At 40.6% G+C, this 144,179-nt stretch overlaps 3 protein-coding genes across 3 annotated transcripts in view; all 3 read left to right on the plus strand.

Moving 5' to 3' along the window:
• LOC149288169 (angiomotin-like protein 2) overlaps positions 1-5,399 on the plus strand; it is a 13,526-nt gene extending 8,127 nt beyond the window's left edge. The window contains exons 9-10 of the mRNA XM_089491952.1: positions 299-333; positions 5,211-5,399. Coding sequence (XP_089348078.1) covers positions 299-333; positions 5,211-5,399 — 224 coding nt within the window. The remainder of the gene's footprint in view (positions 1-298; positions 334-5,210) is intronic.
• Positions 5,400-46,552: 41,153 nt separating this feature from the next.
• Positions 46,553-104,159, plus strand: LOC149288170 (inactive tyrosine-protein kinase RYK-like). The gene is made up of 15 exons (XM_089491953.1): positions 46,553-46,748; positions 70,017-70,138; positions 70,777-70,876; positions 71,849-71,983; positions 73,502-73,561; positions 74,378-74,522; positions 74,864-74,964; positions 77,253-77,378; positions 80,236-80,322; positions 86,950-87,019; positions 91,897-92,029; positions 100,172-100,281; positions 100,692-100,851; positions 103,627-103,763; positions 104,048-104,159. Exons 1-15 carry the CDS (start codon positions 46,553-46,555, stop codon positions 104,157-104,159), a joined length of 1,794 nt encoding a protein of 597 aa, XP_089348079.1.
• A 35,866-nt stretch (positions 104,160-140,025) lies between these two features.
• LOC149288171 (solute carrier organic anion transporter family member 2A1-like) overlaps positions 140,026-144,179 on the plus strand; it is a 10,246-nt gene continuing 6,092 nt past the window's right edge. Inside the window, exons 1-6 of the mRNA XM_089492063.1 lie at positions 140,026-140,041; positions 141,141-141,280; positions 141,891-142,053; positions 142,787-143,014; positions 143,105-143,203; positions 143,372-143,505. Coding sequence (XP_089348189.1) covers positions 140,026-140,041; positions 141,141-141,280; positions 141,891-142,053; positions 142,787-143,014; positions 143,105-143,203; positions 143,372-143,505 — 780 coding nt within the window. The remainder of the gene's footprint in view (positions 140,042-141,140; positions 141,281-141,890; positions 142,054-142,786; positions 143,015-143,104; positions 143,204-143,371; positions 143,506-144,179) is intronic.

The following is a 144,179-nucleotide window of genomic DNA, read 5'->3' on the forward strand; positions in this document are numbered from 1 at the left end:
TGAATGGGAATGAATATTACTTTTTTCTATGTTGGCATCTCAGATATTAAAGAATGTATCGCTTACATGAGAAACGGGAATGTGGTGGATTTTATACCTACCCTGTCATGTAAAGTTCATACAAATGGTATGTCTGATATTAACTTCAGGTTTTAAGGAATAAAATTACTAAATATATTTAAATTTGTATTAACTTTAAGAAAAAACACAACTGGCTTACACCATAGGCATTTTCTTTTGTATATGTCCTGCTTTCGTGATAACTTTTCTAATAATCTCAATTTATTTTATCTTACAGAAACATCAAGCATAAATTCCAACATTTCGGAAATGGTAGAGATTCTTATCTAAGTTTCCACTCACTGGATTATTGTCCAAAGCAGAAGGTGTTTTTTTTTTGGTGAATTTGACATAGCTGTGGTTGAAATAATGGCTACAAGCAAAGAATCCAGTCCTTATGCAGCAATGTGTTTTTGAGCTGGAGATAGACATTCGGAGCTACGATTTGCGACATCGAGGGGCTGAAATAGTATTGTCCACTGGCGTGGACTTTGACTGAGAAGCTCTTGTTTAAGACCATCAAGCACATGGGACAGCTGATACTCAAATTCAGCTCGCCTTTTATTCAGGTCTACCCATAACAGATATGGAAGCAGGAAGTACTTCAATATTTGATTTGGAACGTCGGACGCCCCTTCCTTTTGCTGCTAAATAAAAACTGCAAAAACAAATGCGTGGAAGAGGTTAAAAGTTACCAGATGCATGGCCCAAGTATTTTTCTTGTAAATATTTCTGTGTTCATTTTTATAATTCTGTGTCTCCGTATTTATGTAGCTGAGATATATCCAGACTTTCGTGTCGATAATGGTTAAATCTCACAAGGGCATTTGTACATTACAGGCCCTTTGGCTGCCTCGTGTATTAAGCTCTTAGAGTTTTTCATGTCTTAGTGAAAGTTCGGTATTTCCTGAGAGCCATATCAGTAGTAAAAGAAAAAAAGAAGAAAATGAAAAAAAAAAAGAACCGAATATTCGATTGCAACTCCCACCCAAACATGTATTTTGTATTTATTTTATATTCTCTCCTTTTGCTCTTCACGCTCTTATTTAGCTGCTGTTGCAGGTCAACGGCGGTTACATCTTCAAATGGATACTTGTACGTTGTTTACAAAATTTAAATCAACTAAATATTGCATTACGTTAATACAAAAACTTTTTTTTTTTTTTTAAACCAACAAAAAACGTTCCTCGTTTCCCTAATCCTAATCATGACAGAGGGGTTTGTGGTGTCTTCCCTCTGACAAATGAAAGGGTTACAAATATAATATATATTTTTGGTATTTTTATTTCTACATCTCTGCGCTGTGAAAGTCTGAGTAGTATTCCAAAGATGTATGAATCTGATTTTTATTTTTTTTTTTGTGAGTGAATTTAAGTTATCGAAAGTATTTAAAAAATGTAAGCGTGGCTGTTTTTATTAATATTATTCTGCTATATTATATGCTGCCTTGATGCCACCTGGTCCTGCTGTTGCAGTCCAGACTGTTGTTATTTTAAATACAAAAATAAATTTGAGATAAAAATATATTTGAGTGATGATCGTCTTTACTACATTTATGGGTTGGATTGTGATGTTTAATACCATATGACCTCCTTGTAGGGTTTCACATGAATAAACGCTACACATTCAACCAGATAGTCCATTACATTCTCCCACTATCCTTTTTTACATTTTTGTTCAGGCTTCATCAGTAACCATCCAAACTATTATATAGTTGCTTAAACAAAGTTGGCTGGATCCGCTGTGATGTCAAATAGCAACTCCTGAAGATTCAAGAAGCCTTGAAAACCTGCACTTTAATGCATTTCAGTTAGCAAATATATATATATATAGGTATAATCTTCATCAAACACTAAATATGACCCTTTGTATTCCCATTTGTATTAAACAATGTTACTTGCGGGCATACATACAAGACTTGCATTATTTCGGGGGCAATAAAAATTTGGGGGATATTTCATCAGTCAAATGACAGAAAAAGAAAATTTTCTTATCGATGGTATCAAGACATGTTACGTTGGACCCGGAGTCTATGAAATAATGGCGGAGAAGCGGGGTTAATAGAGAAGAATTGCACATACAATACAAGGATTAAAAGCTTAGGTGGATGTTATATTTGATTATCAAAAATTCTAAGTATTTTCACATAAGATAGCTGTCCTAAATAGTAGAAACAATACATTACATATATACAATACATGCACATTTAATATAAATGTAACATTTCCCCACTCTATATGTTCTCTATGTGTTCCCTAATACGCTGATATCCACAATCTATTGTTGCAAGGAAGATGTGCAATCAAAATACCTGAATGTAAATCTCACTATTTTATGATTAAAAAAAACTAATTTCAAGTCCTACAAATACATATTTTTACTATTTGTCTTATAAATCCACCAAGACAGGGCTGGCCCAAGACATAATGCCGCCTGGGAGGAAGTTTAAAAACGGGGTCATTATCTACCCCCCCCCGACGCCGGGGGTCATTATCTACCCCCCCCCCGTTGTACTTCACTTACCTTTCAGCAGTCCTGCGGCGAGTCTCCCTGCTCTGCCACGGCGCGCTGCTTTACTGCTGAGCGCGGAAATTACGTCATATTCCGGCGCTCAGCATTACAAGCCGGCACCGAGACCGAGCTAGAGGGGAGGGCTCGCAGAGGAGAGAGAGGGGCGCCGAGCGGGTGCCCCTCTCTCTCCTCCGCTTAAAAAAAAAAAAAGGCGCTTGGGACGGCAAAGTGCCCCACTCTGCTCCATGGTAGGGCCGGCCCTGCGCCAAGATGTCCTCTGTTGTCAAGTACAGAGCATTTACAAAATTATTTTATAGTATATACAAATGGAATATCCAAATTAATGATCATGTCTAAGTATACCGCATTTGTTCTAATTTACAGAAATGGTTTTATACATTTGCTTTTAGCTTGCACTGTGGTTACGGACTGCTTAGGATCCAAGCATAATCTTTATTGTTAATGTAATACATTATTAATTTTATTTGGCTCAAAGGATTTATTGTAGATAAAAAAAGTAAAGATATGTGGATATAGAGACGCTCTTAACTCACAAACCCCCTCCTCTGTATGAGCAGCTGAAAAATAGATGAAAAACAAAAAAAAATTCCAGCCTTTCATAATCAAAAGAGCTATTAGTGAACAAATATGCAGAGATGTGTTTACTCATTCCACTGAGTGCCCTTCCCTGTCTGCCAAATCTTTATTTCACTTGTCTGTCTCTCTTCCTTTTTATTCTCGTTCTTGCTCTATTTCTGGCCTAATTCTTCAGTGGTAGGCGTTTGCTTTTACAGCTATCTCTGTGTATCCATTCTCAAATTAATTTAACATTCATCAAGGGAATCCTCACCACCCTCCAAACCCTAGAAAACGCTCGCTTTAATTAGACCAAACGTGATGTTCGTGTATTATAACCACACACAGAGCAGGGATTAGTTATTAATAGACTTTACTGTTAATATGTTATTAGAACAGCAGCTCACTGGGATAAGCGCCTGTTATGTTATATAAAAAGTGAGGGACACGGCCAAAGGAATAACCATGAAAAAAAGGGGATTGCGTTATACCATAACGCACTCATAGGTTATAGGGCAAGTGATTGTAAGAAAACCGGTGTTATGTTGTCAGGAACATGGCTAAAAGTTTGTGACAGGAGTCAACCAACTTCATCTTGTTGAGCCACGTGGGTGCGGGCAATGGTTGCACTCTCCATGTTTATGTCTGAATTCAGAGAACATGTTTGGCTATGTGACAATCATACAGTGGTAGTCCATTATATGATCTCCTTTTCTTGATCAAGACTGGATCAAGAGTTCTGCTATTTCCACCATTGCTACAAGCCTGCTAGAGCATTTCTTCTGTCACATGTGGGCATGGAAGCCCATGACCAGTCCTGAATTGTCCTACTCTTTGCTAGGCCACATCCTTCTGGTGCATTGTTCATTAGCCGTATACTATATACCACAGTCCTGGGAAAAGTCTTATTAGTGACCTTAATATTCACCAGCCGAACAATCAGGGAAGGACCATCAGAATTCAGTCAAGTCTAGCCAATGGCCTGGGAATGTAATGGCAGTATCTGCCTTTGTCCATTAACTTTGGTGGGTTTGTATTGGAAGATAGTTTCCCCGAAAGTTTCTAGCAGGGATCTTATATCTTATGCCAAGGTCGGTGTTTCCATCCAAGGATACATGTAAAATTGGCAAAGTAAGTCAACTGTTCCTAAATATTTGTGATAAATAATAATAAATTCTTGAAGACCTATACATACTTCATGCAAATAAAAAGCCAGCTGGGGATTATAGTCTATAAAAGCCTGAGAGTTATTCCAGTTTGGAGAATGCATTTGTGCAATTTAAGCAAAAGTTACCCAGTCCACATCAGATATTGGGCCACCTGGTCCTCAATTTTAGTGTTTGTGGCCTATTTAGGGGGAATACCTAGCTTCTTAGATGGTAGAGAAATTAGCTCAGGGGTTTTTTTTAAAGGCAATGGGCCGATCTGACAGTAGCAGCTGTCACCAAAGATTAATTTAAGGAGGAATTATCTGTATGTGCTGCATGAATGACTTCACGTTCCAAGGCCCTCTTCATACTGAAGTAGTGCGTTACCCTAGGAATGCGCACCATAAATAGCCTTTGAAGCACGCAAGAAGCGCATTCTGTTTGTGAAACTACAGCTGGATGCTTCTGTCTGGTTCTATTTTTAATAACACCTACTGAACTTACCTAGGACATCCATCTGTCCTTCGATTTTATAAAAATGCAGATGAATCACTGTGAAAGGAACGAGATTTTGTGACGCAGGACAGAATGTAAACAGAGCTAACTGTAGTTACCTGTGGCAACCGTGGTTACCTGGAGTTACTTCCCATAAATCACACATAACCTTATCATTCTTTTAGTGTTGGATAAATTAAAACACTGACTGGATAGTTGTGTACCTCCAATTTTTCCTTTAGCTCACATGGGAGAAGAATAACTTGGCTATGGTTGGTATGGGCATCCCCGCAATATTTTCTCAAGGACATCACATTTTTAATTATAAACCTATTACATGTTGTGTCTACAGGACAGAAATGAGGTGACCCACCGGTGGGCTCTGAAATGATTAGAGGATCTCCTTTAACCTACACAAAGTATATCCGTCAGCATGCTTGTGATTTATCGGGCTACTGGCCTTTAAGTGCCAAGAAAGATTATCTGCCGATCCTGATCCAGATTATGTTCTATACACGGAGGGTGGATTCCCGACCTACTCTAGCCAAGGTTTATGATGAAGTTATTCTACATCACTCTGTAGATGACGATGGAGATATTTCGGTGTAATGTAAAGGAAAAGGGGGAACTAGGCACAACATAGCTTTTGCGTGCTCTAAACATTGTGTAGCACCCCATAGAAATACATCAGAAATACATACATTTCCTATAGAACATTAGGCTTATTGCACTGTATAATTTAAGGCAATAATTTGAATATAAAAAATAATCATTTTTTTAAAAAAAAACATATCTAGCCAGTTACCCCATGATAATGATGATGACTGATATATCGCGCTAATAAAGAAATTACCCTCTTGTCAGAACAAGTGCTAGACTTAAAGAATTTCACGTATCTAGACAAGACATGATGTAACTTCTGCTCAGGACTTTCTCTGTAGATCGCATAACATCAGCCTCTTCTAATGTTCGGTGTCATACTTCTGTGAAATCCTGTCTTTCTCTGGCAGGGCTGGCCATAGGCCTACTAGGGAATAACAGGAAAAGTGAAAAAAAATAGGTCCAAAATATGAATTGCTGTCAGTCGCAAAGAAATCTAGGTTGTTTAATAATCAGGATTGGTTGATTGGTATTTCATTATGGTTATGGCATGTATAACTGGGAAGGATCCAGGTTTGACAATGCCCACTCCCTGTTCACTTACCCTCCTACTTGCCACCTACTTCATAGCTCCACCCCTATACACTGCTAGCCTTGCCCCATGCATGACTAGCCCCACCTCTGCACTTTGTTAGTCCCACCCCCTTACAAAGCTCCTCCCTCAGATGAGGAAGAGCTCCAGTTAGCCTACCCTGGGAGATTCCCAGGTATGATATGTTGGCTCATTTTTATGATAGGTAGGCTCTTTGCGCACACATAGGTCATCAGTAGAATAATCCGCTCATTATAATCATGATTTACTGTATACTCGTTAATAATTCAAGTAATGACAGAGGTTACAATGTCGGCTGGAGCTGTTCTGTCCCCCAGTATACAGGAATCATAGCCTTTGAGTGTAAGCTGCAGGTGTTTAGAGAAGGAAGGCTTTATCTGTATAACCCGCCAGGTATTTATTCACCTTGTTTGTCTGCATTCCACAGCTAACGTAATTAAAATACCAAGCCCAGAACTGACTAAACATTCCAGGGATCTTATCCTCCTTCACACTGATCAGGCAGCAGCATAAGTAAAGACACACACATAAAAGTTTTACTGCAGCACTTGAAGGCGGCAATCTATGTTACAAATGTACAAGTTTGTTAATGACATGAAAGAGAGTAATCACATATGTATTAAATGTATAACGGCTTATTAAAATCATACTGACTGCCAGCTTGTGATCAAAGCTGACAAAATACTTGGGAGTACTTAACATTATTAGTACATCAATATATATATATATATATATATATATATATATATATATAATGGTATCAGGTATTAACATTGAAGCTCTGGGTTTTTCTACCAGCCTCTGGTCTCACGGTAAGTGTCTTCAGACACAATCATTAATTCAAGATCTGTATGAAACGTATTATTTGGTTAATATGGGTGGTTCATTCAATGAGATTATCAACCTAGTCACAAAAGCTTGCAATCTATTATACTTCATCTTTTCCATATTTGCACTATACAGCTCACTACGCATTTCTTGTCCTGAAATGACCCCCCTTCTCCTCACTCATCCTTATAAAGGCAGTCTGAACCAATAAAAAAGAGTCAGGAGTTTTTAATGCTTAATCCCTTAACACCCCTCCAATTAAAAAATGCTGAATGCACCAGAGCTGGTACTATTTGAATTGAACAATTACATCATGGCACATCCAGTGCAATAAATAATTTATTAAATAAAAAATAATAATAATAAAAAAATAATTATATATATATATATATTGATTTTTTTATATAAAAAGTGCCCCGATACCCTTCAGCCCAACCATTACTAGTAAAAAAAAAATATAATTTTTTTATATACCCTGTAACACTGTAAGAAAGTAGTAAAATAAATGCAGTATAGGGTAGTATACAAAGTATGGATATGGGCCTCTAGGACATAAAATTCTGCATTTGTGGTAGTGCTGTAATCAGGGAATTTTGCTGAATCTAAATTGGGTCATTGGTCTGCAATTACACCTACTGTGTAAGAGAATTGTTGAGCGAAATTACAAAAAAATAGTTTCTTTTATATTTAACTATTATTATTATTATATATTGTTTTATATATCTCTAGCATATTCTGTAGTTCCTTAGACAGGACAGAATATAACATAATAACATAATAACTTGACTTACAGAAACAACAGGTGAGGAGGGCCAAGCCCAAACGAGTTTACAATCTACTATAGCTTTTTTTTCCATATTAGCACTAATACTTATTATGTTTTATGTATTTTATATGCTTTTTAAAGAAGGCCCTACCTGAACAAAACACTGTCTAATTTGTCTGGGTATATCAAATACAAAAAAGGGCAAAACAATGACAAAAAACCCCACCGGTCTTTAGGTAGGGAAAAAAAGGTCCGTCCTGAAAGGTTTAAGTTAAAAACACTGATTTACACACAACAATTACATTCTATGGTTAGTTTCAATAAACAATTTTAGTTGCTAAAATCTGGGGCAGTTTCCCCTTTAATCATGAATGCGGCAGGCATAAGGCTATCTGGAATATAAAAAGAATACCAAGAATTTTAAAAGGAATCTGACAAGAAAAGAGGTTACATTGTATTTAAAGACATTATAGACATTATCCATACAAATATGCACAGAATGCATATTTTGTTAAATATATACAGACTGCATACTTTACAGGGAACGCTGGACATTTCTGTCTTGAATGTTTTTTGTTTTTTTACACTTTAACTCTTCATAGGCTGGAGGGCACATTGGCTACAGCCCTTTTGTTAACATATTAAAAATAATACTAATATTTATTTAATTCTCTCCTCTGTCCATTGCTGAACTTATCGCTCAACACATCTTCTATCCAAACAGGTCTGGTTACCTTAATTGGGGCTTAAAGGTTTATCGACTCTCTAGGGGCCACGGTGTAGTAATTGGAATTACACAGTGAAGGAGTCACATCTGGCTCACTGCTGAATTCCAAAATTTTACACCTAGAAATATTTTATTTTTTAGGTAAACACAGGAAGAATTTTTGGAACATTTTGGAAGAATTTGCTTTTTTTCCCCTTGTCCTGCCACCAGTGAGCATTGGGTAGAAAGCAAATTTCTGGTGGGCGGCAATCATAAAAACGTAGCGAGCGGCTGCTCATTTCAAGCCGTCGGTCACACCTACATCATCAGGCAGACTCTGGCCTTAAAGTCCCGGGCCTGCCTCATCATCACCACCTGCCCCTCTGTTATGGCAATGAAACTCTCTCTCTCTGTCATATATATATACCTTTTTACACATTTTATTTGTTCTAAAGAATACACATATTTTTACTCTTATCTGTGCAAAACCTGCATAGGATATTACACACAGGGTTTGCCACAGAACGAAGGTAAGTCTAATATAATTTGCAATCTGATCCCTTTGCGAAACGAAAAATTAAATATTCTGCGTTAAAATAAGCGTGAGTATAGCTCATTTTGATGACTGGTTCCCTTTAACAACCACCAATGAGAAGCTGATAAGATACGGAATTTGTCATGTGGGCCAGCCACATTTTTGGTTAATGCTAGAGTTACATTTTTCCACTCTTACCTTCAGGGTAATTCTCTTTCATTACAGTCTTATCAGTGCAATAGTTAGGAACAAGCAGTTTTTTATGGTCTTAATCAGAAAGCAAACTCTGCCTGTTGTTCATGCGAATTCCACCAGAAGGTAATGATTAAAGTGGAAGGTCACAAGATAGGAAGAAGGAGCTAGCAGAAGCTGATATTAGTATTTATAATGACAAACAAGTTGACATTATTGCATAATATAAAAGGTTAGGATGTGTAAGACAGTATATACGTAAAACTGATATTGCCAAATTAGCCCATGGGCAAATTGAGTCTTTAGTCACGCTTGATACCTTTTATTTGACCTACATAGAAAAATAATAAAAGTTCTCTGGACCTCAGCAGTATCATTTCATCATCAAAGTGGGAAAATATAGCAAAGAACATCACAACTTTGCATCTGGTTTTGTCTGATTAATGGTTTTATAAAGGAGAGCACTGTAGACAACCTAGCTACTCTGGACCATAGTCTCACCGATGCTCACGGAGGACACGGTTTCCGCAGGGTCACTCTGACTTGGAAATCCTCTACCTTTAAAGGACAACTTGGCATGGGTTGCAAATGAAGGACATCACTGTTTCTTTCTGTAAAATAGATGTTCTTATGAGTGCTGATCAGACTGTTTCCAACTTCAATGTGAATAGGACATCATTGAGCATCCCGGAAGCTAAGCCAACCTACTGAAGAACGGCCAAGCAACATGGCGGTCATAATATAGCCTGAACGTGGCTACTGTTATCTTCACAAACTCAATGCTGCTAGAGATTCATTTTATTATTGGTTTGGAGGAGCATTTAAAGCTCCTGATAGGATCTAGGATCTAATAGGGGCAACTAGTATCACTCTTAGGGAGCATTGCTTTAGTTAACGTTCAGCTCCGCGTTACACTACAGGAAAGAATTTGTTAGTAATAGATTGTGAAGCCACAGGATTTTGGAAGTTTGGCAGTGTTTAACTCAGATTTTATTTACTCATAATAAAAGTTAGGTTTTAGCCACATTCTTCCTGTTTTTGGTATAATTTAGCCAACTGACTCTAAATTGAGTGAACATGTATATATTGTTGTACTCATTATTGTGCATGTATAGCTTGTATAGCACTACAGCTGAGATAAATACATCCTTACATATACAATGAGCAGGTAAAGGTAAAGAATAGTGAGGGATTGATTGAGCGAAAGGAAATATCGAAAAGGGGAAAAAAGCAGAAATTCTAAGAATTCTAAGAAAAGGAGAGTAAATGGAGGGAGGTGTGAGAAAGGAAGAGGAGAGAAACCATCTCACATTGAGTTATTGTGGGCCATGTGATTCCCAACAAAGTGATTCATTAAGCACTGAATTCCATGAATAATTCTTCTCCTCCCCCATTTGCTTCTTCACATTGTCTAGAGACACTGAACGTCCCTCTTTAAATACTTCTCAGCTTTGATAAGCATCTTCAGAACTGGGCTTGCTTTTGGCATGGCTGGCATTTCTAACTGACCATGCATTGTAATCTGTGATACACTTAATAGTTTTTGCCACTTTAATAACTATGAACGGCACATGTGATGCGTTTAACTGAAATGGTTTTTTTGTAGGAAGGCGTTAACCCTTCTATTGGGTGTAGTAGAGGGCAGTTTAACTCCTTGGATACCAGGAGTGCTTACGTGTTTAATTTATAAAAAATAATAATAATGCATCCATGGTTGGTCTGGCAAAGAAGGGGTTAATCTATGTTCCTCCTGCCCAGACTAGTAGTCTGGCTCCAGCATTCTCTGGAGTTCTGTCTATCAGCCTGAAATTCCTCCTGAATCCTCATGTCTCAAACAGATATGGTGCTAGATTTATTTGCCTCTGTGTCCTTATCCTAAAGATATCCCCAGACCCATATATCAGGGTAGGCTCAGGGGAGGATGAATGCAAGTCCAAGTGTAAATTCCGTGTTGGTAAAAGCTATTCAGCTATAATAGTACAGGGAGGCGATACAGGGAGTGCAGAACTCTTGCAGATAAATGAAATATTTATCAGAGGTAATATACTCACAGTTGTCTGACAGTTTGGGTATCTCTTAGCCGAACCCTGTCAATTTTATTAAGTCCTATTGGAAAGATTAGAGAGAATCTATCCAGTTAACAATTAAAAGGTACCACGACTGGAGAATAAATGGCCCCTAGTTTGCAATTCATTAAAATTATTAATTCCCTGAGTAGCGGAAATTTTAACTTGCAATTCCACATCGTGCCACAAGGGGGGAAGGAACATGAAGCATGCTTTAGACACCACTACCTCCATGACTGGACCCTTGCTTACATTGCAGTAAAGGTTTGATACGCAGTCTGTTCTGGTGGGCTACAATGTACGCAGCTGGGGAAATGGCTTGTGTTTACTGGGCTTGTGGTACATTCTTGGATTTTACATTCTGCTGGGCTTCACTTATCAGAGACTAAGCATCTATAAAATATATATTTTTTCAGCTTTTAAATGACCGACCTGTGGTAACCCTGAGCTGGGAGTAGCAATCCTGTCCTCTCTCTCTGTACCTGCTCCTTACTCACCAGTTACAAGACCTTCTGAGCAGTAGTGTTTAGAATTAGTAGTTACTGTTTATTACTCGTCTGCATTTTAAGTAACCTCTCTAAATATAGATTCTTATTACTGATATAGTATTTATTTATTATTATGAATAATCACAGTACCCATGTTTAGCCTTGTCTATTTTTTCTCCAGTGAAGAAGTTAAGATAGCAATCTGTACTCCACTCATGTATGACTGTATGTAATACACTGTGCCATTAAGTGTTTACTTCATGCATTTCCATTGAAAACAATATACCCCCTTATATTTGCTATTTTTAACGAAATGAAAAAGAATTGAAACTCTGTCCTCAGTGGTGCTGCTAACAAGCATCTGACTCTTCTCTCTTTGCATCTCTTCCCCATGGGGGTTAAACTGCTGTAATCAGGACCAGCCCAAGGCAAAATGCCGCCTGGGGCGAATTTTAAAATGCCGCCCCCCCTTATCTACCCTTCCTCTCCCTCCGTCCCTGCCGCCCCCCCCCCATTATCTACCCTTCCTCTCCCCCCCCCCCCTGTACTTACCTTTCAGCAGAAATCTTCCGGCACTTAGCATTACAAGCCGGCACCGAGACCGAACAGGGAGACTCGCCGCAGAGGAGAGAGAGAGGGGCGCCGAGCGGGTACTGACAGCTTGGTAAGCGAAAACCACTCGGCGCCCCTTTCTCTCTTTCGCTTTTTTTAAAAAAAAAAAAAAGGGCTTGCCTGGAGCGGTTGCCCCACTTGGCTCCATTGTCGGGCCGGCCCTGGCTGTAATCAGTCTCAACAAACACTATCGCTCTATGGTGGGAGCACCATTATTTTTTGGGTAACTAAAAGTTTGCGGTGAAGCTGCATGGGTCCATATTAACTTAGGCAGGAACTGCGCAATGCAGTGCTAAGCAGAGTAGCGCAGGGAAGCAGCACACATCCAACGATGCAATACTGAAGCTGTGATGTCATCCCTAAAATGACATTATCCCTAAAATGACATTATCTATGGACTGATTATCTATGGTGCTGTATATGTCCTTCAAAATGAGACCAACTGGTGAAACATTGTATGTTAAATACAAATCTATATGACCTTCAGGATAAGACCCCTAGGTACACATTTCATGTTACTCATTGACCTTTGTGTGTGTGTGTGTGTGGAGGGGGGGTGAGATTATACACCATACGGTTTATGGGTAATAGTGTCTGTTCATGAGTATATATACAGTTTATACTGTATGCTCTGAGAATGTTCCTCTCTGGTGTCACAATCAGATCATTCCTTCTTCCTCTTCTCTTGCCAGCTCAGGATTCTTTGCATATAAACAGTAAACAGTTCCCTCTTCCCCTGACATACTTCAAATAGTTGTGGCTCTTTTTTTTCTCCCTTCTTCCTAGAATTCAAGAAAGGCCAAATATTTCCTGTAGTTTCTCTGGTTGAATCTTCTCTGTTCTTTCCCATAACCTCTCTGACCTTGAAATTTACTGACCAGGAGAAGCAATAGCAAGTAACCTTACTCTTATCTGTTATTCTACCGCTATGATAATTAGTGTTAATGCTCCTACACACATTCTGTGATTCTGGATTCTCATGCACTAAGGGGAGAATGGTTCTGCTTGCATTCGAGAGCTAAATGTTTCCAGTATTGGTGATTGCAACCTTGGTGATGGTGATCGCACTGAGTGCAAATGGGAAGCCTATTGGTACTCAGTGTGACGCTGTCTTCATACTTCTGTCACTCCGTGTCCCTCTTCTCTAATCTTTCTCTCTTTCCTCCTCTTTTGTAGGAGCTCAGGACATTTGGCAGGTATGAGTATCACCGTATTTTACAACATTAAACGTTATGATATTGTGTACACAAACAACAGAGCATGTTTATACATTATATTGAATAAAATATGCTATACACCTTTTACATACCTTATTATTAAGTCTTAGCAATGTCATGCCCTCTTGCAATGCCTTTAACCACTTCTCGTAAAACAAAAATGTCCCTTTGTGGCCATGTGAAATATCATAATGTGTGCTGAGCTGCAATTAGACTGTGATTTAAGCATGCGTTATCATTAATTCTGACATATTTTCCAATTCAATCCATTATATGGAGGTGTGATTGTACAAGACATATCAAGGTAGGTTCAGGCCTTGGGTGAAAAACCTACCTTTTTGGCAGGGGAGATGGTGCTGCTCTTGCCTTTGGTACCTTCTCTCCTAGGATGAATACTCGAAGTTCCAACATTCTCTGCTGAGCTTACAGGTGCCTGGGAATAGGGTTTGTCTCGTGAACCTTCAATGTGGTGGGTACCCAACAGATCAAAATATTACTCATCCTGCTGCAGAGATAAAAAAAGACAGGGAACTGGTTGTCATCCATGCTTAGTCTTTTTTTATCATATTTACAGCATGGTAGGACTGGTGGCCTAGCTTGACTGCCTACGCTCAGTGGTTGCACCTACAACATTAGTCCAATACAGCAACGCTAACATGGTTGATGACCCTAATCAATGATAACATGGTGCAAGTCCCTTTAATATAAGAAAACCCCTACATTTATTAAGTTTAAATAATTATATAGTCTGTTTGTTAAGTTATTGTGAAGCAGAAGACTTAACTGCGTGTCCAGAGTCCGCTTAAACTGTTTGTCAGTAATATCATTATTAATTTAATTCTATATCACTATTATATTCTGCAGTTCTATATAATAGGCAAATAGGACAAAAAAAGCAGTGTGGCGGGCCCTGTTCAGATGAGCTTACAATCTAAAAGGAGATAAGGGTAACAAAAGAAAATGCAAATGTTTGAAATGGACCCGTCACACAACTGCATCCCAGTGTATATAACATTTAAATAAATTATATGAATAGTAAGTAAGGTGAGAGTCTTCAATGAAACTAAGAAAGGTGAGGCAGTAGCAGGTGAGAAAAGACGAATCTATAGTTTCATTGATAGGCTTTCCTGAAGAAATGAGTCTTAAGAATTTTTTGGAAGGACTGGAGTCTAGTGGAGAGTATGTTAACAAGGCTAATGTATTCCAAAGGATAGGGGCAGCCCTTGAAAAGTCCTGTGTTTGTGCATGGAAGGTATAGCTTATAGCATATGCTAGTCAAAGATCATCATATGAGCACATGAACTGAACAGATGTGGACTTGGAGATAGGTGTAGTTCGGAGCTTTGATATGGAGAACTTTGTAGGTAAGAGTCAGTTTCAAATGAACCCTGAAGCACACAAGCAGCCAGTGAAGCGATTGACATATGGGAGAGGTTTAGTAGAGCCATAAGTAAATTAGATAAATCTGGCAGCGGCATGTTGTACTGTAATGGAACCCATAAGGGTGCCAGGTAGGTATGAGGGAGAACAACTAAGACTGTGTTGCAGTAGTCAATAGAGGAGCTGGTGAGTTGCATTTACTGTTAGGAAGGAGTGGTTGTGAGTAATGTTTTGAAGATAAAGGAGGCTGTGTTTGGAGATAGACCAAATGTGAGGGGTTATTATGAGTTGGAAGCCAATAGTACATAATAGTAAATGTCACGGCAGCGCACTTCTGATGCTTACACTCTTAACATAAAGGCAGATTGTTAATGGAATGTTGGAGTTGGAGGGTGTGAAGCTTAGAAGTTTAGTATTAGGAATCGGGAAATCATCCTTTTAGAAATAGAGTCAAGACAATAACTGATATTACTAAAAGAAAGTTATATGTTGCCAAAAAGTAAGCACATATTATCAAAGCTAATGCGATAAAAGCCCAGTAATAATTACAATAGGCAGAGGACCTATACATTGCTGCTCCTGTGGTTCAGAAAGCTGATGAAGTTTTGGTTTTTAATGCTGGAGTTGAAACATTTTTTACATTTTTTTGTGGACAGAATGTGGTAACTGGTTTAGAAAGTGCTGTGTTTTCTTGGCTTAACCTTACATTTTATTCTTTTCATTTTGGCTATATTTGGAAGCCTTTCTCTTTTTTTTAGTAGGATACTTACAGGCGTTCTGCATTTCTGCAAGCACATCTGTATCAATTTATAATACTCACATGAATGCATAAATGCCAGTATGTAACTGAGCACAAGAATTGTAAGTTTCTTCAGTTTTATAATTAATCATGCTATAGTTATACACAGATAATGGTAGCCTCAGCTACCAGGTATGCAGACCACTTCTAGGTCCAATCGTATATATTTATAATCAGTCCATTGCTCTGATTTTAGGACTGGCTTAGCCACCTGCTATGTAGACGCTGGATATTCTAAAAGCAAGCTGTTTTAATGAGGTCAAAAGAAATGAGTACAAAAAAGTTAAGATTCAGCAGTAGAATGTTGAGATACATGGGCACTTGGCTCATTGGATTACGCAGCCCTGTCCTTGGGTATGCGAAGTGAATACCTGCACCCTGCTGGCATGTTACATTACACCTTTAAACCAAGAAATCCCGTTCCCGGGATCAAAAATACCCTTATTACTACCCCACCCTAAAACATCACTTTTATTAACTTTTTTATTAAAAGGAATAACCAAAAAAGATGTTTAAAAACACCAGTGTCACCATTCCTACCGTAAAAGCTATACGTCACTGTGACATGAGGGCATATGCCCACAGTCGTATAACACTAATAGTATCTCATCCTATATACTGTTGATGGCTGCAGTCCTAACAACAAGAATAATAGAATTATGACCAGTGACACGGGCTTATTAAAAGCTCAAACAAATAGCCCCCCTGAAATGTTTCGCTCCTCAGAGCTTCATCAGAGGTCTGGGCTAACGGCCATTGGTTGGTTTTTAGTTGTAACTTACCCTTGTCCCCGCTGGGGCATTATTTTCGAGTTACATTACACCTTTAAATCGATCACACAATCATTTCATTGTAAACTCTCGATTACATATGCATTCATTCTATATACTTCCTGGTTCACTGAAAACATTAAAAGTATTTCATTTAATATTTTTAGATTTACTCCAACCAGATTGCCGAGAGATCAGCAGACATTGGTGACGTGACTCATTATTTCATGGGATGTTCCTGCTCTGCATTTTCTAACCCCAGCAACATTCTAGATAAGTGAGTTCACCGTGACTAGTATTGTACGCCGAGACTGCCCTACATTCTCAGGGAAAATTTGACTCACCTGGTTATGTAATATGTTAAAATGCAGAATAACGGTATTGTCTGAAGATTAACATTTACCCAAGAGTGCCACCATAGTTTCAACTTCAAATTATACAGAAATGTAAGTCTCAAGTCCATAAAGATGCGCTCATAGCTGGTAATAAAACTTACGATATTGATGTTTTTATCGGTCACCTGATTGGGGTTATCAAAGTGTGAACTCTAATTAGAGGTACACTATCTAGAATAGTATAAAATAGTATACTTAATAGAGTAGATTAAGTTATTATTAAACAAAATAATTTATCAATGAGAAAATGATATCTTCTTATTTTATTGCATATACATATACTGCTCTAAGAATTATTTTGTGAGAATTTAGATTTTAGGTTGTAATGATTGTTTGAATATTCTTGAAAATAACATACTGGGAAGGGGCTTTTTTGTAAAACATTATTTTAGCACGTTTCGTAGCAATACCTAGTATTGACTGAATCCCATTTGTTTCCTATTGTAAAGAACTATTCAATAAAAAAACAAACATATTTTTTGTTGCTGCCATAGATACTAGATGTACCTTCTATTGGTGTATGGTGAGATCGACAAACTCAAGGCAGAGTAACTGCTGGCTACACCATGGTGTGTGAATGGTCTCTGTCACCCAGAAAGCACTTTTCTCAAAATTTCAGTTGCAGCTGAAAAAATACATACGGCTTCTTGAAGCTTTCATGAATCTATTATTTTTCATTTAGTCTGTTATGATACTAAAGGGGGCATTAAACAGATTACAATCAGTGCCACAATCATCTGTGCATTTCTAGAAGCAGCTCCATCATCCGCCCTACACACTGCCATCTTTCCTATAATAAGTCATATGCCAAGCTCTGCCAACCTGGCACTGTCTTCCATAGTGGTAAGGAGCCAGTTGGGTGACTTCCCATTTAACCAGCCGATTGAGCAGTGGTGCCCAAGGGAGCCTGATCGCCTAATTGGGACAGAATATGCCACTAATTCCCATAGGACAAGATAGACTTTTCTGAGAGTTATGTTTTTTGTGTCTACCAGTTATTTTTATGGAGGTTATATGTTTCATTTCTACTAATATAGGCTGACTGCCCTCTAGATTGTAAGCTCATTTGAGCAGGGTCCTCCTCAGCTGTTGTTTATGTAACTCAAATTGTTATGTTATGTACTACTTGTTAATAATTCCTGTTCTTGTATTTTTTTTGCAATAAGTGCCTTAAAAGATATTTCGCTTAGTCAATAGAATTATTGATCCAGCATAGTTCACTTCTGCCGGGCGATGCACGTCCTTAAAAGGTGGAGAACCAAGATATGATGTCATATGCTGGTGCTCAGTAGTAGGAAAGCGCAGAGGGGCAGCTGGTGGTGCTGCCCTGGATATGGGATACTTTTGGAAACTATGCTTTTGTTTCTTCACCAAAAAAAAAAAATTTATTTGAGAAATCTAATCACAATATGCTGCCGGCACTCCAAAGAGATTTACATGACAGATATTTTTAATTTTGCGTATAAAAATTGCATTACCTACTACTACTGAGCACCAGCATATGACATCATATCTTGGTGCTCCACCTTATGCTGCAAATAAAATCAGCCAGAAAAAAAACTCTCACAAAAAATGGCATTTATTGGTGATTTACTAACCAAATGTTAAACGATGATTATATTCTTGTGGTAGAGATCCAAGTAAATGTCATAATATTTTCATGCCTGGAGGTTTTCGGGGTTTTTTTTTTATCCCCCCCCCCTTTGTTCTGCTAAACAAATGGTAACCATAAAGCTGGCTACTTAGCGCCTGTAAGAGTATAGGGGTAGCGCTATATTTGTGGTCTCCCTAATCGTGCACAGAGAAGGGTATCAAATCTGATCCATTAAACACCAGAAACATCTTTGAGGTCCTGATCAACATTCTTGACTGGGCCCCCAGAATGATTAACAGGCTTCCATTAATATGCACAACCTGAAATACCAGGTAATGTCACAGTAAAGCCAAACATCCATATAGAAGTGTGCAGTGTTCCAGCATGTTGAACATGTCCTCTGTGCGTGTTGTACTCACTAGAACATTGCTAACCCAATGGTATGATTGCTGCACAATCTCTTCAAGTAAATAATAATCCCAAATCACATGGTAACTAAAGCAGAAGTTTTTCCAGATGCCTAAAAATAAATAGGCTGAATGCCAGGAATTCATCTTCTGAGCATCTCAACCATGTCTTAACTGGCAGTTGACCTAATTCCGGCTCTGTGCGGTATACGGAGCGCACACTTAGTCACAAGCACAGTCAACTTAATTTTGCAACAAAAGATTAAAAAGCACCTTATGTTTAATGGTGCAGATATTTTTTGGGTAAGACCTCAATACTTATCAATAATATCATACTTCCCAAGGTAAGCAGTTCCCAGTCAGTAGGCAATATTGTAACTTACTTATCTTATTGAGAATGAATTAAAAGAACTTTCAAGCTATGTTACTTTTAAAAACACAATTTCACTAGTGTCTGTGTTCCTTGCAGACCGTCTGTGTGAGAAACACTCTGTGTGGCTACTAAGCCTCTGCTCCTTTCTGACATTTATAACTCAGCCTGTCTAGGAGAGTACATTGTTATGGCGATGAATGCACGCTGCTAGCTACAGACGTAATGGTTTAGGCCACAAAACTAGGAAGGAATTGCCTTCTTTGGTGATCACCAGGCCTAGACTGGCCAATTGGCACACCGGCAAATGCCAACAGTTCTACACGCCCCACACAAAGGGAAATTGGTGTTCCCAGATATGCTGCGCTCCAGCATAAACACTGCATTAGAGATATGGTAGGTAAGCTATCCACTTTGTTAGCAGTGAGGATGAGACCCCCATTTATACAAACGTATTGCCTGCATGTAGTATGTGTCTACTGGGACCGGGAACGTAATTTATCAATGCACCCATCACTTCCTGTTGTGTAACGCTCTAAAGCTGCTCAGAAAGTAAATAATGTTAAGGAAAATTGCTTCCCTCTGCCATGATAAATAAACAGCACATGCATTTTCCATTAATTTCCTGTTATCTTACCTTTCACCAAACCATAAAAACCATCTTGACAATAAGCATCACTCTCTCTTCTCTGGCGGGGGCATAACACAAATGTTGCCTCCAACTTCCACCTACCAAATTAAGTTGATGGAAATATGAGGTCTGCCATGTTTATATGTTGAAGGCTTCCCTGGGCTTCTCTAAGGCAGGTTTTCAGCACTCGTATGTGGTTTCTCTGCACTGTCCATTACTGTATCTTCTTTTGAAATGAAACATCTGTGTTTCAGAACATCGGCCCACAAGCTTAGCTCCCAACTTCTTCCCCCGGCAAATCGGCTGAGTGCCAGTTAATGCTGTATACATTCGCATGGTGTATACATTCTCCAGTGTCTGGGATGAAATTGCAACCATTTGATTGTGGGACAGAGGTAGAGCTTGGGGGGACAGCGGGATAGAGAAGCAACATCTGGACTGTGGGAAGCATGCACAAAAGAGAATTCAGTGCTCACTTGTGGATTACGCAGAGCAATATTATGGAACCAATAAACACATGGTGCCAGTTTTACAGAAAAAGTTAAATAACAACCTGTTGTCATTACATAAACTAAGAGGTGCTGGACCAGGAGCTGTCGCTTGCAGTTACTGGTGGTATGTTTCATGCACTCCCTTTCTGAAATAACTCACATTACAATAATGTTTTCACCCCTAGCCCAATGAAACCTAGTTAGTCAGACTGGCATGGCATAGGCCAGCACTAATGTACAAGTTCCTGATGTGTTCAAGGGGTCTTTCTTTAAGCTAAGCTGGTTTCAACTCCTCAATTGACAAGCTGGACTATCACGGGAATGACCCATACTTCGATTAGGTACACCCGCCAGACCTTGCTTCCTTCTGCCCTTAGGCACCAGGAATACAGAACATCAATCTTCAGGTGGAGCAAGTGTCGGAAACCTCGGTGGCACTGTAACATAGCAATACAGTGCTTTGCTGTCCTAACCAGGACAGCACAGAGACTTACCCCAACAAGAAGACAGAACTTGTATTGAGGAAAAACAGAAACTGACTCTATTGGGAACAGCACAGATATTTATTCAGACAACATAACAGAATTGCGAGTATAATCCCATCAACTGCCAGACAGCCTTGCACAGTTCTATGGCCAGCAATGCCCACCCAACTAAAAAATGCATACCAATGGAGAGCCCCGGAAAAGTCTCCGGGAATAGTCCGCACGGTAGCTAGGCCAGAGCTCCATAGCCGCAGCTGGGTAAACCCCAGTCCTAAAGATGGGTTCCCAAATGAACTCCCTCAACGTAACCACCTCCAAGCGTTGCCCACCACGAGCATAGTGTAACCCCAAAAGAGATCTGTGGTGGGATAACAGGTGTCCATAGCAACGCAGATCCAATAGCCGGCTAGTTCATGGTAGTCTGGTTAGGGCAGACCAGACAGGGTTTTGCAGTCACCCATTGAGCACAGGGTGACTTAGACATAAGAGAGGGCTGGGCAGACAGGCAAGGAGTCTCCCTAGGAATCCATCAGTGCCCCCTCCCAAACCTACCCCATGTGTCTTCAGCCTCTGGGGTTACCGTGACATGGACAAAGCTGGATTTACTCTGGCTTGTCCATACCTGCATATGCTATATTGGTGCCCAATGACTGCAGTTTTGCAGTCTTAGATATAGGAGATATTTAGATGCAGAGGAGGTGTTCTATTCCTCCTGTGCAGACTTCAGCCTCTTTAGCATTACATAATAAATTATAAACTGTGCTTTTTATAAATATCTCCATGGAAACGCCTCTATTTTCCACCTGTAGCAAATGTCTTAACCTAACGTGCTTTTAATTCTAAGTTGCTATTAAACTATTACAGCTATTACTGAGTTCTAGTTGTGATTAATAATAGCAAACATTCTTGAGATTTTTGTTCTGCACGTCTCATTACCATTAATAATAAAATAATCACTCATCTTGCCATGTAATTCCCCAACTGTACACAGCGACCTGGTTTTCTGTATTATTCAGCCACCAAGTATGGATCTCAGCTGGCCAGCTCTGGAGGTAAAAGGTGCTGATTTGAGGTCCAGGCATTTCTCCTTAGGGCAAGGCTCTCTTTATTATCCTGTCCAGGTACATTATTAAAATTCATGGTTCTCCAAATCATCAATATCAAAGCAGCAATATTAACCCATCTATAAATATTGGATTAGCATAATTAGCTATTAAACTTTGCTAGACAAGCACAGGGAAATACAAATAATACCTCAGCTCAGTCATCATGCATACAAAAATATGCTCATCCCTCAAAGTTGTCCCTTGATCAAGAATAGTTCTGATTTTGGTCTAATTCTAATGTCTTGGTGATATATCTGCCACCCTGAACGCCACACATTGTGGATACTTGACAGCATGGCATTTTGAGGGGCAAGTGCCCTTCATAGTGTTTGCACATTTGCCACACAACAGAGCAACACTATTCTGTCAGATGGGTATTCCTAATTGGAATCGTCCCTTCTGATTCAATATAATTGATGGCTATGTGTTCAGATTGCCAGATCAACTTTTTACAATATGACATCCATGAATTCTGGAAGCCCCAGGCCAGTTTTGGCAAGTGCAGCCAGTACAGTTTAATTAAAGTAATTTTAGTATCAACTTGTATCAACTTTAAATGGCAAGCCAAGGATTTTCACAGCAGCCTAAGTGCTGAGAGATACAAAGTGCTTTACCTCAAGATAACCAGAGGTACCTTTCACAAACTGACATTTCATGATCATAACAATGGACCACCCAACAAGATACGGATAGTTTTAACAAATCAATTTACTTGTGCTAAAAGCTGTTATAGGGACAGTTCCCCATTAACTTGCATAGAACCTTTATGGCCTTTGCTATAAGAAGGAAAATCATGTATAGGAAGACAGGTACGGAGATCTTGCAGTGGCCTTTATTGCCCCATTTTTGTAGATGGTTGCTCATTGTATCTGCATTCCGAAGGTGTGAGAAGACTGCATGCAATGAACTTTTAACAGGCTTGGGCGTATATTCCAGAGAGTAACCTGGAATCTAAGCAGTTATGAAGATTGGGAGGAGGCTTCACCTGTACACCTTATGTAATAAGAGATCTCTTGGAGTATGACTTATTATGTCACTTGATATATATGTCTGACTTCATCGTGAACTTTTAACATGCTTGAGAATCCAACCTCTCCCTAGTATCCTAATTACAATCTATAAATTGCAGGTTTGAAAACATATTAATCCTTTTGTAGTAAAAGGTGTTCTAGTGAAGTTGCAGCATCAACGCACATTTGCATATGACTTGGGTGTTGGTAATTACTGTGGAATTTACAGTAAAATTCTATTTTTTTTAATACTATTTTCAAGAGCTGTACAACAAATCACCATGCCCTATTTGAATGTGGTTTTAGTAAAAGTGCGCAGAAAAACATACACTTTCCCCTTTATGTGCATTAACTTTGAAGTAGGATCATCAGGTATCGATAAGAGCTTTTTAAGCAGGTATGCATCAAACATGTTGTTGTCTTGCAAAATGTAATGCTATGTCGCCCCTTGTTAAAATTGCCATAGTGTTACTTAAGAGTTATGATGAATTAGTATAATGAGTAGAGAGATGCTAACATACCTGGCTTAGGACCTAAATATAAGTGCCAGGGCTACAAGCTTGAGCACCTGTTCTGTTTTCTCACGTGCCCAGACAGCCTACTGGCTCAGCTTGGCTCGCTGAACAATGAACATCCTTGTTGCAAAAGAATTCACACTAGCGTGCATGGGTTCCATCATTGTCAGAGGCCATTTTTTGTGATGCAACCGAATGGATCTGAAGGTGAAATAGATACATAAATAGGTGTATTATCAACAACTAGCCCAATACAAAAAAATCCTGATGCAATTCTCTGTACCCACTCAATGTGGTACCTCCCTGGTAGGAGTAAAGAATTAACTTGATTCTGGTTTTCTGACTTCTATCTCATCATTCCTAGGAAACAGTTTCCGGATATTAAGCTTTTCTTCCCTATTGTAAACCTTCTCAGTCTTCCCTGGACTGTTTTTGACATTGCTTTTGGTTCTCCCTTCATGCCCCCTGTATAGTCCCAGTGCAACTCCTAGTCCCGAAGAGTCTCTTACTGTCTTGCTTCAGCCAGTCTGTGATGTACCTGGAAGGATGCGAACCTTAGTGCATAACGAGCTGCAGACCAACACAGCCAGAGTGTTCCTCACAACAAGGAGGTTTAAAATAAGGCTCAAAAGATGTGGAGATGTGGTGCAAAAATAACTCATGTCCCACCTGTCTTATCTCCAATAATATTATTTGTTTCATTATTGTTTATTCTGAGATACACTTGGACAGTAGGTCCACCTCATTTGCACTTCTTGTATATACCCCTGTCTCCTTCTAGTACACAGGGCCCTCGACATGTTTTTTTCTGTAACTCCAAATTAAGTAATGCACTTATTGTACATTGCAGTGGAATAGGAGGGCTCTATATAAATGAAGCAATAAAAATAATTTATTGGGCTTCATATCATAAATTACGTTTTGCCAAAACCGCAGCGATCCGATATTGACTGATCACACACCCTCACTCAAACTGTATTCTAGATCTTTTTTGCCTTGGTGGTAGAATCACAAAAATGTTTGAGATGCCTTGTAAATCTAATTCTGTTTCTATTTGGAATACTGTTAAGATGGAGTTGAATTCCTTTCATAGCCTTGATGTTTCATGGGTGGGATATATTACAAAATTATCTGTTTACTGGATTTACATTTTTTTTTTACTTTTAATTCAATGAGATGGAAATGTGGTAAATACGCAATAACTTAAAAATAAAAGGATCCAGCAGTGATCCAAATCCCTTTTGACATTTATTTGTGGAAGTGCTGCCCTGGGACCAGTGTCACTGGTGGTCTAGTGGTGGACCATGAAGGGCGAATTGTTAACCTCATAGGAGTCTCTGGGATGCACATGTGACAACAGGGATCATTGGAGACTTAAGTGGGTCCCCTCTTCGGAAGGAGCCCTAGAAGACCCGACCCTACCTTGGTTTTAGCCAGGGTGGAAAGAAAGGGGCTGCATATGCCCCCGTGGGGAGTGCAGCCCCAGAAGATGTTTGGGGATCTGGTAGCCACTGTGGCTTTACTACTAGGAAAAAAAAAGGAAAACTCCTTGTTCCACCGCTGGACACCATGTACAGAAGGGGCTGCACAGGCTGGGCATCCAGGTACCCAGAACTTAGAACAAAACCTTTGCTCATTCAATAGATGAAGTGAGGCCTGTAGATCCAGAATATTAAATTATTAAATTATTTTAAAAAGCAGAAGAAATGTACCAGGTCTTTATCCTGCATTATTGTTTAAGGCCCACAAACCTGTGGTTCCTAAATCGTAAGGACAAGGTATCCTGCTCTACAAAACATCTTAATGAATATAAATGGTTCATTTTACAGCAGGATAGGGGAAAAAAGATTTCCACTGTTTATTTCTACCTGTCTGAGCAATGGAGGACTATTAGTGTCCTTCTTTTGAAGAATTAACAAAATATTTAAGCTGCCACAAGAATATTTTTAAAGGGGAAGCCCCATGAAACAAATATATTTTCCTTATAATTCATTTATGTAGTTCTACATTGACCAACACATTGTTTATCTCATTTTGTCCCAATAAATTGCCCGGAGGCTGCCAATGTCAGCCGTGGTATTTTGGGTGACGTTCTCTGAAACACAACGCTGAGCTGATTCTTTGTGGCAATGCTATTGGAGTCAGTTCCTTCGCAGACTTAGTCAGTGTCCAGCTTGGTGAACCTTTCTGTTGTTTACCAAACTAGTGTCATAAGGAGTAAAGTGAAGTAACATAAGAAAATTATTTGACAAATGAAAGGATTATTAGAATTAAATTATTGGAATTAAAGGATAATGTGAGAGATGAACCCAGGAAAGACCAAAATGTTAATAGTGGCTTGATCAAAATGTGAATCTCCATGGCTTCCTGAATGTGGGTAGGCCAGAGTTTACATCGGTTACCTAGGCCACCAGCTTATCAGGCATGAGATCAAGTTAAGTTTTGTTAAGTTGTTGGACTAATGTAGACCCAGAAAGACTAAATTGTATAGTGTGGCATTGACATTGCCACCATAGGAGCCGAGAAGAGGATGAAATCTTCACCTATGCTCCTTCATAGTGCTTTAACAAGGTTTTCTGCGAGTCCTGGAGATAGAGAGAGATCCTCAAACTACTTTTATGCTTAAGATGTTTCATATACTTTCACATTGAGAACAATCAGTAACTTGGTCACTATGAACACTAAAGTGTTCTGGGGTTCCCTTAATAGGATGTAGGCTCATAATTGTAGGGCGATCTTCTTCTTCAGGACCACTACATCTAAAGATGGTAATGTTTATTATCATTTTTATATATTGTCAGTCTTAATGTTATTGTTAATATTCACTCTCCTCTATTGTAATAGCACTGCAGAATCTGCTGCTTCTCTTTAAAATACGGAATATGTAATATAATTAACTTTAAATATAACTGTTTTTTATTAGCCCCTTTTACTCCCTCTTAGCACCACAAACAGCTAAAATATTTTTTAACAGCAGTGAAGTGAAATCACTGGGTAATGCATACCGAAACAAAGCTGGAACTGATTTTCTAGTCATCTGGCTCTTGAATGCCTTCTTTTCCTGCCTTATTTCATTTTCTTAGAATTTCCTCTCTCCCATTACAGCCTCCTTCCCCCCCCCACCCTCACTGCTCATATTTGGGATTACAGAGAAAAAATATTTCAGGGTTTCCACGGCAATGATTTAAAAACTTTGAAAGCTTATATAACGAAATGACATTTGGAGAGGCGTTTGGCAAATTTAATGGAAGAATTGGAACGAGCGAGATGTAAAAAAGGGAAATAGTTTGTTGTCTGTAGTAAGGGGGGACGATTTGGGCAACTGGTGACCACGGATAGGCAACTCCTTGCACATGGTTCTTTCTATTCTGAAACAAGATGGAAATGGTAGTCTACAGTTGGCTTTCCAGAGCAGACTCATTCTCGGTATAGAGTGGCAGCATCAGGGGTAATAATGAGTGTTGTGTTACAAAGTGATCCTACTGCCAAAATACCACAGAATAGAAGCAAGAAGGAACTGATCTTCTAAAGGATGGGAGACAGCTGGAGGCAAATAATGTAGGAATGCATTAATGGGAAATCATTGCTAAAGCATTACGTAACTTTCAAAGTTTATATGTATACAGTTCCATACTTTGACAGAACATAGCATACTTTGGGTTGTGCAATTATTTTTTTAACGTTGATTGGGCAGCCGTTGTCCTTTGCATTCCTCACCTAATGTTGTTTGTTACAGCAGATTCCTGTGTAGATGTAATAAAGAAAATCAGAATAGTCTCACCCAGTCTGGTGAAATAGCAGCATAGTTTCAAGCTGCTGCAATTCTGTTGCAATATGGCAATATTTATATATAAATATATATGCATATGCAAAAGTTACAAAATATAAGAAAACAGGTATTTTTTGGTTGGACTGTATGGATTAGACTTGAGTCTAAAAATAAAATATACAGTGTATAGCCACATTTGGATTTATATAGCAAAAGCAGCTGTACATAGCTTTGTCTATTTGGTGCGTTATAGACAGTGTGACCTCACACCTTACTTGGTTCTTGGCCTTGTGCACACACTTTCCCATGTACTCTCTCTCGATAAAGGCAGGTTTTTTTTCGTAGGGGAGGGGGTACCACTTGGTTATTTTTTCCCTTGTGGTAGTATGGAGAATTTTATTTTTAAGTGTGTAATTTGTGGTATATTTATTATGCAGGTACCCAAAGGAATGCTATGAAAACAGGCTTCAGGCAAGTGTGTGATACAGTGAGTGTGTGAGTGTGTGTTAGAATGAGTGTGTGTAAGTGTGTGTGGTAGGTAAGGGGTGGGGCAGTGGCTGGGAGGGCCTCTTCGCTTTACTCGCCTCCCGGGTTAGGAGGCACAAGCCTTCCACTTTTACACACCTTTGCACTGTGACTATTACTATTTATTTATGCTATGCAGTTCACTTTTACCACTTTTTGATGATTAAATATATTGGACTGCAAGGCTGTTTGTGTGCGTCAGGCTGAGTACCCAAATGAACAGGAGCACACAACAGGAGTCAGGAGTGAATAGAAAGATAGTGGTACAAAGTAGATGAGGAAGGTGATAGTGTGTGTATGTTGGGATCAAACAAATACTGCACCATGGAGCCACTAACCCTAAACCCTAGACTGCACATGAATAAGGGATGGATAAGCAGATGGATGGTACAATTTCCTTAATTTCATACACAGCTATAGGTAAATATAGCTAAACTCTGCAGACTACTAGCAGCATATGTTTCATATAGTTCATACTGATAACATAAAATGCTTTCAATTTATAAAAAAAATTTAATAATTAACATTCTTGTTCAAAGCTATATTATAGTTTACCATGTGATCATGTGACCAGGATGTTTTTATAATTTAAGCACAATATCATCAAATTCGTGGTGGGCTAGTGAGAGTGAGCAGGAGATCTATACCTCTGATGGTACACATCTCTCTTTCCAGCCTTTTCTTATTATTACTTATTCTTTTACATAGGGGTAGTTTTGTGTTATGGACGGCAATATTTTTCCAGCTAAGTTGACATGGTTTGATATAAACACTGTGCTGCTGGTGCTAAGATGTCATAAATTTTCTTTTTACTTTGTGTATGTATGACTTGCAGTGGTATGAACCATCTCCATAGCTAGGACATTAAGGTAAGTTTAGTTTCACGAAGTTGCACAGGAGATGGCGCACTTCTTAAGTAATCTAATGCAAGCTAATTGCTTTGTATTATTAAGCCCTTGTACAACACTGCCCTCTTGTGTATAATATAGGCTGTAAGCATAGATTGCACAAATGTTGTCTCAACAGTCAGGGTTCTGTATGCTGTTTCAGGTATCTTCTTAGTACCAGGTGGCCCAGGCAGCTGCTGAATCAAGGGAGTGCTGCAGCACCCAGGTGTGTACCGAGTATGATATACTACAGGACCCTTTTCTGTATCTAGGCACCCATTTGAATTGCTCAGTGGCGGGGGTAGAAGCACAGGACGTGGTTAGATTGTGTGTTGGGGGACAGTACACATACATGCTCACACATACACACACAAGTACACATCCATGCTCACACACACAAGTACACATCCATGCTCACACACACAAGTACACATCCATGCTCACACACAAGTACACATTCATGTTCACACACACAAGTACACATCCATGCTCACACACACAAGTAAACATCAATGCTCACATCCATACACCATACTATTATTATTATCCTTTATTTATATAGCGCCAACAGTTTACGCAGCGCTTAATACAATACATAAATTCAAGGGATATGACAAGACAAGAATTGACAGACTAAGACAAAGCGATACATTTGGTGGAGAGAGCCCTGCTCGCAAGCTTACAATCTAGAGGGAAATGGGGTGACAAATGGGGTGACAAACATAAGGCATCGATGACAAGGAAGTTCTAGCAGCTAAGATGGTATGCTTCTCTGAAGAAGTGGGTTTTTAGATGTTTCTTGAATGTCGGGAGGGAGGGTGAATGCTGAAGGTTCCTTGGGAGTCGATTCCAGAGATATGGGGCAGCTTGAGTGAAATCTTGTAGACGGGAAAAGGAAGAGGTGATGAGTGAGGAGGAGAGCCTTAGCCCATGGGAGGAACGTAGGGATCGAGTAGGAGAGTATTTGCTAATGAGGTCAGAAATGTACGGAGGAGCAGTATTATGGATGGCCTTATAGGTCAGTACCAGGATCTTAAATTTAATTCTAAAGGTAATTGGGAGCCAGTGGAGGGTTTCACAGAGGGGGGAAGCAGAAGAGGAGCGACGTGCAAGGAAGATGAGCCTAGCAGCGGCATTTAGGATAGACTGTAGAGGAGAGAGTCGAGACTGTGGAGTGCCAACCAGAAGAGTGTTGCAGTAGTCAAGACAGGAAATGATAAGTGAATGAACCAGAGTTTTTGTGGATTCTTGGGTGAGGAATGGGCGGATACGAGAGATGTTTTTTAGGTGCAAGCGGCAGGATCTGGCGAGGGACTGAATGTGAGGGATGAAGAAGAGGTTTGAGTCAAGGATGACCCCAAGGCATCGGGCCTGGTTAGTAGGAGAGATAGTCGTGTTGTTAATGGTGATTGAGAATTCAGGTAGTGGAGTGGAGATGGAGGGAGGGAAGATAATGAGTTCAGTTTTAGAAAGATTAAGTTTCAGGTAGTGTTGTGACATCCATGAAGAAATAGCAGACAAGCAATTGGTAATACGGGACATGAGAGATGGAGAGAGATCAGGAGAAGATATAGGTGATACTGGAGGCCAAATGAGTTGATTAGTTTGCCAAGAGAGGAAATATAAAGAGAGAACAGCAGAGGGCCAAGGACTGAACCTTGGGGGACACCAACCAAAAGTGGAAGGGGCGATGATGTCTTGCCAGAGAAGTTGACAGAGAAGGACCGGTTAGACAGATATGAGGAGATCCAGGAGAGAGTTGTATCTCGAATGCCTATAGAAGCAAGTGAGTCTAGAAGAAGGTGGTGATCAACAGTATCGAAAGCAGCAGAGAGATCCAGTAGTATTAGAATAGAGTAGTGACCTTTTGCTTTGGCAGAGAGCAAGTCATTGGAGACTTTTGTTAGAGCTGTTTCAGTAGAGTGAAGGGGTTTGAAACCAGACTGTAGAGGGTCAAGGAGGGAATTAGAGGAGAGAAAGTTAGTGAGGCGATTGTACACAATCCGTTCAAGCAGCTTAGAGGTAAAAGGAAGCAGAGAGATAGGGCGGTAGTTAGTCAAACAGACGGGATCTGAGGTAGGATTCTTTAGAATTGGTGTGATTAGCGCATGCTTGAAGGGAGATGGTACAGTTCCAGATGATAGAGAAAGATTAAATAGGTGGGTAAGTGATGGACCAAGGGATGGACATAGAGACTTTGTGAGGTGTGAAGGGATGGGGTCGAGGGAACAGGTTGTTGGGTGAGAGGAAGAAAGAAGAGTGGCTATCTCTTCTTCGGTTGTAGGGGAAAAGGCAGTTAGTATAGTAGGAGTGGAGAGAGTGGTGGTGAGTGGTGTAGGAGGGAGTTGTAAGGAAGAGAGGTCTTTTCTAATAGTCTTGATCTTCTCTTTGAAGTGGGTTGCAAGATCTTGGGCAGTGAGAGAGGTTTGTGGTGTGGGTGTGGAGGGACAGAGAAGGGAGTTGAAAGTAGAAAAAAGGCGTCGTGGGTTGGAAGAAAGAGAGGATATGAAAGTGGAGAAGTAGAGCTGTTTGGCGAGAGAGAGGGCAGAGTTGTAGGTGTGAAGCATGAATTTATAGTGAGTAAAGTCTTCGCTGGATTTGGATTTTCTGAAGAAATGCTCAGCCGTGCGGCAGCACTTCTGAAGAAACCGTGTGGTTTTGGTATGCCATGGTTGGCGTCTAAATTATACCTCCCAACATTTCAAAATGTGAAAGAGGGACACTTTTTTTTTAATCTCGCGGAACTCAACAATACAAGCAATTGCACTTCAAAATGTTGCGCTTGCATCACCACTTAAAACACGCTTCATTTTTGTCAGCACAGTCATGCATATTAAAAATAACCAACACATTGAATTGAATTCCCATAAGGCTCAGCCAGACATACTACTTCCATGATGCTGGCTGAGCGTCATGGGAATTGCAGCAACAGTAAAGCTGCAGATGCTAGCTGTGAACTAAAATTCTTATGATTCTCAGCCATGTGTCCACCATTATGCTGGCTGAGCGTCTTTGGAAGAGTAGTCCACAGCAGCAGAGATTTTTTTCATTAAAAAAGGCTAATGTTAGCCTCCCTCCCAGGACCCCTACACACTGCCTTTACACACACCTACCCATAAACACACATATACACATACACTGCCTTTACACACACATATACACATATGCTGCCCTTACACACACCTGCCCATAAAAACACATATACACATACACTGCCCTTACACACACACATATACACGTACACTGCCCTTACACACATATACACGTACACTGCCCTTACACACATATATACACGTACACTGCCCTTAATGAAAAATATAGACACGTACACTGCCCTTACACACACATATACATGTACACTGCTCTTACACACACACATATACACGTACACTGCCTTTACACACACATATACACGTACACTGCCCTTACACACACATATATATGTACACTGCCCTTACACACACATATACACTGCCCTTACACACATATATATATACACGTACACTGCCCTTAATGAAAAATATAGACACGTACACTGCCCTTACACACACATATACACGGACACTGCCCTTACACACACACATATACTTGTACACTGCCCTTACACACACACATATACACTGCCCTTACACACACACACACACATATACGTGTACACTGCCCTTTGATTTTGGAATCAAAACATTTGCTACTGCAAACATTTTTAGATGAAAAAGTTCCATTTTATTCAGTGGAACAAAACAGTCTTCACGATATTCTTGTAAGAAACTTACTTATTTCTTTATTAATGTTCTTTTATTTGACAACCTGCCCCCCCCACATCTGCCCCCAGAAATGCCTTATATCCCCTATATGCCACTCTGCCCCAAGATATGCCTTTTAACCCCCTATATGCCACTCTGCCTCCAGAAATGCCTTATACCCACTATATGCCACTCTGCCTTCAGAAATGCCTTATACCCCCTATATGCCACTGTGCCTCCAGAAATGCCTTATACCCTATATGCCAGAGTGGTTAAAAGGCATATCATGGAACAGAGTGGCATATAGGGGGGTATAAGGCATTTCTGGAGGCACAGTTGCATATAGGGTGTTAAAAGGCATTTCTAGAGGCAGAGTGGCATATAGGGGTTAAAGGGCATTTCTGGAGGCAGTGTGGGATAAAGGGGGTTGAAAGGCATATCATGGGGCACTCTGCCTCCAGAAAAGCCTTATGCCCCCGATATAATACACCCCCGACTTACCACTGCTTCTGACTCCCTGGTGTCTGGTGGGGGCAGCGGGTGGAGGCTGGCGTTCATTAAATTAAAGGGGCGCACCACGCCGCACAATGACTGTGCTTCAGCTCTTCGTCCCATGTCTTAAAAGGGGTGGGATGAAGAGCTGAGGCACAGTCATTGGGCATGCACGCCGGCGCCTAATGAAATTAAAGGGGCCGGAAGAGGCTCGCAGACACTCAGCGGTTGTCTTGAATGTTGATCTGCCGGACGGCCCACAGACCAGCCAGCCGGCCCACCAGGAAATGTTCAGGTATCCTGGTGGGCCTTTCTAAACAATTTTGAACTGGTGCGAGGAACAAGAAAGAGGGGGTTGCACCGCCCCCCCTAGAACCACGGGCCCCTGTAGTTACGCCAGTGCTAACACACACTCACTTTAGTACTGTACACGTACACTTTCATACACACACTCTTTCTCTCCCCTTCACTCATAGGCCACTAACTCTAGACTCACCCCTGACACTGTACATTGAAACACACGCTCATGCTTAATGCCATCTACTAACACACATATACCAGCAACATACACTTATGTGACCCTGCTGGGTTGGGCACATGCACCTGCGGTACCTGCCTTAGCTAGAATATGAAGATTTTAGTGTTGCAACTGTGACTTAAAACTATCATACCTGGGAACTTCACAGGGCAGTCTACTTTTATGTCTACCTCTTCTGAGGGAGTAGTTTTCTGATGGGATGGGGCTAACTATTAATTATTTGGTGTGGTTAAACATGGGGAGGGTGGTTAGCGGCAGAGAACGGTGGGGTTAGCCCCAGATAGCATGAAATTAGTTGGGAGTAGGAGGATAATTTGGTAGGGAGTAGATATAGTTAATCACTGCTCTCCTCCCATGAAAAAAAAAAAAAAAAAAAAAAAGGGACCTGGAGACCCGGGAAAGCAACACTTCATCCAGAGAGTTCAGAGGTATGCAAACTCTGCTCCTGGACCCACAACCAAGCAACTCCCACATGCCACTTCTGACCATAGGCTGAGCTCTTCAATTTGAAACCAGTTGTGATGGCATACTGCGTTACTCACCTAGTTACCCAAGTTTGTCTTATTAGAGAGATGACATAAAATCCTGGAGCTCTGCAGAAAGGACAGTAATGACGGAGGTGAGTCCAGGGGGTGGTGGCCTTAGGCCTGACCTAAGATAAAGTCTCTGGTGAAGATGTACTTGTATGCATTAGATCTAAGCCTCTGGCCCTCTAATTTTAGTGTATGGTGATAGAGATAGTGATCAGGGGATTTTTTAAAAAGGGAATAGTAGAACCAACCTATTTATCATTACGACAGTACTTTACTGCATGCTAACCGACACATGCAATAAGATATGCCACCAAAAGATTCACAGGTAAAAACACATTGGCAAGAACTGTAATTGACATCACTCACCACAAGGTGTCGCTTTACTTCTACATACCCAAGGATTGAATAGTTTGTGCTCAACTGCAAGATCATAAATGCCTAATACCCTTTAGTCTGGTTTGAAGTCTTTTTTTTAGCATACGGGGTGTGTGCATACTGCATAGCATGTGCATTTGTGTGGACTGGCACTGCATTCTTAAGTATTAGCAAAGACACAACAAAATGACTACAAATATTCTACAAAACAGCCTGATAGTTTTCCACCATAGGGAAAAACCCAACACTGCACTTTCCCACAGTATTTCCAAATGGTGGAGGGCCTACAGGCCATGGAGGAGCTATGCTTTGTTCATGGAGATGTGGAGAGATTTACTTTTTTCTTTTTCTTTCACCCACCTTTCTTCTCTCAATTCCCTGTCTATCTTCTGTGCTCCTTTCCCAGCATTTGATTAACCCTTACCTTCCCTTTGCTTATGGCTGGCATGTTAACACAATATTAAAAGTTAACCCTTTAATCTGATCTATGACCATTTACACCAGAAGGTGCAAATCAGTAATTGGTGTTGCAGAGGCTCCTTCTGGTTACCCATTTGTGTCCTCATTTGTCATGTCACAATCCCTTTTACAAAACATCATATTCATTGATGGTTATAATTATAAAGTGTTAATATGTATCTACCAAGGGGGGAGGTTGGCATACATAACATTGGGATGGAACATAAGCTTTAAAGGGACAGTTAATGGTCCCTGTAAAGAAGAACGCACATTAAAGTACTGTATGAGGTTAAGTAAGTAAAAACTTATGAATGTTGATTTTTCTGTGTCTCATATGTGTTTATAAGGATCTGTACAGAATTGTACCCACTACTCTATTAATCTCACAAGGTGGCGATATTAGTTAATACACCCGCCAACCATTTTCAGCTGATGCCTTTTTTGAGAACATTTTACCACAATGTATACTAGGCGGTATATACTAATACTTTTTAGCGTGATTGGGCTGGGTTGTACAGTTCTACAGGTTGGAAGATGACAATTTGCTGTGTTTGTTCCCAAGAGCTTCCAGCTGACTGAGGGAGCCTCTGCTGACTTCACGCGTTCTTCACATTACACAGGTTCATCACATTTAGTATTTTTATTTATTTACTAAGAAAGTATTTTACTAGGAAGAATACATGAGATGTCTCTCATTTTCAAGTATGTCCTGGGAAGCCAGAAATGGTTTTACATACAGGGTATACAGTTATTAATATAGAAAAATAGAGTAAAACAACAATAGGCATGTACAATGTAAATAGGAGTTTGTAATCTAATAACAGGTACACTGTGTTTTAGAAGTTGGGAGACACTAATTTTCAGGGATTTTAGGTTATGGGAGTCTGGGAGGCTATTCCACATGTTAGGAAATCTCAACCAGCTACCTTTTTGAAGAATGGGACAGCTAGTACTGGCCAAATATATCTCCTGCACGGTAAGTAGTTGGGGTATGGGGAAATGTGCGGATGTAGATGGGGGATTCGTCCCTACATTTATTTACAAAGGAGTCACCATGAAAATGTAGAGGGGCCTCTCAGCCATTATGTGCATTAAAGTGCATCTGATGACAGGAGTATCCCTTTAAATAACAATATCATTAGGAAGGATGGGGAATGTCCAATCATGTTAATATAATGCTCAGCAGATTTGCTGCATAATGGAACATGAACCTGTTAGAACTTCAACTTAGCCAAGTAAAATAAATTATATTTGATTTTCCAAATTACAGAGAATATAGTAATGCATAACATAAATCACGAATTTCTGCTTTTGACATTGTTAATTAATTATTGTAAAAAGAACATCCAAAAATTAAGCCGTCCTGAAACAGTGCCTGAAATAACATCAACTGTGGAACAGGACCAGTATCTGCGTAAGTAATATGAAGAGACACCTTGTCCAGAGCACCATATTTTCAGGGCCCCCTATATAAGCTGTAGGTGTACATTCATAGTAGGTTAACGCACTCCCCTTCATAAAAAAACCCTTGGTGCAATCAGTTCTCCCTTCTACTCATATTCCACCCATTTAAAGCAAGTTCCTTGCCTAGGGATTGTTAGCATTCTTTGTGCTTCCATGTACCAGGCAAGTAATCCAACCATGCTGGAAAGGTCTACAGGCAATAAAAAATAAGAAACAGGGGTTTTATGAGGACAACATCATCATCTTTTAATATCCACAGATATCTGTACTTGAGTATTAATCTTGGAAATGTAAAAAAGACTACGCAGTCTGAACTCTTTAAGCAGAGCTGCTTGTTTTGTAAAGGCAAAATTTCATTGTGTGTTGGATTATAGTGAGTATGGAATATACAACTGGGTGAAGGAGCTATAATGATTTAGAACCACTTGATTAAAGGATCACTACAGCCATCGTATGCACGCATCGTATCGTATTAAGGCATACGATTAGTGTCAGAGTCAGCCTTAGGTGTTCTGGCACACTGTGCGGACTACTCCTCTGGTGCCCCCCCATCCCAAAAAAAGAAAGGAAAAAAAAATCTTGTCACAAAACTCCCCTTTCTCACTATCTATCCCCTCTCCCCCTTTATCACTATCTACCACCTCTGCCCCTTCTCACTGCCTTCCCCCCCTCTGCCCATTCTCACTATCTACCACCTCTGCCCCTTCTCACTATCTACCACCTCTGCCCCTTCTCACTGCCCCACCTCACCCCCCCCACTTCTCACTGCCCCCCTCTACCCCTTCTCACTGCCCCCCCTGCCCCTTCTCACTGCCCCCCCACCTACTTCTCATTATCCTTACTTACCTTGTTGAGTCCTGCAGTGGGAGCGGGAGACGCCCCTGCCCGGGACTTAAATTAAAACATTGGGGTTTTTTTGTTTTAACTTTATTTAACATCCTCCATGTTAAATAAAGTTAAAAAAAAAACTTTATTTAACATGGAGGATGTTAAATAAAGTTAAAAACAAAACAAAAAAAACGATGTTTTAAGTCCTGGGCAGACACAGGTCGCACACCCCTAAGGCCGGCCCTGATAAGTGTATGGTCCCTTAAATTCCACATCGTGGAGGGGGAAAAATATTTTGCAGCATGGTTGGAAAGTAGTGTTAGGGCTACTCACAGAATACTTTAATATGCATCCTTCTATAGTAGGGGGGTCAGGGACATTAGACTGTCCCTTCAATGAGAAATCACACATTTATTTATAAAGGGTCCGAACGCAAATTAATTGAATTAAAAGTTACACCGGATGATGGATAAGGAACAGAAGGAGGTGAAACATACTTATTTAGGATACTCACTACATCTGAAGCACAGGTGCCCAAAGAAATATGGACAAAGAACATGCTTCCTAAACTGTTACTCAATCTTAGCACAAGATGTACTATTGAAAAGGTATTCATTGTAATCTGTTCTGCCAAACTATTTTTAAGGAAATGCTGTCTGTGATATTCTTTCATTAAATATTACAATATGTAACACATTTTTAGAAATCCTAACCACTTTGAAGTATAGGAGAAGACTATGGGCTTCCTGAAATGTTCTTGTAACTTACTAATTGAGATAAAAATGTTAGGGGATTTTCTTCAGCTCTACCTATGTACAGATTCTTTTGCTTTTTCGGTTTCTTCATTTTCTTTAAAAAACATTTATAGTAAGTGCGAAAGAAAAGCCATGTTTGTGCATACAGAAGCCTTATGTGTACTGTATACTTGGAAAAAGTACACTTGAACTAAGAGCTTAATGATATCAATAAAAATTGTAAAACATAGACACTAGATGCGGCACCATGACACTCTGCCGGTGGAAATAAAGAAGTTTACAGAAGCGAACCAGTAACCAGGAATGTCTTCCTGCGTTAGTCGTAGAATCAGTGTACTAGTGTTTGCAAAGAGCGAGTTTCAGTTCCTATCAGTAGCAACACTGATAGAGGATTCTTCAGCACTCACAAAGAATCATTATTTCCATTATTTTACTGGTTGACTCTCCTATGGATGTTCTATAACATAGTGAAGAAAAGTGTTCAATAAAACTACTAAGACGTTATAGGACATCCATAATTTTTGGCACCATTCCATTTCTAGTGATGTCACTGCTGGCAGGATGGACATCGCAGGAAAAGGAATTAGTCCTTGTCGTACAAACCCTCCTGGGGTCTATATTGACTGCCACATGGTCAGCTACAAGGAAATTAAATTGAGAAGGGGGAACAAATAAATCTCCCTTCCAAGTAAATAAATACAAAATTAAAAGTAATACAAATTAAAATACAAAATTAAAATAAGTGAATAACAAATTAAAAGTATAAAAGATATACAAAAATGTTGTGTACCTATTAACATAAATAGGATCTATAGTATTATATATAGGGCTGAAACAACGAATCGATAAAATCGATAATAATCGATAACGGAAATCGTTGTCGACGATTTCCGTTATCGATTAATCGAGTGATCGATTCGTTGTTGGAGCACTCGGCTCCTTTTACTTACCTCCGCGAGCGTTCCCCGCTTCCGCTGCACTCTCCGCCTTCTTTTAGTTGCGTGTGGCTCCGTTCGCACAGAGCGGTTCGCTCTGTGCGAGTGGCTCTATTCGCACAGAGCGATTCGCGGGGGTGGGGTTTCAGGGGATGCAGGACAGAGTGGGGGTGAGGGGGCAGGCCAGGGTAGGAGACTGAGTGCAGGGCAGAGTGGGGGTGGGGATGCAGGGCAGGGTGTGAGTGTGGGGGCAGGGCAGGAGACTGGGTGCAGGGCAGAGTTGGAGACTGGGTGCAGGGCAGAGTTGGAGACTGGGTGCAGGGCAGAGTGGGTGCAGGGTGTGAGTGTGGGTGCAGGGCAGAGTGGGTGCAGGGTGTGAGTGTGGGTGCAGGGCAGAGTGGGTGCAGGGTGTGAGTGTGGGGGCAGGGCAGAATGTGGGGGCAGGGCTGGGTGCAGGGCAGAGTTGGAGACTGGGTGCAGGGGCACAGTGCAAAGTGCTGGGTGCAAAGTGCCAGGGCTGGGTGCAAAGTGCCAGGGTGCAAAGTTCTGGGTGCAAAGTGCCAGGGCTGGGGCAAAGTGCTGGGTGCAAAGTGCCGGGTGCTGGGTGCAAAGTGCCGGGTGCAAAGTGCCAGGGCTGGGTGCAAAGTGCCAGGGCTGCGTGCAAAGTGCCAGGGTGCAAAGTTCTGGGTGCAAAGTGCCAGGGCTGGGGCAAAGTGCTGGGTGCAAAGTGCCGGGTGCAAAGTGCTGGGTGCAAAGTGCCAGGGCTGGGTGCAAAGTGCCAGGGCTGGGTGCAAAGTGCTGGGTGCAAAGTGCCAGGGCTGGGGCAAAGTGCTGGGTGCAAAGTGCCAGGGCTGGGTGCAAAGTGCCGGGTGCAAAGTGCTGGGTGCAAAGTGCCAGGGGTGGGGCAAAGTGCTGGGTGCAAAGTGCCAGGGCTGGGTGCAAAGTGCTGGGTGCAAAGTGCTGGGTGCAAAGTGCTGGGTGCAAAGTGCCAGGGCTGGGGCAAAGTTTCTTGAACAGTAATAGTCCACCTCTTTTCAGAATGTTTGGGGTTATTTTGTTTCATAAATATTGTGTTTGGGTTTTTGTACTTTGAACATATTGTTTTTTTATTACATCATAACAAAATAAGAATGTTAATGTAAATTTTAAGTTGTTTTTTAACATCCAGTTCATTAAATTTTAAATAAACAAAAAATTTGCATATTGTTTTTTTTTATCCGATTAATCGATTAATCGAAAAAATAATCGGCCAACTAATCGATTATTAAAATAATCGTTAGTTGCAGCCCTAATTATATAACAGCTATAGTTATAGAAAATAATACATTACGAGCTACAAAATAAAAAAAAATCCTCTTGCTGCCCCCAACCCAACTGTCCCTTTAAGGATTAATAAATAAACAATAATAAGTATTGTTGATGAAAGAACGTTTTTAAGAGTCTATTGTGGCGGCCTGCTTAAGGACTTCCTAAGTAACATTTGCTTTTTATCAAGTTTCAGTTATGACTCCAGAGATGCTTTTATCCTCTGAATTCCGAAGAGTTGAGTAACCGTTAATGACATATAGGGTGGTAAAAACAGTCCATTTCAGTACTGCAGCTTACTGTATTCTAAACCATTTTATAACACTGTTCCAAAATGTCTCCTATTGGTGCAGCAAAAGCTTGATTATTATTTAAACACATTTTAAAAAATAGTAAGAATAAATGATATCTATTTTGTTTTACACAATGAAACCCAAGGACATTAAGAAGAAAATATTTTATTTCCATGAAAAGTCATATACAAAACAACAGGAATTGCATACTGTATTCTTTATACTTTATTAATGAAAGTATGTATCAATTTGGGGTTTTTTTTGGAGCCCGAGGTGCGTGCTCCTGGGTGCAGCGTTCTGTGCTAGGGAGCAGTGGAAGCAGAATTCCTTCCCTCCCCCATGGGAGGGCCGGATCTTCAAGTCTCACCCTGGAGGGTAAGACTCCTTTAGACTTCGGGTCAATCCCGCAAGGGAATGACCCCTTTTTTGGCTGAAGGGATGGACCATAAGGCTCCCTACACCTCCTCCAACAGAAACAAGCTTCACTGATCAAGAAAAGAAACAGTGACCAAAAACGTAGTGCCAAAACACGTGTTCAAAAAGTATGTATCAATGTTAAATGACATGTAATAGAAATAAATGTGTTTAGTCTGTGTGACCTTAATATGTAAGTCTACTCATTTTCAGTGCACACTGCAACCAGGTTATTGTGAGGTTTTTTTAATTATTATCCCCCTCAAAGATTGCAGCTTGTTTTCCAATTGAATTATTCACGTTATAGGTCACATTAAAGGTGGAAAAAGTTCTGACATGATTTATCTTTGTCTCATTTTTTAACATCACAAGAACCTGGCATTTTAACAGGGGTGTGTAGACTTTTTGTATCCACTGTATGTAACCAGCAGAGAATGGTCAGGATCAGAAGCTAGGGATCCACAATGCAGAGCCTGGGCACGAACCGGATAGGCAACACAGACACAGGCAGAGAAGTAAAAAACGTAGCCAAGGCCAAGGGTTGGAGCAGACAGGGTAAACGGGAATGAACCGAGGTCAAAAACCAAAGAGACACAAAAAGCAGCAACAGAGCACAGAGTACTAAATAAGAAACTCTTTGGTAGGCAATGAGTAGTCAGCTAAAGTGCCCTCAAATAGCCCCAGACAGATAACCACACCTTCTACTAATTGCTGGCATGAATAGAGAAAATTTAATTCGCTTATCGCCCATGCGCAGTCCTCTGCAGGTTGTAGCGGTTGGCCATCTTTGTTGCGATGTGCGGTTGACCGTATATTCATTCCGTCGGCCATCTTTGGTGTGGCGCACGCACGCACACTGGAGGGTACGGAACGACGGTCGGCCATCATGTGAATGGATTGACAGCAAGCGGATCCTCTCCGGCGGTGAGTACGGGAGGCTGCTATGTTCGTAGCAGACGCAGGTAAGTCGGTTATCACTAGTATCACTATCTACCGCTCCCCTTTATTCTTATATTCTCTTTATTGGTTCACAAATGAAACAAAAGGATATGGAAAACAACATATTAGTAAATGGCAGAATACAAGTAAAACAAATACAGAATATATCAGCAATATGTTGTAACAGAAAATAATTTTGATGCAATGAATGTAGATGATATAACTAAAATGATTGTGAACATCAACCACTATTTTCTACATTTTCCTTCAAACAGTGTGAACAAAAAGACATAATAAACAAGAAGAAATCAACATTATTGTCATTCCAGGTGTGCATTTGTTAACTTGTTAAAGTGTTTCGGGTGAGAAGGAGGGGACGTGCTATAGTTGAAATGGAGCACCTATCAACAACAGTCCGCTCACAGAACCAACTTATTTGTTGGAAAGTATTAAGAAGAGCTGATCTTAGGTGGGCATCAAATTGATTCATGTAAGGGGACCAGGTATTAAAGAACTTCCCTGTTCTAGATTCCTTATCTAAGGTGGTTTCCAATCAGTCTGTTCTGAACGCCAAGAACAGTTTGGTATTAAAAATGATCATTGAACGAGGGGTGGGGGGGATCCATTGATGTAACTCTTCTCACCCATGACCCCCAGAATCGCCATCTCAGGGGTAAGGGGTATGGCCAAACCACATATATATCCCTCCAAAACCGAGCATATCTGAATAAGAGGCCTCCGGGAGTATTTTAATTAGTCTATTGGCCACTGTGATAGTTGCTTGGTAATCCAGGGTGGGGATGTGAGCCATCCAATTGAGGACACCATTAACTTGATAGTTCCTAGCCCAATGTGAATGACGTAGTTTATAGAGACCACCTATGGTATGCAAAGTTTGGTCTACACTCCTTATGAGCATACCATTGGCCCAAACAGTATCAACAAGGTGGGTACGTATTTCATTGATATAACTAAGTATTTGGAAAAACATAAAGTGTAATAAAATGGCCAAAGACCTATCTGTCTCCCCATTAATTTTACATTAAGACATACATAGAAATACCAGCAAATTTAGTCAACATATTTTTTGTCAAATTGTGCAGAGAAAAATACATTGAGTATAGTATTAGATTTATATAGAGAACCACTAAGATGGGCAATCTATGTACATGCTGCAGTGTGGCATCTTGCTAGGAGCTTATCCCACTATAAAAAGGAAAGAAATTGAATTCCAGCTTGTAAAAGGTAAAGGTTTTTTAGTCAAGGTGGCCAGGTACTATCAATAATTTTCATGATCCAATGAAATGGGAGACAATTTAGCCAACTTTTTGTTTTTGCCTTAAGGTGTCTCAATCTACCTTTCTTCATTTTACATTGGTATGTCACTTGAGAGCTGACAATGCTCCACTCCAGGGGCATAACTAGAAACCACGGGGCCTTGGTGCGAATATTCCCCCCGGGCCCCCCCATACTCCATAACAAACATTCCATCTCACTCCACTTATACATCCATGCTCACACACACAAAAGTACACATCCATGCTCTCACACACACAGAAGTACACATCTATGCTCACACACACAAGTACACATCTATGCTCACACACATTCATGCTCCCCCCCCGGGCCCCCCATACTCCCCAACACTCCATCTCACTCCACTTACACATCCATGCTCTCACACACACAGAAGTACACATCTATGCTCACACACACAAGTACACATCTATGCTCACACACATTCATGCTCACCCCCCGGGCCCCCCATACTCCCCAACACTCCATCTCACTCCACTTACACATCCATGCTCACACACACAAAAGTACACATCCATGCTCACACACAAGTACACATTCATGCTCACACACAGACAAGTACACACTAATGCTCAAACACACATAGAAGTACACATCTATGCTCACACACACGTACACTACCATGCTCTCACACACACATATTTATATATATATATATATACACAAACACATATTCAGTATCCCACCTCCCTCCCGTGCTTACCTCACGGCTCCTGCAGCTTGCTATCCGGTTTCTCGTACACTGTGTGAGCAGCCTTGGTTTCATCGCGGGGTCACCTCACCCCCGATACGCTCCTGTCTCCCTGTGCCGGTTCAAAATACCGTATTTTCCGGACTATAAGGCGCACATAAAATGCTGAGAATTTCTCAGAAATAGAAAGTGCGCCTTATAATCCGGTGCGCCTTATATATGAACCCGACAGTAAAGAGAGGGGTTCATACAGGATCCTTTACCTCTATCGTGGGCGGCAGGGGTCGGTGGCGGCATACCACAGCACACACCATGCTCCTCCCCCCCGTGCGCCTATGAATTTATTCTTCACTTGGGTTTTTACAGTATCCATAAATGGATTGAGCATTACGGCCACCGTAGTCAGGAGCCACACTGAGTGATACTTACAGCTCTGTGCGCAGGATCCTTGCAATATATCTGTGCTTTAGCGTTAACTATACCCACTACCCCAAAAAATGCCTCCTGTTAAGAGACATGCTTATGATGCAGGTTTCAAGCTTAAAGCTATAAGTTATGCAGTAGAGCATGGAAATAGGGCAGCTGCAAGAGAATTCAACATTAATGAATCCATGGTGCGTAAGTGGAGAAAACAAGAAGATGCCCTCCGCCAAGTAAAGAAGACCAAACTGAGTTTCCGAGGAAACAAAGCAAGGTGGCCACAGTTGGAGGACAAAATAGAACAGTGGGTTATGGAACAGAGAAACGCAGGTAGAAGCGTCTCCACTGTCTCTATTCGACTCAAAGCCACTGCTTTAGCACGTGACATGGAGATCAAGGACTTTCGAGGAGGTCCTTCATGGTGCTTTCGTTTCATGAAAAGGCGTCATCTCTCCATTCGCATCAGAACTACTGTGTGCCAGCAATTACCAAAGGATTATGAAGAGAAGCTGGCCATTTTCCGCACCTACTGCATAACCAAGATAAATGAAAAGAATATCCAGCCAGAACACATTATTAACATGGATGAGGTTCCCCTCACTTTCGATATCCCCGTAAACCGTACTGTTGAGAAAACAGGGACCAGTACGATATCTATACGTACCACAGGAAATGAGAAGTCATCTTTCACTGTAGTTCTCGCTTGTCAGGCTAATGGCCAGAAACTACCACCCATGGTAATTTTCAAGAGGAAGACTTTGCCTAAAGAAAATTCTCCTGCTGGTGTCATCATTAAGGCTAACCCAAAGGGCTGGATGGATGAGGAGAAGATGAGTGAGTGGCTGAGGGAGGTCTACGTCAAGAGACCGGGTGGCTTTTTTCACAAATCCCCATCCCTATTGGTCTGTGACTCGATGCGCGCCCACGTGACCGATACTGTCAAAGCCCAAGTGAAGAAAACTAATTCGGAGCTTGCTGTCATCCCTGGTGGATTAACCAAAGAGCTCCAGCCGCTAGATATCAGCATCAACAGGTCATTTAAAGTTAAATTGCGAGCTGCATGGGAGCATTGGATGACAGAAGGTGACCACACATTCACCAACACAGGGAGGCAACGCCGTGCGAGTTATGCCACTATGTGCCAGTGGATCGTGGATGCCTGGAAGAATGTATCAGTCTCCAGTGTCATCCGAGCTTTCAGGAAGGCTGGAATCACCACTGAAGAGCCTAGCAGCAGCAACGAGACCGACTCGGATAATGAAGAGGAGGACCCCATGCTTGATGCCGAAATCGCCCAACTGTTCAACTCCGACACTGAAGATGACGGATTTGATGGATTTCTGGTGGAGGAATGAACTGAAAAAGTACGGTAAACGTTTTGATTTGCAATTACAGCTGAACCAGTTGCAAGTTATTGTTAAAAAGTGTAATAAATTTTGACTTGCAGTCTGAGCAATGGTTTATTTAACGGTAATGTGCTGCGCCTTATAATCCAGTGCGCCTTATATATGAAACAAGATTGCTTATAAGGCCCTCATAGAAAGTGCGCCTTATAATCCGGTGCGCCTTATAATCCGGAAAATACGGTAGTTTAGAAAGGGGCCTTCCGACCTGGATCTATACAATTTAGAAACAGTACGAGGAGACAGTAAGAAGGGGCCAGTGCTCCCTAGTTGATTTCCATTTTCTAGCTATATGAGTCAATGTGCCTAATATTAAGTGGATAACGACTCGTGTTTCCCCAAGACATTTTGGGCCAATTTATCAAAAGGAAAAGACATGGTTGGATGGGTTTGGTGTGGAAGAACCTGACCGGCCACACAGAGCCCTGACCTCAACCCCATCAAACACCTTTGGGATGAACTGGAACGGATATCAACATCAGTGGCTGACCTCACAAATGTTCTACTGAATGAATGGACAAAAAAGCCCCACAGAAACTCTCCAAACTGTTGTGGAAAGGCTTCCCAGAAGAGTGGAAGCCTCTATATCTGCAATGGGGGACCAACAACATATTAATGTCTATGTATTTAGAATGCAATGTCATAAAATTCCCTGTTGGTGTAATGATCAGGTGTCCCACTACTTTGTCCATAGTGTATATCTATATACGCATGCGTGCGCCCCTACTTCTAAATCTATCTAAAGAAATACGGGAAAAGTTGAGCTGATACGACCAAGCCAGAAACATCACCGGGAGTGTTATGTGAATTTGGACAATAAAGCTAGTTGGGGAAAAAAACCACAAAACAGACCACGAGGGGGCGTGTGCAGTTCGAGAGGGAGACGGTGGCCGAAAGGAGGCAGACCTGGTTGTAAAGCGAGACAGTGTAAATTTTCAACGGCGCCTGCGTTGGTTTTACAGACGGTGTGTGGGCACGGAGCGCGCATCTGCTTGGGCTCGTGGATTACCCGCTGGCGACCGAGTGAGCTGCCCCAAAAGAAGGAGGGAAGTGCGCGGGGATGGTCCGGGACACCTTTTATCAGCACGGCCTGTGAGAGACATGCTGCCCGGGGCCCCGGACCCCCCGGGGTGGTGGATATGGGGGAGGCAGCCGGGCCCCGGGCTGTGGTGTCCGTCCCTCCTTTTCTTCCTAGTAGCCCTCTCGCCTGCGGCTGGAAGTTATTCCGGGCCTGGGACCGCCAATGAGCCCGGACTGAATGTTTACATGAGCGAGGAGGAGGTGCGGCGGCTAATCGGTGAGTGGCGCCCCGGCACTGGGCACAGACTGGGAGGCATACACCCACCATTACTGGGGGATGGGGGCTCCGTTCACTTACAGGGAGGCCCTCGATAGTCCCTCTGACCCTCTTTATTATCTCCTCCGCGCTAACCCTTTCAGTGCCGACACATCTGCTGTGTTCGGGGTGTTTGTTTTGGGGCCGGGTTTAGCCGGGTGCACGTCCCACTAGGTGACCCCAAAAAAACAGCTTTTTTCGCACAGACCTTAAAGAAGTATCCGGATTAAATCTAACATAACATTCACTGGTATTTAAGGGATTCCCCCAAAGACTATTGATGGAAAACAAAAATGAACAAAAACTACTCATGTGTGCATATAGACAATGGGCCCTTTACATTTTAAGTGGGCTTTTTGTGTTAATTGTTGGGGGGGTATACAGCATCTATTATTATTGCACCTGCAACCCCCCCCCCCCCCCGAGTGCAGATTGATTTTTGAAGATAGTCTGCATTTAATCCGTATAATTATTTGTTTGTCCGCTATGCACTGCGGGGTCTATGGGACTCCGCAAAATCTCATCAATTATTCCTATTTAGTCACTTCATTTTCAGCAAAACTGCCCCGTTTACCCGCATGGACGCCGAGTGTATATAAGCCGTTCAAAGTGCCTCGTTGGATCGATCGCTGTTCGGTATTCGGATATTGCATCCTTTTTTTTTTGGCAATCAGGGAGTTTAAGTAGTTTTTGGTGTAGGTTGTGAAATACTTTTCTTTGACGCGGTGGAAAGCTTGGGAGGAGAGGGCAGTTCCTGTGTGTTTCTAACACAGAGCGAAAGAATAGATGTTTACTATTGTAAGGCTGTTATAGTTTTGTAAATATGGGGAATTAAAAGACTTTCTACTCGTTGCTCATCGCTTACGGTGTCCGTTGGGTCCAATGAAGCAAATATCAGAATCGTATTTATCTTCTTTTTTTTTTTTTTTATTGGCGATGCACAGAGCGCCAGTTTCTAAACTCGAATATAGTTTTTATATTAAATCTCCATTCACTCCTATATGTGTCACTGATGTGCTTTACAATGGTACCTGCTAATGTGGCTGTCTGTTGTGTACGTTGTCACAGATGATGGGTTTTTACAGACATTCACAACATCACATGCACTTTGATAATGACAAACCAAAAGTCATTGAACATTTATTCACCAATTTACCCCCCCTCCAAGTGTGATGGAGGCGTTCGGCAATTTGAGTGCTCAGGGAACTAGAATTGAATTTAGCCTAGTGGGGGTCATTACGGGGGATCCTACACTTTGTGTGAACTTGTCAGCTTGTAAGGATAACCGGTGTTTTGCTTGGGAAATGAAAATATAGAAGAGCCCAAGGAATGGGAGAGCTTCTAAGAAGCTTGCGCTAAATATCTCAAAATGTAGACATTTGCATTAACGTTTGAGTTGTTGTGACAACCTGGATACCTTCTATATGAAGACATCACTGAGAAAGTAGAATCAAAATGATGCTGACCTGGATGTTGAGCAATACATAATCGTTTGGATTATCGTATTACCGTGACTGCTCCTTCTTAGTATTACCGTGACTGCTCCTTCTTAGTATTACCGTGACTGCTCCTTCTTAGCATTGGCCTGACTGCTCCTTCTTAGTATTACCGTGACTGCTCCTTCTTAGTATTACCGTGACTGCTCCTTCTTAGTATTACCGTGACTGCTTCTTCTTAGCATTGGCCTGACTGCTTCTTCTTAGCATTGGCCTGACTGCTTCTTCTTAGCATTGGCCTGACTGCTTCTTCTTAGCATTGGCCTGACTGCTTCTTCTTAGCATTGGCCTGACTGCTTCTTCTTAGCATTGGCCTGACTGCTTGTTAGTCGGACTTATTCTATTTCTGGACCTTTTTGCGGAGGTGTATTTCTGTTCCAAGGGTTTATTCGCTGTGGTTTGGGTTTTTCTGGTTTGCGGAGCGTTCAGGTCCTATTTTTTTATTTTTTTTTAAACTGGAGATTTTCAATCTGCAATGAGTGAAGAAATGGGGACGGGTCCAGTGTTTAATTTTAAGCAAGGCTCTGAGGAGCCCGAGGACCGATAGTTATATAAACAATTTTTCCCTGACTTGCTTTCCTAATTGTTTTTTTGTTGCCATAAGACGTTCATTGCTTGTTTGAACGAGCCATATGGTTGCTTTTAGTATTGTTAAACATAAGCGCATTGAAATGGAGCGCATCAGTGATGGGTCCTCCTTGTTCATACAAGCCTTCGATTTCAGGGTTTTTATTTTGCGGGGTAGTCTGTTAGCTCATCTGAGTGCAAGGTTATGCATTTGTTTTGGACTCTTATCTCATACTGGTTCTGTGACTTCATCCTCCATCCGTACACAACAGGTCTATGTAAATCAATAGATGCTGTCTCACCTGAATACATTCATTATAGAATCTGACAGCAGATATGAACCATTCGGACCATCTAGTCTGCTCGCTTTGTCCCTGCTGTAAAGACTCAGACTTTAATCAGTCCTTGGTGTTGTCTTACATTCAGGAGTCATATGCCTATGCCATGCGTGTTTAAATTCTCTTGCTCTAACAGCTAGAACGCTGTTCCGTTTCTTGAAGAACACAAGTAAGCTGACCCAAAGAATATACGTTACTTTGGAATTCTTGCACATAGCGTCCAAACTATCCTGGAGTTTCTCACGTGTAATAAATTTCTCTAGTGATGTCATCAAAGTGCATTACTAAGTGGTTTCCAATAGAAAGACTGCAAAAATGGCTACAATGGCTTATCCTAAGCCGCACTCCACGTGACGATATGTGTTGCTTAAAGACAATCTTAAATAAATCAGTAGACTGTCTCCTTCTGTCTTGGGCAAAAAGAATAATCGCAGAATAAAAGATTCATGTCGGCATGTTCACATTTTGTAGCGGTGGTGAGGGAGTATATGCCTATAATAGAGTTTTTGTAGCTAAACCCAAGGGCCTGAATGCCTGACAAAATCTCAAATTGTAGAAACGTGGAGCTGGAAGAGGACCATTTTGTGCTCTGGAATAAACGTATGTTCCTGGCACGCGGCTCGCTCAGAGAAGACGGGATCCTTGGTAGAGGTAATATTGGGAATAATGGAGTGTGCAGATTCTCAGCGGAACGACACGTTATGCTGGATTTAGTAGGTAGCAAGTGGGGAGGATATTTATCTGAATAAATCGATGGGGGGGGGCGATATAAGATGTTTTTTTGAGTAGAGCTATAGGTACATAATGGTAGGGGTTTTGGGGGTAATATATGTATACGTTGCAGGTAGTGTATAGAAAGGTGGAGAGGAAACTGTCTCGTTTCCCATAACAAAGGCCTGAATCTTTGCGATTGTACAGTTCGTTAAAATGGACCAGCATCACCTTATGGAGTGCAGGTTTTCTATTGCCGAGGTACATACTGTCTACAAGGGGCTCCATTCTTCTCCTTTGTTTCCCAGGATTTATGAGCGGCTGTGCTAACCTTTAATGGGCCAGGCTTCTGAGCAGTCCTGTTTACACAGCAGGTTTGAAGTAGTTACAGCTATGCTTACCGGCTCATCTGCTCTGACATAATTGACTTGTAAGATTTATGAGGCTTGCTTTGTAAACAAGAAGAAGCCTTGCTTTTGGGTGCCTGTAGGCAAAGGAAGAATAGTTGCTTTAGGTGAAGTAACACATGTAGCTTTCTCTTCCTGGTGCGCTGTTCCCGAGGCGACTCTTATTTCGCAGATTGCCTCGATCTCCGATCCGGTGATGTCATCAGAATGAAAATGAGTAATGCAGCACTTTAATTAGCTGCTTGAGAAGGTATATATTTTAATCAAACTTCCAATTCCTTCAACACTGTTCACATCACACAGGGGAAGTAATGGGTTTTCTCCCTGGAGCATCACCTATTTTGCTGGGGGGGGGGGGAGAGGCCCATTTATCAAGTTACGCGGGTTGTAACAAAGTCATGGCTCTGAAGCCTCTGGTTTATTGTCTGAAACGATGTTTAGACTGATTTTAAACTTTGTCTGGTTAACTTTTATTTTGATGCCAAGTTGCTGTCCAATTGGCCAGTCTTCCAGTATATCTGTAGAAACAATTAAGACTTCTGGTCAAGGCTGTCATATTTAAACTCGTAGACACGTGATGTAAGCATACAGTAGTTGAGACAGAAGCAGTTGCCCTTTACTGGCAACATCGCATCAAAAATAAACCTCTATCCTCTTTCAGCATTTTGCTGCAAGCATGTAAATACACACATTTTTGTTTACTTTCTTACATCCTTGTAACTTATTTCTAAGTATCAATGGGTAACTAGATGATGTTGAGCACATCTTTGACCAAGCATTATCTTCCCTTTTATTTGTAGTACTTTAGAACTGGAAACCGTCATCCCCTTGACTTGTGGTGTTTAGATTTTGTTGAGGGTTCCACATTATTCAAAGTGTGGTAGACTTATCCTATGAAGTAAACCTTTACTAATTTGACAATAGGTGCTCAGTCCTTTCTCTGCCCCTGGTTTATTCCCTCAGTCAGAGAGTCATTGAGGAAGTCTTCAGACCGGTACAAACATGATTTCCTAAAATGTGCCTTGGAACACCCTAAATTCTATTGTCTGTGTTCGGTTGTGAGCTTGGCTCGGGGAGTTTAAACACATCTGAAACTCCCCTGAGAAATCTGGTTAACCACAAGGCTTAGACTATACTTTGTTTCTGCTGGAGGAGCCTACATCGCATTGCTTAGTGTTGACTAATAACTGCTGTATGCAAGATGCAAAAGCGTTGGCCATGATTTTGCACACTTCTAAAACCTGAAAGCTGGGGCCATAAATAGGACAGACTCTTAACTGGATCTCCTGCCTTTTGGCTTTAAGGTTAACACTTTGCACATTGTTCTGGTACATAACTAGTCAACCTGTAGGGCCAGAGTCTTGCTTATTAGCCTTACCCTTTACTGGTTGGTTATACTGTTTGAGTGACAAAATTAAGTGTTCTGTGCAGTAAGGAAAATACACAATTCTTTCATCTATGCATCTGTTGTGTTTATTTGTGTAGAAACATAGAATTGGACACCAGAAAAGAACCATTGGGTCCATCCAGTCTGCTCATTTTTCCTCTTGTAAAGACTCTGACCTAATCAGTGGCTGGTCTTGTCTTGGATTCAGGAGTCATATGCCTGTCTCATGCATGATTACATGCCATTAGTATGTTAGCATCTCCACCATTTAAAAGAAGGAACAGTGTTGGCTTATTCACTGCTGGTGTTCAGTAGGCATTGTGATCGTCTCCGGTAGTCTTGAGGTCTGTCAGTCTGAGTGATTCATACATATCTACTGCAGACTGCATTTTTTAAGTCTGAAATTTTAGTAACTGGCAGCTTGACAAATGCTGGCTATAAACTGAGCGTTCTCCCCCCTGAATATAAGAGAATTGTGACATATTGAGGCTTTCTTTTGAAAATGTTATAAGTCTGCGTTTGAGCGCTATGAGGGTAGTTGCTGCTTTCTGGGAGATTTAGGTTTCAACTCCTTGACTTCAAGGGCTTGGCTGGACTGTATAATGGACAGTTGCATTTCAAAGTCTTCTGTCATTATAGTATACACTATGCAGGGCCTGCTCAGCCCGTCTTGCTAGAGAAACTCTCTGGTGGAATAGTGGAGCGAGGGAGTGCAAACAACTCCAGCTTTAGCAAACCCCAAAGACGGAACTTTGGCTCCCTACCTGTCTGGGTTTACCTAACATTGCCGTGCATACAACAAGAGGTTAACCTGTTAAAAATGCTACCCACTTAATAAAACTAACAAAGGAAATGTAAATGTATTAATGGAGGAAATTAGCTGCAATGAATACAGGAAGATGAGAACTTGCTGCACCTGAAACCAGGGCTATGTTGAATTCGATTGTTGAAGAGGGGAAATTGGTTGCTATTCGGTTTCAGATGTGGCTGCCATTAACCGGTGCCAGATTGGTGAGCCGCACAATGAGGATACTGTGTCTGTAATTATATGCGCTATTAATCTGAACCATATTCCAAATCTGTTAATTCCTGAAAAATTATATTTGTTTCATACCGAAGTATTTATACTGAATCACTGCATAGCCATTTATAGCTTCCCGATCTGTGAAACCATTTGCCGAGTTCTGCTCTAAAACGGTGAAATCTGAGAGGCTAATACGGCCTTTTTTTCCCCCTCTTCCTAACTCGCAGTTCCTCGCACTCGTTCACATAACACATGCTTCAATGGGGGCTGGGAGAATTCCTGCCACTCTGTGTGTCATATGAGACATATTGTTTAAAAATAGGAGCACTCAGAATATTGAACGAAGATGGATTCGCCCAGAGCCAAAGTACTACGGTTTCTGAGCCTGCAAAATACACTACATGCTCATTTTCAATTCTGAGATGGGAGAATTGTAGAGCTGTTTCTGCGCCTACCCCTAATAAATATACATAAACACCACATTGGAAAAAAAATCGTACCCACTCTTAAAGGTGTTTGTCCAATTAATTAAAAAAAACCAAGAGCCCCCCTGTCCTTGAATATCAGTGTGTTCTGGCACAAGTAGACCTGATCGGGTTTATATATTAATATCATGTCTTCTCTTTAAGAGCTTTTCAAGATGTGTTTCTAGTTTTGTTCATACTTGGTTCTTGTGACGGGATGAAAAAAAAAAAACTCTGCCTGTCAGCCGTAAACCATATTATCCTAACCAGAAGTTGCTGTATTGGGGACCTTCTTTTAGCCTTTCCATAAAGATAAATAGAGATGATAGACTGAGTATGTACGGTAATGCTGTCCAGTTATTCCAGTGGCTTTTTGCAGTAAAGTAAACTATAAATGTGCATAAGAAGCATTTAGTAATTTAGAAATATACATACAATGGTTTGCCTTTTTTTTTTTTTTTTTTTTTTTTTTATCTTACATCTGAAAAGGAATTACTGCTTTAGCTGCGTACTGCGGGTTTAGCTATGTATGCTGCGTAAGTTTTGGCGGTATGTGAATAAGTTAAAAATAATATGGTGTGCCTTGCTGGCTTTGGTTGCTGGTGACACCGCAAACAAAGGGTCAGCATTCAGTAACTTGATTGTTTATCCATTTGTCTATTACTAGTATTATATTTAAACATAAAAAAAAACTAATCTTACAGTTTTAGTTCTTGCATAGTTTTTTTCGGACAGCTCCATGTTGGCCTTTAGCTCTGTTATCTTTGCCCACTCTACTAGACATACTGCCTTGTGGTAAACGATAGAACGACTCGGTCCTAATCACACATCTTGACACGATGGCTAATAAAAGTCTGCAGAGGAAACAATTGAGCTGGACTTCGTTAGCATTGACGTAAAGAATCTGCTTAGAAAGGACGAGCAAAGAAAGTCATCCATAATATCAAATGACCAACAACTGCAGCTAAAGAAAGTTCGCTGAAATTAAATAACATTACACTTGATTATATATAAAATATATATATATATATATATATATATATATATACACACACACAAGATTGACTTCATGGAAGCTTCTGTAGCCATCTTTTCCTGCGATTTGTGTGATTAGGATGGCCCTTGCACTTTGAAGTTTGGGTCTCCTGAAAGCGGCTCAGTCGCGTCTGAGTGAAGGAAGAAACGTGAGCGCGTTCTGCACTCTATGTAATCGCAATTGCAAAGCACTTCTTGGAACAACATTCTTATCTTTTAGTGTTGGTTATTTTATCTTGGTAGGTGATAACCAAGTATCTTCATGGGATTTTTCACAGACATCATTATCAGGCAAATAATCTAAGTTCAAGGTTTTATTTTTTTGTTTTTTTTTTTCGTGTTTTTTAAAATACATTTCTGTTAATTTCTCTAATTCTCATAACCCTGGTGCTGCTATAGGATCATTGTTACAATGAGGTGAAAAGTCATCTGTTTTTAGCGATCCGTCTGCATCATTGACTTTCTACATAATTGGTGAAAGCTTCTCCGTTCCATTTGGCACATTATCACGCGGAGCAGATTGATGTGTCCTCCTGTTGCACTCTGGAATTTAAGAATGTGCCCTTAAGTACATATGGGATACTAGGACCTTGGTGTAAGTCGTTAATGTTCAGTCTAGTCCTCAATAGGTCCAAGACCTGAGCATGACCCTGTCTGAACAGAGGGGCTCAGTGTTACCTCCTGACCTTTCTGCTTGTTTATGGGTTTCTGGACAATATATTTAAAAAAATAAAATCCCATATATCACATGTAGGGTTCTCAAAACTATTTCTCAAGTTCCTAATTTGCTGCATTTTACTGCGCATTCCGAATTCCCTTGATTTTTGCAACAATGATCTATTGTGTTTCCCAAATAAAATGTTCTAATTCAGACCTAAAAACCCATAAGCAAATGTACAGATTACATTAATACATTAGTAAAACGTTTTCACCCCTTCCTGGGTTTTATTTGCATATTTGTCACAATTAAATGTTTCAGATCATCAGTCGATAATTTTAAATGCTATCCAATCCTACCTAGCCTTATGTGAAAAAATAATTGCCCCCTTAGATACCAAATAGACCAAATGTAATTGACAATTGGGTTCAGTTTCTTTGGACACGCGAAGACATGATCACTGCCAGCCTGGTTTAATCTAAACATCAATGAAATAGAACCGGTCTTGCAAAGTGAAGTCTGCTAAAAACAAGCAGCAGATGATGCCTCGCTCTGAAGAACTCCAAGAACAGGCGAGAAGCAATCATCGACCTCTATCAGCCTGAAAAGGGTAACAAAAGGTCTGGCCTACCAAAATGCCTCTAAAACACTTAAATACACAAGCGTAGAAGAAATCGGGAAGGGGCACATACTTTTGTGCAGCAATGTATGCTGGAAATCCACTTGGTGTGACATACCATGGGGCATCCGGGAAATGGGCAATTATTTCTCCCCATTTAAGAAATGTTTGCTTTTTTGTTAGCAATGTGATTAGTCACACGTGTAAAAATGTCAAAGTCCACTTGGTTTTATGCAGAGATGTTCTCTAATTGGCCAAGCTCGTGTGAGAGCGAAGATGGTCGTGAAGATGAGACTGCCCAGCTCTTGTATCATCTGTTTGAGCTGTTAGACAGTGATGGGTTCAACTTCAAGTTTCCACGCCGTGGGCCAGCGTGACAAATTTGGTTATGGTGGCTGAGCTGCAAAGATTAACGGGACTGCTTGAATGCGCCGATCTGCGGTAGCGCATGTCCGGGAGGTGGCCTAATGAGACCCCTCTGGAACTGGTCTGCAAACCAGCACATGTATGGCACGTGCAAGCCGAGGGGCTAGGGGCAGGGGAAAAAACATTTTATGACCATGACTGACCTACAGCGTATGAAGCACTACATGTAATCCAAGCTCAATCATTTTTCAGTGGGAAGTTGGAAAAGGTGATCGTATGGTGTGTTTCCCACTCTGAACAGCGTATATTAAGCAGTATATGGCAACGTACACCTTCCAAAAGCACTTTCCCTTTCAATTTATAGTAAAACAAGATTAAATGTAGTAGTTTGTGTCCTTCAGACACTAAGATGTACACTTTGCCCCCCCACTCCCAGAATGCTGTCTGCTCACAGTTTACGAGCGGAGATAAATTCTGAAGCATTACAAATACATAAAAAAAAATATTGCAGATCACATGTGTTGTTTCAGACTGCAATGACAGGTTTGTCATCCCAAAAGGCTTTTATATGACATTTGTTTATATCTGCATTGCAAAAATAACATGGTTATACCAAGCAAACTATTTGGCTTGAGGTTTTTTTTTCTAAACATTAGGAACCGTTTCATTTGGGCATCTGACTGATAAACACCATGCGCTATCTGATTCAGCCAGGTCTATAGGAATGAAGACTGTGTGATATGGGAGGAGAGCTGTAACTGGTCAGTAACTGTAACTTTGGCTTCAATAATGACTTTACATATCAGAAGATAAGTCTCCCAAATACAGTTCTGGATGTATTTATCTATGGATCTTGAGGGAGAGAGAACCTTCACTAGCACCACCGGTTTTACCGGCCGGCCCTTGTTTTGCCGATGAGTGGTTGATAATGATGAGACCTTGGTGGTGGAAACTTGAGACTGTTAAAGAGGAACTACTCATAACTACTCTCAGATAGTTTTCAAAGGTATTGTCCTGTTATCTACTCTTCTAGTTGTTCCAAATTTTTCAGGCAGCTGCATATTAGCTCTTTGCATCTCTAGCCCAATCTAATAAACACTCTGACTCTGTTTCACCACCTTGTGATAAACAATAGAATGGCTGAGTTGCAAACCCGCAGCCTGACACTTTAGTAAAAGTCTATTGATGAAGAGATTTCATTGTACAAGCGGGGCTTCGTTAGCATTGCCATAAAGAGTTGGCTCAGTGTGGCATTTAATCATGGAAAGTCATCAAAAGTATCGCATGACTGTCAATCATGCCTCCAGGATGTTTGAGACCAAACAAAATCACGCTTTCTCTATTGCTAATCTAAATTACTCTACACAGCACCGTGTTTGTTCTTTTTTCCTTGAGCGTAATGGAGCTGTCATGGAAGGGCGAGGTTAAGAAACAGCAGTGTGGTATATTAACAGATAAGATCTCGCACTTGGACATATATTAATCTTGCCTATAGAGTTCACAGAATGTTGACAGACATACTTATTGGGTTGCTATGTGCATGTTTCTTATCTAGAAGGAAGAGGAAGACCACCTTGGTGCATGCCTTTGCTAATATGGCCGAGTATGCCCAAAACCAGGCCGTCAGCAAGAGCTGCTTTTAGAAGGCTAACCTTGTTATATATCTGTAATTCAAACCAATGGAAGGTTTGATGGCAGATAAGAACCATTCACTCATCTAGTCTTCCCCTTTTATAGCGCTTGTCAACCCTATCAATAACCTTCTGCTTCTGAGTGAAGGTGCACGGACATGCAGGTATGGCTACGCATGCTTATAAGGGCTAAAGGTTTGTACGGTGTTTGCTGCCCTAGGGCATGTCATATGGGTAAAATGCGACTGAGTGTATTCTTATGATGGGAAGTCCATCATAACCAACCTCAGAAAACCCTTTTTATCTTTAAGGACTTGAGTGCTGTGGGCGAGGAGCTTGTTCTTGCTGTGTCTTCCGTAGATATTACTATCTAAAAGCTATTCATATTTGTGCCTCTATTTCTTTTACTAACGTAAGAAGAATGGCGACACGCACTCGGGAAGATCAAGTGGTTTAACGTTGCATCCAATCCAGACTGGGTCCAAACATATACACATAATAAACAGACCATAAGTCTCTGCGCTGACGGGAAGCACTTTCTCTAGCGACATCTCTTATTTTAATCTAAGGCAGCAGCGAGAGGGAATCCATCTGGCAATCTGCACAATAAACCTCTCAAGCCCCCTGAATGTGTTCTGTTTGTTTAAAATGACCGGGGAAGGGGCTTTTTTTTGGTTTCCTTTAACAAACTGCATGTCTTCGTCAGCTTTTACTTTTATATATTTTTTTTAATACGCTAGTTCAGATATCGGTAGTCTTGTTGTGTAATATTAAGTGTTTTGGTTGAGTTCATGACCGTTTTGAGTGTCTGAGAGTGAAAATCACATTGGCGTTGCTTTGGCGCACAAATTGTTAAAGCTGCTTTTCTTGTTTTCGTTCTATTTGAGATAGGTACAAGTCCTCTTTGTACAGCTGTTTCCATTATAAAGTAATTACTAACAAAATGAGACGTTTCCTTTTCTCCAACATAGGATCCCATTCCCAATGCTTTCAAATAACTTGCTGCCAAAGATATATCCCTCTAGCTTACGAGATCTTCCCGCTATGTATTGGAATGATTTCGTAGAATGCGCTGCTCGATAATAAACAAATCAGGAAAGTAACTGATATCATGGAGACTGTACCTGAAAAGCTTTTCAGTGACCTGTGAATTACACGCTGTGCAATTGCATTATGTCCATATATTAACTCCATGTGCCTTATCGTACAGCAGCACAGGACATATTTGTGCTATAAAGGAAAATAATCTATAGAATTGTAAGTTATTGCCGGGAAAAACCCAGAATCCACTGGGCAAGGAAAGATTGTGAGCCAAGCCTTATATATTTTCCACTCTCACAAGAATCTTTTTAAGATATTAAGTCTTCCCATCTTTCTTGATGTAAGAACTTGGACCTTAATCAGTCCTTGGTCTTGTCTTAGATTCAACAAGCCACAGGTCACCAGAGCGAGCGTAAATTCTGTCCTAGGGTTTTGAGGAGCTCCAGCACCTCACCAGCTCTGTTGAAACCAGTGGAGTAACAAAGACCCCCTACATTGGGAACTTCAGCCCTGCCAAACGCTTCCCCACCGGGCCACGTACCCAACGGGCTGCGCTTGCTTAGTCCCTGAACACCGATTGAGTCTAAACACAGGGATATGGCGTCATTTCCCAGTGATCACACACAACCAGCGTGTGAGGGACGAGAGGGAGCGTCCTGAGCCATGGTAGAGGCTTAAAAAACAAGTATGTCAATGCGTGTATGTATCTTACTGTGTGTTAGTGTGTGTCACGGTGTGTTAGTGTGTGTATGTATCTTACTGTGTGTTAGTGTGTGTATGTATCTTACTGTGTGTTAGTGTGTGTCACGGTGTGTTAGTGTGTGTATGTATCTTACTGTGTGTTAGTGTGTGTATGTATCTTACTGTGTGTTAGTGTGTGTCACGGTGTGTTAGTGTGTGTATGTATCTTACTGTGTGTTAGTGTGTGTTAGTATCTTACTGTTCCATTTACCACTCTCGGTAAAGTTAAACATCCTTACATTACATCTAATCCTCTGACCCTGTAATTTTAGATAGACCTCTTGTTCTAACATTCTTCCTCCCTTGAAATTTCCCTCCTGTACTGTTAAATCCCTTTATGTATCGAAATGTTAATATCCCATCCCTGCTCTCATCTTCTCCAAAGCATACATATTGAGATTCCTTGGTCTATCCTGATCCTTTGTATCTGTTTGGTATCCCTCCTCTGCACACTCTCCAGAAGGTCGTTATCCTCCTGGAAATGTCCCTTTTACCTTATTTGTATCCTTTTTTTAAAGGGTAAAAGCGGGTAAAAGCGTGTCACTTGGTGTTCTGGTACTCCTCGAGAAAGCCTCTTCCCTGAAATAGATGGGAAATAAGTGAAAATGTGGCTTGGCAGTTTGAGTGCATTTTTAATGTGATGTAATGTTTATTCTCCACACCAGGCAGCAAATCCATGTATCGTTGTAGGAAAGTATTTCTGTGGCTGTCCGAGGCATTTAGTGCCAGTTTTAGGTCTCCCGTGAAGTGTTCGGGTCTCTCATGGAGTATCCTTGGTGAACATGCAGAATATGTTAAGTCGGACACAAGCTGCTTTATTATTAAATTATCTTATGTTTTGCCTTACGTTGGGCTTTTATGGAGCTTGTCCCTACATTTTGGATACTAACTCTTTGGAGATGTCTGCCCTTCAGCAATTTGTCTCTAAATAGACTGATGTTTTGGAAAATCCGTTAAATGAAAACGTGCCGTTGTGTAGACAAGCGATAATGATGGCCATGCGTGCCCTGGAAACTCCTGCGATCAATAAAAAGTGTTTTGGTTTTGTGTGCGATTGCCGGTTAAGTCCCGGGTACTTCACTTCCTTACTAAGATGGAATTGGCATTTGTGGTGATTGCTGATTACAAATTGATGGTCAAAGCCTCGGCGAGGAAATCAGTCTGCTGGAAACAACAAAAAGGGGCTAGGAGTGAGGCAATCGAATCGGATTAATGCGTACCACATGTACTCTCTATCGCTGGACCTGTATAGTGTGCTCTTTATACTGGAAGTTGATAAAGAGGCCAGGCCCGCAGGGAAGGAGTAATGCAGCCATGGAGACTTCATCCAAACCAAATGCTCCGGAATAGTGAAACGCGTTCCCTTACCACACACAGAATTTCTTTGGGTCGTCTAGACACGTGAAACCAATGAACCATTTTTTTACGGATTTATAATGCTAGTCACGTGTTTGTTTTTTTTTTTAATTATTTTTTATTTTTGGCAAATCTAATATTAAGGACCTGGAAATGGCGGCTCTCTCCATCAGGAGGCTCAACCCATCTGCTGTGATTCCCTGATAAGAGCCTGTTAACCCTTTCATTGTATTTGATCCAGCCAGCTTGTTAGGCTTTGGAGATTACCCTAAGTGAAAAAAAAACAAAAAACCACTAAAGTCCTGCAAAACCATGTCTATTTTATACAGACATAGGAGCCCCATCCCAGCATAACGAAATCTGCTGTTCGGATGTGTATATTAAATCGTGTGACAGCATAAGTTCATGTAAAACAACGGAACAGATAGTGCCTTCTGATTTATTCACCTCAAGTCATGCAGCTAACTATCTAACCCAGAGATCTGACCATTCAGCAACTGTATGCCACCAGGGTTTGCGATGGCTTTGGGCTCTTTAAGTTGACCTGTGACCCACAGTTTGTAGTGTCGGCAAATATCTCTCAAATATTCCAACAACTCGCCTCTTATTGTCTAGAAAGGGATTGTTAGGGAGTATGTGCAAGACGTATACATAACTATACTGCCTGCTTTTGTCCGAGGCAAGAGAAGGAAGTCTACTAATAATGAGGAGTGTGTAATACTCTTAGGTGTTTAACATGGAGAGGGCTGAATGTTATGGGAGGAGTAGTCATACATGTGCACAGATTACACATATATATATATATATAATTTTTTTTTTAGTTAATTTGATTGTGCTGCTTATAGATAGATATATGTGGGAATGCCGGGCCTAGAAGCTCTCGTTCGCCCTTAATATTGGGTTACTCGTATAGTGCGTGGGAGTCTTAATTGTGCATCAAGCGTCGCCCTGAGAACTCTGATGTTCTTGCAGAATTTCATATCGTTTTGGTATTTAACCATGTGTTTTCCACCCCTTGTATGTCCTCAACTACCGCCTGAGATTTATTTATTTATTTTTTGTGAACGTTCTTCTTTTTAAGGATTTCTTTGTGTTATAAGTGGGTTTGTTGCCATCGGAGGCATTTCCTGTGTGTTTTAGTCTAATTGCCAGATGTATGCCCTTGACCTGTCAAATGTTTTGAAATGATTACCTTTTCATGCATATGGCATGTGTGGTCATCCAATTCACCATTGGTGCTCTGCAGCGAGTAGACATTCTATGGATACCATACGTAGGTTCCGGTGCCGGCACGTGACCCATCCCTGGAGCTAGGCGTCTGTAGGTCACCACCGCTGTGTAACTTCTTTCTATCTCCTTTATAGAGCAGGGCTGGCTATTCTAATCTGCTGAAAGGGCTCAGTATGGATTTCTGTCGGTTGGGTGGGTTACAGCAAAACAATATGAATTACGAGGGTGTAAGTATGTGACCTTTCATACCTTACGTGTGACACGTGACAAATGTCCATGTTAGAGAGGGTGAGCAAAGTGTTTTATTAGCAGAAAATGTCTTCCCTGCCTCCGTTACCCATCTCGGTTTCTTATAGCAGTGGAATAGGTTTCTGTGCTTTAGACGGTCTTTGTGGAACGCAGCAGCTGCCATCCGAAAACCGTCATGTTTTGCAAGCCGCTCGCATTAATGATGTAACATCTAATCCCTTCTAAGTGTGTGAGGCCCGGCGTATTGCGGGGGTCGTATGCTGCATGTGATGTATGATGGATCATGCCTTTGATATTCCCTAATCTGTCACAAATTTTTATTACAGTATAAGATATGAAACGTTTGTGTACAAATGTTTTCATTTTTGGAGTAGGCACAGTAGACGCAGTGTTTGGAAAATGTCTAAATAAGGGAGAAATGAAACGCGTCTTTCCAAGGATTTTACCGTCTCGGTTTCAGACATTTCTGGGTTCCTGCGCTCGCGTCGTGCGCGTTTTTATTCAGCTTGCAGTAAATTACCCATTTTCAACACCACTATATAACCGACTACAAAAGTGAGAAAAATATATCCCCAGAAATACGTCTTTCGCTGCCTGCTGGAGTTCATGTGTACGGCGAATCACTGTGATTAGTAATTATAACTAGGGCTGCAACTAACGATTATTTTCATAATCGATAAATCGGGTAAAAAAAAAAACTATGCAAATTTTTTGTTTAAAATAAAAACGTATATACCTTTTACCCTTGATATGCCACCATGCCCCCTGATATGCATTTTACCCTTGATGTGCCACCATGCCCCTTGATATGCCTTTTACACCGAGATGCCACTGTGCCCCCTGATACGCCTTATAGCCCCTTTTATGCCACTGTCCCCCCTGATACGCCTTATAGCGCCTTCATGCCACTGTGCCCCCGATACGCCTTATAGCCCCTTTTATGCCACTGTCCCCCCTGATACGCCTTATAGCCCCTTTATGCCATTGTCCCCCCTGATATGCCTTATAGCAGGGCTTGACAAATCCCAGGTCGCCATGGTGACTCAGAATTTTGTCCTGGCGCCTAGGTGTTTGTCAACCTCTTACATCCACAAAAAAATGTCTGGGCAGACAGCACAGCCACTCAGAGCCCGCCCCCGAGCCTGAGATCACTCCCACGGAGTAGGTTTTTTATATTTATATTAAATATAGACAAAAAAAATACACAATACAATATAAACATATATAAATATATGGACAATATAAACAATAAATCAAATATTACAGACATCAAAAAAAAACACAAATTAAAGAATGCACATAATTAATAGATCCCACAAAAATTATACCTGCCCCACCAAGGGTTAATATATCAACAGAAGAAACACAGGGCAAATGAGCATAAACATAAAGATGACTTACCCAGTGCTGCTTACTTGTCCTGTTTTTCTTCTGTTGATATATTAACCCCTGGTGGGGCAGGTGGCAGTACACAGTGCACATTGCGCACTAAAATCCAAATCCCCTGCAGCGCGGCACGGGACCTGGATCCTCTCCGGCTGCCGGTAGGGGTCTGTGCGCTTCTTCCCTCCGCTTCCGTTGGGGCTTCCATGATGGAAGCCGCACCAGAAGGTCACGTGACGCCGGGTTCAGTAATAAAAGTCCCGGCGGAAGTGGAGGGGAGAAGGAGAAGCGGAGGATGTCTGCGCGTTTTGCACAGACCCTCACCGGGTGGCAGAGGGGATCCAGGTCTCCTGCAGCTTTGCGGGGGGTCTGGATTCTAGAGTTATAATCCGATCTCATTTGCTCTGAAAAACATTTTATAAATCGATTCAACTAATCGATTATGAAAATCGTTGACGATTTTCCTAATCTATTATCGATTTTATCGATTCGTTGTTGCAGCCCTAATTATAACTATGTGAATGTTTAGGACGTTCTAGAAGTTCTGTTTCTATGTGTGTTGCACTCAATGATCAAACTGCAGCTACGAAGTAAAATCAACAAATGAATACAACGAGGCAACAAACAAAAGTGTCCCAACTGAGTGTCCCAACCAACGTTAGGATAGATCTAAAGCCCCTACTACACATCAGACGAGGGCAAAGACCATGCGAGGTTTGAGATTATACGAGGCCAGGAACATGGGCAGACTGGTCTGCAAAAAAATGTTTCTATAATAACCGCGTTGATTACATGGATAAACAGGACGAGTGTCACCATCACAGCTTTTCGCATTAACTAAGTTCAGTGTTCAATAACTTTATTTCCCTTCTCCTCATCTACTCTCACAAAGGCTGCCTTAAGGGTAAGTGCATTGGAGCAGGGCCTTCCCCATCTAATGCTACAACCCAGTGCTGGGGTATGAAGTAGCCAAGGCGGCCTATGTGGTAGGGCCAGGTACCGTATAGGAGGGCAGATTACACTTCTATACGATGTCCAGGCCGGCTGGGACCTCTGCCGACTGCACCCCAGCAGACTTAATTGCTGCGATCAGCAATGCTATAGAGCCCTGTAAGCTGATCACGGTGTTCTGCTGCAGCGGGGGTCAAAGTGAAACAAGGGAGAAATCACACCTTTTACAAAAAAAAAGAGAAAAATCAAGAGAGAGCCCTGGTCCCCTGAAAGGATCTCAAGTCAGTAAATAGAATAAAAAGTCCACGAGCTTTAAAGGATATTCTACAATCTATACTTTTATTCAGTGGGCTGGCATCTCTCTGAATTCCATAATGTATGTCAGATAATATTATAGCTGCTTAATATGTTTTCATAACATTCTCTGTGTCATTGTGTGTTGGTGATGAGGCGCTCTGCGCATGGAGCAGATTCGCAGTTACTAATCTGGCTTTATGACTCTAGATTGTAAGCTTGCGAGCGCGGCTATCCGCCTAATGTATTCTCGTCCTGAATATATGTTGTGTGTGTGTGTGTGTGTGTGTATATATACACACATACATACACACATAGAAGCCTTGTCACTGAGAATTGCCCGGCGCTTGGACCTTCGCTGTATACCCCACCCAGCGTGACATTAGAATCTGATTTAATGTCTGTGCCGGGGTTATTGGTGATCATGAATGGAGTATTCGGGAGCCACACGTTTCAGGAAGCTGACCGTAAACAGCGTGGCATTTAAAGGTTTACTTTCTCATTTGGGGTTTATGGCCCTACATCTTGAAGTAGTCTTGAAGGCTTCAAGAAGCTGACAGATTAATCTCGTAAGTGACTATATGCAATATCCTTTTATGAGGTGACAAGTCGTATGAACCAGCGCCGGCCGGCATATTTGTTAGTTTTGCTCCCTCGCAGTGCAGTAAATGTGAGCTGATAAAGGTTTGCGGGCGAACGGCAGTAATATTAAACATGTGCTTAATGGGCGCCGGGCACACTGCCAGGTAAGCCTTTGAAAGCGAGGTATTCGTCTGAAAACACCTTTCTTCCTTTGTAGCTTTGTGCAGACGAGTCTCCGCAGGCCATAACCTCTGCCGGTTACTGCCCGGCCCGATTCCTTTATTGCAGCAGAGGAGCAGGATTGTCTTTGAAGAAATGAGGCATGGTAGTCTCCTTTAACACCTTCAATGCCAGAGGGCTTCGCTTCCATCAACAGTTCATAAACCCCACAGCTGAGTAATAGGTCTGCTTACCAAGAAGTAAAAAAAAAAAAAAAATGCCAGCCAGCTGATCAGCGCTACGGGGGCCATAGAAGTCCTGCAAGCTGGGATAATAAAAGAAAAGAAGACTTCTTATTATTTTGTAATTGTTCTACAAGTGGTGGTAGCTTTGATAGTAAAGCCAGCGATGGTTATTGATACTTAAGTTGATTGTGAACTCGCTTCTTGTTCCCATATGTTTCTAATTTTCCCAAAGTCCTGCTTAATACAAAACAAAAAAAAAATGTATGCAGGCCGCATTTTAGTTCACACTTTATAAGAAGTCCTATTGGGCTCTGCCACTTGCCGCAGGGTTTGCTTATAGTGCTCGTGGCAGATGGCTGCTCTACGGCATGATTTTCCAAATCTAACCATTCTGGTTACGTTACATTTATTCTGTAGCGATGTTACAATCGGGTACAGTGAAAATAAACGAGAATGTAAATATCTTTAACGGGTGTTCAGGCCCGGACTGGCCATTGGGCACACCGGGCATTTGCCGGATTGACTTAGGGCCGGATTGACTTAGGGGCTGATGGAGCTGCAGCTCCAGGCCCCTACCTTAAAATAGGCCCAGTCAGTCCGGTCCTCTACGGACACATTAACGCAGGGCATAACGGGGCACCTTCCCCTTAAGCCCGCCGCAACTGCGACCGGGTCCGCCACTCTGAGGGGCCGGGAAGCCCCCACCAGGGCCGGCCTTACGGATGTGCAGCCGCACAGGGTTTAAATTAAAACATCGGAGTTTTTTTTTTTACTTTATTTAACATCTTCCATGTTAAATAAAGTTGTTTTTTTTTTTTTACTTTATTTAACATGGAGGATGTTAAAGTAAAAAAAACACAAAAACCTTGATGTTTTAATTTAAGCCCTGTGCGGCCGCAGACCCCTAAGGCCGGCCCTGGTGGGGGCTTCCCGGCCCCTTAGAGTGGCGGACCCGGTCGCAGTTGCGGCGGGCTTAAGGGGCCCTGTGTTAATGCGGCCGTAGAGGCCGCATAGGTCCAGTCAGTCCGGTCCTGACTGAGCCTCTTTTAATGTAGGGGCCTGGAGCTGCAGCTCCATCAGTCGCAGTTGCTGCTTGCTCCGGCAAAAAGGTAAGTAGGGTGAGGGGGGGGGTGCAGTGAGAGGCGGTACATTATGAAAAGGCAGAACATAGTGAGAAGGGGCAGATAAGATGGGGAGAGGGGGTAGTGTGAATGCGTATGAGAATGAATGAATAAATGTGTGGATGAATTGTGTGAATGCTCATGACAATTAATGAATTCATGTGGATGAATTGCTTGAATGATTTGTGAGACTGCATTAATGAATGTGTTAATGATTTGTGCGAATGAGTGAATGAGATGGTACATGAAGGGTGGGCTTTAACAATAAATAAACAAATAAATAAATAAAAATGGGCTGCACAGGCTTAAATGCCCGGGCCTATTTTTTGTCCCAGTCCAGGCCTGCGGGTGTTGAACATTGTGTCATTGAGTCCCTGCTCTCGCCAGATTGGGGGGGGGGGGTAGGAGAGGGCGATACCAACAACTGGCTTGGTCTTGCAGGTGGGAATGGTCCGTGGTTTCCTTGGCAGGCTGGTGTGAGGGTATTAGGAGGGAAGGGTAATAACGCGACCTGCTTATTTGGGACTCGCTCTCCAAGCAGATGCTGGAAAAAAGCTTTTAAAATAAAGATGAGGCGAGAATCTTGTAAGACTCTGTTGCCTCTCATACTTGAATTCCACAGAGATTATTTTTCTGTTATCAAAATAGCAGAAATGAGAGGTATTTTGTAGAGTTCCCTGTTTAAAAGCCTCCAGTTTTTTAATAAGAAGGTCAGGGTGGTAAACCCGTCGGTGCGTAGACCTTGTAGACTTGAACTGCCGCAAAACGTAAACATATAGAAGTGCCTCCGAAAGCTAAGCAAAGCGTTAACCTATCTTTGAAAACCTCAGTGGATGATTTAATGACGCGGATAGATGCCTGGAGATTCTGTGAGGGGACATGCAGGGGGTCTTCGTTCTCCACCCCCAGCCCTTGGGGTGCCTAATGAACAAAGCTACCTGCTCGCTCAGGGGGATTATGTGGTTTCCTTAATTGCTCCAATTAGCTCAACGATCTTTATGAGCACCAGCCCCCCCCCCCCCCAGCTTAGACTGAATTAAGCTCTCATTTAGGGCTGCAACTAACGATTATTTTAATAATCGATTAGTTGGTCGATTATTTTTTCGATTAATCGATTAATCGGATAAAAAAAACAATATGCAAATTTTTCGTTTATTTAAAATAATTTAATGAACTGGATGTTGAAAAACACCTTAAAATTTACATTAACATTCTTATTTTGTTATGATGTTATAAAAAACAATATTTTCAAAGTACAAGAACCCAAACACAATATTTATGAAACAAAATAACCCCAAACATTCTGAAAAGAGGTGGACTATTACTGTTCAAGAAACTTTGCCCCAGCCCTGGCACTTTGCACCCAGCACTTTGCACCCAGCCCTGGCACTTTGCACCCAGAACTCAGTACTTTGCACCCAGAACTCAGTACTTTGCACCAAGCCCTGGCACTTTGCACCCAGCCCTGGCACTTTGCACCCAGCCCTGGCACTTTGCACCCAGCCCTGGCACTTTGCACCCAGCCCTGGCACTTTGCACCCAGCACTTTGCACTGTGCCCCTGCACCCAGTCTCCAACTCTGCCCTGCACCCAGCCCTGCCCCCACATTCTGCCCTGCCCCCACACTCACACCCTGCACCCACACTCACACCCTGCACTCACACCCTGCCCTGCACCCAGTCTCCCACTCTGCCCTGCACCCACACTCACACCCTGCATCCCCACCCCCACTTTGCCCTGCACCCAGTCTCCTGCCCTGCCCCCACACTCACAACCTGCCCTGCACCCATACTCACACCCTGCCCTGCACCCATACTCACACCCTGCCCTGCATCCCCTGAAACCCCACCCCCACCCCCGCGAATCGCTCTGTGCGAATGGAGCCACTCGCACAGAGCGATTCGCACAGACATGAAGAATACTTACCTCCGGAACGCGTCACGTAACTAAAAGAAGGCGGAGACTGCAGAAGCGGGGAACGCTCGCGGAGGTAAGTAAACAACGAATCGATCACTCGATTAATCGATAACGGAAATCGTCGACAACGATTTCTGTTATCGATTATTATCGATTTTATCGATTCGTTGTTTCAGCCCTACTCTCATTGTTTAATGTGCACTGCGATTGGGAAGAGATTAACTCATGTGGATGATTGTAGACGTGTAGAGTTAAAATCATTATTGCAGCGGGGTGTAGAAGGTTGAGGAGAGGAGCGGAATCCAGAACCTCGTAGTGGAATTGCCATACCTCTCGAGTGTCGGGACTCAAATAGTAACCATGGAGTGTGCGATAGAAGAAAATGTGCTTTGTGTGAGGGAGTTAGAAGGCCTCATGTATTTAACTTACACAATTATATGTTACTCAAGGCCTAGCCAAGCCCCCAAAGCTAGTTTTTTTTTTTTTTTGAATACCCATTAGGAGTGAAAAGAATATTAAAGAGACACTCTAGCCATCATATGTACTTTCGTGTAATCTTATGCAAATGCGTGGGGGGATTCTACACAAACTGTCATCCTCCGGTGCTGTCTCAGCACATGTGTGGAGGGTTCTGTTCAGACCCCCGCGTACATGCACCGAAAGCATTCTCATTGACCTCAGTAGTAGCACTTACCTACCCCTTATGCCTACTTCAAGAAGCTGCAGCTTCTACCTCGGGGTAAGAGCTTTTTATCGTGTTGTTTTTGGGGGGGGGGGTGTTTTTTTTTTTTTTTTGAAGACTTTCTCCTTTTAGTAGGACTGTCGGGGCCAGTAAACTGTCCTTTTTAACCTTTTAGTTACTCGTGGACCTAGATGTCACAAACTCTGGTACCAGCAGCTCTCTGGCTGGTTGACTCCTAGGCTATGCGCAGACTCGCGTTGCATGTACTTTGGAATTTATTAGGGTCGTTTTGTTTCTGCAGGGTGGATAACTTGCATGATATTTTGCAAGGGTAAACATTCTCTTATTTAAATCCATTTTTGTATTATGGAATTCTGTTTTCCATCAATCCCTTATATAATCTTATTGTTTTGTTTTTTTCAACCCGATGTCTCCTGAAAATATCTTTTGGCACCTTTTGGCATCTAAACGGTTACTTATAAGTGTCTTGCACGGTCTGCAGTCAATGCTTTTTGTAAAGTTTGCTTCTTTCTTTCCGTTCCATGTTAAATTTGATCTTCTCCTTTCTCCCCCAGGTCTGGATGCAGAGCTGTATTATGTAAGGAATGATGTCATTAATCATTACGCGCTGTCCTTTAACCTGCTGGTTCCCGGCGAGACCAGCAGCCTGCATTTCAGTTGGCACGCAAAATCAAAGGTAAGCCATAGACTTCTCCTCCCTGTCCTTATTTACGTTTCTGCCTTATTTTCTCATGGTCTGTAATTCATTTAAAACCATTCTAGATGAAGTCACACTTTAAACGTCTATATATTGTCTTGTATAAAGACCAGTAGTGGTCGGTTGATGGTACATGCGTGCCCTTTTGGGAAAATAGGGCCAATAAAAACTTTTACTCTTCGGTATGGCGGTATCTTTTCTGCCCGTTATGTCCATGCGTTTGTGTCCTGATAATATACCCTTAGTGAGTATATTATGAGGGAAGAACAGTAACAATGTTTCCTTATAAGACTGTGAGAACAGTTATGTATGCAAAGTAAATTCATCAAATGGGTGAAAAGCTTCTTTACCCGCGTAGACAATAAACTTAATCTATAAATAAATCCCATATAGGCGAAACGCATAAAACGAGGACTCGAATGGTCATAAGAGAGGATTAATAAAGTTTTTTTTGTTTTAAATGCTCGCTTGGATATACTTGCGTTCTTTCCTTTCCGCAGTGTGCTGCAGATCTCTGCTCACATTCTTTTTGTTCTTAAGTTAAATGTATCGATAGCTTTCCAGCCACCATGCTCTTTTACTCACTCTTCCTATCGCCAACCCGCTCTCCTTTGCAGGTGGAATACAAACTGGGATTTCAGGTGGACAAGCCTTTGGCCATGGAGATTCCCCAGACAAACATCTCCATGCAGGGAGTCGTCCCGAATTCCTTATCAGGTCAGCAAATTCTTCTCTGCTTCATCACGTCAATGTTAAAGCACGATCTACCGCATGAGACATTAAACTGCCGGCTCCTTGCTGCTACGGAGCTAGAGGAAATCTTTCATGCTTAATGGACGTGCTTTTGGCGGTAACTCCTGACGTACCTAGCAGGATACAAAATAAACACCATTTACTATCTTCCTTTGTGGACGGTATTTTTGTGCTGGATGCGGGGTGTCGTCATAGGAGGGATTCCATGATCACCAAAGCATTGTGATGTTTGACCACGTCTCACACTACAACATAAAATGGGCAATCCCTGTGAAAATTGGTAAAAATCCCCTATTAACTAGTTGAGCTTTAGGGTTATACTGTGGTCAGTAGTAGCATATTGTGTCTCAATATAAACAGGTCTAGGGGCAACAGTGAGCATCCTATGTGAGATTTCCCGGATCAGCAGGCCCTGTTGGCAACTGAATGTGTTATGAGACTCTTGTCTCATCTACAGACACCAAAAAGTGGATATAGAGACAAAAGGTGATCATTGTTGACCCTATTTGCATGCGCCTACCCAGAATCCCTTGTGGCAGCACCATGAGATTTCTGAGGGAAAAAACAAGCCTTCTGGCTTGTCTGGTGTCTGAAGATGAGTGATTAATAATACTTCTACTACCCCCTTAATTCTGATTATTAAATGTATATGAAGGCTGAATACATGTAAAATTCCTCCATTTTTTTCGTAAATCGCCAGCCTGACAAGCGGGAGAGCAGCGCCCTAGTTTGGGCCTCGTTGTGACCGATCAGGTTATATGCAGCTATTAATCAGAAAACCGGGTTTAACCCTCATCTTTAGGAAATCACATCTGCCATAATGTCTTCATCCGTCTAGGCGGCTTCGGGCTGTCTGCTAGCTCATAAGAAGCCAGGTTCCCTCTTAGCAGGGGCTGTGAAGTTCCATTAACATCTTTGTCTCTGTTTTGTTGGCAGTGTTTAGAGTGGACCTTCTCTGCTCCGGGAGGATGGATTCCGAGGTCGTGTTAGTCATGCAGCTCAACATAACAATCAGCTCTGCCAAAAACATCACAGTCCTGAATTTCAAACGGAGGAAAATGTGTTACAGGAGTAAGTGTGTTCGCGCAGGAGCTTCTCGACATATTAACACTAGCTTGGGTGACGTTTCCATTTACACTGCAAACCGATGGAACGTGGCGCTTGGTATGAAGCGGCTTGGAAGCGTCGGACCGTAGCAGTTTGTAATCCTACTCAGATTGCCGGTCATTAATACCCAAGTGCCTTTTCCATTTTACTCAAATGTGCATTTTTTTTTTTCTTCCATTCTGCTAATCTGCCTCTAGTCCAAGTTGTTTTATAAGCACAAAATGATGAATTAAGGAAGGCATCTTGGCAATAAAATTACATACAAATCTACCCTGTATCGTATATGCATTCAGACATACACTGCATTTTATGTGCTTCTATTGCAAAACAAAGGTTATCATATTTTGTTAGTAAAATGGGTTTGCTCTCTCGTAAACTGGGTTTATACTCCAGGCGTGGAAAGCACGAAGGGTACTGCTGCCCCCTGCATTCAGACAGAGTAAAAAGCCCAAATGTTCCTATCGCTAATGCTTACCATGCCTGTACTCGCCCTCCCCACACTTATTTCCATCCTTCCCTAGGACGCCGTTCTTTGTATGCCTAACTGCTTACATTTCTTCTGAAAGCAGGGGGCAGCGGTGTGTGTATATGTATGTATAGTTTTATATAGCGCCATCCTATTCTGTAGCGCTGTACAATGGGTAGACAGGACATAACAAGTGGTAAACAACAAGTGAGGATGGCCCTGCTCAAACAAGCTTACAGCTAGAATATGTATATGTGTGTGTGTATCACAAATTATTATTAAAAATGTGTGTATATGTATGTAATCACACACACACACACACACACACAACCCACTAAAAAGTTTAGAGCTGTTTTCATGGAAAACAAGGACATTTCTATCTGTAACATAATCGCAAAAGGGTTTTCTAATGATCAGTTAGCCTTTTAAACTTAAAATTGGATCAGCGAAGACCATGTGCCGTGGGAACACAGTGATGGGAGTGAGGGGAGTCATAAAGGGTCTCTCTATAAAGAGATTCCATTAAAAGGCAGCCATTTGTAGCTACAATAGGCATTTGGAGCATTAACCCTGTCTGCGCTGTATTTCTGGCCCATTGCAGGTTATATAATGGACAGAATTTGCTTTTGATTCAAAAACAAGGACATTTCTAAATGACTCAAACTCTTGAACGGTAGCATGCGCATGTATACATTCATACAGGGTATACCAGTGGTAATAAAGACTCACCGAGCAACCCCCCCATTCCATACTGGTTTACTGGTGTAACCATACATTTTTTGAATCATATATTTGGTAGCATTTTGGCAAATCTTTCGATCTTTGTACTGAGAAATAATGAAAACAAACAAAAAAAAAAAAAGTACTTTAACGTATCCGTGTTCGCCAGTATCCTCAGTGATTCCGACATGGAGAAATATCCTATTTACCCAGCTTTGCACATACTGTATGTTTGTAACAACTGCTTTAGTTATTGCGCAGAATGAGCAGATTCTAACCAAGCGCTCTTTCCACAGAGATCGAGCAAGAAGCGAGGGATCCTATATCTTTCGACCGAAACAACACTAGGATTCATTGTAAGTTCCGAAGATACTTTACTTAAATTTACCATTTACGGTGACGCTGGTTGGTCTGTACTTGGGATTTAGTGTAAGAGTTACTGCTTTGTGCATAGTCTCCATTTTTGGTCAGGGGCATAACCAAGCATGCGTATAAAGCAAGGAGGTCTTCGGCACACGGATGTTTCCTCGTCAAGGTGTCATCATTTACCCTTTCTTATACATTATCAATGTTGAAATGGGGGATCCAAATTCTTGCCTGGATCTTTCCATTGGTTTCCAATTGCGTTGGCACAGTACATAGTTTTGTGTAGGCTACGTTCACTTAATTTGGGTTTGGGGCAAAACAATACGAGGGATGTATCTGTTGAAAGAGCGCAGTACAGAGTCCATGATCGTGCTAGTCTAGCGAGGATTTAATTTATTTTAATTTATTTTTACATTTTGGGTTAGATTGTTCATTCAAACCCTTTCCATGATTTCTTAAAATTTCACCCCCCCTCCTAAAAATGCAGCCCTTAACACAGTAATTTAGAATGTAGGCAGCCAGTTGTAGTTTTCCAAATCGGGCCGCATATATCTACGGCTATTTGAATTGTACAGGAAATGAGTGTTTTGGCATGGAAATGGAAACATGACTTAGACACCCTGATGAAAATCTTACAAAGTCCAGATTACTTTTTTCCTTTCTTCCAGCTTTGTCTTGCTATCTTTGCGTTGCTTATGCTGCTTAATGAGGTGTAACGCTGTTCAGCCGACAGTGACCGGCTACAGTATTCCGAAGGGTTGTGCATCTTGTAACAGCTGCTTTCTTTGTTGACTTTATCCCCGCAGTCGATCCTGTAAATGTCGCCCCCACGACCTCCACCCGCGTGTTCTACATCAGTGTCGGGGTGTGCTGTGCTGTGATTTTCCTGGTGGCCATCATACTGGCGGTGTTGCACCTCCACAGCATGAAACGCGTGGATCTAGATGAGAGGCAAGTACAATAGTGCTTTAATAATTCAGATGCCATGTAAGAACTTTGAGGCGGTCCATAGGTAACCTTAAGTAAAGAGGATCTGTGCTTGGCACGGATGCAGGGACATGATGTTTAATGGTCTCATGGGAGGTACGCAGCTCTACGGAGTGTGTTATACCAGTTATTCCCTAGCAATTGTTATACAGATTATTCCCTTCGGAATGTTTACAGAGGAACAATACTTCTGAGGGATATTGACTGCATTGAAAAACCAGAATAATTTCTCTTTTGGATAAAGATAGCCTAAGATGCATGTGAAATTCTATAGTATTGATTATCTTTTTTTTTTTTTTTTCCAGCTTGAGCGATAGCAGTAGCTCTCAAGGTCTCTCCCAGCCATCTACTCAGACAACACAGTACCTGCGAGCAGACACCCCCAACAATGCTACTCCAGTGACCAGTAAGAGTTCATTTAGCAATGTACTTCCGCTATGCCGCGTGTACATGGCCAGAATATACATGCCTGGTCCCGTGTAAGAAGACCTGTATTTAGAAATGCAGTAAAAGTGCCTCCTATAGCATTATATTCAGATGTCGCTTACCGTATTTTGTGTATGACTTCTGTGAATAAATGCTGGTTAACTGCAAATTGAATATAAGTTTTTTTATTTTTTTTATTTAATACTTCTCAAATAGAACTCCTATTATTGAGTGACTGCATCTGCTATATTAGTGGTCATTATCCACTAGCTGTATCAATAAAAACCTGTGCAGTTGGCAATACTTTGTGATTTATATATTTATAAAACAATAAATAATATTATACACCATTTGGCACCAGTAGGTGGCAGCCGGGTTAGAAATATCTGCCGCTGTTCAGTAAGAGTTTCTCATCATTGACCAGTTCAGGCGTTCTGGTTCTGAAATGACTGTTCATGAGACATCGCTCTGTCTTTTTGAGAGACTCCACTATGGATGGTCTTGTCTTTTTATCTTAAATAAGACTTACGGACAGACTAGTGATGAGCCTCATGCTCTGGCAAGATTTTGCAATCCCAATCCTTCCCACACGCAGTTTGATCACATGAATGAATGCCTTGAATCTGCTTGGCCTTTAAGGCATTTATTGATATCCAGTATATCTGTTAGGGGAATTACTGAAGCTATTTTATGGTAGGAGTCAGGAGTATTGCTGTATTAATGGTCCAAAATTAGTACAGTTGCAGTACAGACAAACCACTTTTAATTTCTAGCTGAAACACTCGTTCTTGTATAATGCATATATATATATATATATATATATATATATATATATATATATATATATTGCTTGTGCTGTTCTTCAGCTTGCAGGGGTTTATTGAATCCACCATAAGTTTTATAGTTGGTCTCACCAACTTCATTTATTAAATCTCAGCCCATTTGTACTTCAGGATGAACATACTTTCTTGAATTTATTATAAAGGCTGGGGTTGGCCCTCCATAATGTGTGGTTACGTCCATGAGGTTAAAGCTTGCATCTCATTTTACCTGCAACTTGTAGTATACGGAACAGACCCTATTACCTGGCTGAACATGGCAAGCACATATCTAAAGTATGTTCACTTCTGCATACACTTAACAAGTGTTACAAATTCTGGGAGCTATGGGGCCATAGTTCCACTTGGCACATTCTGGAATTCTATTCTGAATATACAATTTCCCTCACTCCTATATGTCACAAGCCTGTTTCAACCAATCCATGTGCAATGCTCTTAAAAATTCAAAATAGTACTACTGATATTACCCATTCATTTCTAGATGCCAAAATACTTGATGTCTAACCGAGCTGGATTAGTAGTAAAAGTGCTAGCGATTGAACTTTACAATAATGCTTCCACTTTACTACCCAAAGAGAGCATCACTGTGTTTCTACAAACATTATATGCTTTAGTTTTGTTTCATCAGACAGCGGTACGCCATGAAAATGCATTAGCTTTCTATGTTTCACATTGAGCCATCAGGCCAGGTGGGGGCAGACTTATACAGAATAAACGCTTCTCTTTCAATGATCTTTCATTCATGTACTTTATCTGTCTGCGTCACAGTTATGCGGTTTTAGAGCGAGATTGTTATTCATACAGCTTTTGTAATTGTATAGATTAGACGGTTTATAAACCATATTCCAGACCAGGATTTTAGCACACGCAAAGAGAATTGTGACGTTTTCTTTCGCAACATGGTTAGGAGCTGAGAGATAAGACCCATGGCAGTGTTGAGCTGTAGTGGTATTTTACTTCCAACAGAAGCCCATGCGTCCCATATTTTTTTGGCAGTCCTATCTTTTACCCTTCAAAATAATAAGAAGATAGACGCAACAAAAATGGCATTGGTACTTTGTGTGGGAGAGAAGGAATGTTTGGGGATAGTCCTTTGGTAAGCGTATTTGCCATGTTGAATTCTGGCACAGCTGGTCATGACTTGGCATCTAAACCCCGCTTTCCCTAAATCTCCATGCCCCCCCCCAATGAGTTCTTTGAAACAACTTCTGGAGTTGAGGAATATTCCACCAACTTTCCATCCAGAGTTTAGCTGCATTTAAGTCGCATTGGAAATGCTTTTTATAAAATATTGTCATTTAGGGTAGATTGAGAAGTAGACTTTCTAGACACAACATAGCGTTATGGGCTTGCTGGTTAACTTTTTTTGTTTTGTTAAATACAACCTGGGTATTCATATTGCTTTTGTTTGGCTCCGTTGGCTCCTCAGGTTATCCAACGCTAAGAATCGAGAAAAACGACCTGAAAAGCGTCACTCTTCTGGAGGCTAAAGCCAAGGTGAAAGACATAGCCATTTCCCGGGAGAGGGTGACCCTCAAAGACGTCCTTCATGAAGGTACGTAAATGTTCCTCGGAAATACAGAAAATGTCCAGTTCTGGAAATCTCCCAAAACATACACAATAATGCTTTTAGGTGGATGGGTTATATGTTAACAAATTATCCATTGCTAGGTACTCCATGCCACTGTTGACCATGTCTTGTGTCTCCTTTTAAGTTGACTTTCTACATAGTCCATGGAGGATTTTGTTTCTCTACAAACATAAAACCCCTGATAATAAGCCTCAGTAGATAGGATTGAACATTAAACCGAACTCCTTTCCTTCGAATCAGAAGCTGATAGTCGTCCGGTGGAATAAATCTTCCTTTTATGGAAACAAAATATCGGCTCTAAAGAGCTGCGTTTCTATGCTAACAAAATAGTGTCTGAGAAAAGCTAAAGGATCTGAATAAATTATATCGCTTCCTTACAGAGAAATACACAGGATTGTTACATTGTTAGTATTAGCCATATTCGAAGAAAGGCATTTTTATAGACTGTTTTGACAGAACGTTTCCTAAACCAGCAACAACAAATGTGAGCCATTCCTTAACCCCTTAATGACAATTGCCGGTCCGGGCACGTCACGGAAATTCAAGTCGATAACGACAAATGACGTCCCAGGACCGGCACGTCTTTAAACGGGTGCAGAAAGCGATCTATTTTCGCTTTCTGTACCAAAACGCCGTTGGTGTAATGCCTCGACCTCGAGGCATTCAGCAACGCCATTATCGGCACAAAGGGGCCATCTCTGGCCCCTCCCCGGGGCGTCAACATCCGCCATACTTTGTATGGCGGCGGACGCCTGTTTTAAAAGCGTTTAGGAGGCGATCAACGATAAATTTTTCACCATATTTTATACTTTTTTTAATAGTAAATAATATGATACAATCAAAACAATGTCATCTAAAGAAAGCCCTTCTTGTCCTGAAAAAAACAATATCTAATGTGTGTGGGTTCAGTAAACGGGAAAGAAGAAAATTACAGCTAAACACGAGCAGCGCAGAAATGTTAAAACGGCCATTGTCACGAAGGGTACAAAAAGTAAAATCAGCCTTTGTCACGAAGGGGTTAAACTGGGCTCCTGAAATTCACCCAGTGTCTTAACGCTTCTGCAACCAGCATGCAGTTGACGTTGTTGTAAATCTTTCTACATGTAACCAAAAGGATTTGATTGATATAATAATAATAATAGACCTGGGGTTTGACAATGCTTGGGTATTCTGTATCTAGGAAGGCGTTTGAAGTCTCTATTTCACAGGTAGGAATTTGGCAGGCACTTCTGTCAAATGTCCTAAACTTTCCCATTCAAAGAGAAACAAACTGTTCTTTTAAACATAGCGTTTAACTATGTTCACAACAGACACTCAGATTGTGACGCTGACTTCAAGTGAGGTGTAAGGGTTAGTGAGTCACAGGTAACGACAATTTTGCCAGGTTGCTTGGCGGACTATGCAAGAAGCGCCTGGCTTGATTACCTGTTACTTAAAGTGTCCCCATAAGTAGTGAGGGTTTTGTGATTTTTATTTTCTTTTGTAACAAACTGAGTTGGCCTCAGATAACTTTGACGCTGCCTCGTGAGCCTGCCTGATGCAGTCATTGTCACACGAGGAAACCTTTGGGGTTGGCCCTTCAGAATTCATGGTGAAACTGGTGAGATGAAATATCGCGGGTCACCTAAATTAGCGACTTATTAAGTGAAACTGATGTAAATTAAAGTGGAATCTGCTTCCAGCAGATACAATCGAGGTTAATATAGGCATGGAGTTTAAACATTCATATGGTGTAAATAAACCTGTCCGGACTTTAAGACAAGGACCAAATAAGGTTTGATCTGCCGTCAAATTCCCTGTTTGTAGATCGCAGCTTGACAAATTCCAGGAGCCAGGTAGCCTTAGTGTTCATATGTAATGGCTATAACCCTTATATTTGGACTTTAGCAAAGCGCGGAACCAATGAGATGTGATGTTCGCTTGTTGATTTTCTTTTTCCGGCTGTTCGTTTATTAGATCTCCTGCCTTTTTGGTAGGACCCAGTCCAAACTTGTACAAACTCTGCATACGCATAATTCCAAGTTAATTCACAAGCGCCCTAAAGGTGATTACGTAAGCATGCAGCGTTTTAAAGTAAACTAGTGCGGTAATTTATTGCTGTCGTGGTCCTCTTGTCAGCGCAGGATGTCGGTTGTATGCGAGGGATTGCTGGAGGAAAGAAATGTTACTGAACATTCACACAGCCTCACCTGCCCAGCCAAAGCTGCTAACGTGTCGCGCCAGGAGGTAGTGGGGTGACATCCCTTCTCTGTTTTCGGGTTTATTCTGTCCACCAGCTTGTCTCTGAGACAACTGTATATGCTACAACCTTTAGTGGCCTTCAGTTTGCAGTTTGATCGTCACCCTGCTGTGGATTATTGTTTATATGTGCTCTGATGGTAGGCTGAATAGCAACCTTTGTCTTTGCTTATTAGTTACAATGAGCCCAAAGTGTGAGTCTTCACACAAGAATAGCCAAAAAATAAGAGCATTCCCCCTTAAGATCGTATGCGTCTATGTATATGTTATATATATATATATATATATATATATATATACACACGCAAGAAATCTGTGCACACCCTGCAAATACTTTCTGGCCGCATATTGCTACTTACCTTAACGTTTGTAAATCTCCTCTAATTCTAACATGGCTGTATTGCTTGCCATAGAGCTGAATCCATGGGTCTGCACTGCCTTCCAACCCAACGTTCCTCCAACCCCAAATTATTTGGACAGTGGCAAAGCAGACACTTTATTTTAGTAATTCTAAATGGGACTGGTGTATGTTAGTAGCGCCACCATAAATTGTTACCAACATTTAATTTCATTTCCTTTTTAGGCACGTTTGGGCGAATATTCCACGGAATCCTGGTTGATGAGAAGGACCCCAGTAAAGAAAAGCCAGTGTTTGTAAAGACTGTGAAAGGTACGTGTGCCCAAGACCCGCTGCCATATGCATCAATGTTTGTGTTGTTGTAAAACGTATGCCCACCTGTTCTGTGACATCCATAAGATCAGATATGAAATGTTTTCTTTGAAGTTGTGGGTGGAGGTGAGGGGTATAATTAACAGCCACTCAATCTAGACAGTAGTTGCTCCCTTATACAGCTTGACAGAAACTGTGACTCAGTCCTGGGATAAAGTTTGGGTGATACAGAAAATCAGAAAGAGGAAACCTAAAGTCATCCCCTGAAAAATATGTATAATAATTTGCTTGGAATTATGTCTGCGGAACTTCTTGGCAGGTATGTGTCTGCAGTGTTGGAGACGGAAACAGCCCGCTTTGTCTGGGTTACGCGATGCCACTTTGATGCTGTGCAGTTTACAGAGAGAGAGATTAATATTAGAGTAAACACAAAAATGGTTGTATAAAGCCATGTCCAATAAAAATGATCTCTTTAATCCATGTCATTTCAAGTCGAGCGTTTCTTCCTTGCTGATTCAGTAACTGTTATTCATGTAAAGTGCGTCAAAGTACGAGAGAGAGCAGACCAGCAGTTTACATGGATGACTGGAACAAAGTTCTAGATTCTCAGCACGCACCGCAGAGGCAAATTAAATATTTCTTCTCGATGCCGCGTATTTAGCATTCAAGACACAAGAGATTGGTTTTTATTTCCTTGAGCGCGTCGGTTGATTGCACTTTGTTTGCTGCCATGTTGCGTTTGCGTTGTATACCTCACCTAGTAAGATGCTGATTATCGTTGGTTGCTTCAAGTACTGGTTGTAAGAGTGGAATTAGGATTATGGGGTAACATCAAGGCAAGTGATTGACTCCGTACTAAGTGCTGGTCTTTCCATCTTCTGCCACAGGTGGCAGGTTTCAAACAAAATATATTCAAAGCATAGTAACAAAAGTCTATGCAGACAGGGACCTGAATTATCCTATTTTAATAATGACAGGTTAATTTTAAATACCAACACTACACAGAACACGCTACGCAAGTGTTTTTGAGAAGGCCGCTGTAATTATGTCGGCAAAAAAAATAACCTCCTTTTACTGGTGGATTAGAGAGATTTTTTCAATGGCAGTTGCTATCATCTATACAATGCTACACTGATGTGTGGTTTGTGTATACACAAGAAAGTTACCTCATTAAGTGGGGACGTGGCATTTTCCCCATTAATAGTTTCCCCAGTAATTGAGTTTTCTACACATTGTCATTTTCAGTATTGGTAGTAAATGAGACTGAGGTTGCATGCCCTCACATACAACTCGCAAAAAAAAACCCAATGGACCTCATGCCGTGTCCCCCCAATCATGGTCTTGTATACTCTGATTTTGTATTTTTTATTTTTGGGCTTTGTATGGCTTTCCTTATCCGTCTAGTAATTTTCTTTTCAACTGCAAGTTAGACAGTTAAGGAGACATTGGATTTCCGATGATCTACTGTTATCTGGACCTTACCCTTTTAGAACCCCCTTTTTTTTTTTTTTTTTTTGTATTGAGAGTAACACCATGTATGAGCAGGATAACCTGGTCACCTATTTTGATCTCTGTGCTAGAAAGCTAATTTGTTACACAGATTTCCTAATAAAATGTGCAAATAGCTGTTTGTTCTTCAAGGTTGTTGGTTTCATGCTTTGCACCATACGGTGTCGTGTCTAATGGGACATAGCACCGAATTAATATAGCTGGCTGCAGGCTTTATGCATACTCAACAGCGTGAACTATATTCTTCACCTCAGGCGATACTTTTATTACCATCTCAGAGCAAAACATTGGCCCGAATTGACTGAATTGTTTTGCGGACAGTCAGTCAATGAAGGAACTAGTGATGCTGATAGAGGATAATGCTCCTCCGTTGGGTCATTCGTCAGGTTGGTAAACCTTCTATGGACGGTAGTATTTGGGAGAAGAATATTGTGTTTCTGTGCGCTGGGTATGACACTTGTTTAGTGTCGTATGTATTATAGAGGATGTAGAGCCAAGTTGCTAGAGATTAAGGTTTTTCCTGACTGGAACCTGCCAGGATCACATCACCTACAGTTCCCTGTAATAAAAGTGCCTTCAAGCACCAGGGCAGAGCTTCAGGTTGAGTTTTCAGTCTGAAAACATTCTGATAAGATGGCTTTGCATTAATTCATGAAGCATTTGTCTGACCACGTGTTGGGTTTGTTTTGCCTCACTCATTGAAAAGTCACCTGTCTGCTTTTTTTGTGTTTTTGGTAGCTCTGGAATAATGTTTTACAAAACCTGAAGCTGTAAATGAGGCTTGGTTAGAAAAGTTTAATACGATGGGCTTGTCTTTTTAACCAAATTAACTAGTTTTTGTATAAGTTTAGTTTTGACCCATAGGCCTGTGATTTTTTTAATTTGAGTTTTGTGATTTATCTCCGTTTACAGAGGGGAATAAGAGCGGCTCGGAGAGATGTATTCGTGAAAATATAAAATTAGGCACCAGCAACACAATTTTAGGAGCGGAGGGTTATTGGGTTTGCCCGACCCTGTGTTTATATGCCAACAAGCCAGTTTAAAATAATAAAGACCTGCCAGGAATTGGCATTATCTTTATTTTGGTTTCTCCTTTGGGGAATTGTCTTTCCGGTGTTTTATCGTGATGTGGTACAAAATGCCGTGGAACCGGGTGTTCTAGAACAAATATAATGCATGTATAGTAATTGAATTTAGGGTGGTGTACGCTTTTCTTTTTGTCTTGATTCTTCGCTCGTAGTTTGGGACAGTGTGAGAATAATATGTATTCTGCCCGGTTCCTTAACGCCTCTGTTCCACTTTTGGAAATGCATGTATTTGTGAAGCCGTTCACTGACCTGAATTTATAGCACATTGTGCCTTATCTGAATACTAGGTTAACTTTTGCAGGGGGAAGAAAGGAAATAATATTGATAAGAAAGCACAATACGGATGCTGGAACTGTGCATGCTGATAAGATTTGTATTTCCTCGTCCAATCTAACAAAATGTCAATCCAGTGCTTCAAATTCCAACAAAAACAAATCTCGCCGTCCACTCCAGCCACAATGAAACAATATGGAATCCGTTTTGGGAGATGACAGATTGATTTATCAATAATATTCCCTAACTGGGGTCATTAGGAGGAGGAAATGTCACCGTTTGGTCAGGACCACAAATATGTCACGTCCAGTTTTGATTTTCAATTTCCATTTTTGGTCAGCAATGAAGACGCTGAATAGTTCGAAACTCAAAAGGCTGCCGAAGACATCTCTAATGTTTGTGTCGCATGCCATCGATATGCCGAGACAGGGAGATATAGACCTCCTTTCCTTTTGTAACCGTAGGTTTTCTCAAACAAGTTCCAATGGGCTGGAAGGGGGTATTCTTCACAAATGTATGTACGCTTGTGTCAAGAGTAGAGGGTTCGGACCTTGGTGTTAATATCACAAAAGATCAGCAAAAAGTCAAAACACCAACTTACTTTTTTTTGTTAAACATGACTAAGCTTCACATTGAAAGTACATTGCTGCTATAACATAACAAGTAAACCGGCTGTTAGAGGATTGTATTGTATTGGTCATTGTAAGAAGTGCATGTCTGTTAATAGTTATTTTTAATTATTGATACAGCATGGCTCCAGCGTCGTAGTTCTCAGGTCAGGGGCGTAACTAGACGCCTCAGGGCCCGGGTGCGAGAATCTGTTAAGGGCCCCCTCACCCCCCCCCCCACAAAAAACATGATTTTTACCCAACAATTTTTTTTCAACTAATTCAACAAATTCAATTTACATATTGAATCATAATCAAAGAAAAAGGGGGGCATGTACAAAGGGCATAATCCAGGGGTGTCCAAGTTTTTTCTGCAGTGGGCCACTTCATCAGAATTGTATACGTGCGAGGGCCGCACTCATTTTTCACTGTGACAAAAAATATGGCCTTTAATAAAATATGCAGATTAAAATAAAGTAAAATGACACAAAACCTTTACTCTTCCTCTCACTGATTTCTGGGCCTTGAAAGTTTTGCGACTACAAATTCAGGATTCCCTAGATTTATTCTAGGGATGAACTAAAACGAAAATTCTGGACCAAAACATTCAGGGTTCACTTAGCCAAAACCGAAAATGACCCCCACCTTTAAAAATAATAATAAAAACTCACATGTTTAATAAAAGTAGGTAACACGCAATTGGACAAAATTAGCAATATGACTTGGCATGATAGGAGTGTGATTGCTGTTAGCCTAGGCAACCAGTAAATGCTGGTACCTAGGCATGATGGGACTGTGCTCGCTGTGATTGCTGTTAGCAATCACACTCCTATCATGCCAAGTCAGCCAATACACGCTGGTACAGGATGGCTGTAAGTGATGTGCAGACCCCATACTGCTGGCATTATCACTACACAAGGGGGGCAGCTGGCCAGGTTTCAGCATATACTGGCTGACTTGGCATGATAGGAGTGTGATTGCTAACAGTAGTCACAGTCCCATCATGCCTAGGTTCCAGCACTTACACATCCATCCAGTAAATGCTGGAACCTAGGCATTATGGGACTGTGATTGCTGTTAGCAATCACACTCCTATCATGCCAAGTCAGCCAGTACATGCTGGTACAGGGTGGCTGTAAGTGCAGACCCCATACTGCTGGCATTATCACTACACAAGGGGGGCAGCTGGCCAGGTTTCAGCATGTACTGGCTGACTTGGCATGATAGGAGTGTGATTGCTAACAGCAATCACAGTCCCATCATGCCTAGGTTCCAGCACTTACACATCCATGCTATCACACACACACACTCATTTATTCATATAATCATTAATTCACAGATTCATTCCCTCAATCACACACACTCATTCAAACACCCTCCCCACCCCCTTACCTGCACTGCAGCTCCTCGATGCTGCTCAGACTTCAGCAGGGGGCGCGGCCTCCCTCTGCCTTCTCTGCTAAAGCACAGAGGAAGTAGGAAGTCACGTGAACTCCGCTTCCTCTGTGCTGTCCAGAAGACCCTCAAGTAAGTAGCAGGGCTTGAGGTGCAGCTCGTGTAAGATCGGTTGCCCTGGCTGCCGATCTTACGCGGGCCGCACCTCGAGGTCTCGCGGGCCGCATTTGGCCCGCGGGCCGCATGCCCCTGCCTTATTTTAAAAAAAAAAAAACGTAAAAAAGATTTCGGGCGGCCCCTTGGCTTGGGCCCCCCTGCCGCCGGGGCCCGGTCGCAGTCGCGACCCCGGTAGATCCGCCACTGTCTCAGGTTACATCCTTTATCAATGTAACTTTGTTCCTTAACACGATCATATAGTAAAAGGCAGGACGGGTTCATTCAGCAGGAGGTAGGACAGGAAAGCCGCCGTTTTCATACCAGTCCTGGGTTTTCATCTGACAAGGCAGATACGACGGCACAGTTATTGTCGTCTGTTTTTATTGTGTGTTAAGTTTAGATTCATTCCTGGACTTCTAGCACCCTAGTTTTCACCTTTAACTCCATAAAAAGTGCTATTCGCGTTGTCCTGAAATGTTCAGCCATTGAAGTTGGAAGGCTTACGAACACAAACGGAATGATCTGCGGAATCTCCCTGGCTTTGTGCTGATATTCACAAATTCCAATCTTTTATTACTTGAAATAGCATGTTCTGCAGAACCGAGTCAGCGGCTCCATGAATGGACATAGTACGGTACATCTGTTATTCTAAGAATGCGTCTCTTGTTTATTCATAATCTTACTCCTGTATGTTAAACCCCGAGGAATGTCCTACGTAAGCGATCCATAACATATTCCAGTAAGGTACTTTCCATCCATCTCTCATGGTGAAACGCCCGGAATATGGCACTTCCATAAGAGTTTGGCAATCGGATGAAAACCTTGACCTGTTTCCCCTTTTTGAATTACAACTTAATTTTTTATATAAAATGTTTTCACTTTAACATTCCAGTATAAAAGCACAGATAGTATACTCTAGTAGGAAGAGAGTTTAATGAATGTGTTAAACCATTATTTCACAAAGAAGTTTGTTACAATTGTAATAAGTGAATATTAGGTGAATTTCTGTCCCCTCGTTTTATTACATTTATCACAGAAACCAATATATTGATGGCAAATAAGAGCTGTTCCGCCCATCTAATCTGCCCATTTTTCTAGATGTAAAGACTCGCACCTTAGTTGATCCGTGGTCTTGTCTTCTGCTGGGAGACCGTTACATTTATCTACCACCTGCTCGTTACAGTAAAACTTCCTCACGTTACGGCTAAAACTCTGACCCTCTAGTTTTAGAGTATGAACTCCTGTTCTAATATTTATCCTCCTCTGAAATAAACTTTCCTCCTGTACGTTGTTAAATGTTTCTATCGTGTCTTCTCTCGCTGACAGAACAGTGTTCCCGATGCTATATTCTGCCTTCAGGACGTTTATGTCCCGAGTGCATTATTTTACGTCAACCGTTATCAACTGTCGCTGCCAAGCCCGACCGTTCTTCTAAACGGCGCTCTGAAGTTGCAAAACCTTTGAATAAATTGTGTTTAGATTGTGTTAGAATTGATTGGTAAATGTCCAGGGGGCGGTGAATTGTTGAGAAAGTAACTGATCTTTGCAGAATTTAATGGTCATTTGTTTAATGCTTCTTCACGTTTTCTGAATTTCAGATCAAGCTTCTGAAGTCCAAGTCACAATGATGCTGACCGAGAGCTGCAAGCTGAGAGGCCTGCACCACAGGTGAGTCTCCTCATCGCTTCACGGGGCGTGAGAACCGAGCGGGTCGGTAATATTTGTTGAAGGTGTGCTAGAACTCCATGTTGACGATAATCATCCGTAAGTAGCATTTCTGTCAGTATTACCGAAATCCAGTCCTTTTCTATTCCTTTTTAGGCAGATCCTCGGTACTGCAGAAAATATTCTGTTACAATCATTGTATTTTTGTTACCTAGCATTATATGTGCCTTCTAGGAATAGTGAATACTCCATAAAAAGATCAGCTACTCACATTTATTACTATTATAATTGATGTCCATTTTTAAACAACAATAACACCTTATCAACACTTTTTGCTGTTGTGTGACAACCATAAAGTTACTTAACGTCCCAAATATTAAAACTGAATGTTGACGGGAGGCCCGCTTTCTGTCTGAGCCTAGAAAAGGTGCCGTTTTACTTGGTCAAAACATTAGCTGCAATCGAAGCAACTACAACGTGGAAGATCCTGTCAAAAAATATAAAACATTTATAATTAAATAAATAATTATTTCTGGGAAAGGTTTAGGCATTGTATTGAATGTGTGTTTTTTTGTTTTGTTTTTATGCGTCACTTAGTTGCAAAATAGTGTTAATTTCAGCAGAATGAGTGGAACTGCAGCTTTAAGCTAAAACAAGGTTATCACCGTTGTCCTTTAACTTGTGCAACAAAGATTTAATCTTCGCTACCTGGTACTGATGCTTAAAGCCAGTCATCTATATGATCGAGTTATCCAGCCATCAAACACAGTGACAGTCAGGACTGAGTAGACCCTTGCCGAGTGAATATGTTCTTGCCCTTAGAAATTGCTAACATGCCTGCTTTTGACTTGGCTTGGCACCTTTAAAACTGACTTTAAAGATCACGTTTTGGTGGCGTATGTTGTAGTGTGTTTCAATGAGGCTGTGCATGTGATGCGTTTTATCTACACAATTTACAGAGTAACCAAGTGTTTGATTCTCAGAAATTGATACATAACGCATGTCTGATGACTGAGCTCTTGCACAACACAATGTCCGTCAGTGGTGTTTAACCTTTAAATGCCCCTACACATTTACTCTGGACAAAGGATTTTACTTAGAAACACAGCTTGTTTAGTTTCCTGGAATCCAATGCCTGTGTCAACGTCAGTGGCCCATTAGCCTGCTATACAGCCTAGGAGTTTGTTTTTGGCCGGCGAATTCTGCTTTCTGCCCTTTAATTTCCATAAAATATTGGGGGCTTTTTAAGCTTGAAAACCAAATTCATTGCCAGGCGCCCATATTCACTCTCTTTCACTCTCCCTCTAACGCCCTCCTTGTCCAGTGACTTCCATGTCTCGCAGCTCCGCTTCTTCTCTAGCATCCTTCGTTTTCATCTTTGTCACCTGCCTTCTTTCTTTGTCCATATCTCAGCAAACTTCTGCAAAAATGGCAGCGTTTCCACCAATGTCCTCCAATCAGGGAGAGGATGTCCCCGGAAGCACCTGCTTTTTTTTTGTGACGGAACCAACATAATTTGAATGAAAGTTGAGGGGTTTTTTTTTTGGTTTTTTTTTGCTTAGTTTTAGTTTGTATTGGTGGAATTCAGCCTTTTTTTTTTTTTTTTTTTTTTTTAAATAGACAAAATATGCAAATTTTGTTATTTGCTATTTGTAGGAATCAGAATGCACAAGTCTGTAGCCTAAATGACCCTAAAAGATGAGATGTTAAGTGGTTTAGCAGAGCATTGGGCAGCTGTGATGGGGAAGCCCCTCGGCCCAGTGTGACCATTAAGCCCAGTGTGTTTTTCCAGGAATCCTGCGTTTGGGGTTCTTACGCTGATTCACCGGGCACTTTACCTTCGGGGTTTCGCGATCTCCCCCTTCCCTCAGAGGAATTCGTCTGCATCCCGCTGTTATCTCTGTGAATTCAGTTTCGGAATATTACACACGGCTTAAATGGATTTTTAGTGTGTTATCTTCTATTTACTCTGATAAGTGTATTATTCTGTATGTCAGTGGAATTCAGATTAATTCCAGAATACATTCCTTGACTGTTTCTCGGCTTTTCGAAAAGGGAGCAATTAAACATGCGCGTCGTGTGCACTATATGAAAGTATAATGCATGCGGATATCGGGGGGGGGGGGTTATTCACTCTGGGCAAGGGTTATGTTTTTTGTATTAAGAGTTCAATTGCATGAAGGGCAACAGCCTAGCGACCCCCGTGTTCAAATCAATATTTACTTTCTTCAGCAGGCTGCAAATCATGAAATATGTGAATAAAATGGCAAAACCACAACTAGCAGATTGTAGAAAATAGATTGTGAATTATATATTTTTCTTTTGCTTGTTTTCTATTAATTCAGTTATTTTATTATTCTCGGTACAGTTGAACTTAATATTCATTCGTGAATATGACCATCAAAAGATCAGTTCAGGTATAATATCTAGATCCGTTTTCAGACATGGGGTTTCGTTTGCTAAGCACTCTAAAAGTATATAATACAGCCCAATAGCTCTCGGGTATTACGCCTGCTATAGAAAGGGGCAAATTCTACGGTTTCTTCACAGACCGGTTACTTAGTACTTTCTATACACACTGATCGTTTTTTGGCTTGGTCGCCTAATACATGGGAATTGGAGAACCCTGGGCCCTGATTTTATATTTTAGCTTCTAATAGTCTTCAGCGGCGGGGACACAGTAGAGTCTTAGTGCACCTCAGTGCCGGCTCACGTTATCGTGCATGCGCAGAAAGTGCACCTATTGCCATTGGCTCCTTCATAGGGCCACAAAAAATGCCACAAAACTCGGAGGGGTCGGTGCACTGCAGCTTCTTCTAAAGCTAATTTTAATTAAAGTGCTTTAAATGTACTATTACATGCATTCTTCAATGGCGGAGCTACATGGGGTGCTGAATAGAGGAATTGGTGGTTACTCCAAGTAGGGCTTTTTTTTTTTTTTTGGCTTCTTTTGGATCAACTTTAGAAGTAGGTATGTGTGAAAGGTTGAACCTACCATACTTGTGTGTAGTGCAGATCTGTTGGGTTCAGCCATAAGAACATTGTATTCCTAAAGTGTTTTTTGTTTGCTTTTTTTTTTTAAAGCTTTTGTGTGTTTTTAATAGCTGTGGGAAATTTCAGAACATCTAAGTGTTTCAAAATCACATTTGTGTTCCAAAGACTACTTAAATACGTATCTGATGATTGTTTTACTTCGTTATGCCCTACGGGGAGAGGTTTAATGTCAGTGTTCCCGGCTTAAAGAATGCCGCTTTATCGTCTTTGTACATCAGGGCGCTGGATTTAGAAGTACCTTCTTGTTTCTATAATATGTAGGTTTGACATGGAGACATGCCTGATGGCAAATGAGGGTTATTCTGCCTAATTTTCCTGGTGTAAATAATAATAAAAAAAAAAATAAAAAAAAATGGAAATGTATGAATGAGGTGGTGCAGCTCTGGAACTGCAGCTTCCCCTTAAGGTAAGTACTTATACCCCTACAGATTTGAGGAATGAATATTCAAGTACTTACAAGAGGTAAATATTTATGGAAATCCCTTTAAGACAAGGCCAATGATATATACGGTGGGTTTCTCATTCACGTATTTATTTAATCGGTACAACACACCATTATATGGGTTTCTTTCATTTCTGAAGACTATTTTTCTTTAGCTCAGTAGGTATAACCAGAGAATAGGTGCTGTGTGTGAGATTTGTGTATGTATAATGTGTGCGTATACGTTGACCTGCTGGCGCGTGGTATCAGACGATGTGTCGTCGGGGTCAGCAGAATGCGTTAATGATCTTGGTAAATGAAATTAATGAAATCCCTCTTGCCTGCGACTGGTCCTGACACGCTTGTTTCTTGAAATGTTCACGTAAAAATTCCTTATTGTGGTGGCTGCCAGTTCTTGTTTCCACCGTTCACATTTCTAAAGTACCTGCATAGACTTGGCTTTTGCGAGTTATTTGGAAACTTGAAGTTGATTTGAGGAGGACACACAATTGCTCTAAAATATTGCTTGCTTAAACAAAACAAAAAAAAAAGTTGAAAGAGCCCATACTTCTGTTTTCATTTGGTTATTGTTTTCTTCTTGTGTACGGATAATATATAATCAATATCGACCGTATGCAAGCTGGAAGAGCTGTTCCATTATGAGGCATAGCGATGCAGCATAGTACGTGTGTTTTGTTTAGCATAATGCACAGCCTGGAGAGGAAATGCATGAAACATAATGCCGTGATTTTATGACAACAGTTCAGTGAAAATTGTTGGCATACTTTTGCCTTTAAGTTCTGCTTGTATGAATCAATTGTCCCTTTACGATAACAATTGCAACACACAATACTCGAAGTCTGCCAATAAGTGTGTTATCTAGCTAGCATTGTGCTTAAAAAGTGTGTTGGAATGAGCTGTGTGCTTTAAAGGTGAAGGAACGAGCAGAATGTTCCATACATCAGAGCCACAGCAGGGGTTGTAGTCTGTAAAACACACAGATGCAGATCGTATGGTTTGCAAGGCACTAAAGCTGGTTCATAATCTTTGAAAACAAATCTTGACACATAATTGTCATATCCCACCAGCTGGTAATGCGGTTGAATGAGCATGGCAACCCTGAGAAAGCTTCTGTAAATTAAAGCTCCTGGGTTCTATGGGCAACCACAACTGACAGAATATGGTGCTGCTCTGATATAGTGAGTTGTGTATTATGTCTTCATAATATGTATAAGGTAATGTTGGATCTGAAACTGTAAACATTGGTAGTTTTAACACCCCTTATAAGATGTAACTTGTTTTTCCTAATGGATTGGCAATAACCACAGAAGTAAATAAAGTGTCATCTTTTGTGAAACTGCACGACCCAGTTTTCTCATCCTTTTTTCCTCTCTTTGCGTTGCAGGAACTTGCTTCCAATCAGTCACGTCTGTATAGAGGAGGGAGAGAGGCCGATGGTACTGCTGCCCTTCATGAACTGGGGAAATTTAAAACTGTTTCTGAGACAGTGCAAGTTGGTAGAAGCCAATAACCCACAGGTAAAGAATGGTTACATTCCTGGCAATCAGAAATGCACATCATGTATGTATGTATGTATATGTGGGTCCCCCTACTAATTAACCCCTTAAGGACATAGCCATTTTTTAAACAGGTGGCCGGAGCCATATCGAATATGGCTTGCTTTGACGCTCCACGGAGCAATCACACTGGGCCACCTCCATAGACAAACGCCAGCAGTAGAATGGATTGTACTGAAGATCAGGGCTATTTTTATTAAGTAGAAGCACTGCGTAAATTGTTAGCGTTATATAAATGATAAAAAAAATAAACAATAACTGCTCAGTCATGAAGCTGTAGACCATGCACCTTTAGAGGGGGCTCCGGAGCGCTCAACAGCTCAAGCACTTTTTGTTGAGAGCTTCATGAAATGAGTTTCTGCGGCTGAGGAGCTGCACACAGGCCGATGATCGCGATGCCGAGTTTCGGCTGGAGTGGTGTAAAGCACACCACCACTGGTGTCTGGAGCAGTGGAAACGTGTTCTCTGGAGTGATGAGTTACGTTTCACTATATGTGTGTGTGATGGAACAAATCTGGGTTTGGGAGATGTCGGGAGAACGCTACCTACCGTACTGCATAGCCTACTTTAAAGTTTGATGGAGGGGGAATAATGGTCTGGGGTTTTTAGGTTAGACCCCTTAGTTTCAGTGAAGGGTAATGTAAATAATGCAGAATACACAAATACGTTTTAGGCAATTGAATTCTTCCAACTTTATTGCACTAGTTTGGGGAAGTCTCTTTCCTGTTCAGTATGCCGGTGCCCCTATGCCCAAATAAGACATGGTTTGACAAGTTTGGTGTAGAGAAACTTTAGTGGCCTCCTTAGAGCCCTGACCTTAACCCCTTTGAATACCTTTGGGATGATTTGGATCACCAACTGCAATCCAGGGCTTTTGCCTCTCCCTGTCTCTCTCCATATCCTTGTGAAAGTTCCTTTCTTCATGCAGTTATCACTGGCTGTGCACTTCTACTGCGGCCTCACATAATGTGACCCCGCTGGGCTTCCCGGTTACCAAGGCACATGGGAGTAGGACAGGTGGAAGTGTACGGGGACTGCATGGTTTTCCCCTAAACGTGTGTGTGTATAAATATAAAATCCATGTTATTAAGAAGACTGGGTATATTGAGGAAAGTCATGTAGCTCTGTGTACATAAATTGTACATTTCAAGGAAGCGGTTCTGTGACATTAAATGTTAATTGGAGTCCCACATCAAACGTCAGTTCTACGTCATACCACGTCGAGAAGGTGTTAGACAAACGGATACGACTCATTGCTTTTTTATAAGCAGACAAGTCTAAATCATGCCCCAGTATTGTGTCTGGGCTTGTGGCGGTAATCAGGATATTTTGCTTGTATTGGGCTGTGAGGATGAGGAAGTTAGTGCCATCCTCGGTCATGCATTAGTAAGCGCGGGAGCATGCCTGTGCTGGAACTTAAATGTAACGTATTATCCTGCAGGGATTCTCGTTTATGGGCAGCCTATAATTGTAACAATCCTTACTAGATTTCCCCGTATTATGAAATCTGTGAAATTCTGTAACTTTCGTAAACCCTGCACCTATGGAATGTTCTTTGAAAGTAATTGGCTTGACGTTCCTATGTTTATTTCCATAGGCTGTGTTTTTAAAGTTTGTAGTGAAATGCCTGGTTTTGTATTGGTCCCTCAAAATTATGAAACGTGCGTTGTCTGTATGTAATACGGGATTGGCGGCTGTTTTGTAGAGTTTACATGAGCGGCTTTAACCAAAACAGAACTGAAATGATATTTTGGGGAGAACCAGGGGTTTTAGAGTTTAGGATAAAACATAGCAAAGACATAGAATGCATGGAACAACATAGAATGTGTGCATGGTTTGAGCATGCGCTCTACTAGGAGGTCATTTTGTTGGAAATGGGCCATTTGTAAGCACGGGGCTTGGCCTAGTTGGTGGTTTCCAGATATAATCAGTGTTTAGCTTTAGCGCAGGAGTCGCACACCTGCAGGTGCACTTATTACATTCTTGGTTTCATACCAGGGCAGATGAAGAGATTAGCATTTAGGAACTGGTGGGGAAGAAATATTTATCTTTGCAGAGCTCCAACGCATGCCTGGCCCATTGCAGAATTCTAACCATTTACCTCGCCATAAGCACTGTTTGGAGGCAAATTGTTTCATTAATTATCTATTTACCTGGTATTTTATCTCAGATCTATATGTTGAGGTTGTTGTGTCTTTTTTGTTGTTGTTGTAATTTTTTTTATCCTGAAAATCACACGCCATTTTAGTGGACCTGCACCTGTAGGTTATGTGTAGTCCAAAAGGGAGTAAGTGTTAATAAATAGGGCTGTACCATAGGCTGCAAAAAACCTCCATCCTCAGGATGTGATGGCTGTTGAGGGCCCCAGGGTGTTGTCCCTTTTGCCCTGGGTTAAAGTGAACTTTGTCACACGGGTTGCATATGTTTTGGGGTTAGCCTTGGTAAGAGATTATGCCTCCTGTTTTCCTTTCTCTGTTCTATCACCATGACAGTTCCTATCTTGATGGTGTGGTGGCACAGGGCTGGCTAAACCCTGGTCACCGTGGTGACTGGAAACCACTTCCTGGGGTTTTGCAGGGTTGCCATCATTAATCCTGTGTATCGGGCGAGTCCCTGCTTGTTGCCTCGTGTCACCCGCTTTACCATGCTGTGCCAGTTTAGCGACGGCAGATGATAGGCAGCCACGTGGCAGGGTAAGGTAAGAGGGATAGTAGTGTGTGTGTATGTATAGTACTGGAGTCGGTGTGTCTACTGTATTGTAGTGCAATATTCAGTGTGTATGTGTCCATAGTGTTAGTGTGTTTTATATATATGCATAGTGTTAGCCGGTATGTGCGCATGTGTATGGTGTTTGTTACTATATGGCAGGGCTTGACAAATTTGTTGTGAATCTAAGTGCCAGCTAAAAAAGTTAGGAGCCAGGATATTTTTTTTAAACTAACAGTTGGTCAGGAGGGATCGGATCATCATCAGCCCACTTACTAAACTCACAGCATTTGACCTGGAAGCACCCTGGACTTTCAGGTCAGCGCTGTTTTTTTTTTTCTTTTTCATGGAGCGATCAGGCAGCAGGGGGGTGTTGTGTCAGGTCTCCACACTCATGGGGAGACCGAAGAACCCTCTCCCCTGTCCCTGAAGCTGCCTCTGGCAGCTGGGATGCAATTGCTGGTCTATAGACCAGCCATTGCAGGGGGAGTCTCTTTGATGACTACAGAAGTCATCAAAGGGCATGTGGGGGCTCGTTTTTGCTGTTGCTGGTCTGCCTGGCTTCCAAAACGGGGAATTAACCCCTAAATGCCGCAATTGTGGCATTGAAGGGGTTAACGCTGCACTGTCGCTCTCCTTGAGCGATCAGGCAGCAGGGGGGGTGTTGTGTCAGGTCCCCACACTTGAGTGGGGACCCAATCAACACATCACCCCCTTCCCTGAAGCTGCCTGTGGCAGCTGAAAACACGATTGCTGGTTTTCCTGCAACCGCGTTTTCAGCCTACAGGATGACTCCGTGGGAGTGATCTCAGGCTCGGAGGCGGGCTTGGAGTGGCTGTTCTGGACTCCTGGGCAGACAGCAGCAGCAGCAGTGGTGACGTGGGGGCAATTTTTTTGTGGATGTAACAGGCTGACAAACACCTAGGCGCCAGGACAAAATTCTCTGTCGACCTGGCGCCTGGGATTTGTCAAGCCCTGCTATATGGCGTTAACAGGTATGTATATGTCGGCATAGAATTTTTGCGTGTGTGTTTGTTAGCATTAGGTGTTAGTGTGTGGCTGTTACTGTATGGTGTGGCAAGGCTTGACAATCCCCAGGTGCCAGGTTGGGTAATATATAAAAATAAAAACACAATTAGGGTGGGGAACACAACTGGCACCTAATTTATTTTTTCAGCCGGTTGGCTTCTAGATCAAAACCAAATTTGTCGACCCTTGTGATAACATTTATCCACAATTTAAACAAATACTGTATTCTGTTCAAGATGCAACACATCTTTTGTATTTCTCATACCATTTAAAGAATACAATTGGTATGGTTGTATTGCTGCTTTCTGCCCGAATGACAATGGTTATTGTGAAATGGCTCAGACCTAAGCGGGTTCATGCGCTTATGCCCTGCTCGGCAGTACTTTCCCTACATCCAGTTTTTGTGTTTGGAGTCTGAGCTGCCGTCCAGGAGAGAGGTTACCGCATTGACCCTCTGCTAGTTGCCAGCACACAAAGGAAAAGTGTGACCATGAGGATATGAGCCTCAGCCCCGAGAGATACTGATGGAATGTGTGGATATTTTTATTATGATAATGTTCTAGAGTACCTCGTCCAGTTACACGCACACAGAAATCAGTCTCTGTTTTTCCTTTAGCCAACATGCAAGATAAGGACTTTTGAAGTTTGTTTTTGTGACCAAAGTCTGCTCACAAACCTTCCCACTGTAGTTTAAATTGTCTCCTTGTAAAGGTGTGATTTTACATGTTTGGGAAATTTAGACACTACCAGCCCTCATGAAAGTGATGATGTTCAGTGGCTCCTGTTAAAGTCCTGAAAATAAAATGTCTGAACACCCATTTATACCCCACGTTTATACGGTCTCAAATTAGGTTGTGCCTTTTTTTTTTTTTACACCAGCAGTGCTACAATCATTGACAATATGGTGTTCATGAAAAGGGAACGTAAGTTGACAAATAGTATCATTGAGTATTGTGGCCTGGTGTCGCATGGAGATTATCTGGTAACTATTTTGCGAGGACCTGCTGAGTTTGTGCAGGATACGTGGATAAACATTCTTGTAGTTTATTTGGGCCTGTTACACTGACGACGGACAAGTGTTTGTGTTTGCAGTCCATCAAGCCAAGGGAATTTCACAATGAGTATTCATGCCATAAGGATTCATTCACTACATGCCAGGATAGGTACCACTATTCTGTTACGGAAATCTTCATGTAATAGTTGAGCTGTACACAGACCACTGCAGCACTCTTAGTAGAGAGTAGCTGTCTTTGTGCACTTAAGTGAGCGGACGATCCACACAACAGCATTTGAGTGGAGACCTTCATGGCTCTTCAGTAGACAAATCCTCCTTTGTAAATGTGTATATATTTATATATAATGTAAAATGTTTGTGTATTAAATACATATAAATATGGTATATGAGCAAAAGTAGTGGGACACCTGGCCATTACACCAACAGGTACTTTTATAACATTAAATTCTAAATACATAGCCATTAATATGTAGTTGTTCCCCCTTTTGCAGATACACAGCTTCCACAAGAAAGCTTCTGTTGGAATTTTTGCCCGTTCACCCAGTAGACATTTGTCAGGCACTGATGTTGGACGAGCTGGCCTGGCTCCCAATCTCCGTTCCAGTTCATTCCAAGGGTGTTTGATGGGTTTGAGGTCAGGGCTGTGTGCGGCCGGTCAAGTTCTTCCACTCCAAACTCATCCAAACATGTCTTTATGGACCTTGCTTTATGCACTGGGGCGTAGTCATGCCGGAATAAAAAAGGGCCTTCCCCCAAACTGGGGAAGCATACAAGTGTCTAGAATGTCTTGCTATGCCCCCTTCAGCATAAAATTCCTACAGAAACACTCCAATATCTTGTGGAAAGCCTTCCCAGAAGAGTGGAAGCTGTTATAGCTGCAAAGGGGAACCAACTAAATATTAATGTCTATGTATTCAGAATGCCATTTCATAAAAGTCCCTGTAGGTGTAATGGTCAGGTGTCCCAATACTTTTGTCCATATAGAGTATGTCTGTGTGTGTTCTGCTGCATGAAATCATGGGTCTTATTGTGTGTCCACCACCCCGCCTCTTCTTCTGAATGGTATTGTTGTTACAAGACGTTGTTGCTGTTATTTGTTTCCAACGCCTCAAAAAGTCGGACAATCCTGCTGTTTTCCATTGTGGGCCAATATACACGTTAACTACCATAAGGGGAACTGTTGCTATTGCATATAGTGTATAAAGTTATAATCGGGTATGATATTTCTTATTTTACCTGCTGATCTGATAGCATAACATATATATACTAGATTATTTAAGTGCTCATGCCTTTCAAAACACTGATTCACTGGCTTGTTTCCATTGATGCGTATCAGTCTGGGTACATTTTCCTTGCTGCAGCAATGTCTTCCCTTCATACCTCTTAACTATTCTTGCTAGTACAGGCAAGTTAGTTTATACATTTTTTTGCTGCCTCAATTCTTGTGGCCGAAAAACTCGGAGACTCAGACCCCTCTGAGGAATCGTATTAATGTGGATATTATAACATCTTACAGTCTTACAACTAGACCTGTCTTTAGTAAATTAACAAATAAGCAGTTTTGTTTGTTAGCCGTAATGGATCAACTGTGTCCCCAATCTGTGTCCGCTACCTGTATTTGTCAATCACAGGTTTGTGTTCGGTCATACATGAAACGGTTAAATCACGAGGCTACTTACTGACGTTTGCTGGCCATGTATACCACAGGGATGAAAGTATTTTTGTGAAAGACAAGCTTGTGGCCCCTGAGGGTATTTCCTATAAACATTGAAGTTTTCCAGTATGTGACATGCTTTAATTGATATTAGGACAACCAGGCATGTATTAAACATTACATCCTGTTCTTCCTTTTGTTTATCCCCATTGTAAAGCACAAATTTTGAGGCTTGAGTAAGATGACAGTGTTAGTGCCAGGATGATTGCGTGTCCTACGTCATACGGTCTGTGAACTGAACGCCCCATTGCCGCGGCGCTCACTGTTCCTGAATCCATCTATCTGGGTATGTCGGGTACTGTAAACATACAGAATCCATTTATCTGGGTACATCGGATCCTGTAAAGATACAGAATCCATCCATCTATCTGGATGCGTCGGGTACTGTGAAGATACAGAATCCATCCATCTATCTGGATGCGTCGGGTACTGTAAAGATACAGAATCCATCCATCTGGATGCGTCGGATCCTGTAAAGATACAGAATCCATTTAGCTGGATGAGTCTGTCACGTTAACCCTTTAAGGCCAAAGACTCATAAGGGTATGTTTGAGTTGGGGAGAGGTTGCGTTTCTGGGGAGACTCCTTACCTCCCTGCCCAGTCCCTTCTAAGTAACCCTGTGCTCATTGGGGGGCATAAGGTGACCGAGAAACCCTGTCTAGTCTGCTGGAACTAGACTCCCATAGACTAGCCAGCTATGGGGGGGGCTTTACAAGCCAGGAAACGCTTGATGCGCCTCACCGGGGCCTAGCTGTGGACGTTTCTGATGCTGTCGCTCAGGGTCCTGACGTCTGATCATGTCGCTTTATGGATTATAACATCTTCAGACCCTGAGCTCTCCATTGGTATCCTGGGATGGACGCTGCTCCCACGGGATCACCCCGAAATGGTGACTTGCTGGCCATAGCCGCGTGGCGCCGGGTTGTCTGGTGGCTGATGTGTGCTGTCCTCAAAGTCAGTTCTGTTTTACCCCCCTACACTAAGTCTTGGCTAGTGCTTCGGGGGACATGAAGTGTTAATCCCTTGAGCAATTAAGCTTTCAGCGGCAAGGAAGATCTCTACAGCAGAGCTACTCAGTCTGAGTATGGGTCTCCGCCCCAGTCGTAAAGATGCAGAATCCGTCTATCTGGGTGCGTCGGATCCTGTAAAGACACAGAATCCATCTATCTGGGTATAGATGTTACTGTAAGATTGCCCGCGCTGAAATGCCCTGAATTGTGTAAGGCCGGGTGGAATGAGCTCCAAGCTGTTCCCATAAATAACACTTCCCATAAGTGTTTTATTTCACATCCCCATTAACTCCTTGTTGAGATGACCTTACCCGGTGTGATCTGAAGTGTCCGGTTATCTTTTCCCGTTATTCTTAATTTAGTCTCTCATTATTGCATTCCTATTTTCTTTTAAATTCCAAGGATTTGAAATTGGCGCATAATTGTGTATTGTTCTAAAATACTAATTTAGATCACTAAGTGTATTTGTTTGCATGCCAGAAGGTTAATAGGGATATAATGACATGGGAGGAACTTCTAAAGCCGGTCCCTGAATCCCTTATGCCTAATTGTCCTGTATTGTGGGTTTCCATTCTCTGCCACGTGGATGAGATTTCTCGCTTACTTTTATGATCTGACTCTCTCTTAGGCGATTTCCCAGCAAGACCTCGTACATATGGCCATCCAGATTGCTTGCGGGATGAGTTACTTGGCTCGACGAGAAGTTATCCATAAAGATCTTGCTGCTAGAAATTGTGTGTAAGTAGAGCACTGAACATATTGATTTCCAAGGCCTGTCTCTTTACGCAACAAGTCCGTAAAGGGCTGCTTCTGCCTACCCCTTGGACGGAAGTTTTTTTTAATTTTTATTTCTTTAACATTATCGGCCACTTAACCATAATAAAAAAAAAAATATATAAGTTGTCATATTTTCACAAAGAGGAAAATTCTTGGAATGACGTCAGCAGGATAACAAGGTTTGCAGGAATCTTTCAGCACATACAAGATGATTAAATAAAATGTTTTGAGCTTTCAGCAGTAGAGCCGGTCAGGGTAGGGTAAAGAAAATAAACCTTGCATTGTGTGGTCTTCCTACTACGAGCACATATAGAAACTTTTCTGTAAGCCTTTTTAGTGATTAATCTGCTCCATGTTGTTTGTCTCCTTAGAATCGACGAGTCCCTCCAGGTGAAGATTACCGACAACGCTTTATCTCGTGACCTCTTCCCCATGGATTATCATTGTCTGGGAGACAATGAAAACCGTCCTGTACGCTGGATGGCTCTGGAGAGCCTGGTAAACAAGGAGTTCTCTAGTGCTGGCGATGTGGTAAGATTTACTTGCTCGGATAAATACAACGTGAAGTACTCCTCAAAATATAAATCATGCATTTGGTCCTTTTCCTGAAGAAAAAAAAAATTTTATATTCCAGAAAATGCAGTAGGGCTCAGGATATAAGTCCATATGTTACTTGGATCAGCATTCAGTCACCGCACCTTGTAAGGAAGGTCACTGCTGTACCTAAACATTGCTCCATAACGTGATTACACTTAAGGCCTGTATATCCTGTAGTATACATTTTTCTGGCGTGTATCAGATAAAGCAGATGAGTAAAGCCGTGTAATGTACGGTGAAGCAAAACATTCAGTCCCTCCTATCAGAAAGTATTTTTCTGGTTGCGTGACGTGTTTATGTGGTTTTCAAATACCCGTCATGAAGTATGGAAACTTGCTGCCCAGCCTGCGTTTTAATAATCCATCATGGGAGACAGACTGTGAAAACAAAAGGTAGATGTTTAAGCACGCTGAGTAGCGACATTAGACATCCCAAAATAGTCACAGACGTGGAGTATAGGAATCTGACATTGGACTCGCGCACAAGGCATACGCTCAAGCGTGGTGAAGCAATGTCCGGCGCTCAGGTGACACAAGCTGGCTTTGGCCAAACTACACTTAGCTCTGGTGGAATATGTCACTTTGCAAAATTTCCAGTATTTCTCTTGGAACCCCGCTGATATTATCTGCATTTGGCTACGGGGCGGTGAATTGGCCATTTAGTCACACGCTCATTGTAACGGCTTTGCGGGTGTCCACGCTCAATCCATTCCTGGCACGTCATTGGAGTTCAAGGTGCGGTCTTACTCTATGTAAGCAAATAATCCTTAGTAGATCCATCATTGTATACTCTCTGCTGAAGGCTAATCACATAAAAATAACACAACCTTTTCAACTTCTTCGGCTAAGCAACAACCTATAGGTTCCTGTTTTATGATGTGACACGTTCTCCCTGCGAAATCAGAAATGAGGCAGGCATGATTAAAGAATGCCCTTTTTCTTTACGTCTACCTCATCCACTGTAATGAACATAATTTGCGCAATATTGGCTTGTCATACTTAGATATTTGTTAGCCGTTAGTTTGATTGTTATCTGGCGTGACCCGTGATGATGATACTAATGCTAAACTAGTTCTTGTAGCCCTTGTGTCAATCTAGTAACGCTAATTCTCTATTTTAAGGCTCACACCGTAACAGCAGCTCAAATCCTATGTGCAGCTTCTTCATGTTTGGCAGGCCAGATCTAACCGTAGCGTGATATTGCAGGACGCCGCGTGCCCATTCAGGGGTTAAACCGAAGGCATGCTCTGTGCAGTTTGTTTTGCAGTGGGTGGCTTTCCCGTCCTTGATCTTTCTTAAATCCTTGTGTTGCTTGTCAGCTGGGAAGGATGTATAAATATACGCACAAGACAGATTGGTCTGTAATCTCAGCCATGGCACCGCAAGAGTTTTCATATCTTCAGTGTCCTGGTATCATTTCTTTAACCCTCCATTTGCTGCATTTGAATCAGTTATGAGCATTGCTAGGCCTAGTGCAGTATAATGCAGGGCAAATACTTGGCATAGAAGCCGATGTTCACCATCGGCGGGAAACGCCTTGTACCAGCCGCAGCTTAACGTCCTATACAGGGAACAAAAGGAGACCTCTTCTGAAAGCCGATGAGTGTTTGCATAGTGACGCTACGTTCGAGTGCTTACCGTTTACGTGCTGATGTCTGGTCTCTGTGTAAGTTAAGGTTACTTTGCTTGCCAAGGAATGCCGAGTGCGTCCACTTTCCCCTAGTGCTAGAAATGTCCTTGAAGAGGACCCTTTCCACCACGTTACTTTTCATCTTCGCAAACTGTGGTCTGCACCTCGTGTTCCTTTTTAGTCTTGTTGACTTTCTGACCACAGTGCGTTTAGTTACTGTTTGCTTTGCACTTTGTGTGTGAGATACGTCTTGTGCTGTCCAGAAACAGGTTCTTTAATACTAGTGACGGCCTTCTTGCTTTCTGTATAATGAAAGTGTAAGTATAGAGCGCGATACTCGCTCTTTAACACAGAGATCCCGCTCCTCGGTCTATATGTAACCAGAACGATGCAGGAAAACATGCACTCCATTCCGTCACTCCATACCATATTCAAGAGCGTACAGGGATAGAGGTCCTCAAAATGTTTGTGTAAAGGTTTTGGCTCTTAAATATCGGTGGCACTAGTCTACTAATGGAAGGAGTGCGTGTTTTCTTGCATCTTTCTGGTCATTGGCATTCTATTTACACAAATCTATGACATTCCTCTTAACAAGAAATCATTGCATTAGAGAATACACAAAAAACCTAGGGTTTTCCTTTCTGCCATAATAAAGGACAATCGGCATCCTAATTTTATACCTCATTTGCAAATACCAATGAAAAAACGTTGTTAATTAACCTACGTTTCCACATTACTTTTTGGAAAAACCCTTACAATATGTTGGTTATTTAGTATTGAGTGGGCTTATATATAGAAATATATATTTGAAATTATACCTAATGACCCTCCAGGAGAAAGCCCTGCCTAGACCCCCATGATTAACACTTATTACAAGGAGACCATACTTTTATTTATATCATCAGAAGCGATCAACACTGAGGAGCCTGTCACCTAACTGTACAGTTAGTTCCACGTGTAAGCTTTACATTATTTTAAACCCTTCCACTCTTTAGCTCGGCAGCTTTTTATTACAGAATGAAGTGAACCTCTCGGATGTATCATTGGCGTTACATGTTTCTGTTGTGAATGTTTTTACAGTGGGCATTCGGAGTGACGCTGTGGGAGCTGATGACGCTTGGCCAGACACCTTATGTGGATATTGACCCTTTTGAAATGGCTGCTTACCTAAAAGATGGCTACAGAATAGCCCAGCCAATCAACTGCCCAGATGAGCTGTAAGTACCTTCACATCCACCTAATCTGTGTTTAAAATAAAAAAAATAGTAATTTATTCCGTGCGGTTCCTACAACGGTCTCTTCCTTTAGTCGCCATAGTTTAGGGACCTCTGTTGGCGAATAGTTAATTTGCAGATGGGTCTCCGAGGGGCAAGAAAACCTACTTAAATCCTTTTTATTGTCTGGTCTGTATACTTCCTTGTCCTTAGACCTTTCTGTTCTGCATTCAACCTATAAACACTGTTTCAGTCCATTTAAGCATAAACATGTCCTCCATCTTTAGGTTTGCTGTCATGGCCTGCTGCTGGGCCTTGGATCCGGAGGAGAGACCCAAGTTTCAGCAGTTGGTACAGTGTCTCACGGAGTTCCATTCAGCACTCGGAGCCTATGTGTGAGAGCCGACGACGTCTACTCATTGAACTTCACAGGCTCACCTGCCTCCTGTATGACGCTCTGTCAACACCGTGCCTTAGGGTGCTTTATTACCCTTCATTTTGTGTTTTAGTTTTTTTATTTTATTTTTGTAAAATACCAGTATACCAAGTATTTTATAGCCATTCAAATACATTTTCGGAAACCAGATTATGAACACTAAGCTTGAGACCACAAATCGGCAGCAGAACACTAAAATTAAACTTGAGACTTTTAATACAAAGGACGTTTGTTACTGAAAAGACATTTTGTACTTTATAAATGTTGGACTTTTTAAAAAAAAAAAAAAAAAACAAAACAAAAAAAACCACCGGATCCCTTTTACTCATAAAAAAAAAAAAAAAGGAATGAAAATATATAGTACTGTTGAATTTTTATTTTTATAATTAGTGTATGTTTGGACGTCTTTGAGATGCATTTTTTTTCCTTTGTAAAAGGGTGAAAAGATAACTTATAACAATTGGCAATCCCTTGGTCTGTTTAATTCCAGCTATTTGGCTGTTTTCATCTTTTTTTTGTACATATAAGATATTCGTGAGATATCTGACTGAGATCCTCCACCAGCTCAGATGTGTCATTATTTTCTTTAGTTATTTCTGACCATTTTACTGAGAAGTGGGTAGAGATGTAACGTTTCTAGACATCTCCCCATTCCTTTTTGATTTGGGGATCAAGAGTTATTTAACGTTAAAGTATTTTCATGTGTGTGATGTCTTGGTACTGCCTGCGGTAGACATCACACGCTTACACGTTCTGGTTTTCAGAACAAAAGTGGTTGAGGAGGACACAGTGCGTGCTTTTGCAGTATATAGTATGCAAGATACACTTTTTAAACATCGTATTAGCGTATACTTTTGTATTTTTATTTTTCTGTTTCGTCAACACTACAAATTCTGGCTTTCTTATTACATCAGTAGACATGACCGGTAGGAAGACGTACTCTCAAGCCCCATTTCCTAAGGCATGGCTCGTTCAAGTGCATTTTCATTGTTCTTTATGATAATATCACTGCCTAGGAAATATTGTCCCAGGGGCTTTTTATATGTGCTAGTCAGTGTGGTTCCGCCCAAGTTCACGAAGTCCAGATACATCCTTATTAACAGATTCGCTTACGGGGCAGGTCAGCCGCTGTGTCATTTGTAATCTAAAGGATGCATTCTTCAACTCATAAGGGAGTACCTCTGATAAAAGCTTGGATTTCAGGAAATCACCGGCAACCTTCTAGCCCTTTTGGTTCCATCTCATCATTTGTTGTGTTGGACGCTTTTACAACTGGTTCTAAAACCATTTCTGACATTTATGGCCCAGAAACAGTCAAGTTCGGATCCTTTTAGGGACCGTGTTCGACTCTGATGTGAACACAACGAGATTGATACGTCTGTATGGGTGCACTACATCGTCATGAGCAATCATTGTGGCTAAGGACACTTGCTTACCTCTGTTTAGTAATGTATGTGAGTGTCTTTTTTTTTTTTTATGCTATTGAATTTATTTATTTTTCTTACTCTATAAAAGTTTTGTCACCATTTTAACAAGTTTCTTTTGGAGAAAGAAAACTTTCCTTGTCCTTATTGTTCAGTCTGTGTCGTATGGATGCGTTTAATTTTATAGGCCACTCTTAAACACATAGAAAAGGTAATGCAAGTTGTATATATTTAACAGAGTTAAGTGTAACGTATTGTGAAAATTTACTTTTTAAATGTATGGTTTTGCTATGAGCGCTGGATGTTCTTTTTTTACATTTTATTTCAATAAGGAATCAATCCCAGGTTGTAAGAACATTTTAGAAGCAATGCATCCATTGTTCCATATTGAACGCACCATGGTAATACACGTTTCAGTCGTGTATCCTTTGAGGGGTAATGCATTCTATGTAAAGAATTACATTAAGGACAACAAACACCCTGCTGCCTGGTTTGTTAAAAACTTAAATGTGACGGATGGGAGTTTGGACCGGTTATACTCAACTTTTCTTGCCTCCATCTGCCAAAATAACCTGTTGTGTACAAAGGGACAGGAAGTATTACACCCCAATGTTGAGCAGATGGGTACTGAGCTTGATGAGATTTGTAATGTAAGGGTGAAGCAAACTACTGCATTTTCCAGGTGAGACTTAATGCATTTTTTACTTTTTTTTTTCCTTTTCCTGAGAAAGCGGACTCGCGAAATGCAATTTTACAAATGCAAGCATAGTTTGGCCATTAAGTCAAATTTTACAAATCAAGCATATGTGTTCTTTTTGTCAGAGTATGCTTTATTTGTGAATTTTTAGATCAGAGTGTATTGCTACATAGTGTGTGGCTTCTGTTCCTGGAGTGGGTAAAGATGAAAGTTACCATCGCATGGAATAAAACACCATGCCACGTGAAACCCAGACTGTGGTATGTAGGCTTTGTGTGTAAAAGTGTGGCTACCAAACTCCATCAAAAAAGCTTCAACTCACCACTTTTTCTAGATCGGCAACGCAAAGGCATCTAACAGGTGAATATCATTAGCCTACGTTCTGCTGGTAGAAAGTAATGGAAATCTAAAACCTCACAACATCCCCTCAACAACATAATGAGACTAAGTCTCGTTTTAGATTAATCCACAAGCCCAGAGACATTGACACAAGATGATCTCCATCAGGACAAAATGTATTATACACTGACAATATGTAACCTAAAGGAGATGTACTGACTCGCACACTGACAACTTTATTATGCTAAAGAAACAAGATGAAGTCCAAAAATACACAAGTATGTGAGCTTGGGAGTTATAGCACTCAAGACATCACCCTCATCATTTTGGCTGAGCTGGGTTTTATAGTCCAAGGGCAGCCAATAACGGCCCAATGAAATGGAAACCATGTTTATACCACGGCTACTGCCTTTCACAAGCAAGTGATATCCTCACGATAGATCCTGCCTCTCACGGGACGGGGATATCATTCTTCATGCTACATTATGCTTTTGAGAAAAATAAAGTAATAATTAGTTTATGCAACCTGCAAAATAACTACTTTTGTTTTACAACTCCGATCACACCCATTTAAATCCGATCTGTTTAGAGATATAAAACAGCAACCCGCCAAGATCTCTTATTGATGAGCGCACGAACATTCCACCTAAAATCTGTGTATCTTAAGGCTTGAAAGGAAACCAATAAAATACATGTTTTCCAGTATAAATGTAATTGGGTATTTATTTTATTTATTATCTGCATTTGGCTGTTCCATAAGTGAGTGTGTTGCATGGACTTCTACTGTACTTGCATCGGCCATTAAGGTAACTTACAGTTTGATATTGTGACAAAAAGCCAGTGGTTTTGAGAAAAAAAAAAAAAATCCCATTCCTTCCGAGAGACATTTAGAGGATAAAGTACTGGGCAGCTGGCAGCAGAGACGGCTGAGCAACAGCTTCCTTCTAGCAGAGCGGTGTGTCTGGAATTTAGAATATCTCCCCAAATTATGGTATTTGAATAAAACTTGATGGAAAGCATATTTGAATATTGTGCCAAGAGTTTAGCTGTTACTCAGGGAATTTAATATGCATTCTTCTATAGGAGGGATGCTGGATATTAGACCTTTAAAAAAAAAAAAAAAAGGGAAAAAAAAAAGCCTCGTTGCTTTAGTATATTGGACACAATATGTACATTATATGCGGCATGGACAAAAGCAGCACTAGGCCTCAAAGCTGAGTGTGAGCACGTGGGTTGCTTTGGTTTTAGAAATTTATATCTGCCTAATGAACGATTCCTATATAACTATAGATGCCTACATGATATGCATACACACTCACTTAGACCCAATTGGGGTAAGAATTGTTGGCCAGTGGCTTACTTTGTCTTTGTCTCACGTGTCGTATGGCCATAGGTCGATAATTAACATGCGCTAAGATTTTACATTCTGCCCAGTTTTGTGTTTCATAAATTACACACAATTTTTGCCCTGGTGAACTTATTCAGCATCCAAACAGCAAAGTACGTCACGACGGAAGTGTAGTTCCAATCTTCTGGAACCAAGCGGAATTATGTCGATACGAATGTGAGCTATTTTGAAAAACTTCCGCTTTTGCCCCTATTCTTGCAAGAAAACAATAAATCTTGTCAGATCTTTTTTTTTTTTTTACCTCTATGACTCTACACTAAAGATTTAACCTAAGGAGTCAATGTTGGGGAATGTAGCGCCAGCTCTATATTTCTATCTGGCCTGCTTTCTAGATTGTAGGAAAGAAACAAGGAAACAAAAGGTTTAACATTCCTTAAAACATGGTTAAATACGTAAATGCCTGGGGAAAGAAAGCAGGTTCAACGATTGCACACGTGAATTACATGTACCAACCTGCTTAGAGGCTGACTCAGTATCCAAGCCTATGTTGGAAATACATAGAGAAAAGCATGGAAACCACTCCACCAGTCTCTGCTACTCATGAAAACAGGAAGGAAACTTCTGATGTCATTCTTCTGCTAGGTCAGAGAAGTTCAAGCAAATATTACAAGTAACCTCAAACACTACAAAAGGAAAAACTAAACCCTATAGTCGGGCAGCATAATATTTTGCATCCCCAAGGACCTCCAAATAGCTTAGACATTAGACCTAGACATTTCTACCAACAAACCAAGACAGCTTGTAATGATTCTGTTACTCAACGTAGTGGATACATTCGGGATTTTAATGCAAGAAACTGCCAAGTCAATCTGATACCTACAAAGTGCAATTGTTCAAGGTTCGAGCATCCCCAAGAAGCGATGATCTGCCTGCTTAAACTCAGCTGCAGAATGAGGGGGAAAATTAAAAGGGAGGTTAGGTGAATATGTGAAGAATAGTTCAAAGATCTTCACTGAGTGAAGGGCTCTATAAATCCACACAAGGAGGAAGTTGATTTCCAGAGGATATTGGGACCCAATGAAGGAATTTGCATGGTGGGACAGCAGATGTAGATTGAGTTGATAATCAGAGGAGTTTAGATTGGATTAGGTTGAAGGAGAGAAAGATGGAAGACTAGGTATGGTGTGCCAATAATCCCGATATCGTATCACACGGGCATAGATTAGTATTTTAATTGCCTTTTGTGTAAAGTACAATTGTGCAAGGGTGGGATTTAGTGAGCGATTGGATGAGAGGGCTAATGGAAAGAGTGGAGTTAAGAGTTGCACCAAGGCAGTGAAACTGGTATGTATGTAGGTTGAGGAGTTTTCAGCAGTGATGAAGAGATAAGGAATTGTAGAGACTATGGAATTACCAGTTCAGTCTTGGAGATTTTGAGCTCTAGGTAGTGGGATGCAATCCACTTTGGGATTTTCAGATTTAAGCAAGGAGAGAGCCATGCCCTGGTTGGACTGTATTCTGAATATAAGGAAACATTCATCAAATTAATCTTTGTAAGAATTGACATTTTAATTGGTAACATCCCCAATCAGCCCCTTGTGGCTTCAACAATGTTTTTTTGCTTAAATATAATCATACTGGCAGATTGCACTGCTTTTGACTGCGCTTACAGTTGCATCAGCATCTTAGGTAGAGGTAGACATGGAATTGCAAGGCCTTAACAGTTGTGGTGATGTGTTCTACCTCTACTAACACACATGTTCTACATCCTGCAAAATGATTTACTATTGGTTGTATTAAACTCCGGACACAACTGAATTTACTCAATCCCTTATTCCCTGATTTAATGCAGTTTACGTCCAGTGCAAGAGATTATTACCCTCTAGTTAGAAATACATGAACAGCTAAAACAGTGATTATAACAATAGTTATTCTAATTAGAATGTTACCTGCAGTCATGTCCATTATGTGTGGTTATTTTTGAGGGTACCTGGACTTTATACCAGTTTAACCTGCTGACAATGCTAGCCCACATGGATTTCTCTACATTCTTGGGTTCAACTGATGTAGCCTACCTTTAATCAGACAAACTGCCACAATTTTCAGGTTCTAAAAGAGGAAAGCACTTTAACCCTGACAATTTACTCCTAATAAGAAATCAGGAACAGGTGCGCACACTTGTTTGCCTATACCCTCCATACCATATTGTTCTATAGGTTTACAGAGCATTCATTGGTTTGGAAATCCTGTTTACTAGATTATATAATCTTAAAGGTACCATACAACAGCTAGTCCTTCCACAAACCCTAGAGGATTAGCCTCAAGATTATACCCTAATGCCTTAATCAATACATTCCTTAGCGCTACAGCCTAATGTAAACAATTTTTTTAATGTGTTACGAAGGTAATATTTTTTTGCCTGTAGGATTTTAAAGGTCAAAAGCAAATAAAGAAACCATCCCTTTCTTCTGATTTTGATATTCACACATCATTAACAAGCACATTCCATGTATTCTACACCATAATATTTTTTTCATACAGTGCGCCCTGAGAGTCTATTTTATGAGTGTGTGTGTTGTGTTAAGTATGATATGTTAAAACTATTTTATTGGTTCACTTAAATACATCTTCACAGGGCTGCCATCAGGGGGGTACAACCAGAACTAATGTACTGGGCCCAGCTGTCCTGCTCTCTCACCTGAGTAAGTGTAAGTAAGTATGTTAGTGTGTAAAAGTATGTATGTATGTTAGTGTAAGTATGATAATGTGTGCAGGTATGTTACTGTGTGGTTGTATGTTAGTATGTGTGTGAGTAAAAATTGCAGTATGTTATTGTGTATAAGTAATGTTTGTAAGCATACAATGTTAGCGTGTGTGTGTTTGGTATGGTAGGGGGTTATTGTGTAAGTGTATGGTGTTAGCATGAGTGCATGTGTTTTTCATTCCAATTTTTTTTTTTAATTAAAATAAATCACAATGTATATAGCCGGATAGTCATGAACCCTTCCGTGTCAGCGATGGCCTTACCTGTTCACAGGACAGGGAACACAGTGTGCCAGAAAAATATTACATGTAAATGAACCATCAGCAAACTATGTGCTTTTAGATTGTGTAACGAATTACATGTAATGTTGCTGTTGCAAAGTGTTACATTTGATGTTCTATTTGTGTATGTAAACGAGGAACAAGTCCATTAGAATCTAAAAGCCCATGAACTGCAGATTAGGGAGCCATGATTTTTTAAGGGTTGTTGTAACATCAACATATTTAAAATTTAATTCTAGTATAAACACATTTTTGCTAAACCTGGCTTTTTTCTTCATCCCACTATTAAATCTAAATATTTGGAAATGTGCTGTGCAGAATATCTCTTACTCATGACAAAATAATTGTAGGCTGTATATTTGATACATACCTTGACAGGACAGTAATGCAGGAGGCTTGTGAAGTGAATGCATACTCTGATTTCTACGGCTTACACGGTAACAACTCTTTTACTCTGATTTCATAATATATGAGAAAAAATATATATATTTTTTTATTATTATAAGTTGCACTTTACGTTAACATATCACAGCAGTAAATCTGCAATTACAATAGTTTTTGGCTCTCATGTTTCTAATCATATAGTTTGTTTATCAGGTCTCAGGACAAATACAACTCTAGCTGCTCACTGTCCGTATGTCTCCCTGTGCAAAAAAACACAGAACAGTGTCTTAATATATACTTAGCTTTATGAACGCATGCAGGCATCACCTAATGCTACCCCCGTGACAGCGTCACTGCACTGCTATTGGGTACCAAGGCTCTTAGTGGCAGAATAATGAGAATCCCCGATGTAAATCATGGACAACTCTCAGCAATTAATTATTGTTGAGCATGTAGTTGGGTGTTCTCAGACTCCTTAGGCTATGGATGTTCCATGAGAGTTAGAAAAAAGTTGCCTTGTGGACACTTTGTATTGGACAAATGTATCATGGACACATCACAAGAACCATCCATTGTGTAGTGAATATAAATGGTATGAATAATGTATGAAATGCAAATTTAGGTCTTACACAGCGTCTGTTAGCATACCATGCTTTCAGATACATTTCCCCCAGTATGTAAAGGCTCTGAGTGAATAACTGGAGGAATTGATAAATGGGACAAGTAATCAACGCATACAGAATTTACCCTTCAATTACATCATTATGTACTGATAAGGGTATATATTGTAATGTTTTGGCACCCCACACTGTCAATAAAGCAGTTTACTACTAGGAAGGTTCTAAAGCAGGTTCATGTGTTACCAGATAATCTAGCAGATTTTGCCTTTTCTGTATGGCTAACACTGTGTATAAACTGTTTGTATCTGAATGCCAAAAAAATCCACATGGAGTTATTACTTTTGTGACTGATAATACTTTCCTCTGAATGGTAAACCACAGACAGGTATTCATTAACATCAGATACACTATGTGACCAAAAGTATGTGGACACCTCTCTTAATTATTGGGTTTGGGTGTTTCAGCCATATCCATTGCCAACAATTTATAAGCACATAAGCATTCCATCTCCATAGACAAACAATGACAGTAGAATGGGTTGTACTGAAGAGCTCGGTGACTTTAAATATGGCATTGTCATAAGATGCCACCTTTGCCACAAATCAGTTTGTGAAATTTCAGCCCTGTTAGATCAGCCCACTGTAAGTACTATTATCATGAAGTTAAAGCATATGGGAGTAACAACAGCTCAGCTACGAATCAGTAGACCATGCACACTCACAAAGCAGAGCCTCTGAAGCATGGAAATCACCTGTCCTCCGTGGCATCACTCTGAGATCCAAACTGCCTCTGGAAGGCATTAGTGCATTAGGAGCTTCATGAAATGGGTTTCCATGGCCGTGCAGCTTCACACAGCAGAGGATTACTATGTGCAGAGCTAAGCATTGGTTGAAGTAGGGAGGGGGCAACGCCATATTAATGCCCACAGTTTGAAAATGGGATGTCCAACAAGTTTATATAGGAGTGATGGTCAGGTGTCCACGTACTTTTGGTAATATCAGTTCAGCCTTTGGCCTGTCAGAGGCATGTGTGATGCACTGATATGTGTTACATTGCTCGCACCTGAGCTTTACCTGGCAGTGAAATCACAGTTTGGTGTGGTGATGTAATATGGTAATCATAATGTAATAATGAGGTGATATAAATGGTATGAACCATATTTGTTTTAGAATGGGCTGCCATTATTTCACAAACCAAATACTGTCTGTATTATTGTCATACGAGGTAAGGAAAACTTAAACTGGCCAAACTTCAATAATCTCACATAGATACCAGCCTGCAGCAGATGACCATCATTGCTCAATCTTTGTGTTCACATTTTTTGGCAGTATGGATAAAAACCAAAGCCTAAGTTTACAATGAGGATATAAATATACAATATATAGAAGATAGGTTAGCATTGTGATTCTTCCACTTCTTGATGCCTACATTAGAAAAACTTATTCAAATGCTTTCCACATAATCTGTATGGGTTCAAACATATGATAATTGTGAGATTTTAATTACAACTATAAATTCTGCTCAGTAATTCACTAGGGAATGTAGTTATATCCCTCCTACTAGATGTTTGTTAAGTGATTGTGTTTGTGGTTGTACTATCCCAGAATAAATTGCTCATGTTCCCAGAATATGGGTACTGTGCTGTAGGTGCCAGTACACTAAATACCACAAGGGAGACATTGGAGGCAATCGCTATAGTGCTTCCCATACTCTAATCAGTAGATTTCCTGATAACTAATGAAAAGGAAAACCCTCGAGAACAGGAGTCAAAGTAGACTCCCTTAAAGCAGCAATAGTCTGATCTTGTTGAAGGCCTTGGAACTTCAGTAATGTCGGACCTTGGCTAGTCCTCTTAATTCATGTCCTTTGAACTGGAGTCATACAAGCCAACGCTATGCCACTTTTCTCCAGACAGTCTGCCTGCGCGTATCCCTCTGAGAAAACTCTGTTTAATTAATAGGTGTGGTGTGGAGAAGACAAAATAGCTTTCTCATTAACAACATAGTTCCTTGTGTTGTTAGGCTACAAGCCATCTGTGCCCCTTTCCCGAAGCTGCCTCTTGGATTCCTGTCAGAAGAAAGTCATATAAGCAAAATGTGCCCTCTTCAACACCCTCACGGTTCCTGTTTCCAGAAAGGGAATCCTACAAACAGATGATACATATAGACCGCTCCTCGGGGAGCCATACAAGGAAATGAGTCCTGGACTTTCCGATAGTATCTCAACACCAATTTGAACGTTCTGCCAACTGCTGCGTTATTAACCCATAATGTCTCTTTCAGTACAAAGTGAAGAACTAATGTCGCAGCCATTTTTCTCTGCCTGTACGTATAACGGGAGTGCAGTTCTGTAATTATGCAGATCACTTTTCCTAATACTAAATATTTTGGATGCATTTCAAATATCACAGGGGTAAGCAACGTTGTACGTTTCTCATTAAAACTAATTATAAATGTGTGTTTGTTTTGTAGCGAATTAGCGTTATTACCAATAAGATGTATTAAAAAAAACTAATTAAAATCAAACAAAAACTATGATTAAGAGCTGAGCAGTGTTTCTGCTGACGTAGGTCTAGAATGCTAAGTTCTAATACCAACGTTACGCCCTCATGATCACGAATGGCTTGTCCCCAGTCAATGATGTCTCCCGGATTCCCAAACGATAGAACTGTCACATGTTCACATGTCATACGTGTTACTGAATTTACAAAGGGAGCCAGGGAAACTAACCGCCACCGGTTATATGTTTGAGGAGATAAAAATCCAGAAAAGGAGTACGATGGAGAGACAGGGAGTTTGCCGCTTTATTTCTTAATATTTAGTCAGATTGTCTCTTTAATGCCCGATTTGGAACCCCATGTATTGCATTCCTTCGCGGCAAGTGAATTAATGCCCCCCCTCCCTTGCTCCATCACACTTGATCCAGAGTATAATATACATACATGTTTAGACACAAAGTTCCACAAAACACCTGGATTTTTACCTCATGAAGCATGGAGCACATTGTAAACCGATACTACAGACACACTGTGAATGAATTTGTTTGATGCAATATTTGACAAACTAATCTGAACCTTTCGTCATGTATTAAAAAGAAAAAAGAAATCACCCGTTCTGTTCCAAAAACTCATGCATCTCTCAGCTTTGAATGCGTTTATATATTTTTAATAATTAATGTTTATTTTGTTTTTAGACATTTCTAGAATCACTTACTGAAAAGAATATCCAAATTATCTTGAATATGGGTATACTGCGTCACTAAGCTTTTGAAGGAAGTGCGTTTGAAATCTAGAAAATGTGTAAGAACTTTTATTTTTCTGGTCTTTCTCTTACCCAGACACATAATACAATGCATTTGATGCTGACACTGATATCTGGCGGTGTGCTAATAACTCCCAGATCAGCTGCATCATCCCAATGCATGTCTTCATAAAAAGAATCAAAACTGACAAACAGAAATGTGTTTTTGTGTAAATCTGATGGTTTTACCACAATTAGGTTACAGACTGGAAACCGCTGGAGCTAGCCAGTAAAATGCATGCCAATAATTATAAGAATCTGACGAGCTGCATTACTTCCTGTTATGCTTTCAGAAACATGGAAGGATTCAGGTGCCCATTCCCTATAGTTATGAAATAGTTCCTAATCCTCCTGCTCTGTCTTGTTCGGGGACAACGTTACCCCTCCTAGGTTTATGAGGTTATAGCTAAAACTTTATCACTGGACCTAATTGCCTCTGTTAATCATCTTTTCAGTCTCTGATAGGAACACGTCGTATTTACTGTTTTACTTTCCTCACTAATTAATATTATCCAAGAGTAATGTCAATAACTAAAATGACAGACTGTTATGTGAGAAATATATCTGATCATCTGATGTTTGTGCTCTTTACTCTGACTCATGTTAGCGTGCTCCACACACAGATCACACAGGTGTAGACTCACATCACATTGGCGTACGCAATGTACATGTAGGGGCTGGTTATAGTTTGCTATCAACTCATCCTCATCACCTGCTGAATATTGATATTTTGGAAAGAGATGAACCCAAAACATGGCTTAGCATAATGTATCCCTTGAGCTACAACTCTCTTCATCTTCTGCTCATCACTAGTTGACCAAGGTTAATTATCTGCATCAGTATGGCCAGGTTTGCCTGCCCTGCCATCCAGTATGGCCCAGGCAGCTCCTAGTCCTCTCATCTATTGAAGAACCAGGTTCCCATGCATAGTTTGCATCAGCTTTCAGGTCATAGAGAAATGACATGGGCAGCGAGTTCCAAAATATTATTATATATTGCTAAGAACACTAGGAGTTGTATTCCATGCCTGCTGGTTCATTTCACAGTCAATATTCAAGTTTCAGGGAATATTTAATAATTATCAATATCCATATGAGATATTGCTATCATATGAGAAGCACCACGTCTGACATTTCTTGAATAGGCTACATTTTAGTAGCCTATTCAACATATCTGTTTAATTTCTTATCAGTTTTAAGAGCACTCACAAATATTTCATATTGCTTAAAAACAGCCTTATCTTTCTTGGCATGTTAGCCATAATGATGTATCCTGATCTAGGCCAACTCCAGATATTTGCGAAGTTCATCATAAAACAAGGAAAGGTCCACAGGCAGCAAGCGTCACTAGATATGGATTCCATGTTCCTCAAGCCTGGTTCATTAAATAAAATTAATGGCTTTTCTCAAACAATATAATGTACAGTTATCCTTCAATTTGTATATCATTTTGGAAAGTAATTCAATTGACTTGATTCATATCAATGATAGCTCTGAACTAACAGTATCACCAAAGGATATATGCAACCCCCTGCATACATTGGCCAATTGGCCAGTATTGTCATACGAGCAAGTAGCTCTAGGTCATTCAACACAAGTTACAGAGTTAAGTTCTGAGGACCAGCCTGGAGTGTTTGACAACAGTCCCACTTTTATTCCTAGGTGTGAAAGCAGTTGGCCAAAAGGGGTGATGTCTAATGAAATCACACAAAAATTATCAAACACTAGACATGGTTAGGTGAGCTGTACAAATATCTAAAAAAACATTGTTTTCTGGATTTCCCAGTACAGTAATGAATGCCCCCCACGCACGTGCAACTATGTTGAGGGCATCTCTTTTCATGTATTCTGGTGTCTAGGTGGTTGTGTTTTAGAACATATTACCATGCCGATGTAAAACGAATATGTGCTCATGTGTTATGTAATGTTATGGAGCAAATAAATGCAAGGCGCTATTTTTGTACAAACATCAGCCTGTGATATGATAACAAATACCTTCTGCACGCATTGGAATAAATAATTACACAATTCATTAGCATTGAACATCATTAGGTCAATTTCGATGGGCCCCAAATCCATGAGGGACCCCTGCAATATATATTATACCAATGATGGCCATGACAACGCTTTCCTTCCATCAAAGCCAAATTAAAGCCTTATAAATAAAAACAAGTAACTAACCTACTTGTTCTGCTGAATTTAACACTTTGTGACTGAATGCAGAATTAGAAACATCATGCCTGGTTCACTGTCCAAACCCATCCTAGAAATAACTCCTTAATCATTTAAAATTCTGAACAGGTTTCAGTAACTGTTATTTTATATTTTATTGTTAAAGGTGCTATTTCATCAAACCAAAAATGTTTGCTTTACGTTCCAACCATTCAATTTTTTGGTAGTTTTTTTTTCAGTTCTGTGATAATACTATAGGCATTATTTCAGATACTCCCAAGCGGGGACACATTGTGGGACAGGCTATGAAGCGGCTGTCTGTTCTTGGTGAGCATCTCATCCTCTTTGTGTATGTTACTATATGCGTTACCAAGAATTTCCATCTGCCCCTTAAAGCACTAACACTTCAGGAGATTACTCACAAATGGTGCGTATGGTTTTTGCTATTTGCGAAATATGCATTAAGTTGTTTGTGGTTACTTTTATGCACAGGTTGGTTTTTCACCCAAAGAATGCAGGTAGTAGAATCCAGTAAAATTAGATGAACATTTTGACTTGCCCTTTCTTTGAATTACGAAACATAGGTTTTACTGGAAACTGCAACAAAGCTATGTTGAGCGGTCCCCAAGATGACATATGTCTACCTTTCCTTCATTCTTATTGCTGACTCAGATGTATTAATCCACTAAATAGTCCAGTAAACAGAAGTTGGAAGGTTTGCACAGGGTGCTTGCATTCTATGAAGAATTGAAATGAGTTTGACATTATGTATCTCATAACTAAAGAAAACACTGACTCCTACTAAGAATTTTCATGTTGAAAATACATTCCTAAGTATTATCTCTTCATGTTCCTTCCCCACTAGAAATGTCAAACTTACAGGTCAACAATTCCAAAGCTGAGATGTTATTTCTGTTTTTGAACAAGGGTAGCTCTTTTGCTCTCTTCCAGTTTAATACAACAGCAGAAAGGTATATTGTATTTTTTTTATACAGATATGTTCTCACACTTGTAACTGCAACACACTGAAGGAACAGTCAGAAGTGGTCATAGGGAAGATTAATATTTATTTACTAATAATATGTGTTATATATGTTCCAAGAAACATGGCAACCCAATAGTTTGTGGTAGGACTGCTGACCTGCATAACAGTAGGACCCTTTCAATATAAATTTCATTTAAACTGATCCTGGCACATAATATGAGAGATACTCAGATATCGAGATAATGAAGCTTATAACCTCACTACATTCATACTGAAGAAATCTCTTTTCATTTTTATTTTACTTGCTTTTTTTAATTAAATTTTTTGAACCCACAGGCACCAAATGTGTATACAGTTGTATGTACACTACCAGAAATACAATGTAGATATTGTTAATGTTTTAAATCACTATTGTAGCTGGAAACAGCTGTTTTTTAATGGAATCCAGTTGTGTAAAAAGTACACACTCTTTGAATTCTATGGTTTTACATATCAAGACAACAATCATCTGCTCCTTAGCAGCTCTAAAAATTGGGTAAATACATCCTCAGATGAACAACAACACATGACATATTACACCATGTCATGATTAATTCAACAAAAATAAAGCCAAAATGGAGAAGCTATGTGTAAAAAACTAAGTACACCTTAGACTACTCTTCACTAATGGATTTATTAAAGGCCCCTAGATAGACTCTATATGACTTGATGTAACAATGGAAGACCTGCCTGCAAGAGTCACTGTGGTGCTTTTGAGAAAAAAAAAAAACCAGCCCATTTCAGATATCGGAGGAGTTTGAAAGCCAACAAAAACACCTCAATGAATGGCAATACTGAAAACCTAATGTCTCAAATCACAATAAGTATTGACAGATTCCAGAGCAGTTCAGGGGTCTTAAAAAACCCATAATTTACATGTGACTTAAACAGTGCTTTTTCCTATCCAGAAGTGCTGAGTGGTTCAATTATTTTTAGTTGTTGTGGTAACGGCTTATCTTCTGGCCCTCCATCACAAACACAATTAGAGTTATGTAATATTTTATGTTCTTCCACCCAAGCACAGACACAGAAAATTGCATTGTTTTGCGTGAATTACACATGTCTGGTGACGCACACGATGCAGACGTGGACACGCCGCAATACTAAACAGACTTTTCATGTATAGTCACACTAAGGTTCTCATCTGTAAAGTAATAGAACAGCAGTATTGTTCATTGTATTAATAAATCAGTCAGTCCGAATTGTTATCTACCTCTCTGTTCCCAATGGACAAGCAGCTCTTGGCAACCTTATAATTCATTCCCTTTGGACTGGAACTACAGCATATTCATCTTCCCAACTTTTCCTGTTTGGCGTGGGCTCCTAGCACTACATTTGCAATAAATTTAACAAAGTTGCAACCCTGGTATAACAGCTTACAAGACATATTTGCTGACTCTTTCAGAAAGGAAGGGTCATCTAAGGGAAATATGTTTAACCTTTTCACTACATACATACATACTACTAGCAGTTATCAGTAGTGTATTTAGCTCGGCACTGCCCTTGGCCTGACCCAAGGTAGCGCCTCTATCTGCCCCCCTCAGTGGTCACTGAACTCGAGTTGAGTTGGCCTAGGCCAGACTATACTACTGGCAGCCCTGTTCCATGGTGTTTAACACAACTAACAATATACTTAATAAATTGTGGTTAGTATCTCCATAACTTCACATAAGAAGGTGAAAAAAATAGTAATTCCCGTATATGACAGCATTACACTGAAATCCAACTTTACATGGGTTTATAGGCCAACACCAGACCTACTAATCATACTATATGAGAAAAGTAACTTTTGTACAAATATCCTTTTTGTTTTGTAAAGTTTACATTCAGAACTTTCAGAACAGTCATCTTTGCACCAAACAGCTTGCGAGTGCCTTGACCCATGTAGGTCATCAGTGCCATCCTAACCAAACAGCCTGTCTGTGCCATCATTGACCTCAGCTAGTCAGTGCCCCAAACAGCTCATCTATGCTACCTTTGCCCCAAACAGCGTGTCTGTGCAATCATTGCCCTCAAACAACGTTTCTGTGCCTTCTTTGCCACTTCCCCCCTTCCAACATACACTCTGACACACATATGTAAACACACTTACACAAATTACACACACTTACTCATACCTTCCTGTCTCCCCATGCCTGTTCAAATAGTTTAAAAAGGGCCCTTCCAAACTTGACTGGTGTGGTCCAGGTCGGAAGGGCCCTTCCTAAACAATTTTGAACTGGAATCAGGAGACAGGAGCAAGTGGTCCCCTGGGCCCCCTAGAGGCACTGCCCTTGTCGCAGTTGTGACCACTGCGACCCCTATTATTACACCATTGGCTATAAATCAGGTAGCCCAGCGAAACATAAATAATGAATAACATAATAAAATAATAAAGAAAAATAAGAAAATAGAGCTAAAGAATTTGCAGCCATTGTCATAGGGGTGGTATTCTATATGATTTAACTTCTTCATTGTTAATGGGGTAGTATTCCACATCCTGTAATTGTTTTTATAGTCGTATATGCAATCATGTAGATTGAACTGCAAAATTACGGCAGTTATGATATATCAGTCTCTCCTTCCTACCAAGTATAGGCAGAATTATATTCTCGGTTTTGCTCACTCGTATTCTTATTCTCTATTCTTATACCAGTATTTCATTCCTAAAAGAATTTGCGTTTTAACAATTATACTTCATATTACTTGGAAATCATCTTCTTTTTGTTTTGCATACTTAATTGGCTTTTCTGATATTTAATTAATTGCTTTAAATCAAATCAAATACTCAAAGCAACACAATAATCTTGTCCAATGTCGGAAACATGTGAGTTTTCTGTTTTGTTATTTTTTCCCCTTTTTTTTATGAAACCTTAGGGAACCTTAGGGATTGTTCCTGGCCTGTTTTAATACAAAATTCTAATAAAAATAATGTATTTACAAGGATTTGTTTCTAGGAAAGTAACAGAAATCACGAAGGGATAACCTTTTTTTTTCCCCTTTGACTTTCAAAAGAAGCACTTTATGATTGCTTTAAACTATATACAGCACATAACAGCAATTTTGCCGTGCCTTATCGTATCCCTTAGCATCTCTATTGGGCTAAGGACGGTTGTGCTGCCATCTAATGGTGAATGCATCTGGATATGTTTGACTCCTTTCACCATTGCAGTTGTGGCAGTGCCTAGCCTATACAAGATTTTTCTACTTTGTTGCTACAAATTCTACAAATTCCATAATCTTGCCTTATTTACAATACATATTACAATACTATATGTTGGCTCTTTTACAGACTCTTTCAAGTTACTTATAGATTTACACACCTACATCTAGCCTATTTAAATCTATTATTATTTATAGTTTTCTGTAGCACCATCATATTCTGTAGCGCCGTACAATGGGTAGACAGGACATATAAAGTAGACTTACAGAAAGATCAGGTAAGGTCCTGCTTAACCGAGTTTACAATCTAAAGGATTTAGATTTAGATTTTGAATTACGGTGACGAAGATTGTATTGGTTCTGGTACCATTAACCAATGTTACCAGACGTTGCAGATATAGACACATATATGCCAGTTCCGCTAATATCAGAGGACACTTTTTTAGGAACAGCTATTGTTAAGATTTATTAAATGAGATACTCTGACCCTAATTGTAACAGTTGCATTATTATCATTATTACTATTATAATTATTATTATTATTATCATATTTTATTTACATAGCATTCTGAAAAGCATTTAGTAATTTATATTAAAAGTCACCATCACGAAAACCAATGGGAGTTTGTATTATTATTTCAAATTTCAAGTGCTAATAGACAATATTTTCCATTAAAGGAACTGTCAACCTTGTTTTATATTAATAGAAATGTAATGCAAATTATTTGTTGCATTTTCATATAGTGCATAGCATTCCAGCATTAAGTTTACTTCCTCTTCTTGCATCATAATCTGAACCTGCTTTATCATCTCTCATGTCATTGTCACTTGGGTTTAACCCACTACTGGGGCTTTTTAGCATCCTACATACCATACACTTTTTGCCATATGTTGCTTAAATCAAGATTTCCCTTTTCCATGTTTGATATACATTTTCTTTCAGAGAAAAAGAGGTCTTTCCGTTGAAACCATGAATGACCCGATTCATGTTATGAAAAGAGATTCCTTTAGGGATGACACAATAACAGTAAAACATATTTTTGATATAAACTCATTTATCCTGTGCATTTAAGTGCATATTATGGCTGGAATGTACCTTTAATCATTCTTTTAATTAAAAATATTAAGATCTGCATACTTAATGAATGTGAACCTCCCACAGTTAATACAAATTCACCACTTTGTAGTTTTTAAATAAACTTGACCTTGTATATAACTATTGTGAAATTTTCTGGCAGTGAAAATACTTATTAATATGGTAATATTCTCCAACACTGAAATACTACTGTGTTATAACAGGCAACTACTATACAAGTTAATAGTTTATGAAATGCTTAACTCCTTCAGATGTCAAATTAAATGTACATTGTGCCTCCCTTGTGAATGCATGATGATGCGGAATCCCTCCCCATGCTTCTTTCCCCATTGTAGGAAGCTGCCCTGCTATTTTCTGTGCAGGTAACGACCACCTCATGTGATAGACTTGTTTAAATACATTTGGGTGAATGGGTTGGTGAATATCACGATGGGGGTCTAAGGACACTCCTCCATTCACACCCGCAGAAAACAATTAATGTTGAGAATCATCAGACCATGGAGGAGGAATGAAGCTACAGCTTCTCCCTAAAGTGCTGAATTATGTGCCACTTGACAATTCCTTACTGCAGAGCTCCAAACTGCCTCTGAAAGCAACATCAGCACAATAACTCACATAAAATGGGTTTCCATGGCCAAGGAGCTACACACAAGATCATTATATGTAATACCATGTGTCAGCTGGAGGAGTGTAAAGCACACCGCCACTGCTCTCTGGAGCAGGTGAAACATGTTCTCTGGAGTGAAATTTTCCTATCTGACAGCCTGGTGGGTGAATCTGGGTTTGGGTTAGACCCCTAAATTTCAGTGAAGGGTAATGTTAATGATACAGATTATAAATACATTTTATACAATGCTGTACGCTTCCAACTTTATGGCACCAGTTGAGGAAAGGCTCTTTCCTGTTCCAGTATGACTGTGTCCCAGTGCAAAAAGCAAGGTCCATAAAGACATGGTTTGTTTAGTTTGTTGTGGAAAGACTCGAGTGACCTCTACCCCATCGAACACCTTTGTGATTAATTGGAACACCCATTGTGAGACAAGCCTTCTCGTTCTACATCTGTGCCTGACCTCACAAATGCTCTTTTGGCTAAATGGGCACAAATTCCTAGACTCACTCCAAAATCTTGTGGAGAGCCTTCTCAGAAGAGTGGAGGCTGTTATATCCACAAAATGGGGGGCTAATTCCAAATTGCATGATTTTGGAATGGGATGTCCAACAAGCTTATATAGGTGTGATGGTGCACATACTTTTGGACATATATGTGACAGAGACGCGTACTCTGACTGAGTAACTCCGCTGTCTTCCTTGTGGCTGGAAGTGTAGGGTGCAAAGAGAACTAGATTTATTGAAAACAACACTGATATTTATACACAAACATAATCAGATAAAGTGTATAATCCCATGAACTAACAGACAGCCTGGTGCATCCATGCAGTTCTATGGACCTTGAGTGACTGGGAATGTCTCTGGGAATAGCCCGTACAGTAGCCAGGTAAGAGTTCCAGAGCCATGGTTGGGTAAACCCCGGTTCTAAGGATAGGTAATAAAACCATGTTTCCCAAATGAGCTCCCTCTCCGTAAATACCTCCAATTGTGACCCACCACAAGCACAGTATAACCCCAAAAGAGCTACGTGGTGAGACAACGGACATCCGTAGCGACCAAATGTCGGCAAGCTTTGCCACGATTCCTAGCTGCCGCACGGTTCCATGGATTTGTGGCTAGGTCCCGGTCAGGCGCCAGGCAGGGAGGAAAGGGAATCCAACAAGGGAATACATGCTCTATGAGCCCATAATCCTTGGGAAAGTTGATAGATATACTCCTTTGACTGAGGGCTAAGATATAGGGATGGGGTACACTGTCCTATATCGTCCAGGGCAACGTAGAGCAAAGGGGAAACTGGCCAACCAGGCAGGTTCCGGGCATAACATGCGGGATAAATAGATGGGACTGTTACATTATAGTGTATGTTTCCTCTGTAAGAAAAACTCTTCAAAATGATAGAAAGTTAGAAAGTCAAATAATAAAAAAATAGCTGTCAGAGATAGATAGATAGACAGAAGAGTGTTATAAAATTTGTAGAATAGATAAACCCGGGAAGTATTTTATTGAGGGATTATGCAATTGACAAGCTCGATGCCCAAGAAATAGATGGATCATCACATTCCATTATATGTACGCTACTTTTTGTACCAATCAAGGCGGCCATATCCAGCTTATCCAATTCACCAAAGTTTAGAAAGGGAAGTATTGATTAGGCTAGCACTTTGTTGAAAACTGACCAAAGAAGGTGAGAATAACAAAGCTAACAAAGTTAACGTAATAAAGGTTAAAATACTAATTGGGTCCTGAGGATGCCAAAGCAGACAAACAGGAATAATGCAGACGTGATTACCCCCACTCTCAGTAATTCAATTTGATCCCTACAGATTCCAAGAAGAAAGCTCATGAAGTGTGGATATCTCTGCATATCGGCCTGCCATGGCTATAACAATTATTTAGAATACATGTCAACACGGGCGTCCATTTTAACAAACTGAAAGTAATGGTAAAGATCGGCTTGCCATGTGACTGGCTGCATTACTGGCTATAGATTATTAAAGTACATTTTTATTAAAGCTACTTTTAAAGGGGCGGTCACTTCAATTACTCAAGACAAGTCCAGACTAAGATACTGTATTCTCCCTCTTTGGCTGACATTAGCACTCTATCTACCGTTTTACCAAGATAAAAGGGTGTACATGGTCTTGAACAATTCTTAGGTAGGTGGTACACGGTGGAAAACTGTTGGATTTGACCACACGGGCCAGTCTTCGCCCCAATGAGCCTTGGCTGCCTATGACTCTGTCACCGGTTCACGAGTTTTCCTTCCTTGGACCCCTTTTGATAGGTACTGACCACTGCAGACCAGGAACAACCCACAAGAGCTGCAGTTTTGGAGGTGATCTGACCCAATCAAATTGTGAAGGCTCAGATTCATATGCTTTTTTTTTCCTGCTTGTAACACATCAACTTTGATGACAAAATGTTCACTTGCTGTCTCATATATCCCACCCACTGACAGGTGCCACAATAACAAGATTATCAGTGTTATTCACTTCACCTGAGTCGTAATATTATGGCTGATTGGTGTATAAGCATTGGTCGACACAAACCTTAAACACCTACCCCTTTATAACACCTGCTGCTTTAATTAGATAATATTGCTAAGTTATAATAACAGAACCTGCTACAAGCCTTTCAAAATACAACTATGCTGAGACAAATACTAATGATGACTAATATTTTTTTTCTATTTCCTTATGTCTTCTGAAAAGTTCATAGTGCAAAGTCATTAAAATCATATATCAGAGGTAGGAGCATTCAGCGAATGCCATATGCGTAGTGGACTTAATTTATAATAATGTGACAGACGCTGCTACATCCTACACTATGTCTATAGCTGGATAGAATCGATAGTAGTCTTGCAAAGGCTGCCCGGCTAGCTCAGCTGGTAGAGCACAAATCTCTTAATCACACTGTAATTAGTTCAAAAACCTTCTTACACAATTTAAGATGCATATAAATACATAAAATTGATTAAACAATGTACAAGACAAAAAATATGATTCAAAGGAGGGGAAATACTAGTCATTATTCAAAACTAGGTCAGATGGTGACGTAAGAGGCTTTTTGTCTCTGAGAAGGTGGTCGATAAGTGGAATAGCCATCTAGCAGATGGGGATTTCTGCATGCATGGGATTCTATGGTTCCTCTGGTATCACTGGGTGTACGTATTAACAAAACGTGTAAAATTCTTATTTATTCAGCCTTAATCTCTTTACTGAGCATTTTGCCTACCTTCAACACCGGAGGACATCACTGATAGTTTTCACTGCATGGTAGTACTGATTACGCCAATAAATACACTTTCGAAAATCTCAGCAAGTTATTTAGTCAGCTTTTTAGTACCACAAGAGAAGTACCCAGAGACACCCCTAAAGCTTAAATTATAGTATAAGGAGACAATGTTGAATTTCAACCCTCATACATGGGTTATAAAATAAGCATTTAGTCCCTGAAATGCTTTGTACAGAAAACTGAATTAATGAAAGTGTCTTTAGGAAACGATTTCTTGAAAGTATACTATTTACCTTTCAACGTAGACTTAATGAGTGGTGATTTTCTACCCAAACTCAACTAAAGCAGCTGTCACTCAGCATTCCATTGTTCCTATTACACACTTTCTGTTTTAAGCCATGTTTGCTCGTTCATGTTACATGCATACACTTCCACTTCTAGGAAAACAAGTTCATTATTTCAATGTTTTGCTGAAATTACCTCCAAAAGTATGGGACCATTTGCAAAAAAAGAAATCCATTTTCTGGACAGCAACTACATCTCACAGGTAGATGTAAACAAGAGAAAACAAAAAATATGTTATATCCTTTATAACTTGGACAGATTTGAGAGTCACGCCTGGTGATATGGTGCCCATCTGATGGACTACTTACATGATATTCAAACAATGGCAATCGTGATCTAGTGTCCCAAAATATACTTTTTTTTCTGAAATATTCACAGTAGGATGAGCTCGGACAAATCGCTCATACCCTCAATGATGTCCCAAGGAGATACTTCTGCTTTTAAAAGTGGCTGCCGGACAAAATTATGCGAAGCTCCTCAAATACCCTGAAGCTGAATTCATAGACAATCTCTATTCTGACATGGTGTGTGAACGAGATCACCCAGATGTCACAGGCTGACATTTAAGATTATTTGTGGCATCTGAGCTTGAATAGAGTGCTACCTGTTCTACTTCTAACACATACTTACCTTGATTAGTCCACAACCTTTAAAGTCATGATAACAGGTGCACACAAAGGCATTGGCACACCATTCTTTGGAACGTCAAGTTGTGGTTATCCGCATTTGCTGAATGTCTTAGTCTGAATTTTTTGGTAGATGTAGATGCTATACAAATGTAGAATTGTATACAACTTTTACAAATGTTCTCAGCTATATCTCATAAACTTATAATGTTAAATGTGGAACACCTCACCTTGACTATAGTTTATGAAACCACCTATTAGAAAATATCCGTTACTTTGGCAACAATTAAAATGTAGTCGTTGACCCAAACATATGTTTCCTAAATTGATGCCCCTTCCTACAGAACAGTTAAAGAGCTATATTAGTACTGACAGATTGTTTGCAGCTCATAATCAAATACTGAAACCTTTTCTCATCTTTATAAGCCTGTACCATTTATTTTTTTATATATCCTTCTACCTTGGGATAATAATGACCCCCAAGCTGTTACCAAGGCTTTCCACAGTGGGAAGAAGAGACAGTATTTTTAATCACGGATATCAAAATTACCCTCACAAAATAAGTGACATTGTCCACATTTAAATGTATCTGTAATTTTACTAGTACTTCATCTCTGTAGTAATATGTTACTAGCATTAGAAACATGGAACTCAGAGCCATAAGCAACCTGCATATCTGATTTCATACTAAGTAAAGAATGACTTTTTATTATTTCAGTCACATACTTCCATTCGACTTGAGGCCAACTCCATGGGTGAAGGCTAAAACGACTTCTGTACAGTCCACAGCCATCCTGCAAAAAGAAAGAGCATCACGTTTGGATAATATAAAGACTACTGTGGTTACAGAGTTCTACCCTTTAACGCTCGGAAATGATTACTTAACACTTCCTTCGATACGGTATTTCTCCCAGGTCAGAAATTGCTACCTAAAATGTAGATATCCTTAAAAAGCACCTCTGTCTTTCCCAAATGAAGATTGTATTTGTTGATGCTACTAATGCATATAATGCAATAATAAAACATTAATAAAAAATATGCTAAAGATTTGAAAATCATATGATTTTTCCTAGATCTGTATTTAATTCTGGTACCGTACTACATAGCACTAGACCACCGAGTCATTCGAGATGGGACTAAGAGACGAACTGGAATCCTTTGGTTAGATTATATGTGGTTTTACATAGTGAAATCTGGAAAACCTTCTCAGCTGTAAAATAAACTCAACTTTGTAGGATTGAGCTCATTGTAAACTGCATACACACACACGTACACGTCACTGGGTTTGCATAACAAGATAAAAGTGACTGATTCCAAAGTTCTTATGGCTTTTTTCCCATTGTCTTTCTCTGAATCTTCTTTCTGACAAGTCTTTCACTTTCTCTCTGTCTCTCTCTCTCTCTCTCTCTCTCTCTCTCTCTCCTCTCTCTCAGATCCTGCATTTTTTTCTTCTCTACCAATTGTTTGAAAAGTAGGCGGAGGGAATGAAAAGGAATCAGTCATCGTGGAAAAGTTATAAATCCTCCCCCCTTTAACTTAAAACCTCTGTAGACACCTGAGCTGAGAGAGAGAAGGAAGGCGAGAGCTGGAGAATGCAAAAGAACGAGACAAACGCAAAAACTAACAGAATCCCAGATAGTCGCAATTAGAAGCCTCAGTAAGTGAAAAGTGATTCTGTGCCATGAACTTTACCTTCCCAACATACCAAGTGGCACTGGAGTAAGCGATAACCGTAAAGATCTTCAAAATGGGAGTCAAACTCGGAGATGACAAGACCGGGTACAGATCGGTGGCAGGCTGCTGGAAAGGATTCTTCTGCAACATTAAGGTAAGAAGATGTTTTATTATTTTCCAGGCTACTATTAATGCTAGCAACCACAAAAACACTTGAGTAACTAAATTCTGTAGTGCTATCGCAGTACAGTCCAAGGAGTTGTGGAAAAAAATGCAAAACAAATTAAACATTTTCACCAAGTTCTTGGATTTAGTTGAACTATTATTGGCGTTTTATGCGAGATCAGTTCCATTCTCAAGAGTCATCGTACAGTTTGTTTAACACTTTGTAAGGTGGTCCTTTCAGAAGATTCAGAGGATTCCACTGTATTATTAACCATGTGAATTACATGTGAATTTGTGCATCCATTTACCACATAGGAAAAGGGTAATACATTTGTAATGAATATAACTCTTATTTACTGCCCCACTTGAAAGTCCCATATAAAACTAAAACATTGGAAAAGCTTAAATTGTAACTTTTCTATAATGCATCACTTTCCTGAATATTAAGTTAACGCTTTAAGAAATTCCCATGCAAAATGATTAAGCACAGTTTCACTGATCTCCCCAGGCTATTAACATGCAAAACAATTAAGTAAGTTTGTTACATATCTATGCAAAATAATTTAACAGTTACATACCCGGGGGAAGAAAGTCTTATTAATGTTATTAATGTCAAAATGAATTCTGATACAAAGTTCGAAAAGTGGTTTAACCAACATAGCAACCAATAGAAAGGTTCAATAGGCAAAAATATTCCATTAGGTGATAAGACCACTTATTGCGCCGGAAACATTTATCATACATTCTTTTAAAAAAAAAAAACTGCATAGGTCAAAAAAGTGAAATCATGTACTGTGGATACATTGTGATAGATCTGGAATATATGGAATAACCTCTTCACCAGGAAGCGCACCCCGTATAGAATGTGTTTGTTTATTAGTGACTGCCACTAGCTGTCCTAATGACACAGGGCACAGGTGGTGTAATTGGGCTAAGTCCAAACACATTTGTAACAAGAAACTCACTCCACACCTCTGTATTTACAATTAGCAGGTTCTGTGACATCTGATTTGGTTAATGACAGCTCTACACACCTGACTTCTATATTTAACTTCCTTATCTGGTCGATGTTGAGAGAAGAGATAAACTACACGGACTTATTCATTAAAAGTTACTTCATTTACAGGAATCACAACTTCACAAATGAGGTTAACCATCTACACGCATCTCCGTGTTAAGGCTATAGTCATACGAACCATTACTTACCGTAGTGATTCAAATCCTTTAGGGAGTTATTTGCTTATAGAACATACTATTTCATCTAATCTCTATAATGTCCTGCTTAATAAAAACTAGACCCTTTGCAATGCCGCCAGTTCCCGGCTCTTCTAACGGTATTGTGTCACTGTATTTTCCTATTTAGAAAATTTTACAGTGTTAGTTTGGTTTCTACTCACAGTGCTAATTTTTAGATTTGTAATAATTACATTTTATGGTCACAGTATTTTGGGAGTTTAGGTTTAGTGCCCCCTAGAGCCTGTGTTCTGAACTGCAGATTATTTATAACTAATTATCATAGCGGAGAACTACACTTTCTGTATGTATAAAATATTACCCTCTTAAACCAAAAAGCCTTAATGAGCCACATGACTGTGATCAAGAGAACATACGAGAAGCTAAAACCAAAGTAAACACAAAAAAAAATCCCAAACAGAATCGAACCCTAAATTACACTTTTCACCAGTAAATATTTTTCACCAAATTAATTTTCAACTCTGTTGCAAGCCTTTCATAATGAACATTAAACCTGCTATATATGTAATGCTGCTGAATACTATTCCAAGGTCCATATAGCCAGCCCAGATCTGGATGGTAGCCGCACATACATCATTCATAGGCCAAGTGCCAAGACTGATTTTAATCCCCAGGCCAATCCTGCCGTGGTCCAATAGTATGTTTAGTGTCTGAATATGAGCAATTATAACTATGGGATCCTTCTAGTTACAATGTGGTATATTGTTTGTCAGTCCATCTAATTGTTCCATTGTGTGTGTGCTTATAACCGGTGGGATCTGATATGAAGATAGAATATACAATATACTGGGTCGACATTTATAAAGTTAGACACAAATTGGGAGGAGGGGGATTTGCCGCATTTTGACAGAGTGTGCGAGGGTGTAAGATTTCCTGAAAAGCAATGCATTGTTCACACGGAGAGGGTGTTCCAATCTCCTACGGAATATATAGGATTAACGTCACATAACAAGCATTTGGTTTCTTGCTGTTGTAAACCTTTAATCCTTTTATATTCTTAGAATATTCAATCCTGATGATTTAGAGTCCAATAAAAATACATTTTTAAACCTGCCGTTCCACCTATTATACTCACTGTAACACTTTTGTAACCTAACGCAATACCGCAAACAACATTCCCAGCGCCTAAAACATCCCTGGAAATAATTGCTATCTAAATCTGCTTCTTGAATAATTTTTGCTGGAAACACTTAATTGTCATGTGAGAGTAAAGCAGGAGGCGAAAGCCGGTTGCCATAGAAACTGAAAAAGCTTGAGATAAAGTTTTCTCAGTTAATAGGATAGCTAGACTTTAACTGTCCGTACAGTCCTACCCCAACTTGCTCTCCATTTAGTCACAAATACCACTCCTCTCTAATACTAGAATTCAGATTCTTTTAAAATATCTTCATAAAAAAATATTTTAATAGGTAATATGAACAAAACTCTACGACTGTGAGGGAGTTAACTTAGTTATAGTTAGATATAAGTACGGCTTTCCTATTCCGCCCTTCTACACGGATCATCCTTGGTATACTAATAAAAAAATATCAATAATAGATGACAACCATAAAACAAAGTATTAAAAGGGCATTCTTGGCTAAGGCGGGTACAGCTAATAACTGTTCAGGGCACAGGGTCACTGGGTCGATGGATGTCAAACGTTTCAACACAGGGTTTCTGAGGGAAGATTCCTGAGTGATTTCTTCAGGCAATAAATCGCACAAACATGTCAGACTGAAACACGCTCATTTGGAACGTTGCTCTGCCATTCATAACACTTTCCTCTGTACCTCCCACCCGCAAGCTTTACGGATGCAGTGAAATGATACAGAATAACACAAAACCATCAAATATTATTATTATTGGGCACTGCATCATATCACAGAACTTTTGGATATTGCTAGTTTGGTACTGGTTAGGAGAAGACTTGGGCGCCAGTGGAAAGTTCGTGTTCGTTTTCGTGTTTGTTTTCAGGGTGGATTTCTTCGTATTTGACAAAATTCATCTGTCTCTTTCTGCTGCTCGAACGAAATTCGTCCAAAATCTGTCCGGTTGCCATGGAAACAAGAAACAGTTCTGAACCAGAACTCTATGCTTCGCTATCTCTATTACTAGCTGTATTATGCCGAAACGTGCCTTGTATGTACGTGACCGTATGTATAAAATCCACTCAGGCAGCCTTTAAAATATGTGCCCATGCCAAAATAAGACAATGCCTCAAATTGAAACTGGCCGCCTTATTATCTCTTCCTCTGTATCCGTATTACTTTCCAGGTGGAAGGTCCCATTCATCCATCTAGTCTGAGACAAGACAAAAAGGTTAAGGGGGTTAAAGAGGCTAAGAAACCAATACACAACTCTTCTACTCTTCTTGGATTACCAGTAGTAGTGGATTGATAATCTCTCTTCCTCTCCGGTAATCCCATAATTATATTTTACAGCCATGAATGCTTGACATGTGTGTTTCTCTACATATTTCAGCAGATGGTTAAACCAAACCCTTCTCATGTTTAGCTTCCCACGATACACAGCAGAGATAAAGTTGTCAATCAGGATCCTTGTTAAAGCCTTGTTACAAAGATACACAATAACACAAAGCTGTATTGGCAAAGATGGGCACGGGTCCAACGCTTAGACTGCCCTGCTTATCCAGGATGCACAGGTCCTGTTACTGCTGGCACATGTTATATAGGCCTTTTCAGATGCATCACATGACTGGCCCGTATATATTATTATTATTTATTGTTTTATATAGCTCCATCATATTCCGTAGAAATATCTATAGAAAATAATAGCTAATATAATAAAATAACATGGCTCATGTAGAGGTATTTCTCCCGCATTAAATATGTTATAATAATGCGTGAATCTAGAAGAGAATGAGTTAATCGAGAAATGGTTATGCTCAGAGTTGAACAGCCATCAAATAATTGGAGGAGAGACACACCGTTATTTCCAAAGTGAACATTATGTTCAGGCAAATATTATTTTCCCTATTTCTGCTTGTTTAATGATTCTAGTCCCAGGTCAGCAGTAAATCAGGGAGGTGTCTCTTTAGCTCTCGTGGAAGGATACTCTGCCAACTCTGGTGTAAGAGCATCATTGGGTGATGAAGAAAAGTACTAGCGTGTACAAACCACGTGACTCCGCGAGGATGCAGCCAGAAGAGGCCCCGTGTTGTGGGGATCTGGGTCTGATAAAGTCATGCAACAAGAATAAATACATACATACATACAGTAACCAACAAAACTCACTATTTTTTACCTTTCCAGCCCCAAAAGAGCAGCATTTATATTCTTATTTATATATATTTATTTATATGGTATGAATTCTGTACAATATTGAAGAAAAATAAGGGTAATTGTTGGAATTAAGTGCGTTGGTGTTGTTGTCTTGGGGTTTAGTTTGTTTGAAGGACTTAGTAACGTGTAATGTTATTATTTATATTACCACTAACGCTTTTATTACTAGTACCTGATTAAAAATACGTTTTCATTTTGCTGCTTTCATTTTTAAAGTGGTTCTAGTTTTTGAATACTATAATGTTTTCAGGCTGCTGCATATTCGCCAGGTGTATGGGTTCTAGCTCTGTTATCTTAGGCCAATCTAGTAGACAAACAGCCTCCTTATCGTACTGGTGTTTGGTAAACATCAAAATGGCTCAGTCTTAATCACTCAGCCGGACCTACTTAAAGTCTAGGAAGGAACAGACCTTATGAGCATTGCCGTAAAGGAAAAGCTTAGTGTGGTGTTTGAGCAGGGAAAGTCACCCAAAATATCCCATGACTGACAATAGCAGCCTCCAGTTCTGCCGACAGGGGCATAACAATCACGGTTGCAGGGGTGGCAACAGCGACTGGGACTGCAACTATAAGGGGCTTGTCTGCCCCTTTAAAACCACAATATTCGGGTACCCACAGCTAGAGGCACAGAAAGTGTAGAGATCATCCATCATCCAATCAGTGTGCAGGAAGTGACATCACATCCACTTCCTGCATTCTGAATAAGTCTGCACACAACATGGAGGGAGAAAGACACACCACTCCTGCAGGCGGGCTGTTTGGTGGCAAAGATGGCACAGACAAGCTGTTTAAGGGACATTTTGCAAAGCTGGCACTATGGGCAATTTTCACACCAGAGCCCTTGGGGTTTCTAGTTACACCCTGTCTGCGTATGAAGTTTAGTGGAACAGAATTAGATAAAACCAGGTTTTTCTCAATGCCAACCTAAATTACTGTATACAGGATGTTTTCCATGGCATTCTCCCTTTAAGCAGCCAATTAAAATGTGAAATTTCTGCTCATTGAGTAATTTGTTGATTGCTATGACAAAACCCCATTATATGTACAGTCAACAACAAGCCAAGAAAAAAAGCCAACATTAGAGTAACATTTCTTTAAGTTCATGCACAAGATAGCACAATGTATAATTAAAAAAATGACTAGCGATAATATATAAAATCACATAAATTGTTAAATGAAACTATATTAAAACATCTTATTAGAAATGTATTTCGAAAACACCAAAATGCTTCTGGAACCCTAGAGTAGGCAGATAAAGGAGATTTCTTCAGGAACAGGGACTGTATTAAAAACAAAATTTCACTGGCATAAGGAGATGCATGTTGGGTAGCCCACGGTCTGTTAATCATTTAATGACATGAACAGAACATAGTGGACTTTTTGGTTGGACTTTCTATACAGGGTTGAATTTCTCAACCAATAGTCCTCAAAGCAGGGTGCCAACATCATCACCAAAATTCCAGTCTGATTAACTGATTGCACATTTAATGATGTACAATTTTGTGGGGGTTTTTTCAATTTAGGGACTTGTTGTAGTGTTGCAGATTGTTAGGAGACAGGAATAAGTGCCCATTGTTTTTTAGGGGGGGCAGAGGAGGTCTCGTTTCAAAGTGTACCTTATTACAGTGTCCAAAATGAACACAATGGGGTTTACTCTCTAAAGGGACATTTCCAAGATAGTTCATTGACTTCACTATACATTACAAGGACAACATTAATTTATAACTCTAATAGAACTCTATATAGTTGATAAAGAGGATATAACCAAAAAAAAGTGCCAACAGTCTCTAATTTGGAGTCAACAAGGCTTATGTTCCAGCGTAGAGTTGTCCTAGATTGTATCCTGAGGACAGTTATGCATGTACATACCCTTCTGACAAGAGTCTCAGAGGCATTAATTAATTAATTTGGGGATGAAATTCGTTGCCCAGAGCCCATATTTACTCACACTCATTCTCTCACACTGTAACTCACTCTCTCACACTCTCATTCACTCTCTCTCACTCTGGCAACTTCTGTCAAAATGTCACTCCTGCGGTGACGTCCTCCCAATCCTCCAATCGGGGAAGAGGATGTCACTGCAAGTGCGGTCAATATGGCGGTGCTAGCGTTGTCATTTTGCCCTCAGTTGGCACAGTTCCACCTTTTTTTGGACAGAAGTTCGTGTTGGGTTACGTTATGTGAGGGTAAGAGAGCGAGTGACAGCGTGAGTGTATGTGGACCCATGAATTTCAGATGGAAATTCTGAGCTTTTTTGCTTCATTTTTGTCCGATTTGTGGTCGAGGTTTGGCCTCGTTTTTGGAGATTCAAACAAATCGATACATTTGCCAAAATTCTGCAATTCGTACAAATTTGAATGCATAGGTCTATCAGAGAGCCCTACTCTGTCTTGAATGAATGAAGTTGAATATGTATATTTGGAATATGCTTATAAAATCTGGGAAGATCAGTGTCACACGCACAGTGGCGTCGCTACAGGGGGGCAAGGGGGGCAATTGCCCCCCCTAGGATATTCCTTGCCCCCCCTGTTGCCCCCCCACCGAATTTGGAGCCACCCAGGACAGTCCCCTTGACTGCTAACAACGGCATGGTGCCGTCGCTAGCAGTCCCAGTCAGGTGCTAACGACGGCACCATGCTGTCACTAGCACTACCCTACCTTGATGGAGGTCTGTGGACCTCCATCACCACCTACCCCGGCGATCTGCCCCTCAAACTGAAGGGCATCACCGGGGCCACCCGATCCGGCCGGTGACGTCTCGCGCAATGACGCGATGACGTCACCGCGCAACTTTATTAACAACTGACAATTGTCAGTTAAAGAGGTATGGGGGCATGCTGCTTAGATGCCTGTATCTCAGGCATCTAAGCAGCTACAGACCCCCAACCTATACCGTTGGAAAGGTAATTAGCTTCCGGTATATAGCTTGTAAAATAATAAATAAGAATAAAAAATACTAAGTTAAATACTAAAAAATAAAAATGTAAAAAAAAGTAAAAAAAATGATTTGGGGGTCTCTAAAGGCAGATAAAAAAAGATCAAAATTGCCTAGATAAAATTAAATTATTTAAACATAAAGTAGTTTAACTAAAAAAAAAAAAAAGTTTAAGTATTCTAGCTAAATGATCACTGTGGTAGCCAATGTTACCACAGCGATCATATTGCTATAAAAAGTCACATTCCCTTTTTAAAAATGGCCGATACTAATTTTTAATCCCACGATCCCTTTGATCATGGGGTTAAATTTAGCCAACGGTTGAGGGAAGCAAATTTTTGAAATCCTGATGAACTGCAAATATTATTAAAATCAGCCATTTAGCCTGTGCGTTACGTGAGTAACCATCTCATCCCTGCAGCGCCTTGCATTTTTACTGCAAGACTTATTTTTGCTGTAAAAGTGATTTTACCATCATTTACCATCATTTCTTTGGGATTGTAAGGGGAAAGAATGGTGTGTGCTACTGTGAGTGAATGTATGGAAAGTATGGTGTGTGCTTCTGCGAGTCAATGGAGATATGAAAGGCGTGTGAATGATCAGTAATTAGGGTTGAAGCCTTGACGTGGTATTACTACTCACGTAGGAAGTTAAATTATGGCACAAAAAGTACACATTTGCAAGAACTACACCCCTTGGCGCATCAAATGAGGGGCTGTATGTGTTTCTAGTACAAACCTGGAGTGCGCAAGACACAAATGAACATGTCGCTATGGTTAGAAAAAACATATTTTCTAGCCAAAGCGACATATTCCATCATTATTTGTGCACTCAACTTTTGAACAAGATGGCACAGGCAGGGTGTATATGGGACAAAGATGGCAAATCTTATGTGTGTTATCTGGGTGCTGGCCAGGTTCTATGTGGGCAGTGTGGACGCCAGGGCTTGCTGTGGGGTGTGCAACCTGTGATCTATGCCTGTAATTTAGGGGGTTTTAAATATACTTTTAATGCTGTGTTTTTATGTGAATTCCAATTGATCTACACCTGCAAAGCTGGGTTTGTGTGTTATTCTTTAGATCCATATCTGGTATGCTATGTTTCCATACATTATTTATGTATACCTGCAAATACAGGGTTTGTATGTCTTGTTCTTGATTAATACCTGCAATGCTGCTTCCATGTATTTATTTGATCTATACCTGCGATGCTACGTTTCATATATTATTATTGTATACCTGCAAATACAGGATTTGTATGTCTGATTCTGTTGATTTGATATATACCTTCAGTGCTGAGATCACAAGTGAATTTCAATTGATCTATACATGCAAAGCTGGGTTTGTGTGTTAATGTGTTGATCTATACCTGCTATCGGCAGCAGGGTCTAATATTTATGTATATATTTATATATATAGTCAGCAGGGACTAATATTAATATATATATCGGCAACTGGGGCTAATATTAATATATATGGGCAGCAGGGGCTAATATATATATATATATGTTTTTTCAGTAGTATGATTAAATGGTGAAAATTATTAATGCCCCCCCAGTTTGACTGTGGTATCTTGTGTGCCCCCCCTATATATTGTTTCTAGAGTCGCCACTGCACACGCAACAGGATGTTGTAATTGTTTAATTCTAAGTTTAATTAGAGAAGGTTTAGCTTTGATGCTTGGTTACAACCTATTCAGAATTAACACCCTATATGTACAGGGAGACTTATCAGGCTACGCCGTGTGTGCTAACAATTTACTGTATGGCTTTGTTTGCTTGGTCTTGGCTTTGATGGTTTCTTTAAGCACTTTAACACAAAGCATTTATAAGCTACAACTTTCATGGGAAACTTACTCCCTGCTCTTAAAATCTGCTTTGCTTGGCTTCTTGTTTGCATGGAAAGCTCCTTCCCTGCTTCCCTAACACTGTAAACATTGTATAGCCTCATTTTCTATGAACAGATGACATCCTTACAGAGCTCTAACTCGGACCTGGGGCACCTGGGGCAAGATCAGAGGTCCCATTCTGCATTATGTCACATTCACTTCTGAAAACAGAAGAGGGTGCAGAGGTATTACCGCTAGATGACTCAAGTGCACCCCTCTTCTTGCAGTGCCTGGAAGTCTCCTTGCTGTCTGAACTGTGAAGACTAGATCTTGCCCCACAATTGTTAATTCCTGTTTTGATGGAAATTGGTGTATCCTCCTGTTTAAATGAGAATTGACATATCTGTCACATCATCCTTTGGACGTGGAACTCACTATTACTCTTCCAGAATTTCGAGCCTATTAACTGTTAATATTATGTAAGTGAGGATTTGGATTCTCTCTCTGTTGTCCCACACACATTTTATCTTTAGTCGCAGGCGGCTTTCCACTGTGTTGCTGCATTTCCTGCGACTTGTATGATGGGTCTTGGATTTGCTTTGTTTGACTTTGCTTGTGATTTCACTCCTGCTGCCTTGGATCACCCACTGACCCCAGAAGAGCGAAAACAGACACGTCCGGAGCAGAAACATCAAACACCCCCTGAGGTGCCAGGGAAGCAACTCTGTGCTGCTTACCCTCTTCCTGACTCATTTCCTCCAGCACCAGAATTACTAAGGCATTTCTTACTTAGCCTACTTATCTTCTAGGGCATCTGAGACAATATTCTATTAGATAACAATACGTAAGTGAAACACAGCAGGTATCTCTAAAAATGAGATACGTCACCTTAAATCACAAAATTAGAGATATCTTGGAGATGTTGCAATCTATGGAATTGTGTCTTTTTTCATCCTAACTATGTAAATATATCATACCGCCAAAGTGTCCCTCTTTGATGGACAGTCCCACACTATGCAGTGCACATCTGTCTATCATAGTGTTCTATACCTCTAAAACTCAACAGAAAATATGCTCATATAATAAACTAAGTAAACACATTATCCTTCTTAGAAATGCTTTATAAACAGCCATCAATAGGTCACAATTGTACCTAAAAAGTCTTAGCAAAGCCCTGCCCCAGTCGCACACCCCTTCCAGCCTTTTTAAGTGTTGGGATGTAGGCTATACAAAGCTATGTAGTTTTGCCGGTCATAAAGTATTGTTAACAAAACCATGCATTGATGATATGTTCAATAATGTTAATAGCGGACATGCCTGGGAACTCTCCAGGTATGATCCAGAGTCTGTGGGTGAATCCCTGATTTCTCTGGTCTCCTGGATCTTTACTATCTAGGAAAGGGGAGCCGCCTTCTGCTTTGCTGTTGATTCTATGCCTATGTTCCTGATGTGACAGCTCTGTCGTCTAAAATCGTAGCTCTGTGCAACAAAACAATTGTCATGGAATGGAAGGCATGTGGTTAACATGAGACCTGGCACTATTTTTGCTTTCATTTCATGATTGCATTTCCATTACCATAAGATCTGTAATTGGATGAATGCATGAATGTATATTGGGATCAAAATAATCATTTAATTGACCGCATTTAATGGGTCCACATACACTCACGCTGTCACTCGCTCTCTTACACTCACATAATGTAACCCAACACGAACTTCTGTCAAAAAAAGGTGGAACTGTGCCAACTGAGGGCAATATGACAACGCTAGCACCGCCATATTGACCGCACTTGCAGTCACATCCTCTTCCCCGATTGGAGGATTGGGGAGGACGTCACCGCAGGACTGACATTTTGGAGCATTGGATACACAGGCTAAAACATATTTTGTGACATTCAGTATAGTGATATGTATCTATTATTTATATATGGCTAATAGATGTGCTTTACAGATATAGTGCAATAAAAGGAGATACAATAAGCATTGTCATAAAAAGGTAGGTAAATAAATACACAAAAGAAAGCATGCTTTGATAAATGAGGCAACCTGTTTGATATAGTCTACCTGTTGTTTTGTTTGTTGTAGTAATAGATTGTTAGGATATACACCCTGTGTTGATGTTATGCTTTGTGTAGATATTCTGGTATGCTATATGTAAACACATACCTGCTATACACTGGAGTATGCTTATGCTTATTCAGCGAAGAACATATTTTGACGTTCATGTCACTGAAGGGTAGGTAACCTACCTTCAAGTAAACACTGTATTCATGAGAGCAAATATTTGACATATATTTTATTCCTGGTCACACACATATCAATGTTTTGAGTGGGATTGTGGGATATGATAAAGAAGGGTCATGGAGTATAAAAGTTTACAAACAAACTTTGCTGTTCCCCTACAGGTCTTTGTATTTTGCCATGCTCTTCTGCAGCTTTCTCAGCTTCTGTACAGTGCCTACTTCAAGAGTAGTTTGACCACCATCGAGAAACGCTTTGGTCTTTCAAGCTCTTCCTCAGGACTTCTCTCCAGCATCCATGAGGTGAGTATATGGCTGGTTTAAGAGCTTGTGGCAATGTTCACCTTACCTTTACATATTTTTGTCTTTACTCACTGACATGGTTGTTTTTAGCTTTCAATTTTGACCACCACAGATGCCCTCTCAGTGGAATACAGTAACTGTTCAGCCTATCTATTTAACTAATGAAGGTTTTACCAGTAGTGAAGACTTAAAGGCCTTTAAAACTATTTGTCATTACATTTCATTGCATGGACCACATAAGCCTTAAACCATTGAGAATTGTACTATTCATCAGTGAATGTTTTCTTTTCTTACACAAGCAAAACTCATTTCACTGTAGAGACCAATATATGTGTTAACATTGCATCAGAGATGACAACTTGGCAACAAGGCTGACATTTTCCTGCTTATGTGACAACCACCTGTTGACTTCTGTGTCTAGAAAATAATTTTTCATGTTCACACCTGCATTGTGTAAATGTAAACCAAATCCTGTGTGGTGCTTCAGACTCTGCGGGGTGCTGGAGGACTTGGGACATCTGACTTTTTGCTTTTAGCCCCACAGTGCTAGCTTTATAGATCAGCATTGTCTGGTGCATTTATCAAACTTTTCTACCATCTCGTTTCTCAGATCAGCAATGCTGTGCTCATCATCTTTGTCAGCTACTTCGGAAGCAGGGTCCACCGGCCACGTGTCATTGGTGTTGGTGGATTACTTCTAGCTCTCGGAACGTTCCTTCTCACGGTGCCACACTTCTTGTCGGAGAAGTATCAGTACACCACACTGGAAAACGGTATATACTAGAGCCAGTAAAAAAGGCAAAAGATTTGATAATTCACTATTTGGCAGGTACAGATAACTAATGTATCCCATATTTCCTTACTAAGTCAGGGTGGTAGCATAACCTTTGCTCCGCAAATAAAGCTCACCCATCTATTGTCATAGCATACACCTAGGAACTAATATCTTTAAATAAAGCACCTTTTGTATACATACTTAAGCACACCAATAATTACACACAAAGAAGCATACATAGGGTGAAGATACAAGCACCAAACAGCTTACAGTCTAAAGCTATCACGACCCACAGGAATACGCTGGCTGAAGTGACAGGGCATGGGGCAGGGCAACCACACGTCCCCACAGGTTAAACGCCAAGGCATCTGTGGCCACATGTCATGCAACTGTGACCTGCATGAATAACATTTTGCTATTGCAGTCCTGGTAAAGCTGATATGCATTCTCAGGTATGCGGGAACACAAAGGAGGGAAGCCTGCGGGATCCGTAGACAGCCCAGGACTAGATGATACAGATAATATAGGTCTTACAAGTCCTATCACTAAACCCGCAACATTAACTAGACAACAGGACTAAAAAGAGGGAAACACAAAAAGAACCAGATTGGTTAGAAGCAGACACCAGGCTTAAGATCATCTGATAATACACCCGAACATTTGTTGCATTAAACTGTAAAATAATCCACTGACATTTCTACCTAATTAAATGTCTGTTTTTATCTGAGCAGGAAACCAGTCTCATCATGGAGAGCTGTGTACAGGAGAGAACAGAACATCACCCTGTGTGGGTACAAATAGCCTGACACCAGAAGCTTCCGGCCCAGGGGCCACCAATATGTGGGCCGTCATGATAGTGGGACAGCTGCTGGCTGGAATTGGCACGGTCCCCATCCAGCCTTTTGGCATTTCCTACATAGATGACTTTGCAGGACCAAATAATTCTCCATTGTACATCGGTAAGTAGTGTTCTACAGAAACACGTGCATCATAACCTACTTGGGCTATAAACAATCTAACGCACGCTTTTTATATCCCTCTGTCTCCAGCCATGCTATTCGCAGTGTCTGTTTTTGGCCCAGCCTTTGGATATCTTTTGGGCTCAGTAGTCCTCACAATGTATGTTGATGTTGGAAGAGTGAATCCAGGTAAGTAAAAACTAAGAATTCTTGTGAACCAGTCCGTTCTTATCTATCCTTACAATATGTGCTTTAACATTTAGTGTAGTCAAAAGTGAGAAAATACTGTGCAACTGTTACTTATTATAAATATATCTAAGTATTTATCTACTTTTCTGTGTCTGTTTTGTATTTCAGAGGATGTAACCATCAGCCCCAGAGACCCTCGTTGGATAGGCGCTTGGTGGGTTGGCCTTCTCATAGCGTCAGGCTGCATGGTTATTACATCCCTTCCTTATTTCTTCTTTCCACGACACATGACTAAATCAGAGGTAAAAGCTTCTACCCGATGCATCTTACATGTGGAATATATTTTACAATTTGAACTGTATGGTTGTCTGATTGTATACATAGTATAGTGCAGGGAGCATAATGTATATGTCACTAATGGCATAGATACCATATACATGTATATTGTGGTATATACCTGTATATTGTGGTTTTCCTTTTTCCTATGTGGTTGGAATGATCAACAAGCATCTCAACAATTAGAAATTACAGAGTTCGTACAAATCCATATGATAGGTTTCAGAAGAACAGATTTGAGCAGGTGTAACAGCTCGAAATAGCCTGCATTATTTTCAGCTACAAACATCATTAGGAAACTCCATAAGACTTCCAATGAGATTTACATGATTTCTGTGTGATAGCAACGGGCTGGAAAAGTCACTTGTTATGCATATAATGGCATTTCTGTAAATATGGGTGTATGAGATGGCTCGTTACTAAACCTTCAGCTCCAGTCCTGTAGTAGTCAACAAAAGTCATTATAAGTAATTAATGTAAGTAGCAAGCATTCCATTGTACATTGCACACCGCCACTGAAAGGGTATGGTTTGTCTCAGTGTCGGTTAACAAACTTGGACTCAGTATATTAAAAAAGGCACTGGAGCTGTGTGCTCATCTAGTCTGTCCATTTAACCACATATTATAAAACCTTATCGAT

Source organism: Sceloporus occidentalis, unplaced genomic scaffold (genome assembly GCF_023333645.1).
Source record: "Sceloporus occidentalis isolate IW3139 unplaced genomic scaffold, rSceOcc1.0.p SCAF_53, whole genome shotgun sequence".
NCBI classification, from domain to species: domain Eukaryota; kingdom Metazoa; phylum Chordata; class Lepidosauria; order Squamata; family Phrynosomatidae; genus Sceloporus; species Sceloporus occidentalis.

What these genes read in the sequence shown, in the direction of transcription:
- LOC149288170 (XM_089491953.1), top strand. Translation starts at nt 46,553, where the DNA reads ATGCTGCCCGGGGCCCCGGACCCCCCGGGGTGGTGGATATGGGGGAGG. An exon ending in AAACAACACTAGGATTCATT is followed by an intron (nt 73,562 to 74,377) that starts GTAAGTTCCGAA and finishes TTATCCCCGCAG; the next exon opens with TCGATCCTGTAAATGTCGCC. An exon ending in TCTCTAGTGCTGGCGATGTG is followed by an intron (nt 100,852 to 103,626) that starts GTAAGATTTACT and finishes ATGTTTTTACAG; the next exon opens with TGGGCATTCGGAGTGACGCT.